Source organism: Python bivittatus, unplaced genomic scaffold (assembly GCF_059951505.1).
Source record: "Python bivittatus isolate LINGU-HERP-01145 unplaced genomic scaffold, Pbiv_v1 ctg000590_np1212, whole genome shotgun sequence".
NCBI classification, from domain to species: domain Eukaryota; kingdom Metazoa; phylum Chordata; class Lepidosauria; order Squamata; family Pythonidae; genus Python; species Python bivittatus.
Window position 1 is genome coordinate 29104887 of NW_028277086.1, and position 108055 is coordinate 29212941.

Consider the following 108055-nt stretch of genomic DNA (forward strand, 5'->3'; position numbering starts at 1 on the left):
TGTATTAGAACTGATTATGGCATTTCAACTGTAGAACATCAAAAAGTGGATACAGCTCTTTCCTCATTTAGGCACTTGATAAATAAAGCTTACTTTTTCTTCACATTCTTTCATTGAATTCGCCGCTGATTTTAATGCTTCTACTATTGTGTTTTTATTTAAACTAATATGGATTTTTTAAAATGAACTTTAGATACTAATTGGAAAGGCAAAGAATACATCATCATCATCATCATCATCATCATCATCATCATCATCATCATCTCAATCTAGTTCTGCTTAACACTCCACAACAGTCGTCTAATATTTCATTCCCATCTCTGTAACCTGAAATGTGTATAGCAAGAGCTTTGGTTAAAGGGTTTGACCCAAGCAAGTGACCCTTTCCTTAGCACACAAAAGATCTATTTGGCAAAAAGGATTGTTTTTGAAATGAAAGATCACATGGCAGGTCAAACCATTTAACAAAACAAAAGAAAAAACACAGAGAGAACAAAAAACAACACAGAGTTCAGTAATGGATCTGTAATGCTACTCTGAGATAAATGCAGAATATTTGAAACTCTAATAGGAATTTCCCAACCTCAGTTTTTCTGAGTTAATGAAGATGGAGTCTCTCTGAAGTACTTTCTCATCTGGACTGAGTTGCCATTTCTAAGATAATCTTTCAAATGGCTTGCCCCCAACGTTCCAGTTGTCGGTATTGTGTAGAGTGTCCTTTCCCAGTCAGATGCCTGCCATATGGGTTGAATATCCATCAACCCATCTGTTTTCAGTTATCCATTTGTGGGGGAAAAAAATTAAGGACAGTATCATGTACACTGTTGGAACTCTTAAGAATTGAGGATGGGGGCAGGGAAATATATATATATATATACACACACATATATATACACTGTACTGTACTTAGCGGTGAGTGAATCTGTTAATTTTGCCTTACTGTTTTTGTGAATATGCCAATTTTGGTTCAACAAAGTTTTTGCAGATCAGACTCCAATATATATGTACTCTGATGCTCAACATACACACTTCTTTAAAAAGAATCTTAATTATACAGCTTTTGCAAATAATCAACATAGTGCATTTTTATATTGCATTTTTGAAATATGAATTTCTGGATATACAATGGTGCTTAAAAATTTGTGAACCTTTTTGAATTCTGCATAGATATGACTAAAACGTGATCTGTTCTCCACACAAGTCCTAAAACTAGAAAATGAGAACCCAGTCAAACAAGTCAAAAACATTATACTTGTTCATTGATTGATTGAGGAAAATGATCCATTGTGTGTGTGTGTGTGTATTTATTTATTTATTTATTTATTTATTTATTTATTTATGTAATTTCTATAGCCGTCCATCTCAATCCAAGTGACTCTGGATGGCAAACAATTTTAATAATTAAAACCATTAAAACAATTGTTAATTATACATATAGGCAGCTGAGAATTATCATAAAAATTACTTAAAAATCAACAGGGCAACCAGGTAACGGGGCCTATTGACTCAAATGTTGCTACAATTGGCTCCGTTACCTCCATTCTTAACTATGGGTTGTCTGTAGCCTTGCTGTTCTTAACCCAGGGACAACCTGTATATGTAAACTTATTGGTGAACTGAATTGCAACATTCAGAGAATGTGAATGTTGAATAATTAAAAAAGGAGTTTAAATTCAAGTATTAGTTTGGAAATGCAAAATTAAGTATCATAGCTGTATCATTCATATATGATATAAATTAATTTCTTCCCCATCCCTAATTGTAGCAGAATTTCAAAACATTCCTAACATGAACATCTGGATAACCCTCTACACTTAGCTAAGAAATGTAAAATAATGGGTCATGCATTTTTAAATCTGAGCCTCTGTTTTATGCCTTTTCTTAATGTTTTAGGTCTATCTAAACCAGTGTTTCTCAACCTTGGCAACTTTAAGATAGGTGGACTTCAACTCCCAGACTTCCCCAGCCAGCAGGAGTTGAAGTCCAGACATCTTAAAGTTGCCAAGGTTGAGAAACCCTGATTAAACACTAGCAAGGACAAGACTAGAAGGGATGGGATAGAATGGAATGCAATCGTGGCAGCTGATTGTCACCAAAATTCACTAATCTATTTGCATATTTTAACAAACAAGATCAGAAATCATGAAACTGTGTGTGTATGTACACACACACACACACACACTTAAGATATAAAACAAAAATTAAAACGTTTTTAAAAAGCTTCCTTAGCTGTACATTAGGAGCAAGACTGGGAATTGGGGAACTTTATTGTGGACTCGTAAGGCTTCTATGCATCTAAATTTTTGCTACCTATACTTTTTGTTGAAATATGGGATCAGTGACCTAAGTATTTTGGAAGCACACCAGCATATCCAAATGTCTTTTCTAATGACAGGGTTTTTGGTTTGAGAGATACAGTATTTTTTCAAGCATATACAATAACAGCTGTGTTAGGAATCATGCAGGAAATAGCAACTAAAATTAGACAACACATTAGCTATGCAACATGAAGTACATGGATAGGGAAAAACAAATGTTCAAAAGGGCAAAAGATGCAAGTGGTATGAGGCAAAGCTTATAGCAGAGAATACAATTGAAAAAGGACAGATTTTATTATTCTGTTACAAAATTCTTACTATTTTGAAATAGTAAAGATGAAGAGGGAAATAAATAATCCAATCTAGTCTAGAAATTCTACATGTGAAATTCTACATCTCTATTTCCTCCAGGAAGAAAAGAGTGAGTTATCTTTTGTCTCAGATTAATTAATTAAAATATTCATCCCATGTTGCATGGTAATTAATTTAGGTGGAAAATAATTAGGCTCATATATTAACTTCATCTTGATGGATGAATCAACTTCAGGTACTTTCCTGCCATCAGAATTTGTCTTAGTAAAAGATTCACACTTTCATTTGAGGAATCAATAAAAATATGTACAATTCCTTAATGTAAAGCCCTTTGCTTTCTTATGATATTAGTTAGCCAATCCTTAGAAAGGATCCCACAACACTTGTTTCTATCAATATGTTCAATGCAAGAAGGATTGTAAAAGGATGTGAATTGTTTAGGCAGAAATTATTTCTCTGTGACTGAAACCTGTTGCAATCCATTATGAGATATGAGGTGAACTGACAAAGTTCTTATCAAGGCTGTGTGCTTCCAAACGCTTTGTAACTGGTCAAAGTTGATTTTAGCATCCTTCAGACCTGCTGTATTGTTCACACTTCCATTTGTCATAATGATAAATGGGAGAATATGACAAGCTATAGCTGTGGAAGCTGTATAATACAAAGAATATGGAACTGGAAGATATGGTGAAATGAGTGTATCCCCACATGCAATCAGTACAGTACTTCCATTCTTTTTACTGAACTACTTAGCATTTCCTTTATCATAAAAGTCATCTGACCACCCAGAAGATAAAATGTCCTCAAGCCATCTGCCTACTTCTTCAAGGAGAATGTAACTACACCTAGTGCATTGGCCTTCAGCCATCCCATTCCTGAGTCCCAATCACAGTTCAACAACTTGAGACCATCTGTCCTGAGTGGTGTCTACACATTCAGTGAGATCTTGCAAGAGAGGCCTGCTCCAAGTCCTGTCTGCGAGAGAGTGTCATCTGTCAGGACCCAGGAGGAAAACCTTTTCTGCTGTGGCACCTCCCCTGTGGAATATCATTGTCCCAGAAATTAGACTTGCCATGACCCTGATGGTCTTTCGCAGGGCACTAAAAACCTGGCTTTGCCATCGAGCCTTGAGCCATGATAGCACCGGTGAGCTGGTGACATGGCTAACTTGAGTGGTTGTGAGTCTTCTCGGCTGCTATTTTTATGTTACTTTTGTTGTTTTTTATTGTTTTTATGTTGAGATGCCAAGGGTAATGTATATGAGATGGGTGGCTTATAAATTTATTTAATAAATTTTTAATTAAAAAAAATAAGGCATAAAACACAACCATATTTTGATCTGCTAAGCATTTTGCTTTCTTGGTTTTTTTCACTGCTAAAAGAGCAATTGAAATAAAAATCTCCATTTAATATGAAATGCTTTTAGGATGAGATTTTACTAAGGGTCAAGAGTTGGACCTAGACTCTTGGTTCACATTAATCTCTTGTTCAGCAGAGGAATTATTACCACACATAAGTATGGTATAGTACACTTTGGGAAGTTCTCAAAACCCAGGTTTTCTTGTAGTTTCTGGTTCTAAGACTCTTAAGATTTGAATGAAAAGATAATAGGAAATTCTACCTTGATCCATCTGTCAGTGTGAATTTTGCTCCAAGCCATTCTCTCTTTTCCATGAGGTTGCATTTATTATTCTCAAAGTTCATTTTACAAAACCCAGTATTAAAAAAAAAAGTTTCTAGTTTATTGCACATAAATATCAGTCAACACTGGGGCCAAATTCAGCATTTTAAGGGTATTTGAACTATTTCAATGGTAACTCGATTTTAAAAAGCTGAACATGACAATTGCACTGTATATTTTAAAGTTGCAGCATGCCTGTGGGTTACCAGAGAAGTATTTTTTTTAATTTTTTTTATTATAGGTCAGCTTCATTTCTAACAATTCTGTCAGCATCATTTATTTATTTATTTTGTTTTACCCTGTTTCTATACTGCTCCAATCATACAACTCTGGGTGGCTTACAATAAATATGAACAAAAACATACAACATACAATAGCAATAAAATGATAACATTAATAAACATAGCTGGTGAAATACAATTGCAGCCGTGTCCAACAAGTTAAGATGCAAAAACCCAGCACAAGGGGATTGTTCTGAGTTCTCTCTTATATGTCAACAGAGAAGTGCTATTCTAGCAGGACAAGATTTTTCCAAGGTGAGGGCAGCAACAGTTAAGGCACATTTCCTGCTCTCCTCCCCTTTAGCTTTATTGGCGGTGGGACCACACTGCATACCTTGCCTGAAGCAGACAGTCCCAAAGGAGCCAGAACCTGAGCCAAAAAGGCTTTATGGTGATAACCAGCACTATATGAATGAATGAATGAATGAATGAATGAATGAATGAATGAATGAATTAATTAATTAATAAAATTTCTACTCTGCCGGAATTAAAGTGACTGGAAGGAGTGGAACCATCGTAAAACAGTGCCTACGATCCCCAACCCTTGCAGGCAGCCTGGGAAGATATGATAGTCAATGGTATTAAAAGCCACTGCGAGATTTAAGAGGACCAGCAGGGCTGACCATTCCCACCATTCAAGTCCTGTTGCAGGTTATCCATAAGAGCAACCAGTGCAGGTTCTGTCTAATGTTCTAACTCAGACTGACAAGGACTCAGATAATTTGTTTCTTCCAAGGTCCTTTGCAACTTTTGCAACAAGGTTCAACCTCTTTTTTTAAAACCTTCCCCAAATGGGAAGATTAGAGATAGCTGGAAGTTGTCCAGATTTGTTAAATTTAGGGCAGGTAGCATCACCTGCTCTCTTTAAAGAGGCATTTAAAGCCTACTTAATTGGATTCTCATTCCTCTCCCTGAATAAGTCAGGAACAGACATCACCCTAGTCCTCCCATTGAGCTGTGCTTCATGCAAGCATGAATAATTTGATATTTGAAATGCTTTCCAAAAAGTCATAGTGACCAGCAAGCAAATCTGTTCTTCATTGTCAAAGCAAAAAAGAGAAAAACCACTGATTAACAATTGTTCTTCTATGGCTTAAAATATTTTCTAGGTTGCTGGTGAGAACTGTCTCTGTACTCGAAAGAGTGTATTTTCATTCCTTTCTTCCTTTTATTTATTTTCAGCTTTCACACCAACAATATTCCCACTACAAAAGATGACAAACAATTAATAAATCTCATTTTTTAAAAATGACATAAAAGCATAAGCAATGTAAGCAGTGATTCCAACATTTTGTCCAGAAAGGGAAAAGTGTATACCAAGTAGTCTCAGAACAAGTGCTGCAAATGCCTTGCTATCTTCACAGGAACAAGAAAGTTATCCAGACCAGAACACCATGGCAGAAAGTCCTCATGGGCAGAAACTTTTCAAGGTCCACTTGTATACCTATGCCTTTATAATCCACTTTTGAACAGAGGCAGATTACACCTTTATGGGGCTAAACTATATATGTGTTGTATTTCATATGCACTTATGTATTTAGACCAGTGTTTCTCAACCTTAGCAACTTTAAGTTGTGTGGACTTCAACTCCCAGAATTCCCCAGCCAGCATGGCTGGCTGGGGAATTCTGGGAGTTGAAGTCCACACAACTTAAAGTTGCTAAGGTTGAGAAACACTGATTTAGACTTAGATATTTGTATGCCAGGACAATAAACAAATTGTACCTTGGACCCAGGCCAGTGAAATTCCAGCAGCTTGACTGCAGGCCAGAAACTATATAACATTTATGCAATTGGCCTCAGTTCCAAAAAGCAGTCCAGTTCCAGACAATTTATAAAATAATATGAAAAGGTACTATTTAGAATATGTTAAACAGTCACACAAACATTTCCATGATAGTGGTTGTAACAGTTAATTCTTTCTTTCGCACAGTTGAAAACAGAGTTCTTTTTTCATAAGGTTCCAGTAACTCCTTTATGCAAGGAGTTTATTTCTCCGCCTGCTTCTACAAATTGCAACAGCGATTATGTAAGTTGGCTTTGGCTGTTTGATTGCACAAACTTCGTTGGAAGCATTTCCTATGTTTATAATGAATGGGGAATCTAACAATTATCAGCAAAAGCTGTCCTTTGAACATGCTGGAACATGCTCTCTCTGCATATGTATGTATATATACACGCAGCTGGTGCTGTCTTTCACAATCTATTAAAATTAAGCTAATGTACTCTTTCAAATATGCTAATAACTGCTAAAGCTTGTGACATCATATATATTATAAGTTCCTTAGGTACGTAGTAAGCAAATGCTTCCTACACAGTTTGTGCAATCAGTAAAATCATTGATCTTTAGCCAAACTATAAATGCCAGTTCATTATTCCAGGCAAATCAAAGTTTAGAAACAGCAGTTCACTGGAAATTTGTTCTGTGCAGTAGGAAGATTGGATGTTTCATTTCTGTATGCACTGGGGCAATTCCTACTGTCTGATATCAAATGAACAGATAAATATTCTCTGTTCCTTTTATGGGCCTGTATATTGCATTATTTCATCCCAACCCAAATCACATTTGACAATTCTAACTGTAGTCTTAACCCAAATTCCTTTAAGTAAATTCCATTGCATCGAGTAGGACAAACACTGGATATTTTTATAATGCAAAACTGATTTTTGTAAATAGAATTAATACATGCATGCATAAATCCCACCACATCATTCTATTTCAGCATAAGCAAGGCTACACAAAGAGCAGAAGAAATGAATAGGAAGCCACAGAAATTAAAGTCATGAAATAAAAAGAAACAAAATATAGCTAAATCTAGTTTAAACCAACCTCATTAACTATATCTCTTCAAACTCTCCTATGCCGGCAGACTCATCTTCCATGCTTTCACCACATTCATATACTGATTCTTTTGTTTTTTAAACTCACCTCTCTCTTTCTGAGGATCTGATCAGCTTCATCCAACCACATTTTTTTTATCTTTCCGTTCCTTTCAACCCATTAATATACCTGTTTTGTGGTTAGATCTTCATTCATTCTCTCTATATGGTCAATCATCTCTTGCTTTTGTATCCATTCCATGTTTATTCAGAACCCATTCATTCTTGAAACCTTACCACTTCTTGTTTTATCACACACTCATCTTAAGTAAGCCATTTCCACTGCATTCAATATACTTTCATGTTTCTCCTGACACATCTATCCCTCATTTCCATTTAACAAACTGGACAGAAATAGAGTTATATACAAGAGAATTCCAGAGTTGGAGTTTTGCAACCCAGATCTAGTAGCTCAATTATATCTGGAAAGCAGCAGGCTGATAAAGATTGGTGTAGTCCAGTTTGTGCTTCCCCCTTCCCCTTCACCAACCCCACTTCCACCCCACCCTACCCCAATGGGAGAAAAGAAAGCTCAAGATCCTGTGCAGACTCCAGCTGACCAGGAAAAAGACAAAAGAATGGAAGGCTTAAATCACCCCAAAACTCAGTAGCTCAAAAGGCTAAGCTAGAAGACAGCAAAGGTCCACCAATCACCCTAAATTGTAGGCATTTGTGTGCGCAACTTCCAGGCCACAGCCTGCAGCTCAAGAATAAGAGCCTTTTTTCTAGGGAGTACTGATTCATGATTTTCAAGCTCTGACTGAGGGTGGCTCCCAATGGCATTTACACTGTAAGTCTGCTGTTTTGAATCTGAGAGTATTGGAATAGCATTATGATGTTGCTCCAGAGTGACTCTTGTTTCCTGAATTCTTGGCTTTTGACTGTTTTTGGAATTGTGTTCTGAAATTATCTTGGTCCTATTGTCTCTGTGCCAATGAGATGCTGGCTTTGGATATCCAATCTGCTGTGATTCTGGCATCTCTGACAAATAGTTGTTTTACATCTGCTTATATATGTTCAACAAGTTGGAGCCCAACATATTCCCATATTCCTCTAATGCAGATGTTTAATCAGATTTAATTAGGGCCATATTTTGCAGCCTTCTGTCCTAATAAAAAAGCTTGAGTTTATTGTTCTGTTTCTGACTCCATAACCCTAAAAAAATGTATTAGTTTTTACATGGTATGAATTCTGCCATTTCCTATTTAATTTGCAATAAATTTGCCTTATCACTGAATGACAAATGATTTTAAGATTAGTTTTCATGACCCTAAGCTCAAGTACATGAACTTAAAAATCACTAAAACCCACAGGGTAAGCCCTACTACTTCTGTAAGCATTCTGAATTCCAAACCTTCCCTACTTCATAAGAAAAAAAAATGATATTAATCAATCTATTAATATATAGCATAAGAACCCATACTGCATTCTGATTTATTTAACAAATGCTAGCTTGTAATTGAGGGGTGCCAGTAAGTTTTGTCTTTCAGTGGTTAATTCTCAAGCTGTCCACAGAGCACTGCCCTGAAGTTTTCAAAATGATTTTGGTTTTCTGCTACCCAAAGTTCTGAATATCTCATCACTGGTATTATCATATTATCATAAATACTGCTGCAGAGATTCAGCCGGTATGCCAACTATAGGATGCCAGTTGAATGATAGGCAATTATCCATCCATCCATCCATCCATCCATCCATCCATCCATCCATCCATCCATCCAGTTTGGTGTAGTGGTTAAGGCATCAGACTAGAAATAGTGAGACCATGACTTCTAGCCCATCTAAGCACAAAACCTGCTGGGTGACCTTGGGCTAGTCACTTTCTCTCAGTCCTAGGAAGGAGGCAATGGCAAACCACATCTTTTCACAAAAAGATACATCAGTGAAGAGAGTGATAGTCAACTGTGATGGCTGCCAAGAACTCCCATAATATGTTGAGCATGCTTGGTGTGGCTGATGGGATTTGCAACTGAAAACATCTGAAAGGCATAAGATTGTCCTGAGAGAGACCATCCTGAACACCAATAGACCAAATCAGCTCCCATGACATGGATGGATGTCTTTTTTCACTTTCAGGTTGCATCTGCTATTTAAAATGATTCTGTGTATGAATCCTTCCTTCCTGCCAGTTTTGCCTCATTTCTTTTCTCTGCTTTCTTCTTTACTGGCTAATGCCATAAGAGAAACTAAATAAATTGGCTTCAAGAAGCAATATAAATAACAGCAAATAAATGATGAAAAATTATGTCATTATTCATTTCAGCAAATTTTTGGTTAAAATTCTATATTCAGTGACATTAACAGAAATCCCAATGCCTCTAGTGAGACATATTTGCAAGGAAACATAAGAAGTCTGTACAATGAACAGTGCCAGGAAAAGCTTTGTATAATATTTAAAGAGCAGACCAGATAGCTTGGTCGTAGCTGATTTCTCAATATTTGCACAGTGCATAGAACTAGGTGATCTCACATGGGAACTTAGATGCACGTATTTTGCAACCTATTTCCCCAGCCCCCTAAATGCAGTATATCATAAAGGCAATTCCAGGCATATTTGAGCTATACCAGCTATAGTATAAATCTATGGAATATATAATTTTCAATAGCCAATGGAATGTCTTCTCATTCTTTGAAAGCAAGATTAAGAGCTTTGAACTGAGCTTGATATTTTAAATGTACTATGATTAATAGTGGATGTAATTCTCCAAACACAGCAAAGCAGTTAATTATAATTCTCTAGCTGTGTTCTACTTCTCAGTTAAACTCCACCTTTGGCCAGATGCGTATGATCCCCTTCAGCATAATTTGTCACTGTGAACATTAAATAAGAAACCCAACTTAATGCAAAAAGGCTAGTTAATTTAGGCCTTGTAGCTTATGCATGGCTACACTTTTATTTTTATATACAGTACAAAAACACATCATTTAGAATATAGGACAATTGCTTATAGTCACAGATGCATTTCCACTGGCAGAATCCCCCCTAAAATCAATGGGGCTTCACTGATGCAATAGCATTTATAATCATGACTTTCCTCTATGTACGACTGATTACATTTTAATGAAGCTCAGAGACCTTACTTCAGATAGATTGTAAACTTAGCAATTGGGTGAATTGATCTGGTGTATACAGTATATGATTGACCTGTCCAACTGGTAAGGGTATGGTCTCCATCTCTACTTACAGGCAATTAAGCTACAGAGCAGTGTGTCTCAACCTTGTCAACTTTGAGATGTCTGGACTTCAACTCCCAGAATTCCCCAGCCAGCATGCTGTCTGGGGAATTCTGGGAGTTGAAGTCCAGATATCTTAAAGTTGACAAGGTTGAGAAACACTGCTATAGAGAATATATTAAGGAATCTGCTTAAACTATAACTTCTCTGCTTGGAATGATGTCCTCAGATTTATTGGTGAGCTTAAGGGACTTGTTCCAAAGGCTGGATCCTATATCAATAACTTGAATTTCCCACCTTCCTTAGGAGTAAGTTCATCTGTAGACATTGACATTGCTAGGCAGCTACTGAGACCCACTGTTCAGCCCTGCTTCCACTGGTATCTCATATAGTCCTGATTGGGGTGGTGCTTCTCTTTCTTCTAATACCTACTCATCTTTCTCAGGCCTAGAGCAACAGCACTAAAAAATCATGCCTTATGTGTCTTTTGCCACTCTGTGAAACAAGCTGCTTGGGTGTACAGTCACATAATTTATAACAGTCAACAGATTCTTTGGGGATAATTTGTAAAGAAATTCAGCTTCTGAACCTACAAAGGCTTGTTGTCTCTGCTTGAGTACAGATTGCTTATACAGAATATATATATAAGTATTTGCACAGTATTCTCAATTCATAATACATATCTTTGGAAATTATGAACTGGACAGATTTTTATTGCAAGCCAGATAAATGTGGCCTAAAGCATCATTGCTTGCCAAATGTATTTTACTATTTATCTAGAAAAACACAGAATAGGATTCCCTACTATTTATAGCAGTGTTTCTCAACCTTGGCAACTTTCTGGGAGTTGAAGTCCCCACAGCTTAAAGTAGCCAAGGTTGAGAAACACTGATTTATAGCAATGATGGTCAGTTAAATGCCCTGAGTCATTTGCTTCACACTACAACTTCTTGATCCCAACTTTAGACACTGAGGTCTTCTAGCCTCTTGCCATCATCAAGTATGTAATGCTGCTCAAGGTGAAATAACATCATTTTTTCATGTTGCTTCTAAGGAACTCTCTTTTCTTCACATCCTAAGATCTAAGTAAGAACTATGGTTCAAGGGAGACTTTTTCTAGGGAAAAATGACTCTTGGGGGGGAAAAAAGAAAAATATAATGTTTCATTCTGCCCCACATCTCGATCAGTTCATGTTATGATTTAAAGTCTGCATGACTATTTGAACATATTTTTCCATTTAGATACAGTACATGCACACGTTTTTGCAATCAGTTTAGCCCAGCACTGTGTGTTTTTGTCAACACTCCAATAGTTACATTTTTGGTTTGTTTGTTTTATTTTTAGCACATATACTTTTATACTGCTTCAGCTGGGAATATCTAAGTGGCTTACAAGTAAACCAAACCTGCACATATATACATCTATCTATCTATCTATCTATCTATCTATCTATCTATCTATCTATCTATCTATCTATCTATCTATCTATCTATCTTCTGAGTTGCAAGCTGCATCACAAAATTTGAAAACATGTCAATTTTGGCATATAATTGCATTGCAATTCACAAAGACAGGATCAGGAAATACAGATTGGACACATTCCCAGTTAAATATAGAATAATCATATTTGCCACCCTCTTTTCTAAAGAGAAAGCACGGCATAGAATTTAATTATACAAGTTCCAGATAAACCACAAATTTATGAAAAATGACCTCTGGGCCTCACAATAAACCCCCCTTTATTTTGGAACTCTTAGTACTCCTCTGATAGTGACTGCTGAAACTCAGCAGCCTGGTTGCCTGCCATTCTGAGCATAATGCTTCAGACAAAACAGTAATCTTTAGATTAACCCATAAATATGCAAATCAAGAGGACTAAAGAAATCCCCAGGTGTAATCTTTTGCAAGGTAAAGGTAAAGTCTTCTCCAAGTCCAGTGTAACTCCTGATGACTTCATGGATATATACAGTAGTTTTCTTCACTACATTGGAAATGGCATGCCATTGTCTTCTTCTGGGACTTTTTGACTTTCCAGTCCAGCTTACAGTCAGGGATTTCCTGGGATTTCCAGGTCTGACCTTCTGAGCCCAGGTAGACCCTTATTTGAAACCAGCAGAACTCCATCCTTTATTACCTACAGTCCTGGGCTAAAACCCCTCAAACACATAACCAGTGTTCTATTACATCATTGAAAACACTTTTATAAATCTGGATGGCACTTCCCTTTAACTGATTGAAAATAGCAACCTAACTTAAAAGTATTAGTAACCAACAACAAAAGAGTGTTACAGACTTAGGAATCAAAACCTATGTCAGACCCAGATGCCAACTCTATCCCCCTATTTATTTTGACAACACCATTACACAACACAATTTTTGTCACAATAATTATGTCAGAGAAGCATATGCTTGATTATGCTCCAGTGTGGCATATTTACATGGAACAGAATGTTCGGGTCAAACTTTAGAGTACTTTCCATTGGGCCAATTAAAATTATTCATCATTTCCCTCACCTATCTCTCACCCATACCTCCAAAGTACACACACTATGACATATGTGAGGAAATTGGTATTTATCAGAAGTTGAACCTGTCCATATAATGGTAAATGCTCTGCAAAATATTAAATTCCCTTTTGTTCTAGCTCAGAGTTGAGTTCAAACATTTTAATTAACACAGTCCACCTCTTATGTTGTTGCAGCCTAATAAATCTGTACAACACAAACAAAACTTATTTTGTAAGTTAAGAAGTTGCTCATTCTTGAGAGGCTGCAAGATATTTTGGTTGTTTTTGCTGCATATGAGTGGCAAGGACACATTCTATTCCATCTCTTCTGATTTTATACTTATAAAATCTCTCTCATAGGAATGTATTACATCGGCTTAGTCTTTTAACTCTTTATTATTCTGAGTAGGAATATCCATGGGTGTCGAGATCAAAGGGCTATATTTTAAATGCTATTTTAGCTTCTAAAATATCATGCTGACAATAAATATGAATATTATCATGCTGTTTGAGAAGGTTAGGCTCTGTAGTCCAACACATCTGGACTACAGGTTGAGGAAGGAAAGGAAAGAGTCAGGTTCAGTTCCTCTTTTATGTCCATCACTTCCATGTAAAACTAGTTTCTTCACATTTCAACCTGACATTGGTTATTCTGCTACATTGAACAGGAGATTCTTCGATAACAGTTGCTATAGAAACTATACCATTCTATTGTTTTTATTTGGAAGCAGTTTGTGAGGAACTCTACTCAGTTCAGGCACCAAAATATAATGCTTGACTAAGCTCACTTCTGATGAAATAATAATATTTAGAAATAAAAAAAGTAAGTAGTAGCTTTGCTTAATTTGTAAGACTGTTTTCAGCTTTAATACTGGCTTGGAATGTCCTGTTGAAGGCATCTTAGAAACTTTGGGTAGGTTGCTGTAGAAACAGGAAGCTGGAGTAGATAGGCCTGATCCAACAAGGCTCTCATGTTCTTATTTTTTAAAATTATTATTTCTTTCCATAATAAGAACATTCTGGGATCATGGTATTATAATGTGACGCAAGAACAGCAGAAGAATGTTTGGCATCTCCATGCTGTTTTTCTTTTTCTTCCCCTTTTCAAATGTGTTCTTTCCCAAGCCAAGGCTGGCAAATCACAATGAACATTAAAAACATTTAATGAACATTCTTATTCTATCCAGCACTCTAAGCTCACAAATGTAGCATATGTATTTGTATGTTTGTATGTGTGTCTAGTATGTTACAAACATGAACAGTGTTAGGAAAAAAGTTCATGTTACTGTATGTAAACATATTTGGAACTCAGATGGGCAGTAGGAAGCAGCCAAGAGAGGGGAAAGTTTGAATTCTTTGCTGCTTTGAACTAGGCCGAAAGCCTGATGTTCTACTCCCATAGAATGTTTTGTATTAGTCCAACTTATCTTGGTCTTTCTAGGGGGATGTGAACATATTTCCAAAAAGAGCACTGGAGTACCGTTTTGCCAAAAGAGTGAAGTGAGGCCAAAGAATATTGTCGGAAACAATGCTGAAAGCTGACAATGTGTTCTGAAGCATACCAGAATTTTGTTTTTTAACTAAAATTGTGTGGGGCAGGGAATCTCCTGGTTCTACCCCTATTTTGATGGGAAATTACCTTTCATCTTTTCTGGGTGCCAAGCCTCCATGATCCCTTCATGGAATGCAAAAAATGGTGGGGCCACGTTATTTACCTTATTGCGCAATGGAACAGACGTAGTCTACTCCACTCATCCATAGATACATAGCAGCGTTTCTTTTTTTTTCCATTTCAAAGAAGCCAAGACCTGGCAAATGCTGATTGCTACAGACAGTTTGCAAAATTACAGATGCATTGTATGTTAGTGGAAATCTGCATATTAGCACAAAATGTTGCCTTCCAGTCATCGGGTAACTTGCCTTACTAACGATGCTATCTCATTTATGGCACAGTTTTATGAACTTGGACATTCTAACACTGTGTCCCTCAGAAAGAAAATTAGATTGCCAGGAGCATTAGATATGCTAAGGGCAAACAAAATAGCAGAAGCAGCTGCAAGCTCAGTATTGAACATGGCAAACTGGTACTCAATAATATCAGGTACCATGGATGTTTTAGAGGAAAGGAGTTAGCTGGAATTGCAGTGAATGGAAGCCTCAATTTTTAATGATCACTAAAGCAAGTTCAAGTACGTGCCTGAGAAATTCACTTCTTCGGAGTGTTGTTTTGTATGCATCTGCTATGAAATATAGCATTCAGATGCGTTGCTGTAGAGAATGCGTTAACGTGCTTGTATTCAGTACTGGGTAGCATTTGCATATTTCATCATTAGCATGCGTGGACACACATGCATGCAAACATACACATACACACAGAAGGAACAGGGGGTTGGCTAGATGATCCCCAAGGTATCTTCCAGCCATTAAGTATATAATTCAAAGTTGTGGTTGCACAATTGAAGTTACTCCTTTCGTTCATTGTTTTCCTTGCAGAAAATACCAGTGAAGATATTCCCTCAAAGACAGAGATATTCTTTCTCTTGCTGTCCCAGAATTATCTTCTGATACTGCTCAAATAATCACCAGTTACTTGTAGCAAGCAATATGATCTTCTCCATATCACAAAAGGGAAATAATGCTAATTCTGCTGCTGGAGAATTTCACGGTTGCTATGGCAACCATGACACTGCCCCACATCTATGTGCAAGGGGAAGTGTCATAATCCTGGAACTGACATTCTCCCTGAGGCTGGAGAGATGTTCACAACACAATGGATTTCTTTGGGCCTCTTTTTTCATAGGCCCCTAATGGGATTTACTGCTGCAATGCTTTCTTCTGTCCATGGAAACAGTCTAATTGATGGATGCAGGTTGATTCTAATGTATTATAATGAGGGGAAGAAAATATTTGGGAAATATAAATGCTGTATTATTGGAGAGCCCTTAAGGAATTCTGATTAACAGGGCTAGAAAGTGACATATTGAAGTGACATAGGTAATTAACCTGGTCTTCCTAAGTAACTTTATCTAGGATATTATGTATTTAGCTCCTTGATTTACCTGGGAGATGGTGGCAATGCATCTCTCATTCTGAAAAGAGGTGAGTTTCACTGTAGAGTCTAAAGTTTAGAATGTACTTTGTGGCATTAATGGTAGCAAAGAAACAAATATTTGCAGCTACCTCTGACAGACTGACTCCCTGAAGTCCAGAATAATTTAACGTCTTCTTAAACTAAGCCTGGGAGTGGCATAGGACATTACAGGTAATCCTCATTTAGTTTCTACCTCATTTAGTGACTGTTTACAGATGACAGTGATGAAAATGTAACTTTATTTGTTTGTTTGTTTGTTTGATTCTATAGTCGCCCATCTCAGCAACTGACTCTGGGCAGTGAACAACTGTAAAAACATAAAACAAATCAAAAACAGTTACAGCCAATACAAAATAAATATATATGGTTGCTGAGTAAAATTATTGCCATAGATGTTGATAGCCAGGAAATGGGGCACTTAACATACTTGGGGCCCCAATCCTGGGCACATAACCAGGTTTTCAAGGCCTTACAAAAGGCCAACAGGGTTGGGGTCATCTTAATCTCTGAAGGAAGAATGTTCCAGAAGGCAGGGGCTATGGCAGAGAAGGAGCTTCAGCTGATATTCCTTGTCTGGAGGGGTCCACAACATGCCCAACCTGCCAGACCAAATTGGATAGGTAGAAACAACTGGGAAAAAGCAGTACCTCAGGTAACCCAGTCCCAAGCCATGAAAGGCTTTAAAGCACCTTGAACTGTACCCGGAAACACATTGGCAGCCAAAGCAGCTCACACAGCAGTGGTGTTACATGTGTTGAATATCTGACACCATTTACTACCTATGCGGCCACATTCTGCACTAGTTGAAGCTTCCAAATGCTTTTCAAGGGCAGCTGCATGTAAAGCGTGTTGCAGAAGAGAGGTCACAAGGACATGAGTGACTGTGAGCAAAGCCTCCCAGTCCAGGAATAGGCACAGCTGGCACGCTACCTGAAGGTGTGCAAGGCCCTCTTAGCCATGGCTGCCATCTGCTCTTCCAGCAGGATCTGTGAATCCAAGAGGACCCCCAGATTATGCACCAGGTCCATCTGGGGCAGGACCACCCCGTCTAGGACCAAAGATGGAAAAATCTTGTCCCCAGGAGGACCAAATACCCAAAGCCACTCAGTCTTGTTGGGTAGAGTCGAAGCCCATTGCACCCCATCCAGGCCTCCACAGCCACCAGGCACGGGGACAGGACATCACTCAGGCAGCCCAGGGTGGAGATATAAAGCTGGGTATCATCAGGATATTGATGATACCTCACCCCAAACCATTGAATCATCTCACCAGCGGCCTCATGTAGATATTAAATTGGAGAGGAGAGAGAACCGAAAACAAAGTAGGGGCCATGGGCTGGAACTCTACCCCCCACCCATCAACATCAACTGGAACTGACTCCAGAGGAAGGAGGAGAACCAGCACAACACAGTGCCGCCCACCCTCAACTCTTGGAGCTGGTCCAGAAGGATACCATGATTGATGGTGGTGAAAGTCATTGAGAGGTCAAGAAGAGCAAGGATGGATGCACTACCCCCATCCTGCTCCCACCAGAGGTCATCAAAGAGCGCGATCAATGCCGTATCAGTCCTACCGTTTGGCCTGAACCCTGACTGAAAGAAGTCCAGATAATCTGCTTCATCCAGGGTCCTTTGAAGCTGCCACATGACCACTTTCTCCACAACCTTCCCTAAAAAGGGGAGGTTGGAGACTGGATGAAAACTGCCCAGACTGGTTGGGTCAAGCGATGGCTCCTTGAGGAGAGGGTGTACCACCACCTCCTTAAGAGCCAGTGGAACTGTTCCCGCCCAGGCAGCCTTAACTAGCTGCCTAGATATAACAGATATAACACAGAAGTGGCTGAACAGCAGCTGCAAGAGCCCTGTCCACTTCCTCGGGTGCAACAGAATCGAACTCCCCCCAGATAACTGTGCAGGACTTAGCCCCCAAACCGTCCACTGGTTCTGCCCTAAAGCTGGAGTCCAACATACAGTGGATACGAGTGGCTTTATCTGCTAGATGTGAAGCATATTCCTCACAGCAACTCTGTATTACTGAGTCCCCAAGGAGACCCCAAGGAGGGACTGGGTCACCCAAAATAGGGCCGCTGGGTGGCTATTTGTGGATGCAATAAGGGCAGAGAAATAATGTTTCGCTGCCCTTATTGCCATGAGATAGGCTCTAATAGTGGCTCTAGTGTTTGATCGTGTTGGATTGTCTTCACTCCTCATCATTCACCAGCAGCACTCTAAGCATCTGTTAGCTGTCTTTAGTTCCCTCAGCTCTTTCATATACAGAGAGTTCCTGGAACCATGGGTACAGAGAGGCTGCTCAGGCACGATCTGGTCCAAAGCTGCAGCTGCTTTCTCATTCCATGTGGCCATCATGGCTTTGGTTGGACCGGGTAGCAGACTTTCAGGAACCACCCCAAGCTCCCTCTGAAACCCATCCGGGTCCATCAGTCACCTGGGGTAGGCCAATCTAATAGGCCCAGCCTCCCTGTGGAAAGGGGAGGCATCAGAGAACTGGAGGCTCACCAGGGAGTGATCTGACCATGACAAGGGAGAAACTCCCCCAATTGCAGACTTTGCAACCAATCCTTGCATTTATGACCTTCGCAGGTCTGTAAAGCAAAGGAAAGCTGAAGTAAGGTCATAAGCACAGTTGCAGTTTCACTTAGCAACCACTTTGCTTAATGACCAAGTTGCCAGTCCCAGTTGTGGTTGCTAAATGAGGACTACCTGTACAAACAAACAAATAATGTTTTAGAAAATTATTGCTGCATTTATACATCGTATTTTCTCTGAAAATTTGTACCATTGTCCATAGCATTTTTTTCTCACTTTATATCCACTATAGCAGAGTAATTTGGGCTGAGTAAGAGCAACAAGCCCAAAGTCAGAGAGTGAGCTCCATAGTCAAGGAGGGATTTCAATCTAGGACTACATAGTCCATGTCTGACTTCTTGAGATACTGATTCTCAGCAGCAGAAGAATAATTCACAGATAACTCACTGAAACTGGAAATTATTCATCAATCTCTTGTCCACAATCTATGAGAAGCTATAAAACATCTAAATCTGCAAAGAATAAACTTTTGTTAGAAGTTCGATGGACTTTCTATAAATGTGATGCAGGAGATCTCTCCAACAACAAGAAGAACCGCAACCACACCATTCATTTTTCATTTCTCCTGACTGAATTCAGGGCTAGGTCCAATTTTAACAAATTGCTAATTACTCGGTAAAACTTTCTAGTCCAACTCTATTTCACTTTAATAGGTATAATGCTGAATTATATATAAATGGTCTTAAAATACTGGTTTTGACTTTTAAACTTCTAAATGAATTAGGGCCGGATTAACTGAAGGAACATGTGAAGTCATATCAGCCTATCCAGTTATTAAATTGAAATGAATGAATCTGTTTGCAGGCTATGAAATATAACTTTTTGTAGTACTCCCTTGAATCTGGAGTCTATCCTTTAGGAAATATAAATATATATTGAGTGTCTCTCTTTGTTTTTGGGGGAGAGGGTCTCTAAAGGCTATTTTTGGGAGGGGGTGGAATTTTGGACAGTTTAATCCATCCTTTCTCTTTTTAAATTGTTGTGAGAAGAGTGGGCTAAAATACGTTTCTCTTGGACTATGCTGTTTGTTGAGTTTTTGTGTCTTTGAATATATACAAAAAGTTTTGATAATTAAGCATTGATATCTATTATTGTACCACTTTTCATACAAGCCATCTTGGGAAAGTGTTTCCTAATGTGAAAATTTCTGCAATAATAAAACTTCCAGCTTCAGATCATGTTGACAAAGGCTGTATGGACATTGTTTTTTCACATGTAAGCACTAGATGTTCATGAACATGTCTGTTACTGGTTTCTCTCCCAATTTCTGTTCTATTTCATACATTTTCTTCTGCTTTCCAAGAACGGCTACATTCTCTTATCCATTTTTATTAGTGGTGTTAAAAGCCCCTTGTCCATATTGTAATATCAGGTTGCTCATATATATAGGAAAGCATAATGGAAAAGGTTTCTCTATAGTATGTGTTCATTCCACACTATAAATGGAAAGTTATGATTCTTTATTTTAGAATGAATCCGAGGTATTTGCTCATTTCAGAGCTTTCCTTAAATAAATATTTCTCTAATGTCAGTCAAGAGAGATATATTTGTAGCAAATAAAGACTCAATTATTTAAGCATTTAAGGTTAAATGCAGAGCATGGAAAAATCAGGGCTAAGTGAAGAAGAAAATAACGTCAATGGAATACAATTATGTGCCATAAAAAAAAGATCAGCAGAACAAGCAATAAAGTATACCTAATGTCTTAAATACATTTCCCACATAAACAACCAACACTTGGAGTGTTTTACAAGGCATCACCTCAGGGATAAATTCAGGGCAATGAAAGAATGAGGGAGCAAGATGCAGTTGCCACTGTCATACATTTCGGAAAGATTTAACATAGTGCCATTCCGTTGGGCACCCACATGGTGCTTTTATTGTTACTTTTAGGGCTGATGATTGCTAGATGTATATGAATATGAATTGTCTTGCTTCCAAACTTTAGTGAAAGTAAGTTCATCTTTGGACAAAGAGAACAAGACACCTGAGACCTCTGACCCAGTGAGTGGAGCAACCACAAACCATCTGTCCACTGTTGGTTTTAAGATTGCTGTGTTTTCGGAATGTGGTTTCTTTGGCCAGAAGTCCAGGAGGAAAACCTGAAACAAGTAATGAGTTAATCTTAGGCTTTTTCTCACTAGAAGCAGTCATTCTGACATACTTCCCTGACACAGCAATCTAAAAAAAATTACAATGAAAAAGATCTATAGACAAGTAGATTATAGCCGTATTATTCACATTCCTGGTTCATCTATAAGCCAGGTTTGTCTGTTCATCAGAATGACCTCCTTGCAAAAAGTTTTATATGATTGGAGCTTGCAGTTTGTTAAATATGGTCCAAATTTCCAAAACACACTTGACAGCTTTATCAAATTGTGTTTTGCTTTTATTTTTGTATAGCTGTATGCAGTATATAAGGTACTTTTAATAGTAAAATGCTAAGATGGTATGCAACAATTAGAATTTTAGGAAAGATATTTAAGAAAGAATGAAAGTGCTTATTTGTTAAGAAATGGCAGGGATTTTGAACTGGCAGGGTTTAAAATCATATTTCATTTATATCTAAGTGGAAAGTTGCCAAGGAGTCACATTTAACTTCAAAAGATGAAGGTTTATTACAGTTGGAGAAACTGGTAAAAAATAAGTTAAATTTAAATGGGTGAATGAAGAAAAATCCTATAAACCATTATTCACATCCACTGCTTTTTTCTGTGAATTTGCAAGTATGTAGAGGCTTTCTACTCTTCTTCCCCTAAACTTCAGGTTCTTTTTCCCAGGCTGCATCCTGTTTCATTTTTCGACATCTAAATTTCCCAGAATTAGGCCTTTTTACTCCTGTGACATAAGCTCTTTTAAAAACTGTAACTACTGCAGCTTGCCCACAATTTTCAATAGCATCGTTTTTAGTGGCCCCTCCCCCCCGGCTCCAACTTTGGTTGAGTAAGTATGAATACTAGTGGATTTCATTTACTGTTAAGATTCATAGTTCCTCTAAAATTGGCTTACAATGGAATTCATGATGAAGTTCTTGTATATCCTAAAACTTCTTCAGAATAAACAAACACAATAATAGAAACTAAACCGGGAAGTATGCCAGAGAGCAGAACAAAATACTACCAGATTCAAACAGTGTCAAGAACACTATTGAAGAGATGAAGACTTCCTTCAGAAAATAGAGGTAACGAAGTAAATCAAAATAAATACATGTATTGTATACATTAGGAATGCAACATCAATTAGAATTACAAAATTTACAAGGGTGCATGCTTAATAACATTAAGACTCAAGTACAATCTTCCACAGAATTCTGCAGAATAAAGAGAAGCAAAATTTAACATTCTTGATCTTTCTGATAAATTGAAAACAAATGGATCAACAGCTACATCTAAGAGTTCTTAAATATTACCCATGCAAAATTGCTGATCTTCTAACAAAACTATGCAGTACATCAATAATTTACTGTAAGCCCTCTCTCTGTCACCACACTTCTAGAAAATAGATAATTTTTAAAAAGGGGATCAAAGAAATTACACATCAGTTAGATTTATGTTTATTCTGGGAAATATTTGGAGATAATTATTGCAGTCAAAATTAATTAATATATGAAAGGGATAAAGTTCTTGTTGAACAGGAATCAACATGATTTTGTTTTGCTAACCTTTTAGAGTTGTTTAACAAAAATGAAACAAACATGAAGCTTGGTGGTGAAATGTTTGGGCTGTTAAAAAGTAAGTGTTTATTCACAATGCATATAGAATTTGTTGTTGTAGAAATTACTGTTATAAGATATAGAGATGTAGAGAACAAGCATGGCTTTAAAAGGGGATTAGAGATATTTATGGAACAAAAGCTATTAATGGCTACTAGTCATGACAGTTATATATTAACTCCAGCAGTGGAGAAACTATGCCTCTGAGTATCAATTACTGGAGAACACAAGTGGGATGTTTTTTCATTTTTTACTTATAGCTGCTAGATTTGATATACTTTTATTAATCCAGCACTATATGTGCTTACGTTCAGATCCTTTAGGGTATAGCATTTCAGGGAGAAATTCAATAGCAATGGATAGCCTTTGCATTTGTGTCTCTTCTCTTTTTCTGAATTATGTATTGCTGGATGTACCAGTATCATAAGCATTTCTTTGCTGTTGAGCTCTAGATAAGTGGTCTAACAGAGACAAATTGAACAGTAATTCACTGAAGAAGGATGTGTCCATTCTAGGCTTCTTCTGAAGATGCTTAGTTTCCAAAGCCTCATTAAAATTAAATTAGAATTGAAAATTAAAATTAAAATGAGTGTGCTGAGGTATGATAATATGGTTTTTGTATGGTACCTTCTCTTGCATCTTCAAAATACAATGAAAAATGACCCACATTTCACTGATTTCAATTTTGCTTCCAACTGATTCATGGCAGTAAGGTCCTACATGCTCTGTATGTCTGTTTTCTCAGTATTGTTTTAGATGTTAATTTTAGATACTCCTCAGATCTTTTATATTGGACTTTTTAAATTCTCTCTCTCTCTCTCTGTCATGGATAGATAGATAGATAGATAGATAGATAGATAGATAGATAGATAGATAGAGCTTTGACTATCATAACTTCCCCAAGTTACTGTATTTATTGTCGTATAACACGCACTTTCCCCCCTAAAATTTGGGGCTGAAATCCTAGCTGCGGGGTATACGCTGATATGTATGTTATACACTGATGTATAAGCCCCTGTATAAGCCCTGCGGCTTCTCACCTCAAGCAGCAGGACTGGGAGAGTGGAGCCTTCATTTGAGCTAGGGCTGTAACTGGGGCTGCAACTGTGCGCTTCCCACCTCCTCCTCCGACTGATGGCACTTAAACCATGCCTCCTCTCTTTGCAGTCTTTAGTAACATCACCTGCATGGTCCGGCACTCAGTGGGTCAGAGCAAAGCGCTGGCACTTTGCTCTGACTCTTTACCTTGCACCAGAATGCTGCAAAGAGAGGAGGGAAGCTTGTGGTACTTTAGTGACATCACCCGCACATGCCAGCAGCCAGTGTGTCAGAGCAAAGTGCCTCCCCGAAGGGCCTCAGTGGAATGGGCCCCATCCCGTCCCGGGCGGCCTGTCCCTTGGAAGTGAGTGAGCCCTTTGCGAGCTGCTGCCGCACTGGAAGGAAGGGTGCCCTGCAGCCCCTGGTTGGAGCCAGGAGGAGCCCGGCAGCCCCCCCGCCATGCAGTTCTTGGCTCTCGCCTGGAGCTGCTCTTTCCAGCCGGCTGGCAGGCAGTGGCTGGATTTGGGACAGAGGGAAGGCAGGTTGGTGGCAGACACAGCTGGCTTGTGAGCCTGACCACCTGGACACCTGCTGGCCGCGGGAGGTGGCGGCTCTATGGACCAGCTGCAGGAGTGGGCTAAAAGGCCTTCTGCTTGCCGAGACCTCCAGAGGGGGCCCGAAGCCTTCTGAGCAGCCGCTCTTCCAGGGGCAGAGCTCAAGCAGCCCAAGCCACCCCTTTGAGGCCTGCCATGGAGCATCCGTGGAGGACGGAGTGCTCCGATCTCTCTGGGTCCTCGTTCGGGGTCCTGATGCCAGAGCTGTGCCCATGAAATCTTTAGCGCAAAGTCTGTGTGTCTGGCCAAAGCTTTGCTCTGACACACTGAGTGCCGGCGCATGTGAGTGATGTCACTAAAGTACCGTGAGCTTCCCTCCTCTCTTTGCAGCGTTCCGGTGCATAATAATGAGTCAGAGCAGTGCCGGTGCTTTGTTCTGACACACTGAGTGCTGGGTGGGTGATGTTACTAAAGACTGCAAACAGAGGAGGCATACCCTAATAATAAATTAATGTACCCCCCCAATCTACTTTATTTTGCTTCCAAGTCATTTATTTTAAATTTAAGTTTTTTTATTCAAACTTCCTTCTTAAAATCAAGGTGCGTGTTATACGTCTGTGCGTGTTATAAACCGATAAATACAGTATGTTTGATGTTCCAGCTTTTCTTTATGCATGTCTTGAGTTTTTCTTTTGAGAATTTCCCATATTATAGAATATTTTTGTCCTTAAAAAGCTCAGGCTAGGTTAAATGCTGTCATTTAGAATTCTCCAAGTTCCTGCAACTTCAATTCTTTTATTACAATGAAGAGATTCTAAGCCAAGAATGATATTAATGTAAAATATGAGTTCAAAATACTCAGGTCATTGCTTAGTTTTGTCTGGGAACTAAATCAGGCTCTCTCTGTTGCATCTTGTTGCCCCTCTAAAATAGAAGCATAGAGCCTGAACATGTCGGCATTTTGAGTCTGCTGAACGTTTGAATTTCTAGACACTTCAGGACCTCTCCTTGAATCATTCTGTCTTGGCTTCTTGATTGTCTCACACCATTTCATCCCATGATAGCATCAATAAGTTTAAATCTATTTCTTAGTGCATTAATTCACCTGACCTGGCCATATTAGGCATGCGGCCCAGAAATTTTACCTACCAAGTCTTCAGAATGATAGCTTTCTGCTTTAGATGACAGCTGAATTCCACTGATGTTTTTCTTCACAATTACTACGTAGATTGCAAACCAACATAGCACACTGAAATTATGTTGAACATGCTTAACCCTGCACTGCACTGTATCCAGAAAATTCTAGTTCTCAGAAAATTGCAATGTATCTATCTGTGTTCTAACTTTTTTTCAGAATAAGAATAGTGGCTCATATTTTAACACATGAAACTAGTCACTGCACATAAGAGGTGAAAGAGAAAGGTGCTAACCTAATTTTCTCTAAGACACTCTGCTTATCTATGTGGATTTTATATCACTTTCTTTTCCCTTTGGTTCCTTCAGCACCACCTTCTTTACCTTTTCTTTGCCTTCTATTCTGGAACATTCTGTTGTATTTGTCCCCACATGCAGCCCGAAATGGCATATTCAAGACCCAGTTTTTCCATCTCTTTTGCTGTTTTGTAAGAAACTAGTGAAAGTATGAAGATCCTGAGGTTGTATAACTTTGTGTGTGTTTGTGTGTGTATGTAGATACATAGATATTAAATAGAAATTTGAAACCATACCATTAAAAATGGTAACTTTTAATGAACCTACTGTAATATCTATGTTGGAAGATAGAATTCATTGCTGGAACATTCTCTCTCTAAAGGTCACAACACAGTCCCCTGCATGGTACAATATGCTCAGTTTGTCATACACACACACACACTTACATACATACACTACCATGCAACCCAATATCTAAAAATGGCCATTCTGTAGTATTCTGAGTATTCCTTCTGAGCCACAGCACTTCCCTGACCATCATAATTCTCCTCTGACTTCCCCAATAGTTTTCTCTTCTTTCAGAGAGGAAAACTGAGACTTCTGTCCCTTGGGCCATTAGATCACAGAATTCCTCTGTCCTTTGATAGCACAACTACTTTTTCCGAAGTCCTTTGTTCCAATGTGCCCCATGATCAGTGACTCTTGCCTACTTTCTCTGAAAAGATTCCTGCTTCATTCATAGGATTAATTAGATAGGTGTTGCGGAGGGCTTTAGCATTGCAATAAAGGGCTTTATAGGTGATAACCAGCACTTTGAATTGCATACAGAAACCAATAGGGAACCAGTGCAGCTCACAGAATAGTGGTGACATATGGGCATACTGAGGCATGCTTGTGACTCCCCACACTGCCACATTCTGGATCACTATAGTTTCCAAATAGCCCTCAAGGCCAGCCCCAAGTAGAGTGCATTGTTGTAATTCTTTGTAAAGTAATTAAGGTGCGAATGACTGGCTGGAGAGCCTTCAGATCTAATAACAGGTACAATTGGATTGGCACAGTAGATGGACCTGTGCAAAGGCCTTCTTTTGAATGGAGAAGTGCAACGCAATCCGAAACTAAAGATGGAAAGTCCCCAAAATCAGAACCATTGGATAAATATAATCAGGATAATTCAGGTTTCTCATTTTTTCCATTCTCTTGTCATAAAGCTCACAATAGTACTTTACTATAGAAATCAGGGAGCTGTCCAGCAAAGAGCCACAGAGAAGAATGCATAATAATAATAATAATAATAATAATAATAATAATAATAAAAACCTGTTTCAGCAATTTAAGTCCAACTGAATGATTTTATAGCTGGTTCTGCTATATCATTGCTTCTTGGCAAAGAATTGATTTGTTTTCCTACTTATCAGTATTGCTCAGGAATGATGCATCTCTAACTCCAGAGGAGCACTGCAACTTTAGTTCTATTTAGCCAACATCTCCACTTTTGGATGTTAGTGCAGGAATAAAGACCCTCACATTGGGTCCTCTGAACTTGCAGACTCCTGGAAGTGTTATACATATCTGTTGATTCCCTATGAACTTCAAGCGTAGGCCTTGCAATGGAATTAATTAATTAATTAATTAATTTATGTATATATTGATGAATCAAAAAGACTCTTGATGGTTTACAAGAATCCAATACAACATTCAAATGTCCATGGTAATTTTTTTTCCCTTTCAAGTTATGCAAGGTAAATTGAACTAAATCTGAACTAACTCATAAAATATGTGTTAAAAGGCAGAAGAAATGTTGAACTCTTGCAGTGATCACATAGTACAAAGTTAATCTCTTTTGGACTTTTGGTATAATTCTAATTAAACTGATTTTTATTTATAAACTGCTTCTTCCCTGAGCTAATTTATTTTTTGCATATTGGCTCTGAGGTAATTTTTTTGTGTATGACTTGTTTAAGCAAACTATCTTAGGATTCAAACCTGGGATAGTATTGAGTTGGCATTGATTCCACATGTGGATGACAGGCTCAGAAAGGGAGTGAATTATACTTCTTGGCCTTTTTAGGTGACCTTTGATACCTTTAATCATGGTGTCCTGCTGGACTGGCTCAGGTGGTTGGGAGGGAGAAATTGTGTTGTGATGGTTTTTCTCTTTTCTCCAGGACCAGTTCTAATTAGCATTAGTAAGTGGGGAGAGATCTAGAGACCTAATCTAGAGTTTATGTTACAAGTCAACATACTTTTCTCTGCATTCTATCAACTAGGAGGTATATGCAATGTACTACACATATTCAAAATGCATTCATAATTAAACAGATTCTTTGGAGGAACTAATTCATTGCAGAACTAATTAATTAAATGGTGGAATTAATCAAACAGATTTTTAATGTACAATCAGTAACTTTGTGGTAGGCACGCACAGAGTAGTAAAGTGAGATAGTGTACATGCAGAAACAGTTCCAACTGTTTCAGTTCCAAATAACAGTTGAGTTATTCATTTATTCAATCCAATAGACTCCAAGTATCATACAGTTAACAGTTCTGTGTATTTGTAAAAAGACTGGAAGATCCATTTCTCACTGAAGTTATTTCTACTACCTTGTTCACTTCCAATACTTACACCTAGAATCCATTGTTGGTACCATTTTTGAAGTCTTATCAGTTGCCAAATTGTTCATATCATAGTGGTTTCATGTCGTTGGCATTTTCTGATGTGAATAAAGGAAACATAAAGTCCCAAGGGCTCATCAGGAATCTTAGAATATCTCCTAGCTTAAGCTGAGTTTGAGGAAATGCATAGAGATAAAAGTTCAACTCTACATGACAGTTGTTAGAAAAATGACTAAAATAACAAACATAAAATGCCCTGAGCATTCCAAAGTATTATATAAACAACAGGAAATAGCTCATTTGTCCTTTCTACTGGAAGTAGCTTTCATCAAGTCTGCAGGCAGAGAATATTTTCACACATTACATTAAAAGTGCTTTAAATAAGTCACAATGGTGGCTGGATGATTTACAAAGAAGAATGGCTGGCTTCGTACATTGTACTAAGCCTAAACCAAAGGGTCTCTGTTATGATTTGGTATGAAGTGCAAACCCAAGGAATATTTCCTATCATTTACTACTTGACCCTGTTATTATTGGACACAGCAGATTTTAAACCTTGGGTTTTTACATGCAAAATACATGGTTTACTACTGAAACATCTAATAGTTCTATTCTAATCCATTCATGCATGCTACTGGAATTCTTTTTCAAATTTAGGGATTATTTACTGGATCTTTAAGAAGATTTGCTTTTACTGGTTCAGATTTAACATGTGATATCAGACTACTTGCCATGGTTGTCCAGATACCTGCGGGCCCTGATGCATGTTAGTTTCTACACTTATGCCTGTTGGCTCCTGTGGATCTCCTTGACATGACTGGGTTTTCCTTCCAGTACTGATACTGCAGGAAGATCAAAGTGGGGTAGAGAAGCAGTGGCGGAAATGAATTTGCAATCAACTGAAAACACCAATTATTGAAACTTGAGCTTTGCTATACCACAGGTCTCTCTTTCAAAAATTCAGCTATGACTTCACATAATTAACAGGCAGGTCATTCATCAAAGGCAAGGAACCTCAGCACATTTTTTGAAATGGCTGCCAATATCTATATCAACTGTATTTATGGATTGTACAGCAATCATTGCCAATCATTATGGAGCATGTTTGTAACTGATTATGTGGCACCAACTCAGTGTTGATTCTTAGTGACTACACAGATAGATTTTTCTCCATGATGATCTGTCCCTAACTTAATTCTTCAGGACTTCCAACAGTGCACCCATCACTACTGTAACTGAGTCCATCCACCTTGCTGCTAGTTGTCCTCTTCTCTTTCCTTTTACTTTTCTCAGCATTAGACACTTCTCCAGAGAGCTAGGCCTTTGCATAACATGTCTGAAGTAGGATAATTTGAGCCTGGTCATTTGTTCCTTGAGTGAAAACTCTGGGTTGATTTGTCTGATGATTCATTAGTTTGCTTAGTTTGTTTTCTTGGCTGTCCATGTTTTCTCCAGCACCATAGTTCAAAAGCAATACTATCCTGCTTCTTCAAAGTCCAACTTTCACTTTGATAGACTATTATATCTGTATTGGGAAGCCTCTTTTATACTTCTCTTTCTCCATATTCTGAAGCTTACATAATGAAAAAAGCAGTTACAGTTTAAAGTATCCTCTTCTATTAAAAATCCATATGCTTAATATAATGTATACAGAAACAAGATTTTTTTTAAGGTTTTTGCCTGGGATCAAAAGCCTATTGTAGCTCAACATCTTGAGATGTTATCTATGAATTCCAGCCTGAGCTATGCTTTCAACTTTCCAAAACAGAACATCAAAGGTCAAAGCTGTAACTAAAGCCCCTTCATTAGTTCTTACTGGGACAGGTTTTTTCCCCCATATTGTTGCATATTTTTCATATTGTTCCAAGACAGGCTTTATACTGAATAACAAAGTTAATCCATGGCACATTCACATACTAAGAACTATAATGTTTTCTATATTAAAGTGATTATAAGTAGATAATTTTTGCTTTCCTTGAGTTCTGAATAATTCACACAGAATGCAAAAAATGATGGGGGTGGATCTTAAAGTTTATAAGCTGAAGACACTAATATAAGAGGTTGCCCAACATAGAGTTGAATTCTTGGCAACAAACTCTAGGAGTTATTGTACATGGTCACTACATCGACTTGAATAGTTGATTAAGATACATAGATCTTATTCAGAAAATCTATTCTTAAGTTCTTTGAAGTGATTTAGCAATAGTATCACTAAATGCACTAAAGAAAACAACTCTGCTTTGGTTCTCACTGTTTAGTTGTTATCTCAGCTTTCCAGCATACTATTAGTATAAAAGAAATGAAGAAAGATATCATCATCATCATCATCATCATCATCATCATCATCATCATCATCACAGTTAATGTTACTGGAACAGCGATAGGCAATATTATGGAGTATGGTTACCTTTAACAGCTTGCTTATTCATTGGATGGTTACCATGAAGGGTGAGATCAGTCACAAAATGTGTATTTCTTAAAAAGCAAATTAGGGTGTGGCTGCTTCCTGTTGCTACCCCTAGCCTTGCTGAAAGCTCTCTGCTACCTTAGCTTACCTTCAGCTTCTTTATGGGCTGATAGGAATACTTTCCAGAGAGGCACTGGGCTTCCATCACTGCAGAGTTTAAGGAAGATGATCTTGGCAGAGATAGGCCAGATCCATTAGCAAAGCAACAAGGGGAAACCAAGGCTTAAGTTGTAAACAAGAACATGTGAAAAAGACCCAGTCATACACCCCCCTAATTCACGTGAGTATAAAAGTGGGGGGGGGGAAGTAAAGCACAATCAGACTTGCAAGGTTCTGTTTTAATAGCCAATGTTAACAAACATAATTTTAGCCTTTGTGCGGAGTTGATTTCCTGTTTTGGTCTTCATAGTGGGGTTAACATCCACACATCCTTTTTTATTTTCTAAGAGTAATAATGGGGTCCAATGGAACCCAGATTAGGTTTTGAAAATGAAGATGATGTTGGGAATTTCTTTTTAATTTATGTAATTAAAATGATGTTTTTTAAATAATTATGTCATGATTATAAGGCAGAAAGCCTGGTGAGGCCAAGTGATACAGCTAGCCCATTTGTTTCCATGGGCACTGTGTTACATGTTTCTATTAGTCTGTTAGTAACAATGACTAGTTATTACAAATTCAAAGGAACAAAACATTGCTACAATAGACATTAGTATGTGACACCCACTTGATAACAACCCTATCTCATTTAATTTTTCCTAAAAGAAATGGCTTGTAACACATCATTCTCAGGAGTAATTCTTAATTTATTAGTAGAATTTCTAGCTTGCCTTTTTAGCAGCATAATGGGGGTGACTCTTTGTAACTCTCCTTCTCAGTTGCTTAAAGGGCAACATAATCTTATCATTACAATGAAAGGACAAGCAAATTGGTTGGCAGATTCAGGAGAGTAATATGTAAAAAAAAAAAAAAGATTAGAAAGCTATTTATGAAAGATAATAGGAACCTTAGAGCATGAGATGGAAAATAATTTGATTCCACAGATTAAACAGGCATGGTGTAGCAGTTGGCACGTCATGAAATGCTCTGCTAAACCTAAAATGATGGGCAGAATAACAACAGCAAGGATGCTATGGGACTGGCAGCCATCTCACAGAAAGGGCTAAATCTAATTTGGGAAGCAATTGCTTGCTTTACTTCAGCTATAATTTGGCCTATATTCTAGGGACATTCTACAATGTAAATAGAGTTTGACAGACTGATGCCTTTGGCTCACAGTGCAGTGATAATGAGCTTTTCAGGGGATGAACTGAATTATCTGTGTTTTGGTTGAACTGGGCTCTACTTGTGTTCCTGCTCTTCGAACATACTAACATTCTTGATATAGTCTAAATTCAAAGATAGAGTGCCATTCAGTGGCTGACTGTGGGTGGATCTTCTTTATATTGGTGCTTGCGCTCCAGATTACTGAGATTTGGGATACTGTAATATCTTTTATGTGCCTAGTGAAAGTTCATTTCTTTGCCCATTCCTTCCTAGTATGATGATTAAAGACCACTTCCCCACCTCATCATGTTTTTAGTTAAAAGCTTTATTTTGATTGAATATTGCTTTATACAGTTTATTTTAATCTAATGTTTATTATGTATTTTATTGCTCTTATATGCTGCTTTTAGAAATTTTGGCACAGGAAGCAGTATATAAATAAATAAATAAATAAATAAATAAATAAATAAATAAATAAATAAATAAATAAATAGCTAGCTAGCATATACCCTTTGTCCCTGGACTACCCTGGAGATTCTTCCATTGTTAGACTATTCTACAGTTGTAATACAGGAGACAGAAACTTCTGTTGAATTTTTGACTTGTCTCTGTAAAAAATGCCATAGATAAAATATCAATATATTCATTAAGAGTGCTAAAGGACTTCATAAAATGCCAAAGGGCAGAGGTAGAGAGCCACCCCATTGCTTTATGTTGTGCAATGTTCTGCCTTTTCTTCCTGAAAGAATATATTGCTTTTGAAAAGAAAAAAGACAACGCTTTTTGGGGTTATAAGTGGAAAGCACTGGGGATGATGTTATTATACAGCAAGAGTTTTATCTGGAAGCACTCTTAATTTCTGGCTATTCTTGATCATCAGGGATGTTAGTTAGGGCAAGAATGCATTCATACTTTGTGATTTTTTTTAGGATTGCACCTAGTTACAAGGGGTAGCAATACTTTTTTTTTTTTTGTCATTTAATATTAGATATATCAAAGGGCAAGTCTGTTTCAGAAGTACTGTACATGCACCATCTCTGGGTTTGCTAATCCTATGAGTTCTTAACTATCTTCAGTTATTAAAGTTTTTTACAATCCCAAGGACTATACACATTGTACTGCTCATTTTTAATGCAGAAACATTTAGCATTAATTGCTATATTATTAACTTTAAGAAAGATGCTAAATATAAATTAGTGTTATTGATATAAGAGGCGAGTGAAGTTATAATATAAAATGCTTTTTTATAGCTCAATATAAGCATGTTAAACCATTTTTTTACCCTATCCACCATCTCCAGAATTGATGCTGGTGCCAATTTCTCAATAATTTATGGCTCAGGGGAAGAATATTATTATATTAACTGTGATCTTATTTCAGAGGTATCATCTTATGTTCTGCCATGTCTTATAAGATAAGATGGGGAATACTGTTGGGATTTTCATGTGATTTGGTTGCAGAGCAAGAAAAAAAAAGGATAGTTGAAACCACCAGTTCTTCTTCTCTCTTGATTCTCAAATCTTACTCTCTTCTGAATAAATTATTCTATTCTTTGCCATTTTCCCACTGTAAAATATAGGTTACATTTGCAGATTCCTTCCTCTTCTCTTCCTAAGTGTGCATTTTACAAGTCTGAAACCATGAACTACAGTAGAGCATCACCCCATGCAGAGCCAACTTAGGACTTCGAATAACAGAGACAGTAAGTCCTGAGATCTGGTCTCTAGGTCCCAGCTGTCATCCATTCAGCCCTACTAAGTGTTAAGTCACTGTCACTGACATAGTACAGCCTCTGAGCAACAATTTTGTCAGGCTAAAAATGGAGTTCAACATTACTCTGACTGGTGGCAGCTCTCCAGCATTTAAGACTAGACTTTTTCTTAAATTATGCAAGAAAAGCAAATGGTCCATAGCTTTTCCTAGTACAAAGTTTAGAAGAGCAGTCTAAATGACTGATTATCCAAACATGTTTGTTTAAGGCACATTCATAAATTATGTCCATTACTTGGGTGTAATAAGTTGAGTGGGTTCACTTAACTAGGCAACTAGGCAAAATAATATCTACCCAATTAGCAATTACATGCATGCCTTAAAAAGATAAGCAATTAAGTATGGCTATATGACTCAGGACCCCAGAAGCGTTAACTCTTTGCCCACAACTATGATCTTGGAAGATGGTAGCAACTGGTTGATCCTGAAAGCTAAGTGGATTCGGTGTGATTACTACTTAGATTGTAGACCACCAATGAATAGTAAGGCTAGATTTGGAAGTAAATAATAATAATAATAATAATAATAATAATAATAATAATAATAATAATCCAGAAAATGATAATGACAAACCATGCTGCTGTCAAGACAACTTTTAGAGTTATTCATAAAGTCACCAGGAGTCAAGATGACTTGAGGGAGATATTTTAATGGTCCTGATATGCTGGTCTGAGTCTGTGTCTTCTGTGTCTATTATTTTTAAGAGGGTGAATAGAATCTCTCCCCATCTGCCTATGTAAATTGAAATGGCAGGGCCTCTGATTCGGATAGCACAGCACAGCAGCCACAGAGTTAGAATCAGGCTATCACCCTACCAAGCCCCACTTTAGTTTCCTCCCATCTGCTATTTGGTTTTAAAAATCCACAAACATTTCCATGATTTGTATCAATATGCAGAGTATGCACTTAGCATGACCCTGAACATATACAAAATGTAATTATAAATGCATCAGAAAGTCAATTGGCTTAATTTTCATTAAATATGCATTGGATTAATCTGTAAATCTATTTCATGAATAACATGAATTGCAAATAATTTATAACATTAGGCATTACGAACTCTGAATTCAGTTCATTGGTAATTTGGGATAGTAAACTATGGGGGGAAATGGAAAATATTGGAGGAAAACGCTAAACAGCTTTTTCAACTTTAGTAAAGCTTTAAAAGCTACACTTTAGTAAAGTATGAAAAGCTAAACAGCTTTTTCAACTTTAGAAAACCTGCAGGTGAATCATGAAATATTTCTTCATACGTCTCTCCAATTTAGAGACCCTATAAAATCTGTTTTTCTTTATTTTTAATATATCACTTGTTCAATGTAGATTGAATTGTGGAGGTGCTGAATTAGTTTGATATTGACAGCCTTACTGAAAAGAGCTTTTGAATCAATTTGTATTTAAAAAAAAAAACAGCAGCTGGTTAACAACGCTGACACTTAGCTTGAGGCAATTTTATGTATTCTAAGAGCAATCCGTCAATATTTCTACACCTCCATTTATATCTTCAATTTTGCTGTGTATCTGAGAGGAAAGTGCTTAAACAAATCACTTTAATGAGATTGACAACTAGTGCTGTGCTGAAAATTTATTCTGCATGTTTTGTTGTAGGAACCACTTCCACTGTCCAATTCTTTTCCCATGGGGATACACTGGGGAAATTTATTCTGGAATGTTTTTCTCTGCAGCCCCAGACCATTGTTCTTTCTTTTCCCACTTCTTCTCATCCACCAAACTGGTCTCCCTTTGTTGAGTTTTTTAGAGAGATTTCATGCTGATGAGCAGAGAGAGTCCAGAGCCCCTTTAGACAATTCCTTCCCCACATTGCAGTCTGTAGGCCTGCCTTTCTTTTCCAATCCCTGAATGGCCATAAGAGGCACTGCTGTTTTCTTCTGGGTAATGAAAAAAACATGTTTTGTCTGTATGTGTGTGTCAGTGTACCCTTTCTACCCAGGGACTAATCAGGGTGGGTGCATACATATTGCAGCTGTGTACATCTGTGTGACTGTGAAAGACTAGGCAAGGCAGTTGCATATATATTGCTGTGTGCGTGTGCGCGTGTGCACATATGTATGTGTGTGCAAGCGGGTCTAATTAAGATGGGCATATATGTGTTGCCTCGGTGTATGTGCATATTTCCTCTCTCCCTTTGTGCTGTATCTGAGCACATTTGTCTATATGTATGCCTAGGGAGGGCTGCATATTCTGCACTTGGTCAAGCGATGGGGAAATGGGGGGGGGGGCAGCTTCAAATATAGCAGCTGGCGCATTCTGAGCTATTGCCCAACTGCCTCTTCCATAAGAATGTGGCAGAACAATTTGTTCTGATATTTTTTCTCACCCCAGCTTAATAAGATCCGTTTTGGACTTTTTCTTTGGTGGATTCCCTTCCTACATCAGATCTGGTCTTGTTCTGTTCAGTTTTTTGAGAGCTATTATTCTGATAGACAAGAGTCCTGAGCCCCTTTGCACTATTTTTTTCCAATATTTCATTGACTTAGAAAGAATAAAAAGGACCAGGGAGGCTGCAGACTAATGGAGCAATAGGTTACAGGGGGAAAATCCATCAATAACAGCATGTTTTACTACCTTACAGTAATAAAATAATACCAGAAACACCAACAAAAGAATTCAAAAGAAAATTCAAGAAACATAGAAAAACAGACCAGATTAAAAAAAAAAAACCTGTCTCTGAGGCGTGATAGTCTGAAGGCCAGTCTGTCTCTGCCAAGTAGCTTATCATACATGGAATCTTGATAATTTGCAGTCAAGAAAAGAAAATTCTGCAAAATCAGAAATAAAATGCACAGCTCTCACCATGGCACAGTGTCTAGGTAATTGTTGTTATTGTGCCACTTTTCTTTTTAGTTGGTATAGAAAGGTGTTTGTGTGTGTGTGTATGTGTGTGTGTGTGTGTGTCTTCGAGTCAGTATTGACTCTTGGAGACTGCCTGGACAAGTCCCTGCAGTTTTTTTGGCAAGATTTCAGAAGTGGTTTGCCATTGCCTGCTTGCTAGGGCTGAGAGAGAGTGACTGGCCCAAGGTCGCCCAGCTGGCTTTGTGCTTAAGGCAGGGCTAGAAGTCAGTTTCTCAGTTTCTAGCCTGGTATTTTAACCACTACACCAAACTGGCTGGATAGATGGGCAGATAGGTGGTCAACTATTATTCCAATATAAGACCACTTGGATTTGTTATAACTTTCCTTTCTTAAGACTTAACAAACTTAACATCCACTCACTTAGTGTAAAACTAGGCGATAGAAGCAAGTGGGTTAAGTGGTGTGGTATAGTTACTGAATCCAAAAGACAAATCCTAAGAACATTGTTAAGAAAAGTGTTATTGAGAGAAAACAGGAAAACAATAATAAAAGTAATTATTGCACAGAAGACCATGCTAATTTCTGTATTAGTTCCATCTTACAAGTTATAGAGCAAAAACAAGTGACATACAGAGATACACAGATATCCATCATACAATTCACTTTTGGGGTAAGTAACATTGTGCAAAGTGCAGAAAAACAGTAAAAAGTAGTGAAGTGTATCTTTCTGAATCATTCTATCCTTGCAAACAATCTCTGCTTCTACTATATCCATATACTAATTCATACACTGCTTTTTGTTCTTGCCTCTATTCTTTTTGAGTCAACTCGCTAACAATGACTTTCTTGGTCTTCCCCTCTTTTTGACCCATTCAATCTTTCTCCAGATATTTCTTCTGCAAATTGATCCTCATTCATTCTCTCTGTATGACCAAGCAGCTTCAGGGTACAGATTTCATACTGGCCATTCATTTTGTATTGTTGAGCCCATCTCTTCTTACCACTCACACTTTTGTTAAGCAACAAAATTACCTCGTAATGCATTCAAATTATCTCTACTTTACTCCCCTGTAATTAAGTGGGAAGAAGCATACTGTTATACCTATCATGTTTAGATTTTTTTCAACAAGCATTCTTTTCTGGCCACAAACCACATATTCTTTCTACCAACGTTTCTCCATTTTCCTGTTTCTTAAGCATGCTACCTAGATACAGAAATTCATTCATTTGCTCTGCATTTTCACTGATTATGCATAATTTACAATTCATTCCATTTTCCCTGTTGAATCCAGCTACCCTGAATTTTCAGGCTTATACTCCTTGTTTCATCATACAATCTAGCCAACATTTGTTGCAAATCATTCAGGTTCTCAGGCAACAAAACGTCATCATGGGCATTCACAGAGGGGGAAGAAGGAACAAGTGATATAACCTGTGTCATAAAGTCACAACACAGACTCTCCCCCTTATTTCCTACCTAAGGATGAAATTCACATCATATTGTCACGACACATATGTCATTTTTTGGGCATTGTCATAGCTTGCTGCAGATACCTATAGCTATGATGTATACCTACATCATCTGAGTATAAAAGAACACACATATTTATGTCTCCAATGTACCTCACATGTCACGCAAGGATTCCTTAAACTTTTATCCATAAATACGCTAAACAATCACTTATCCTTTTCTTACTCCCTGCTTAATGTTATTTTAATAAATAACTAACCATGTTATTTTCACACACATATTTCCATCTTATACAGTACTGTCCTTACCACATTCAGCATCAACCTTCAACTTTATGCTTGCTTAAAATATTCCATAATTCAAGGCTATTCCCTTTATTATATATTTTTACTAAATCAATATAATAAACTTTCTTTCTGATATTCATTCATTTCTCAATGGCTGGTGAGCAAAAATCTGGTCCATGCATCCTTTGCCCAAAATAAACTGCACTACAGTTCCTAAATATGGCTGACTGGAATCTCCTTTATGCTTTCAAGCAGTATTCTGCCAAAACCTCCCCAATATCCTGTACTTTTGTCAGTGGATTTCCCCCCCTTTCCTTTGTATAAGGGAAAAAGAACTGTGGTCTTCTAATCCCACGGCATACAAATGTTAAACAACTTGCACAGCTACTCTATAAGCATTTGACATTTCTCCAGTTACACTGTCTACATTTGCAACCTTACTATTTTTTAATGTTTTCACAACATTTGTTATTTCTTTTCTTCAGTCATCACATAAGGTACCACTTGGCTGGCTGTTCTCCACTTCTGAAAGGGAACCACAGTCATACACTTAGAATAAGCATTTGAGCCGTTTCAGGTAGGTGTAAGTGACTGTTCTCTGTGTCTATTATTCCTAGCATCCAGGAATATTTCTTTGTTTTCCAAGGACTTATTCTTTTATATAATAGGCATCAAGGAGAATCTGAGTCCTGTGATATCATAAACTATGCAATTTAGAACCAAACTATGCCATTTACTATCTAAATTATATAAAAGTGTCAGCCATCCAGGCAAAGGGAAGTTAAATAGATTCAGAACCAGTATTAGATTCTAGCATTCCTTTTGGTCAGCCACTATCAAATCTTGTTGTGCTGGCAACCCAACTCTTACAATGGGGGATTTATGGAGAAAAATCACAGGAAGGATAGGCTAAGGTACAGAAAAACAACATGAAATCCGGAAGAGATGTTCCTCAACAGGGAAGCCATACTTTCCCTCAGCTTGACACTTGGAAAGATGCTTCAGTTGACAAAGCATATTTCAGCAAAGGCACTGTGAGAAAAATGCATCAAAGCTGGATTAGAACCACAATTATTTTATTTTAAGGAAGAAATGAGGAAAAAAAGCAACAGTAGCTGATGATTACAAATATAATAATTCCACAGATGTATTTTAAGAGTCCCCTTCAGAAATTTTGACAGAAGAGTAACCAGTTCACTGATTATAGTATGCATCTGAAGTCTTATTTAACTGCATATGGATTGCATATTCTCTCTTCAGTAAACCAATCAACTAGAAAGGCTTAATGCTTAGCATAATAAACAAACAGAATGAGAGCAACTGTTAAGCAAATGATTTAATATTGTATCAACTGCTTCTTGTCTAAAGGAGTCATGAAATTATTTCAATCAAGCTTTAAATATGAAAAAGACAAGAACACTAGGCAATTTCCAAATTGTCCTTGAGAAATTAAGATTCAGACCCTTGGCTCCCATAGCAAAGAATATAATTAAGACAAGACATGGCATCACATTAATCTAATTCATTGATAAACATCTTGACTGGAACTGAGAATCATACTTTAAACTCAGACTCTTCTCTGGACCTTCAGATTACAACTATATGATTCACTCCATAGACCAAAAGGAATGGTCAGTGAAGATTTATGGGGCATCTGTCAAGAGTGGAATACTATTTCAGTGCATATGTTGTGTGTGTGTGCTTGTGTATGCACACAGACACACAAACACTCATAGGCAAGGGCTTGGGATAGAAGGGAAATTTAGTCTTTAGACATGGTGTCTGTCTGTCTGTCCATCCATCCTGAATGTATTCACATCATTTTCATACTTACATAGCAATGTCTTGATGTTTGTCTGTTTCTTCCTTGATAAGCTGTTCCTTGACAATTTCCTTTTCCTAACTGCAATTCTGATAGATTTGTATCAAATGCATAAATATTATTCCCATAGAAAACATCAATCTCTCCATTCAAAGCTTCTTCTTTACTCCCTGAATTTTATTCTTGCCATGTTCAGTAACTACACTTTCCTTTCTCTCTTGAATTACTTACATGGTTGACTATAGTAAATCAAGAATACAGTAAACCATCTTACAAGATGTCTCAGGCTTCCCACCTCACCTGTTAAATCTTGGATAAGAACCATAACCAACTACATGATCTCCAAGAGACAAATCGCTTGAATCTGTTTCAAGGGTCTGTATCCTGAAGATAAGACTTGGGTCATCTAAAGCATAAAATTTTGTTAGAAGCCTAAACATACTAGCTGCTATTTTTTTTTTAAATCAACTTCATATGATTGCAGTGATAAATCTGAATAATATTCCAGTGCTTTTTCATATCACCAGTTAATTATTTTATGAACTTATCATTTAAAATTAGGAGGACAATAAAAAATATTTTTATTCATTATGTGAATGAGACATCCTACCGAATGACAGGGTATAAAATATACCTTGGGATACTTAGGTAAAAAACATTTAAACAACACTGTTTTTTAAAAAATTATTCAGTAAATAATATTTTTTTTAAACCCATAGAACTGACCAATTGCAATCTTAACTGTGATTTTGTTATCGACCACCTATTTTTTACTACTGCAGAACATTTCAAAATACGCAAGACAATATTAAGCAATGATTCCCTATAGTAAGAGAGCAATCCTCCATCTGCAGGTTGAACATCACTATTCTAATCTGCCAGCACAACAGATACACTGGTGGAATGTATTACAGTGCCAGGAATGAGGGGGTTCTGAGCAAGATCCCCTCTGGACATGCCAGTAGTTCCTTACGCAGTCCATTAGCAGAAAGCTTTGATCTTGTCTTTCTCTTTGTTTTCCTTTTCCCCTCTGGGCTTCGGAGCCATGTTTCTAGCCTCAAGCTAAGGTCTGTATAGGGTTTCTCAGCCTTATTAGTATTGCAGGGTTTTTTCTCACTAAAAAAATAATAGATATAGAAATGTTTAATTTTATTTGTCAGTGATTCAGTCTTAGGTTAAGAATGTTTGTAAAATGCCATCTCTCCTGCAAAAAAAAAGGGTCTGTGTGTTTTCTTGGCTCTTTAGTAATCACAGATCGTTTTCATAAGAAAAACATTTTTTTTCCCTAGGAAATACACCAAGAGGGTTTTACTAGACAAGACTAGGCCCAAACTACATTATTACTATGGATAGTTATGTTGCTAGATAGGCCAAACCTACCTGGTAGGATCCAGCAGAACTCACTGTCCATCATCTATGTACTTCTTCCATCCTCCTTCACTTTCTTCAACCCTTCCTACTGATTAAAATGGCTACTTCCTACATCCTGAGCAGTAGCACCTCTCACTTATACATCTTCACAGACTATCCATCAGAGTTCAAGGAATGTAAAAGGCAAACACAGGAGGGGGACCCATGTCCACTCCACTAGTCCAACCTGAGGACAGTGTAGACCAAATGAACACTAGAGGGAAGATGAGGAATTTTCTTCTACTGCTCCCTAGTGAGAAAGGAGTAACTGCTCCTTCATAAAACATGGCATAAACAAATGTGTTTCATCTCTGTGTGTGGGAGATCCTACTAATTTGCTGTTGGAGAGTGCAGAGGATTTAGAGCAGCAGTTCAGCCTTAATATGCAAATACGGCAAATGGGCAATAGCTATCAATTACGACTGGGTCTGTCTTTTAATTTGTTGAAAAATCTGCTCTGTTGTTGCTCTTAAAATAGTTATTTTTCCTCTTATCTATGGTAACCCTATCTCAAACAAGTGTCATGGCCTTCTCAAAGGTATTCCATCTGAGGAAGAAGCAGCGCAGAAACCAAATAAGCTGCCAAGCATGTTTGATTTTGGGGAGCAAGGCCCTAACACCAGAGTCATCGCAGAATCAAACTCCACAATGATTGATTCTAAACTTTACACACAGATTTAACCACCCAGTTTGTAATAACATCAGTGTTATTGCTTCAAGAGCCAAAGGGCAGAAAAGTGGAAGATGTTTGGAGGAACACTGATGTGCCAGACTACTCAATCCATTGTTGCTTCTCTCCTGAGCAGAGCAGTTTCTGAAGTCAAAGCTGAGAGCACTACCATCATTGGGTGGAAGTTGGGAACTTCCACCATAAAAGTTCAGAGCAATAAAGCATTGTAACACCTCCTCTAACTGTACCGTGTATCTTGACTCCAATCCAGATTTGGATATTTGGAACCCCCAACTTTTATCTGGACTTTACAATTACTTCCCTGCCTTCTGGTAGAGAAATATGTTCTTCTGAACCCTAGGTCAGACTATAGCCATGACTTTGTCCAATGATTCTACTATGAGAGTTTCTGGGAATAATGCAACGTAGGGACTGTTGCAGGAGAACCAAGCTTCTGGTGAATCGATTGGCTTAGTTAACAGTAATCACTGGAAGCATACTAATGGCCCATTACACATACAGACTGAACTGAATCACATTTGGGCTCACCGTCCCCTGTACTTGTGTCATCACATCCAGTACCTTCTTTCTTCTTCAGAGATTTTGACAAAGCTTCTAAAACATTTTCCATCTTCTTCTCTCAATGTACTTTATATAAATAACTCTGAAGGACTTTCTCAATCATTGTATGGAAGGAATTTCTTAATCAACCTATTCATGAGTTCTGAACTAAATGAGAAACACATATGTCTTGGAGTACAAAGTCCATTACTCACAGATTTTATGGGTTTCATGCTTGATATGGGGCTGGCAACTAATGGTCTCTAAAAAGCAAACACGTCCAACTGCTGTATTTAGCATCAGTGCCAAAACTAGGTACTTTTGCTGCTTGGGCTGGCAAATTTTGGCTCATTACAAGACCTGAACTGGAATAAGGCAGCCCTGTCCAACCAAAACTGGTATATATATATGTGTGTGTGTGTGTAAGAGAGGGAGAGAGAGAGGGAGACAGAGAGAGACTGATAGCTTTGCACAAATTGGCATAGCCTGAACAGCCTTTATAAGCTTAATGGGATTAATCAAATTATGTCTGAAGCTTTGTGGGCAAATTGAGGCTTGCCACATGTACTGACATTGAAACAGTACTTGCCCTCTTTCAACTGACATGTCTACTCTGTACAAATTGACCAGATTATTCCAAATAAACTTCTGGTGACTCTGCTAGAAAGCAGTAGAACTTTTCTTAAATATTCTTGCTTTGCATATAAAGGCAAAATGAGTGAGGTGTTGGGAGGAAGACCTATTATGACAGAATCTATACAGATGAAAACCTCTTAGTATTTAACATTACTATTGTATTTCTCTGAGAACATATAACCAGTACATTTACTTATACAATTGATTGATTGTTTGATTGATTGATTGATTGCTGATGTGTATCAGTTGGTGTGGACTCTTGGTGTCATAGCAGGTTTTCTCCAGGGTGATCTGTCTCCAACTTGGTGCTTCAGATCTCCCAATGGTGCATCTGACACCATTGTAATTGAGTCCATCCACCTTGCTGCTGGTTGTCCTACTTTTTCCTTCCACCCTTTCCAGCATTATAGGCTTCTCCAGGGAGGTAGGACTTTGTGTAATGTGTCCAAAAGTCATACAATACAGAACAGAAAATATTCTACCTACAATAATCACAGAGTGGAAAGAAGCCATTGAAGTGATCATGTTCAATGCAGATTACTGTCTAGCCTCTGCTTAAACACATCCAATAAAGGAGAACTTACCCCCTCTCTGGTAATGTTGTTGTTCCATAATCAAACTGATTGAACTGATGGGAGGTTTTTCCTAATATTTGCTGTAAGATAATATAACAATATACTAACTGAGCTGTTACTGTTTTGCTGTCCTTCTCCTTTTCAAACTGATTCTATTGTAATTTCAATTTAGAGTGGTGATCCTAAAAATATAGTTGTATAATGGTGCTCAAAATGCAACCTAATGTTTTGGTAAAGTTGTATTCTTTATGACATATCAGGACAATGTGCTGATTCCCATTGTAATGCAAACATCAGCTGTTGAATCTGTGACCACTAAGTTCATGAAAAGAAGAGAAGAGAAACAGAAATTGCAAGAGTGGGAATGTGAAATCAATCTTATTTTTATCACTTGGCACCAAAAGGCCTCATATTATCAGGGCCCAAACCCAGGGAGTTTCCAGATCTTAAACTTATTTTGCATGCTCTGTAGAGCAGTTCCTACCAGTCGGCTAAGTCAACAGACAGCATCATATATATTTTGGGATGTTTATCTCCATCTCACTTGTTGACAGATATGATCTCTTTCTGTGTGCCTCATTATCAGAGTGGTATGCTGTGATTGGATGACAAACTCTGTATCATATGTTCTGTCATGACCGGGTCAATGAAGGAGCTGTTAATATGAATGTAGCTTTTACAAAAGAACTCTCCTATTGAGATCAATAAATGTGTGCATGGGGGAATTCTTTGGGTCTATCTGAAAGTTGGACTAAGGCATTGTGGTCTGGGACTCTGCTTTGATGATCTTCAGTCACAAAAGAAGTTCTATCAGCAGCATATTTCACTAACTTATCTATCAGGCATAGGCATCTGGTAGAAGCCATAATGACATCATGCTACATACACTGCATTATTTGAGCAATAATGTCATGATGCTTCCCCCTTGTTCCCCTGTCTACTGTCTAGCTTTATGCCACTATAGTGAGTGGTATAAAGGTCTTGGAAATTGATGGTTAGTAACCTAAACTTCTATATGCAGGCTTGGAAGAATCTGACTCAATGTTTGAGATCATGGAACTTATTTATATCAGTACCAACAGAAGAGAATATGTGTACCTCAGGGTTGAACTGTGGAGTCCTTGGGGTTCTCTGAGCTTGGTTGTTTTCTTGCAAATGTTTCATTACCCGGCTAGGTAACATCTTCAGTGCTAGAATGGAATGGGGTTTGCTCTCTGTTTATATACTGTGGTATGCCCTGCCAATGTTGGTGGGGGTGGGGGTGGGGGTTTTGTTTTATTTTTTTCTTCTCTGGTAGCTCCTTGATCAAGGTATTGTTTACTGCTAGACTGTATGTCTGGTGATAATCTTGGTGTTAATCTCTGCTTATCTGGGTGATGATTGCTGGTGAGGAGATGTTCTGTCTTTTGTTTTCCTTTTTATTGTCTCTTTTGAATAGTGTGTAGATGTTGCTTATCTCTATGTGCCTATTGATGGCTGTCTTGTCTGAATACCAAGGTTCCAGGAATTCCCCCACAGTTTTGGATTTAGCTTGGTCTAAGATGCTGACAGTTTCCCAGTTGAAACTATGGTTAAGTCTGTCCATGTGTTGTGAGATTAAGGAGTTTTCATCATGTCTTCTGACTGCTAGTTGGTGTTCATGGATGCGCTCTGCAAACCTTCTGCCTGTCTATCCTACACAGTGGCTGTTACAGTCCTTACACTGTACATTGTAGATGACTCCTGTTTTTTCTTCTTGGGCTGCTGGGTCTTTTGGTTTACTTAAGATGTTTTGGAGGGCTTTAGGTGGTTTGTGTGCTATGGTGATGCCATGTAGTTGTAATAGTCTGTTGGTTGTTTCTGAGACATTTCTGATGTATGGCAGTGTTTTCCTTTTCATAGCTTGTGTTGGTTGTGTTGTAGTAGGTTGAGTGGTCAGGTAGTTTTTAATAAAGTTGCGTAGATATCCATTTTGTTGGAGGATGTTGTATAGGTGGTCTGTTTCCTTTTTCTGCTGTTTTGGGTTGCTGCAGTGCATTTGTGCTCATTTAGATAATGTTCTTACACAGCTGCTCTTGTGGGAGGTTGGGTTGTTACTTTGGTAATGGAACACTTGATTAGTGTGGGTTGTCTTCCGATAAACCTGGGTTTCTAATTTGCTGTTGTTTCCTCTGCTGATGAGGATATCCAGGAAGGGTAGCGTGTTGTTGTTTTCTTCCTGTCTGGTGAATTTTATTCCTCTGAAGATGTTGTTGATAGTTTCATGTCTTCTCTAGTTGTTCCTTTTTATTATAACAAAGGTGTTATCTACATACTGGATCTATACTTTAGGTTGTATGTGTGGAAGTGCTATAGGTTCTAGGCATTGCATTACAATCTCTGCTATGAGTCCTGACAGTGGTGATCCCATGGGTGTGCCTCTGATTTGTTGGTATATTTGTCCATCAAACTGAAAATAGGTAGTGAGGCAGAGATTGATGAGGTCCATGATTCTGGGTATTTCAATATGGGTGTATTTGGTTAGGTCAGGTGTGTTGTGCTGCTGATATGGATTCTTTCACTAGTTCTGCGTTTATGGATGTAAAGAGTGCTGTGACATCAAAGGAGACCATAATTTCATTTGCGGCTATGTGTACATCTTTGACTTTCTAGAGGCACTGTAATGGGGAGTTGATAGAATATTCGCTCTTCTCTGTGAGATGCCCAAGCTTTTTTGTCAGTTCTTTCGCTATGTTGTATGTTGGAGTCCCTGGTAAAGATACAATTGGTCGGAGAGGTATGTCAGGCTTGCGTATTTTTGGTCGTCCATAGATATGTGGGAGGATGGGTCCCATGTATTATTATATTGTTGTTGTTGTTTAGTCGTTAAGTCATGTCCGACTCTTCGTGACCCCATGAACCATGTTGCGCCAGGCCTTCCTGTCTTTCACTGCCTCCCTGAGTTTGCTCAGTTTCATGCTCATTGCTTCAGTGATGCTATCTAACCATCTCATCCTCTGCCGTCCTCTTCTCCTTTTGCCTTCAATCTTTCCCAGCATCAGGGTCTTTTCCAAAGAGTCCTCTTTTCGCATTAGGTGACCAAAGTATCTGAGCTTGAGCTTCATTATCAATCCTTCCAATGAGCAGTCAGGGTTGACTTCCTTTAAGATTGACTGGTTTGACCTCCTAGCAGTCCAGGGGACTCTTAAGAGTCTTCTCCAGTACCACAGCTCAAAGGCATCAATTCTTCAGCGCTCAACCTTCTTTATGGTCCAGCTCTCACAGCCATACATTACTACTGGAAAAATCATAGCTTTGATTATGCGGATCTTTGTTGGCAAGGTGATGTCTCTGCTTTTTAATATGCTATCTAGGTTTGCCATAGCTTTCCTCCCAAGAGGAATTTTAATTTCATGGCTGCAGTCTCCGTCTGCGGTGAACTTGGAGCCCAAATAAATGAAGTCTATTACTGCTTCCATTTCTACCCCTTCTATTTGCCAGGAATTGATGGGTCCAGATGCCATGATCTTAGTTTTTTTAATGAGTTTCAAGCCAGCTTTTATTTTTATTTTATTATTTTTATTATTTTATTTATTTTTATTATTATAGACACATTATATATTATTATATATTACAGTACATTACATATATATATATATATATATATATATATATATATATAATACATATTCGATATCTTTTTCAGTGTTCTTTTCTAAAGTGTATTAGTAGCATGCAAATTTGTTTTGTGTTTCACCTTTTTCCCTCTTTTTTTCTTCCTAAAATTAAAAGACAGAATAATTCAGTATGAATTGGAACTGATTTTTTCTTTGCAAAATATTATTAAGGAAGGACTTGATACTGAACATATTTTTTCCTTATTGGTATTTCTAAAAATAATGACTAGCAGCTGTAGCAAATATCACCGCTGTAAGAGAAAGCATATATTTCAATATATTTTTGTAATCTCATAAAATGTGCTAAAGTAGCTGGAGATTCATAATAAGTTTCTTCCACAAGCAGCTGCAATTAATGTATTAAAAGCTTAAGGCTAAACAAATAGATGTATTTTAGGGGAAAATAAGATTTTGAGTGCAATATTTAGTAAAGTAAACTGTACATACTTATATACAGAGAGATACATACCCATCATGTGTTCCTTTTTGGGACAATGTTATGCAAAGCCCAGAAAAGGAGTAAGAAATAGGAAGCCAAAGGAATTAAGGCATAAGATAAGTCAAGGAGAAGGAAATAAAACTAAACTGTAAACCAGTTCACATCAAACCATTCATTATGTGTCAGGTTCAGCCCAAGAAACTCAGCGGGACAATTCAGGAACAGTTCAGTTACTTTATTAGCTTACACCTACTAGACAGAATCTCATCAGACTAACTCTAGCCCCCAACGACAGCAACTAAACACTCTGAATTCCTTAGGGTGGTGCCAGTCTCCTTCTCTTAACTTTCACACGCTCCGGCTGAGGGCTGAGGAGATGCTTGAGATTCCTCCCCCCCACATGACCTTGGACCTCCGTGCCACGATTCTCCTCGCTCAAGCCTTCCATCACATCATGCCTCTTCAAATTTTCCTATCCTGGTAAACTGTCCTTGCTTCCATATGCTGCTTCATATGTTGGCTTATGTTCTTTAAACTTTTCTCCTCCCTCTTTTTGATGATTTCATCATGTCCATCCAAACATGAGCTTCTCAGTCTTTTCCTTCCTCTTGAGTCATTCACTTATCCTTCATATACATGTTGTGCAGTTTGATAATCATTCATTCTCTTTATATAATAACCACTTCAATGTACTTATTTCATACTGTTCACTCCCTTTCATTTTCAATCCACATTCTCACCTTATAGTTAATCAACTATATCAATTCTATCCAAGCATAATATTGTCTTGATCCATCTATTCCTCCTTATAGATTTGTCTTCTAATACTATTTTCAGTATTTTTTCCCTATATGACCAAACTGTCTCTATGTGCTTCTTTTGTGCTTGTCACCCACTTTTGTATTAAATTCACCTTCATTCAGCATCCATTAATTCTTGTTTTACCATACATACTTGCTAAGTAACTGATTCCCACTGCATTCAGCTTGTTTTAATATTTTTCCTCACATACCCAACTTTCACTTCCATATAGAAAAGTGCACAGAACCATGCTGTTATATAATGGCATTTTTGCTTCTTTGGGCAAACATTCATTCCTCATAACAGACCACATGCTACTCATTACATTTTTATTAGCATTTGCACATTTTAAAATTTCTCCATCCATTTCCCAATTTTTAGTAAATATTTTATTAAGGTATACCAATGCATCTACTTGCTTTAGTTCTATGCTGTAAATTGATAATTTGTAAGCATTCGCTCCATTTTTCCTATTAAACACAACTACCTTGGTTTTTGAGACATTGTTTTTCAGATCCATATATCTTGTTACATCATACAGTCTAACATTCACTGCAAAATATTTGATTCCCAGCCAATAACGTGGTTCATCCATGTCTCCAACCAATACATTTCTGATACCACACCGGGGGGGGGGGTACCTTTTATCATCACATGGCCACAACAGCATAAACATTTTTACACATTTAACCCCAGTAATATATTAAATAACCAAGGGGACCTCACCTCCAGCTCAGTGTTGAATCATTTACTAGGCATTCTTTTTATTTCCTATACTTTATTTCCATCGTATACTCCTCTTATCATATCTGGTAAGTAATTTTCAACTCTATATCCATGTAAAACATTCTATAATTCAAACCTATTCACTTTAGCATACTCTTTCTCTAAATCATCAAACGTACAATAAATTTGTACTCTTCTCAATTTCATGCACTTCTCAGTTTTGCTCGTTCTTGTCTCTTGTACTCTGTCAACCAGAATTCTGCCAGACTCCTTCTCAGACATGCTTGTCAAATTAATCCTCTTGTAGTTCACTCTTGTTACCTTCCCTTTATTGTGGTCAATGACCAATCCATAGGACACCTTATATACATAAAACTGATATTGATTAACCAATGATACCTTTTTTTATAAGAAAACAATAATGACATTCTTCCAGTTGTCAGGCACAGATACAAACTGCAAATACGCTAAACAAAATTCACTTTGTTAGCAGACAAGATCCAATTATACCAACTACATCTGCAGTTACATCATTTTTCAACAAACAGTATATATGACTTACTTTTTTGTTGTAGTTTTGGACTCAAGCACTTGCAGCATGTTTCATTTTCACTCTTTGACATATCATTAACATTTCCATACATGTCTCTTAAATATACCTTTTATCGTTTTTTTCAGTTAAATTTAACTCCACTTTATTTCATCCCTTTCATTTTTAATTACAGCTGCTCTGCTTGAGGTTAAACACTTTTGTGGCATTCTGAAACTTAATTTTCATTCTGTTCCAAGCATTTCCCACATCCTCTTTCCTTATATCCACTTTCCATACCTTCTGGTGGGAGATGGATCATATAATACTTTTTCATATAGGACTTTTCTCTTCTTGCTGCCATTTGATTAATTTGATAAGCAAGTCTGGGAAGGAGGCTGGCAGAATTGTGGTTGACAGAGGACAAGAGATGAGAACAAGCAAAATTAAGAATTGTCTAAAAAAGTATGAGTGTGAAAAAGTTTATTGTACAATTGCTGATGTAAACAAAGTGTATGTTTGCTTATTTATTTAACTTCTTTAATTTTCCATCATGTCCATTTTCCCCAGGATCCACTAATGACACTACCAGGTAACTCTCTCATCATCCTTGTATCCCATAGTAATTCATTTTGTTTCTATGTATATTCGTGTGTGTGTGTGTGTGTATGTATATATGTATATATGGGGGGGGGGGAGGGAGAGAGATCTGCATTGAAACCAAGTGTTTGAAAGAAGATGAAGCTCAGCAAATAGCCAATAGCCATATTTGTTCCTGGGTCTCCAAAAGACCCAAACATGTTTTTAATAGTATCTTGGCTTTATTCACATCCATCCATTCATGTTACCTAACAGAATATTTGTTTGCCCATGGATGCATACATTCATAATGTTGCACATTTTCCCTTCACATCATACTAATTTCCCCATTATTTTTGCTTTTTTGGAAAGTATCATGCAACTATCACCAATCTTGCTGAAAGTCTTCACACTTTATGAGGTGTGGGCCTTTTTTTGTGGCAGCCCAGGCTGTTGAATATGCTCTTTACAAGTGGTGTGTTAGGCTGCACCCCTCCTTGTGTTCCTCAAAACACTGAGGACCATTTTATTCCAACATATTTATGGGTTACCATTGCAGCTAGATACATTATTTATTCTATTTTTGTATTTTAATATTCGGTTCTTATTTTTATAGTTTCTTGTTGCCAACTTACACAGAGTCTAAACTAATTGGGGTGGTTGACAAATACTGCTAAATAAATTTACTGATGGATTTCAACTTTCATATGTATCTGACTATCCTATACGAACCCAATTCATAGCTTCCAATATACCCCTCAGATGCATTTTAGTTCTTTCATTTGTAATAAATCTATACCTTCACTCCCCTGCATGTATTCATCAACTCCACTCCACATTTTTTATTAATATAAAGAAGGTATAGACTTGCTTATCAGCCTTAATTGAACTTCTGACACATGAATATTTCCTGCTAATGGGAACTAATGCACTGGTCAATATTTGTCTGTAAAGGCAGTTTCTGTGCAAAGGTCATAGCAAAAGGATTATGGTAATTTAAAGGAGAACTCCTAATGTGAAAGATTAACATTGGTAGCTCTATAGAAATAAATGTGAAGTTTTGAAACAGATGACATCAGTGATGTGTCTTTTGATTGACAAGCATTGTAATCTAGAAATTCCCATAGCACTATCTCTATCTCACCTGTACACTATTGACCATTTACCTTGATACGCGCAAAAAGTCAGTGAAAGCATACCATTTTAACAGTACTTTAAATTAGAAAATAAAGCTGCAAAATTTATGAATAGTTATACAATGGAATCTTAATGAAAAGTAATTTAGAGCCATTTTAAAAAGTTTTCTGCTAAATTATATCAAACCCAGGAGAAAGTGCGGTAGACAGGGGTTAATGATTTTATTTTATTTATTTATTAATTTAATTAATTTATTTATTTAACTTGTCCCCGCCCATCTCCCCACAATGGGGGAGAAACACATAATGATATGTGAGAAACATTCGGGGGCACACACACATGGACTTGATCACACAATATTTTCTAAGCAAGTATCTAGTGATCCATTTCCCTCAAAATTATTTTAATGTTCCCCCTGGGAGAGAGAATCAGAAAAATGTAATACTTTTCCAAAGTATATTTTTTCACCACAATTTATTGCATCTAGAGATTTCAGCCACAAACCTACAATAATGCTCCTTCATGGATGTTCCTGCCTTGGAGCTTTGTTTCTGTGGAAATCTTGGGAAAAATGTATAGTATTTTAAAACATTCTGTTTCTGTGTTCTATCTAATAGCTAACAAAGTTTTAGGAGATTTAGAATTCAAATTCAGTCTGTTTGGAAAAGTCCTGCTTTGCTTGAGACATCACTGGAAATCTTCTGTTGATCCAACTGGATCATAGTTTTGACCAGATGTAATGCACCCTTCCACTACTAACCTGGAAATAAGTCTCATTGAAAGAAGGGGATTTATTTCCAAATGCTGATGCCCACAATTATGCTAAGTACTATCATTTTATTTGGCATGCATTTATTTACATGCATGCCCTTATGCACAGAATTTATATCTTATAGTTTGCTGGGTTTTAAGAACAAAATGTAACAAACAAACAATGTTATTAAAGGCTGAAAGAACATTTGGTGTGACAAAAGATAATGCTGTGACTTTCTCATTTCCTGGAAGTATCGCTAATTCTTATGAAGATAGCTCATGAAAATGAGCTCCGCTATAAAAATATCCTTATATCAGCAGAGTACAGAAGCATTAAATAACTGTAACATCCAGAGAAGCAACACAACCATCAATTAAACCTTACTGCATAAGTTGATGAATTATTCAGTCTGCTAAAGGGAGCTGAATTTTTAAAAGTGCAGTTGTATATCAAATACTACTAGCACAGAGTGTTATACAAATGTAAGAGGTATACCATATTGCTCCCTGCTCTTCAGTTCTGTTGGCCATTCATGCCAAAGAACAATGGCTCACTAAAACAAGCATTAAATCTAAATTAACCTTTTTATGAAACTTAACAAATATGCACTCATTCTATTTCATCATTCATGTGAGGTTCCAGTCCTGAAGATATATCTGCAACTTTGATATCACTACACTGGATCTTCCGTAGAGTCATACATAATAGCGCTGAATGTCTTTGGAAGAACTGAAAGCTGTGTTGCAGAACCTGCTCATTCACTATGGTGAAATTTACTTTTGGATTGTGTGTCAATTGGAATCCCCACGAACATTTGACTGCCTGAAGGCCTTGAAGAAGTGGCAAGTCTTGCAATTGCCATATTTGGGGCAACCAATGCCTTTTAATGTGTTTCCCTGCTTTAACAAGCTGAATGCCTTCCATCAGTAGCACAGAAATGAATATTAAAGGGTCCCATAATCAAGCCCCTCCAAGAATATTTAATTACTATTTATTATCTACTCTGACCTGCTTCTTTTATTGGTTATGTTCAAAGAAGCCAACACTGTGGGTTAAAAACTCTACCATAAAATGTAGACCTAAAAAAGAGCAAAAATCCTCTCACAACTTTAATTTCATCTATTTATTATTCATACCATTTATATTCTGTACTTCATGAAAATGAATATCAAAATAATTTACATTAGAGCTTTAAATATTATAATGCAAAAATACAAAAAACAGTAAAAAGATAAAACCAATACATAATCATTATTAAGACTAGACGTACCCTGTCTGAGTTGCATTAATCCAGATGACCACTAGGTGATAGCAAGGAGATAAAGAAAACTCTGCTCCTTTGCTGATATCTGGTGGTCATCTGGATCTTTGCAGCCCAGCCTAAATAGGGAAGCTGGCTGAAGGACAGAATATGCATAGGTGCCCTGAGCAAGGGTCCCTGAACTCAGTGAAATGATGTTTATTTTTGAATCCTTAGAGTCAGCTTTATGTAATATTTATAAACATGTATTAAAAATATTCCTCCAGCTGCAGTGCAACTGTTCACTTTTAATTAGAAATACTAATAAACATTCAAAGAAAACATATTTAATAGGGTTACCCAGTATTTGGCGTGAGGCCCAGTTTTCAAAACGTCACAAGCAAATAGCCTAAAACCAAACTAGTCCATTACCAAAACAAGGGAAAGAAAGTGGCTTTAATCTTGTTACAAGGCATGGCAGAGAAAATGGCACAAGATTTTAACCTTGATCTTATTCTAGATGAGGCTTGTAAGCAGCAGTTCACTGGAATTCTTTTGTAATGGCTTCATTAGCTTGTCTGCATTAAATCTACCTATCACAGATCTTGCAAGTCTGTTCATGTGAGGTTTTAATCTAGCCTGTTGGGAAAAGCCTGACACTGGATTTGATTTTAGAAAACTGCTTTGGCACACACAAGTGTACAAATATAGGACCTATCTAAAACTTTTCAAAGCAGCTGCATCTTTTCCAGGTTCACATGATGGCCAAAAAGGGCTTCTCTGAAGAGTTGCTGACAGATGCTGTTTGTACTCCAAAGCATCTTTTTGGAAGTGAATCTAAAATGCTGCAAAAGATAAAGTTATTGTGGGAAATATAGAAACAGCATCAAAACAAGGGGGGGGGCGAGAAAGTATCTATTTCTACTTGAGCTTTTACTCATTTTTGTTTTTTAAATCCTATACATGCTAATCTATCACAAACAACAGTAACAGTTGAAAGCCTTGTCACCTTATTTATTGGCCACACTAATAAGGTTCAAGGGACCATCAGTTAATCTGGCATTTGGCAGATTGTATAATTGCTGCTGCTTTGGGGTGGGGGGGGAAATCCAAAGCTGTTCTTATCTATATTATCCACCCAGGGTCACACTGATTATACCTTTTTAATTTTTGCTTCTTTTGTTCTGAACTGCTGCATATTTCTTAGTTCAGCTAGCATAATGTTAATGTGTGATATTAAACATTAATTCGTTGAGGAATCATATTGGAACAGCATCCCCTTGGCTTGTTGGTGTTGAAAGACCATTGCATTCATCCTTACATTAAGAATGATTTGAAGAAGCACCTCAGCTTCCTCCGGTAGCATGCAAAGCCACTTAAAGAGGCCAAACTTCAGGCTGGATTTACAGCGAAGCATTTTGATGACCCTGTCATGTAGGGTTCATTAATTCCAAGGCATAAGAATTTCAGGAACTGAAACTTTACCTGGGTAGCTTGTTTCCAGTACTGAAAGCCTCCTGTGTGGGCATTAACAACAGTAAAGACACTGAAAGGGAATCCAAATCAGTTTTGAACAGCAAATGTTTAATGAGCCATTTCCACAGTTCTAGCTGATGCACCAAATCAATGGTGTATTTCTCTCTCACATATACATACTGTTCAGTATTCTGTACTGTACTGCATTCTGTACAATAATGTGCAAGAACATTTTAATGTACTAAATCACTCTGTCAGTGATCTTCAGGTGGCCACAAAAGAACCTTGTAGGGAAACTTCAGCATGAAACTGCTGAACTGGAGTTTAACAAAAAGTCAAAACAGTTCATCTGGATTGAACAGAGATAGCAGCTGTCCTCAGTCCAAGACGCAATCCATTATTGCCATCTGTACTCTCCCCCACTTCTTTCTCATTCTGATGTCATTTAACTCTAAATTATACTTTTTAAATTATTCCTTACCCTCATATATCTGAATATATATATTTATGACAATTTAGGACTATATTCTATCCATTTGATGAAGTGGGAACCAGTCTGGTAGGCAAACCACAATCTACGAGCTGTCCAAATGTTTTCCTACAATCCCCAGCCACTCAATGCTGAATCTTGACAGCAAATTGCAGAGCAGAGGAATTATTTCCCATTAATTTTCAAGCAAAAACTACCTTTCAAAAAGTACATGAGTCTTCATTTGGATTTTATACACTCCCAAATCAGACACATGAACAAACACACACATGTACATATGACCCTCCACCATATGAACAAGCAAATGATCCATATGGAAATCCTGGCTTTGATGATGACAAACTATTACTACCTCACTCCCTACACATTTCAACTAATCCCAAAAATAAAAATAAAAAACCCTTTTGCCTCCTTAGGTGCCCTCAAAGGTGGTAAGTGACATCCTGATGCCATTGCAAAAATGAAATAAATTCTACAATATGTGTCATTTTCACAATGTCATAATGGCTTCCTCTAATCCAGTGTTTCTCAACCTTGGCAACTTTAAGATGGGTGGACTTCAACTCCCAGAATTCCCCAGCCAAGGTTGAGAAACACTGCTTGCATCTATGGAAGTTTATGTTAGGTATTCCCTGCCTGGCACGCTCATAAAATATTGGGAGAGAGTTACAAGCACAATGGGGGAGTCCGTGCTGTCAGAGGCTAGGTTGTGCCATAATTTTATTTCTTAGTCTTGTGACACAAGATTCTTTATTCTTTCTGTTGCAAACAGAACTATACTGCAAGAAATAGCTCTTGAACATTGGTCTTGATCCAAAGAACCAGAAGAACCGTCCCATTTGGAAATGGGGTTTTCCTAATTTATTCTTTAGGAAATAACTCCCCCTCCCAGCAACACCTGAAATAGCCCATTCTGTGGAATATGGTATGCCAGGCTGCCAATCAAGAGGGCAACAATTGCTTCAGCTGACACAAGGCACCATATGGAGTCTGCTCATTGTGTTTTTGCTTTTGCTTGCTTAACTGTTTGTTCCCATATTATGTCTGCATATGCTTAATTTTCCAATTGACCTTCAAGTGCTTTGCTGTGGGAAAGGCCATTGCTCTGTGTGAAAGGTCCAAGATTCAGTCTCCTGGGAAGGGTCCTCAGGGAGTGTTTGTACTTCTAGTCACTACAAGCAGTGCTGAGCTAGCTTTAACCGACAAATTAATGCTAGAAGGCAGTTTCAATATGCTTAATATAGTACCAATTCCCTGTGGAAAGTCTAGTAACATTTCCAGAGAATGGATCTCACATTGTAATTGGGATAGGAGTAATTTCACATACAAACACACCTGATGAAGCATAGGAATGCTCAAAAGAGCTCTGTCACCTTCAGAGACACAGAGCAATTTCTTTACTTATTTGTTCATTCATTCAGTTTATATAGCCATCCATCTCACTTTTATGTGACTCTAGGTGACTTACAATAAAACAAATTAAAAAACAAAATACAATATAAAAACAAAGATAGAAACACATAGCAGCTGAGCATAATTGCCCAGGAAATCAACTTAAAAAGGCCGATGTTCTGTATCACCAGTTTTAATTGCTCCTGCCCTTATGACAAACGTTTTTAACATATTTATGCTACTCCAGTAGTAACTACAGCTGAATGGCAATGTCGTATGCCTGTAACTGCACTTTTAGAAAAGCATTTCTTCCCCCTTCTTTTGCTTTTTTCCCATCTTCTTGTTCTCTCACATACATGCATACCCACTTATTCTTATGCTGTGTCTTATCTCTCGCTGTCTGGCTCATGAATTATGTGTCTGCTCCACATCTGTGCCTTCTGCCAGGGTTGTTTGCTCATCAGCAGTTGATCATTTTTCATCAGCTATGTTATATATAGTCATCGTATTCACCAGTTGCCATTCCCAAGGCAGAAAACAAAAACTATGTATGTGATACAGAATTTAAATCCCTTTGGGGCACTCTCTTTGGCACATCAAAATCTAAGCCTGTCAGAAAATGGTACCTAACCACTCAAATATATTTGCTGGCCTTGACAGGCATGATCTATTACCTCCGTGTTCAACACAGTATCACCATGAATTAAATAATGGTAAGATTGATACTGAAAATATTCAACCTACCTCCTCAAAAGTCAATAATACATTTAATGTAAGCCAGCTGGAACAGACAGCATACAAATGTATAAAATAAATAGATAAATAATATGTAGCCTTTATTTCTCCCAAGAATAAGGTTTAATTCAAGTTGCTAGGTTATCTTGTTACAACCAATAGATTGCCTTGCTGTAGCTTCCAATGTAAATATGATTGTATGCTAGTTTACAGAAAATGTGCTCTAGTAAATGGATAACATTAAACAGAGAGTAAAAATAACTCCTTGCTTTAGAGACTTCTATGCTGGCTTGTTTAATTTCCTATTAAAGGCAAAGAACTAAGATTGGCAGAAATTGATGCAAACTTAGCAGGCTCCATTTGATAAGCTGTTAAAGGAAATTCCCTTGAGCCTTGCCATTAAATATTATCTTTCTCTCATACCTATCTGTCAGCCAGTATCTCTTCTGACCTCCTTTTCATAGTCCAGTGCAATGAAGCCTGCATCTAGGCATCTCATCACCAGATCTAACAAGTCTGAACACAAGATAGTAATACAGATCTACCATGCCTTTATATTACAGAAGCTGCTCAGTCATTTCAAATACCGTTTGCATTGTACTAAGGCGATCAGAAGAGAGAGCAGTTGACAGAACACAACTGTGAGAGAAAGAGAATATTTCATAGCAAAGTTCAAAGGAATATCCCTTAATAGCTTGTTGAATGAGGCCCATATGACTGAAACTGTTTTCCCTGAAGGAACTGTATTAAAGACAACATGCATTGATAGGTTGGCCATTCTAGATCTCTCTGATATCCCAGTTCTGACACATTTATTCAGCACTGTTACCATTAAATACCATGATGGCAGTTTATATCCTTCCACTTAATATGGCTATTATATTATTTAACAAGATATGGAATGCATGCAGAACATACTTTCTGGGACACTTCCCAACCTCTTTACCAGCAGTGGCTATATGCTTGGGTATATGTGTGCCATTTGGCCATCTGTGCTGTGCTCTCGGTCAATGACCAAGAAGCAGGGAATGGGGACTTAGAATGGAACAATTCATGTGGGAAGAAATGAGTTTCTGAAAAAATATCTGGAGACTATGAAGGTTTGGGCAGAAAAGTGAAGGAACTAGGAGCACAGATAGATTTTCTATCAACCTTTGCTCTTAAGAGTTATGACACAAGAAGAGAAAACTGATCCTGAAAGTCAACAACTGGCTATGTAGGTGATGTCACTGAGAAGGATTTCAATTCTATGACAATGGCATGTGCTTCAGAAAGAACTCCTGAGAAGAATTATATACGTGTTACAAAACTGGGAAAGAAACTTCTAGCAAATGCCTCATGATATCATCAGGAAGACATTAGACTAAAAGAAAATGGGAAGGGTGGAAAAAGCCCAGAACTGTGAATATGTAGCCAGTGACTGAGGCAAAGGAGGCAGAACCAAAGGAGGAAGAAGGAAACCAATATGGGGCTCAGACTTTTGGCAGGGCCCTGTATCCAATAGCTCTTATGTTCCTACAGTGATGCTGACTATATGGGAAATAAACAGAACTAGCGATCCTAGCTCAGGAAGATTAATGTGGTATGACAGGAATCACTCAAACTTGGTGGGATGATCTCATGATTGGCACACAGCATTGGAATGTTACCATTTATTTAAAAGGAACAGATCCAGTAGAAAAGGTGCACTGTACATAAACAAAGAATATACTTGTACAAAAAATCAGGAATCAGAGCATGGAAATCCTGTTGAAAGCATTTCAGTATGTATAAAAGGAGAGAGAAACAAAAGTAAAATTTACGAGGGAGTTTATTATAGGCTATCTGAACAGGCAGAATATACAAAGAGTGAAAAAAGTGATAATAATGGGTTTCAATTATCCTGACATCTGCTGGGAATCTAACTCTGCCAAGACAAAAAGGTCCCACAAATTCTTGTCATCTGTTGTTGATAATTTCATTTGATAGAAGGTGGAAGAAAGGACAAGGGAGCCTGCTATCCTGGAACTAATCTTCACCAACAGAAAGGAATAGGTTGAGGAAATGAAGGCAAATGCCAGCCTGCGAGAAATGATCATGTTATCTTTGAATTTGTGATATCCAGAAGAGGAGAAACTGAGAAAAGTCAAAGCTGCGTACTGGACTTTAGAAGAGTAGACTTTCATAAATTCTGAAGGAGGCTTGATTGGATCCAATGGCATGAGATCCTAGGGAAAAAAAAAAGTGCCCTGGAAGGCTGGAAAGCTCTAAAAAATGAGATTCTGAAGGCATAATTGCAAATAATCCACACATGAAAGAAAAATGGAAGGAATCTCACAAGGCCAAAGCAGATACCTACAGAGCTCTCTCAAAAGAGAAAAGGAGCCCTAGTTGGTCGTCATTATGCCACGGGGGGACTGAGGGAACTTCAGCTTAGGACAGACATGGAGAGGGTAAGAGAAGATTTAGCTCATTTTAACAAATTCATGTTTCTAGGGCAGGGTAATTACATCTCAGGGTACTGGAGGAACTAATGGAGTTCATCACATAACCATTCTTGGTAATATTTGAGAAGTCCTGGAGTACTGATGAAGTCCCAGAAGAGTGGAGGAGAGCAAAGGTTCTTCCCATTTTCAAAAAGGGAAGGAATGAGGATCTACAAACTACAGACCTTAGTCAGTTTAATGTATATTTTGGGTAAGGTCCTCACACACATTATCAAGAAGCATGTTTGTGAACATTGAATAGGCATGCTACAATTAGTAGAAGCCAGCAAGGGTTTGTCACAAACCAGACTACTGTGTCAGACTATCTCCTCCTTTGATAGAAGTATAGCTTGGAAGATCAGGGGAATGTCATAAATATAGTGTACAAGGACCTCAGCAAAAGCTTTGATAAAAGTCTTTATGATATTCTCCTTAATGAACTTATAAAATATCGGCTAGATGATGCCACTTAGCTTTTCCAAAGGTGCACCCATTACCACTGTAACTGAGCCCATTCACATTGCTGCTGGTTGTCTTCTTTTCTTTCCTTCCACCTTTCCCAGCATTAGAGCTTTCTCTCTCTGTTTTTAATATAAATTTTATTTAAAAGTTTTACAAAGAACATAAGAACCAACACAAACTGATAAAGAGTAAAAGAAGCAAAGAAAGAAAAAGAGAAGAAATAAGAAAGAAAACGTGCAGAAAGACAGAAAAAAAGAAGCTTCTGATTTCTTTTGCAGCAAATATAAGTACAATTACAGAATTAATTCTTACTCTATGATTACAAAAAAAGCTCCCTCTTTTCTATTGTCCAGTTTTTTTTCTAATCACCAAAGCCACAGATCATAAATGCATTTTTGCCCATTTCATGCAGAAAGTCTGTAAGGGGTCCAGTATTTGAGCCTTCTCCAGAGAGCTTGTTCTTAATATGTCTGAAGTAGATAATTTGAGCCTGGTCATTTGTGCCTCGAGTGAAAACTCTGGGTTAATCGGTTCACGTATACATATACATGTACACATACACATGCATATACATATATATACCTTACCAGAGAATCAAATAGTGAGATTGTTCCACATCATCCTGTTTAGTCCAGCAGGGGTAAGGGTTTGTTAACCTGGGGTCAGGCCAGTCATTCTCTCACCACCCAACCTATCTTACAGGACTGTTGTTGTAAGGATCAAATGATGCAAGTGCCCCGTTTAAGCTGCCCTGGGTTCTTAGAGAAAAATCAGGACAGGAATGCAAAATAAGTAAGTAAACAAACTTTCCAGAATGTGCTAGGCATAACCGTCTTTTGTCAACTTTCTAAACAGTGCAAAGATGATAACCCTGGGAGCAAATTTGACATTTTACTCCTACTGGATTCATGGCAGGAATAACTACAGCCACAAAGGAAGCCCAGCTGTTGCTTTTCCAGAAAAAAGTAAACGAATGAAAGCATTCAATATTGAATGTATAGAATAAATGATTTGCCAAGTGTATGTACGTATGTACGCATGTATTTATTTATTTAACCTTTATTAAACATTTGGCTTCAAATGGTGTAGTTAACTGACATGTAGCTTGGGTCAAAGCCAATGGGGAAACTCTACAATGGGGAGTTTCTAACACGCGTCAGTGACTACGGCTGTCTTTTCTGTTTAAATGCTTCAAACGAGGAGTCACTGAGATATAATAATCTCAGCATGAGGGATATAATTACAGATTTTCATGCAGACTTTGATAATTTTCAACAAGATAAATTGCTGGCAATTATATACTACACAGGACAGGTGGCTACTTTCAGCTACGTTGGAAAAATATTGTGTTGCTTAACATGCTTGAAGAAATTGATACATAAAAAGTAATTGTTTGGAACTTCTCTAAGGAAGACAAACCATTTCTGTTTTTAAATGATTTATGTGTAGGCACAACAGCAACATTTCATATTATTGCAGCAAAAAAGCCATTTTTGGGAGATACATAGATAGACACTGAAATTCTTTGGTAGAATTGAACTAGTGGCATATAATTTGGAAATCATTTATCTAACATCACAAGACATGGAATCAATCAGTAAAAGTATATCTAAACACATCCAAGTAATTTAAGTGTCTGTCTGCAAAACCTCCAGTATAAATGCCAAAAGAAATAATAGGCAATAATATGCCTGTCATGATCTTTGTGAAGAAATCCTTACACATTATTTCGCACAATAACAGAAACAGCTTTATCTCTTTGATTATCTATTGCTGATTATGGGGATAGTATCCTGAATATTTAAGAAATTGCACTGATTGCCGTGTAATCTCATGCAGATATTATTGCTGTGAACAGTTGCTTCAGCTGGATCAGATTTTGTCTGGTTTTCTTCTGTCAAGCAGCTAGATGTACAAACATGGATGGGTGAATGTCCAAACATTGGTACAACTGGGAACACTCATCTCATTGGAACTGGAGTGAGGACAAAGTCTTAAAGCCCTGTTTGTCATGTCATCTTGCCAATCCAGCCCCCTCATCCCACGCATCATTAAAAAAGAAGTAGAGACTCAGACCTAAAGGCATGAATCACCTCATATCACATTCAGTTTGGCTGTCCTTTCTCTGTTTGTTTAGACTTGTTCTCCAATGACAATTGAGTGAAGAACTGAATTTAGACCAATAGCTAATCTTCATGTTGTGTGTCAAGTTGCTATGTGTTCCCTATTTATTTTTCAAAGCAGGGTTCAAGATCAATCCCAGACTGCTATAACTGTTATGAACATCTGACACTTAACAGGTTTACTTTCATTCTTTGCTATTTGGGAGGTGAACTCACAATGGATAGTCTTCTTTGCTTATAATTATGTTGCTTCCCCTATATCCCTCAATTTTTGCCCTAGCCTGTTTCTGCCCTTCTGTATCATATACATTTATTTCTTTTTTCTTTTATGATAAAACTCCTAGGTTTCTAGTTCTAACCTGAACTAGAACTAACTAGAACCAATTCTAACCAGAACTAAACTAACAAGAACTAACATAACATTAGTGACTATTTATGTTAAATACTTACAATATTCAGTACTTTAAAATTTCTTCTCATTCAAGGGTTGATTAATTTGGATATCTTTAATTCTTATGCTTTGTCATTTTGACTGTTGTACGTCTTCTGATTTGAGCAATGTGGATTTTAAGGGACTTGTTGTTTCTGTAACTTGCTAAGATGCATCATACTTTATCTTTTCTTTCTGTTTATGAGAATGCAGAAGCATACAATTAGTACACTGCCATCTGAAATACCAACCTCATATGATTTGGGATTACTACAGTTCCTTATAACCTTTATTTTTTATCCACAGGGCTAAGGTCTTATGAAGTCTCTTAGTGATTCACTGTTCACCCATATTTGTCTCCTCTGATTTCAATCTATGTGATCTCTGTGGCTTCCTACAAATAGGAACACTAGCAGAAAGTTGCATCTCAATAAAGCATGTGCCTGATTGTCCAGTAAACTAGGGAGGAAGGGGAAGAGAAAGAAAGAGATTTGGACTAGCCAGGAATGAAAATCAGAGATCTGATTTGCTTCAGGCAACTACTTTTAAAAGCTAATTTAACAGCTGACTCTAGAATTCCATTGTTTTTGGATATACTGGGTAGAAAGCAAGCTAGTCAAATTTCCATTGCCATGAAAATAACCAGATAATAATATATTTCCTGAGCAAACTCAGGGAGGCAGTGAAGGACAGGAAGGCCTGGTGCAATATGGTTCATGGGGTCATGAAGAGTCGGACACGACTTAACGACTGAACAACAATATATTTCCTAAATAATAGGAAAACTGATGGCAACCTGAAGTGTGATGAAACTGATAATTATTATTTTTATAAAAATGTATATAGCTGCCCATATTGTAGTAAGAGCTCTGGCAAGCATACAAAACAGTAAAACCAACCCCCCCCAGCCAAAAATAGAACCAATAAAACCTCTGTAAACCTCTATAAAACTCTATAAAGACCCCAGGGACCCCAAGGTAGCACTCTCCCATACATCTGTATACCATTATGCTGCGCTCCAGCCTCATTCTACTCCAATGCTTTGGGAAGAGGCAGCTCTATGAGGCCTTCCAGAAGGCAAGGAGGGGGCCTGCCAGATCTCTGGGGGAAGGGTGTTCCATGGGGCAGGGGCAGCTACAGAGAAGGTGTGCTTCCTAGGTCCCACTAGATAATAGCTTTTAAGGAAGGGACCTGGAGTATGCCCACCCTACCTGACCTAGTGTGACAGGCAGCATCCCTCAGGGAGAGGTGGTCCTGCAGGTAGCCTGGTCCCATGCCATTTAGGCTTTAAAGGTGAGAATCAGCACCTTGAATTGCATCTGGAAACTGGAAGCCAGTGCAGCTTGCACAGCAGTGGTGTAATATGAGCAAAATGTGGAACAGCCATAACTGCAAGTACTGCCATATTCTGGACCAGTTGTAGTTTCTGGATGGTCTTCAAAGGCAGTTCCGTGTAGAGTTCGTTGCAGTAATCCAATTGGGAAGAGATCAGGGCATGAGTGTCTGTGAGGAAGGCCTACTGGTCCAGGAATGGCCACACTTGGTGCACAAGACAGATCTGTTCAAAGGCCCAGTAGCCACAGCTGCCACCTGCTTCTTGAGCAAGAATTGTGAGTTCAGGAGGACCCCCAAATTGTGTACCACAGCTCTGCCTGGGGGAGTGAAACCCTGGCAAGCTTAAAAGATATTTCACCCAAACTGGGCTCCGAAAACTCAGAGCCACTCCATCTTGCTTGGGTTGAGCTAAAACTGATTTCTCTTCATCCAAACCCTTAGGGATATGCTAATATCTTCTTTCTTTCTTTCTTTCTTTCTTTCTTTCTTTCTTTCTTTCTTTCTTCCTTTCTTCCTTCCTGTCTTTCTGTCTTTCTGTCTTCTTTCTTTCTTTCTTTCTTTCTTTCTTTTCCTTCCTTCCTTCCTTCCTTCCTTCCTTCCTTCCTTCCTTCCTTCCTTCCTTCCTTCCTTTTTCTTTTTCTTTTTCTTTTTCTTTTTCTTTTTCTTTTTCTTTTTCTTTTTCTGAGTTGTATGGAAGGAACAGGAATAGGACTTCTTTTCAGAACCCACTGTTCAAACTGTCCAGACTGGACTAAGTGCAGGACTAAGGATGTTGAGTGTGCTTCATGCCCCTTACAGATGTTTACATAATCTGTAAATGTATAAATTCTGAACAGAGTATACATAGAAACCCCATGTATAATAGAACTACTAGAAATCTATGTCTTCCTCAGTAGCAATATTTCATGTGTCTTAGAGATCTAAATCCAATGCTACTGACTCTTCAGCACTTCATGACCTACTGTACTGACTATAAAGGGGCAACAGGGTGAAGACAGAAAATCAAGGATTTAATCTGTATCCCCTGTTTATCTATCACTCTGCCTGCTCTATATCTACAGTGCATCTGATGAAGAGAGCTGCAGCTCACAAAAGCCTATGCCTTATTTTAAATAAAATGAATTAGTTGTAAAGGCGATACTGGACTCCTTATGATTTCATCTGCAAAGAAGAAATCTTACAGTGCTTAATCTTATCATATGGATAGTGCTATTGCTGTATATGCTGGTTCAGTAACTATAATCTGTTTTCAAAATCTTTATGAATCTAATAAAACTTAGTTCATTATTTCCAATTTTGCTAGCTATACACAATTAGTACAGTTTGTCAGAGATTAACATTGGAATCCCCATCTGGTGCCTAGCTTATTTGCACCCAAAGTTACTGATGTGTTTATGTGTGTCAGATCTATAGCTCTCATATCAATTATAGGTAAAAGATATGAAAGATATGCCAGGATGTGATTTCAGGGTGTGAGACTTTAAGAACACATGGTGAGAAGTGTTTCCACAAAAGGTAAACTTTCCAGATGTGATTATCATCATGGGACATTGAGTTTTTAGAGTCACAGCATGTTTCGTATTTCATTGTTTATTATAGTTTTCTTTAATAACTGGCATAGATGTAAAAAAAAATAGCAATGCTACTAAAGTTCAGTAAATAAATGTTAAAACGATCATTTTTATTAACAACATAATTTATTTTTCAAAATGGCATAACACTGTCTGAAGTCAATGTACTACAATACATCATATATTACAATATAATTGTAATTATAAGGAGAAGGAATCTACGTCACAGCAAATTCCCCTGGAAACGTATGTGTCAGTATAATCAGCTACAGTGACTCAAGTAATGTGTATTAGTGCCAATGATTTATAATGCTTAACCAATGTTAAACAGCTGTGGTTATCCCAATTATATTGAAAGTATTACTTCTAGCCAATATTCTCCTCTCATAATCTACATTGCCTGACATGTCTTTGATCCATGTCCTGTAACACTGGAAAGAGTTGTGTTATGTAATATATGATGTATTGTAGTACATTGCCTTCAGACAGTGTTATGCCATTCTGAAAAATAAATTATGTTGTTAATAAAAACGATCATTTTAACATTTATTTACTGAACTTTAGTAGCATTGCTATTTTTTTTACATATATGCCAGTTATTAAAGAAAACTATAATAAACAATGAAACACGAAACATGCTGTGACTCTAAAAACCTTGGGAAAGGCTACAGCCCTATAAGAAAGCAGGTGCTTTTCATACAACAGTTCCCAGTTTCAACCACAGCAAGATAAAATGAAAAAGATGCCATTTGTTTTCTATGGGAACCACTTAACTCCTTTCAGTTGTTTTCCAGCCACCCTCCTTGGATATAGAGTTTTTTAAACAATCACAACAGGTTGGGCTAGTCAGTCTTCTGCTATCCTGGTCATGATAGCTTTTGCATTTTTTTTTTCTAAATTGGAAAAGAACCACCTGGTGGTTTGCTGTGTTTTCTAGTATAACAATCATGGGTAAGCCATACTTATTAGTTTTGGTGAATGAATCTATTATCAGTTCAATATATTATTTTTGTGCAACTAAATAGAATGGTTTCTTTTGCAGTTACAGTAATTTTATATCATACCCTTCATTTGACTAGGTTTAAGAGATGCAAATTAAAAATAATAGTTCCTCAAAGAACCTGTATGTCCTTATCATTCTATGTTTGGAGATAAGGCTTCTATATATCTGCAAAAGTGTCAAGTTAATCTGGTTTGTCTTATGCAGGACTGGCTTTTCCATAAACAGAGTGAGGCTGCTCCTTTAGATGGTAGATTTCGGTCACAGGAAGGGACAGCAAATTGTTACTTGATTCCATTTTTATTGCCGTAGACTAGAAGGGAATTTTTATTATCCTGTTATTTAATTTATGTTATTGGTTTGTGTTTTTTTAAAAACAGCTGATTATTATATTACCTCACTTCAGATACTCCTTTTGCAACAGTAAAGCTAACTAAAATGATAATCTTTGGGAAAAATTATAACCTTCAGGTATTGCATTTTGCAGCAAACAAAAAATGAAGAAATGGTGTTTTCCAGTAGAACTGAATGAAGAGACTCTACTTTTATTTGAACAGTATTGTTTTCAAACCCAGATTTAAAGCATTTTCTTCTCAGCTATTCTGCTGCAATATTTTTAGAAGGATAGAGAGAGGCAGAGAGAAAAAGACAGACAGCTGTCAGGCAAGGGTTGTTGGAAAATAATGCGAAATTATGCTGAATTTTGGAACATCATATAAAACTCATTTTAACTATCTGGTTATTTGTTATATTTTTTGAAAATAAATAGATTGCAATAAATATTTACATTTCATTCTTCATTACTGTCTGAGAATTATGAGCAAGATTTTATGCTTCAATTTGTCTATTATAAATATAGAGGTATTCAGGGTTATTACTGCACTTTTACAGTGAGATAATGAGGACTTTAGAGTATTTTCATTCACAGCATATGTCTGAATTCTCCTTTGTGATATGACTGGTACAGTCTCAAGCACACTCATTATATTGAAATCAGCCAGGGTAGGCTAGATAGTAGCTTGTGCCACTCATGTACTTACAGAGGATTTGAAATACCTGTAATGCTGTGCTTTTAGCTGGTCTCACTTATAAGGGTCTAAATAATACAGTGAAGACACTGAGGAGCTGAGGAAGGGGCAGACAGAACCCTTCTGTAGTAATTGGAGATACTGCTGTTTTGCTTTGCTTCTGGATGGCTATGTTGTAGCTGGGTGTAAGATGCTCCCTTTGCCTGGATAAACATTATAGGACAGATAGACGAGGGGAGACTGATTTTAAGGGCAATTTGAGTTCCATGTGTGAATTAGATTCCATCTACTGATCATGTGTCATCTAGAGCTTTTCAATAAATCATCAATAATATAGGCCAGAAAGAGCCTGTGTGGTATAATGGTTAAATTGCAGGACTGACAATGGAAAGACCTATGTTCACATCATCACTAGACCATGGACTTCAACAGATAACTTTGGGCCAGTCATCATTGTTGCTGTGAGGATATGTGAACTATCATGAGCCACTAGAAGAAAACTGGGATAGTGATAATGTATTGGATAGTCTTTAATAATTCAATTTCTGTTCAAGACTATGCATACCAATTAAGTTTAGAATTTGAAATAATAATATTTATTTTAGTGCTTATCAAGCCAACAAATATATTAATCTTGGCTGAAGAGATGATTAATGCATGATTTATGAATGCATAAAGCTTGCAGTGGTCTGCAAGTGTTAGAACTGCTCTGTCCCCTTACTCCATTTTAATATGGTTTTTAGTGCTACTCAGAAGATAGTTTGGGTTCCCTCTGGTGGTTGATTTAGTTTGTGACAGTCTTCTATGAAATATGAAATCTTATTAATAAGGTTTGAGCTCTGTTGAAGGAGAAAATAATAGTAATAATGTTCCTATTTACAACGGTGGGAATGCATTTCCAAATTACTGTTTTACTATTGTTGAGATGTAGGGATGTAAGTACCAACATCAGCACCAACAGCAACAAATCCACATCAAATGGCTTGCATCAAACTTTGAGAATGCACTGATTCATGCCTAAGTATTGAATACTGTATCTGATTTAGAATACAATTCTAAGAAATTTCATCTACACATTTCATTAATATTTGCATTTCTAGAAAGTAAGGTACAGCTTGCACAACAGTTTAACATTTTAAATTCCCACTAAATTTCACGGCTTTAAATCTTACCTGTAAGAAGTAATTAGACTTTGTATGTAATTAAAACCAAATTCTTACAAATACAAACGCAAAATTTTATTTGACTATTTTGTGCACAGCACCTAAAGGTTATTGGAGTAAAGTTAAATAAACACGTACAAGTCTCACACCTACAATCATAGTCCAGCTGACAAAAACCTCCAAATTATCTAACATAAAGGAAGTTTAAAATAGATTCAATTGTCTACTGGTAGGGGGATAATTTAAAATCTTAGCAGCAGACCTCTTCTTCCAAGGGTTCACCAGAAGAGGAAATTATGCCACCAGTCAGACAACCTTCAGATATATATGATTTTGTTGTATGCCACTCAGAGTCACCTTGTGTGAAATGGGCGGGCATATAGATTTGATTAAATAAATAAATAAATAAATACCCTATTGTGGCCAGCTGGGTAATTCATAGTCCTTCTATCAAGAATTTCTCCTTTAAGCCCAGACTTATAAAAAATAGAAAGAAGGGTGCTTTGAATCTTCATGCCCAAAGCAAGCCATACAGAACTTAATAAATTGCATGTCATGCAATCTTACACAAGGGGGGGGGATGTTAATGAGAAATTTCTTAAAAAAACAACAATGCATCCAAAGCTTATTGGGTAAAGAGGAGTAAAAAAAATTCAAGGGAAGGCAGCAATCACTCATATAGAATCCCCTCATCTGCCTATATACCTGATTATTATTAATAACAATAACAAAAACAATAATAATTTATTTATGCCTGGGGACCCTCCCTGATTAATAACCACTTCCTTGTATTAGAGCTTGGGTTTCAGCACATATTCAGAGTGCACTGCACAGAGGATAGCTGGATCATCTGGGCCTTCTGCTTCAACACTGTAAGGAAAATATTCCTTGGCATGGATGTCTGCAGGAGGGAGTCTATCAAAAAAGTCAAGTTTGCTGTTGCACTTACACACATACAAAGGGGCAGCACTTTGATCATGGTGCCTAACTGCCATCTTTTTAACTCCCTTGTAGGAGCAGCTGCTCTTCGTTTCATTTTGTTCTCTTTCTCTTGCTTTAAAGATAACTTTGCAAAGTTTAAGCCCTGCTTTGCCCAGTCAGGTAAAATTCTGCATTGCTAATGTTACAGGTCTAATCAACACATCAAAAAAATTACCTGGTAGTTGAACCCATCTTCCTTGCAACCTTATGTTCAACAATAAAAATTCAACCTAGGCTTCACCAGTTATTTTATAAATAGAGAGAGAGGATTAGACGAAAGAGAATTTTTGGAAAACAGAAGATTAATTTTGTCAGTTCAGCAATTGGAGGCATTTTCCAGGGGCTTTGAGTTATGCTAGAACAACTTTTGTCACACTTAAAGTCTACAAATTAACAGCATGTATTTTCCTTGGAAGAAAATTCCAGAGGGCCTGCATAATTGTGGAAGATACTGTATAACAACTATGTTGGCTGGAACTGTACTGAAATACTCAATTTAATTTAATTTAAAAAAGGTTTAATGAAATGTTTTGTTGTTCCACCCCACAGCCCAGTCCTTTAAATAAAACTTTTTAAAAAATGTATTTTACATTTATTGCATATTTATAAATTTCTTTGCAGAATCTGAAAAGACACAAAAGACTATGGTAAAAGGATTTAATATAGGACAGGTACACTAAATGCAAACGGTTGGAGTACATAAACCTTGTTAAAAAGCACAAAAGTATGGCTCACTATGTTACTATCCTGCTAGGGGATTTGTCTTCAGATCAGGAGGATGGGGAGGGATGGAGCCAAAAGAATCAAGCGTCAGCAGTTCAGTGACCCACTCTGACCTTGACAGACCTAGCAAGTCCACAGAACCCTCTGCTCACACCCACTGACATAATTCAAACATTCTGCTACTCAGTCTTAATGGGGACCCAGGACCAGAGAGCTGACCTTTGCAAATCCGAGAGGCTAGCCAAAAGGCACGGGAGCGCTAACAAGAGAGCGGCCTCTGCAGCTATTGTTTGATGAGTTTCAGCTGTGTGCTGGGTGAGGTTCAGTGTGGCTTCTTTGCCATGCTCACTCCCGGTTGACTCGCCAGGCCTAATAAAGCCCTTGTAACTTTCTGCAAAATCCTCTCAGAATCAGCATCCAGGTTGGTCATCCACATAATAACAGGTGCCGCTTTGATTATTATATAAATGTATGCTGTGCCCTTTGCATTGGGGGGCAAGAAGCAAATTCAGTTTTATTCCCACACTTTTAGTGGTACTCTGAAGTATGTGAATTTAAAATGTGGAACTGTACATAGGGAGAGAATGTTCTTTTGAGAGCCAGTTTGGCGGAGTGGTTAAGGCACCAGGCTAGAAGCCAGGAGACAGTGAGTTCCAGTCCCGTCTTAGACACGAAAGCTGGCTGGGTGACTTTGGGCCAGTCTTTTTTCTCAGCCCTGAGAAGCAGGCAATGGCAAACCGCTTCTGGAATCTTGCCAAGAAAACTGTAGGGACTAGTCTAGGCAGTTCCCAGGAAGCAAGACTCACTAGATGCCCTGTCCCCCTCAAAAACACCTATTTTACCACAGTTAAGAAATACTTGTTTTCTGACTGTCAGCAATGTAGCAACAAATGTAAAGCATGGAATGGCTGCTAAGGATAAGGAGCAGAGGAAAATGTTACTTGTGTGCTTCACCAATGAAGTAATACCACATAGCTGTCTAAAATGTCTCTCTGTGAGAGATGGGCACTTTGTATGACCACTGCATCATTGCCTCTACATATCTTTACAATGTGAAATAATGAACATGCATTTTCAGCCAGATAGCAGAAATCTGACTTTGTAAGAGATGTTTACATGCTCCCAATGCTTAGAGATGCTTAGAGTATTTGCAGAAATGCATGGATAAGATTGATGCTAGACAGTGCTGGGTACATTGTGAGGTTTGCAAAAGATCTCAATTTTGTAAAGCATTATTTGGAACCTTGCAGACAACAATGTAAAATATGTTAAAATTAAAGTTTAAATATGGTGCAATGATAATCTAACCTCAGGACATTCTGTTGTGATTCTGAAAGTATTTTACAGCCCAAAGTCTTGGTTTAAATATAATGGAGAGTGACAAATGAGTGATTTACCCAACAGGTAAATCTCTAGCTCCTGCTAACTCACTGTGTAAGTCATGGAAAGTTCGTGATGAGGACATTATTCACTTGTGCCAACTGAGTTTTAATAGAAGTTCTCTCCTTTTAGATAGATTGTAATTAAATATACGGATACCTGAAATTAGATTTGATGAATGCAAACCTTAACGTTTTTTCCTTCACTTTATACATTTTAAATTAAGCTGGTTAAGTCCCACTGATTTTGACAGAACTGAGTAAACAAAGCATTGCGTGCATTCCTTTTTGCTTGTACTTACTGCATTATCTTTTGGAGAATATAGGTATTTTGTAGCCAAAATACCACATAGATGTTGTCAAAATAATTATTAGACTCATATAAGAGCAAAGAAAAACAAGAAGTATTTAATCAACTAATCATCATAGAAAACATTTTAAAATCAAGCATACTAACTTGCAATCAATAATAAAAAATATAAAAAAGAAAAAAATATGAAAGTATTCAAAACATGATGCCTCCAAGACTTTATGGACTTCCTTATTTCCTATCTCTTTTCTTGGTTTATGTGAATAATACATCAACATCAATCAATATGTGCAATGTTCAGAGATGGCGGGAAGAGTCTAATACCTCTTCAGATTTCATCTAGAGCATATTTTGCTTTATCTTTGTGGAGCAAGATAAGGACTGTGAAGAAGCAAGACGAGGGGGGGGAGCAATTCTGTAGGAAGTAATGTGTGCAGAGTTAAACAGTGGACTGAGGATGAGTGGGTGTGAAAAGTAAAGGACACAGAATCTATACCACAAGAGCAAATAAGACTGAGAAGAGCTCAGGAAAGACCCTCAGGGGAAACCCAAAACAATTAATAATGCTAATGGAGGGGAGAGGGGGGCAGGGTTATGAACGCTTTACAGTATATTTTTATGTCTTTTATTCTGTTAGATTTTATTCTTGCCATTGTAGCTTTAAGATGAAAATCCTCTTCTCATTCCCCCTTGAATACTTTCGTATTTTCTTCCTTCTTATTCTTCTACCCTTGAATCTCCCTCCCTGCATCCTCAGCATGACTGGATCTTTCACCCATCACTGAAGAGATTAAGTCCCAGATGGATCTCAACTAAGATGGACTTTTATCTGTCCACAAGTATACATTGTTTAAAATTCTTCCTGTTTGCATACCTCAATACTTTTGCTAAGGACCTATCTCTCAATAAATACTGTGAATCATTGCATCTAGCCCTGTCCCTGATTTCTGTTAATAGTTCAATGTCTTGGCTGCTGAATTTCATCAGAATCATTCCCTCTATGATTTCCCCCTCTTTGTTTTATGATCCTATTGAGTTAAAGTTTATCTATGTACAGGAAATGTATAAAAATCTGTGTCAATATGTTATGGAGGGGGTATAGCAAGGTAAAGTGAAATGCCCATGTTCTCACAATTCCATAATTTAAAATAAAATATTATTGCCTTTCACCCTGTCTGCAAATTTATGGCAGGAAGAAAGTAGAAGATTAGTGGGCACAAAGTTTAAAAAATAATAACTGCTTTCCCAGAAGGAACTAAAGATTACAATTAAAGGAGAAGAACACTCAAATTTGACTTACTAATACAGAATGGAGCAAAGTACTTTAACATTGGACATACTGAAGCATATTTGTGAACAGTGGACCCAGAAGTTAATTTTAAGAGTGTTTGCCATTATAGATAGACTGTGTTTAAAAGATGTTATGGAAGAGGAACAAATGTCACCGGACAAGACTGATCTGAAAGTGGATTTAAAAATGGCAGGCTACAAGAATGATATGGAATAAGATGCTACACTGGACATACAAATAAAACTGGCTGATGTCTTAATAATGAAAAGGAATATACAAATAACAAACTAAGAGAGCGATAACTTTCCTATATTGGATTTACAAAAGAGACTTGTTAAACTGTTAAAGTTTTGAAGAAATCTGTAAGAAGGGACAAAGAAAAAATGAAAAGGAATCAAGTTCTAGGACATTATTTGAAGGGATTGAAGATCAAAAGTATCACAAATAAAAGAAAGGAATATAAAGTTGGTTTATTGGATCAAGGTTAAAATAGACATGTTGTTATCTCTGGTAATCCTTAATGGACTTTTGCTGATCAGGACTGAAATGACAAAGTTTTACGGATTTGTTTATAGATAAGAGACAGGATATGGGAAGAAGAGATCGTTTGTTGTATTTTAAGAGAACGTGATAAGTTACTAAAATTGTTTATACTTATGATGAAGGGGGAAGTAATTTGTTTATATATTTCTTTTCTTTTTCTTTACTATATTTTTCTTTCTTTTTTCTTTTTCTATTTTTTCTTCTTTTCTGCACTGTTTCTTTTATTTTTTTAGGTTGTATTAGTTTTTATCTTTTTAATTGTAATGTTTAATAACATTACTATAAAAATAAATAAAAATAGAAACGAAATAATAATTGCTGAGAACAGAGGAAAAAGAAGAATAATTCAAATTGAAAAACATCATGTAGGCCTAGAAATAAAAGGAAGGAAAGGAAGGAAAATGAGGTTTTAATTCATTTTAATCATTATTTTTATTTATTACCACTGTTATCTTTATTTTTGTTTGCTACATTTCACTATTTTCACTACAATTTCTTTTTCTTTTTATTCTGTTTTAATCACTATATTAGAAATGAAAAATAAAATTTAAAAATTATAGCCCTTGCTTCCTTTGAAGTATTATAACTCAGCAACCCTTGCTGGAGTTGGGCAATAAAATCCAAGAACAGGGTGAGAGGATATGATGTCTAGATCTGTATACATATGAATGTTAATTTGAACTAAGGACGGAATCCAGAGTTTTGTAATTTGGGTGGTTTCAAAATCAAACAAACAAATTTTAGCTGTAGGTATATGATTGCAGTGTTACTATAGTACCATGCAGGAAAACAAGAGTTAACAAATCAAAGACTTGGGCTTTATGAGATTTCTTTCTTGTAAGAAGGCTTCTGTGGACTATTATTCCAAAGAACTCAGTTCTGTTTTGACTAGGAAATCAATTCTCATATTATCTGTCTAGCCACATCTCTGTCTTTAGGCAAGTCATTATCTCAATTTAATTTAAATTGCTATTATTATAAGTACGAAATGCAGAACACATTCTACTACTAACAACTGATGGAGAAATGTATGTTTTTTATATGATTTTATTTAAACTTTTAACTTTAAAAAAAAACTTTTTTAAAAAAAGAACTTTTAAAAAAGAAAAACTAATACAAACTAATATAAAGTACGGAAGAAAAAGGAAAAAGAGAAAGAGAAAGCAAAAAGTGCAAGAGGAGAAAAAAAAAGCTAAAGAAAGATAGAAAAGAAAAAAGATACAAGAAGTAGCTTCCGATATTCTTCACAGCAGTTATAAGTACAATTATATTTTAACCTCTCTCTCTAAAGTTACATCATAATACTCTTCTTTCTATAAACTCTCCTATCTAATCATCAATATATAGTATTATGGAGAAATGGTTATATGAATACTTTCATAAAATGATTGAAAAATTATAGAGAAATTAGTAGTAATAAACAACTGGTTTTCATTTCAAACCAAGTATTTGAAAAGCAATGGGTCTTATAACAGTTGGAGTGTGCCAAATTCAAAACTGTTGACAGAAACTCTCCATACAGTTTTTTTCCTTATGCCATCACCATACCTTCCCAAAATCTTTAGTTTTCAATGACAAGTCTCTCAGATCTGGTTTACTAGTTGGATGACTGCTGTACATATAAGACAGCCAACTTCTTTAACCATGTTTATATCTCATTTGAGCATATATTTACTTATAATAGATTGGGGATTCATTGAAAAACTCAGGAGATGGATTCAAGGCAAACTAGGAAAACTTGTGTCCCTCTAAACCCAGTGTGAATAATTAATTAAATCTATTAATAAAGTCAATAAAGTTCAATGGGACTTAAATGCAACTCAGTTGCTCAGGCTCCAACCCAATGGCCCTGTTGTCACAACACACTTAAGTAGGTCAAATGGGACTGAATGGGTATAGTGTGTTGCCAAATAGTAGCAAGTCCCATTGAATGCAATGTACTTTACAGAAATAAAGACAGAGCTCTCTTATATTGAATCTTATTGATGGTACATCTAGCTCAGTACTGCCTCAACCAGAGCTACCAATTCATGGTCTGTTGTTGCATGCAGCTCCCTTTCCCCATTTTACTCAACAAAGTATCTCCCATAGATTGTGCCATCAAAATTCAGGATCCAGACAGAAATCCAGCACATCAGATTTGCCCCCCACTACTACACTTAACTTTCTTAAAGAAAAAGTAAGGACACAGGCCACATTGCTGGTTCTCCATTCTCCAGTGACACTGCCGTCACCTCTGTGCCCCACGAGGCCTGGAATGAATAATTTAAAAGTGCTACTCCCCTGTTTGATGGAATAAGATAGGAGTTTTCTGCCAAAAGTAGCTGGTAATTGCATGTAGGACTTTCAGTAATCAAAGCTTTTACTCTGTGAATATAGCATGTTGCTTTATCCTGTAAATGCACGCAAGTGCATTTCATATAGTGAAATTTTAACATATTTAAAAGATAGATTTACAAAGATAAAGGGAAACCATTTTTATTCGGTATAGACATTTTCTCATTTCTTTTCCTTAAAAAGCTCCAAGCCACAAAGACATCCTTTTTTGCATCTGAGAAACACCATAAAATGCAGCTGTCTGTTGATGTTTGGCAATATTTCCCCAGAGTTATGAAAAACTCCCCATGCTTAACTCAGATTCCTGTTAAAAAGTACTTCTGTACAAGGTTCCATGTGGTCTCACTAGACAAATGAAGACAAGCCACAAATGAGAGCCCTAAAAGATGATCAACTGGTGCATTTTCCCTTTCTTCCCTTTCTTCTCCTTCTATAGATGAATTCTTGAATGACTGCTTAGCTACAATTTTCCCTTGTAACAAATATGGATATATAACAGAAGTTCTCTAAAGTCCAATTAATACATCAATATAACTCAAAAGACAGCACGGTTAAAACCAAGGGATTATTTTGCTTCCATTTCAGTATAAGACTAATGCCATTCATTATGAATTAAATCTCATCTCCTCCCTTGTTACTGCTAGATAGATAAATGTCCTATTTTTACATTTGTTCTGTAAAGTGTATAATGTGCCTCTTATGGGAAGAGGGCAAAGTCTATGCTGGGACTTATTGGGAAAGGGATTTTTAATGCCAATATTGTAATGCAGTTATACAAATTTAAAGAGAAATTATAATTGAAGAAGTGTTTGTTGGAGCCCTAGTCTTCAGAATAATATTGTAGAGCAAGGGAAGATTTAAAAAAAGGAAGCAAAATGATTAAGGGGATGAAACAAGTAAACATATGTCATTATATTCTCTTTTGAATGAAGTAACATTTTGCAAAGTAGGAAAAGAGGAAGTAGTACTGAGCAAAAAAATCAAATGCAGGAGATAAAAAAAAAGAAAAGAAAGGGAAATCTAATTCTAGTTTCCATCAACACCATTCATTATACCTCTCCATACATTTCTATTCTTCAAACCAAGGTTCCAGCTATTTAAAGATAAGGTAAGAGGGCAAAATGAGCAACCTATGAGTCTGGGCCACAAACTGCCCTTAACATAATTTCAAAAGCCCTTTGAAAGTAATATTCAGATATCTGTCAGAAAACAGGGCAAGCACTACTTTTTCCTGGCAACTTTTCTAGAAGAAAACAGGGGCAAGAAAGGGAAAAAAATGACAGAAAGAGAACAGGAGGTAGCCATGGTTGTTACTAGTCTTAATCCTACCCTTTCTCAACATGTAGCTCCCCTAGAAATCACCCCTAAGGGAACACAGCCCTTGCTTAACAAAAATATCTCAATATATGATAGATTCATAAAAATGTGCACATTTTGGATAAAAGAAGTATCAATACATTTTCTCCAATAATAATAATAATAATAATAATAATAATAATAATAATAATAGGAAAAAATTACAAAATACTGGGACTTGCAATTTGAAATTGAACACCTATGGAAAAAGAAATCCACTGTTATACCAATCATGATTGGACCCCTGGAGCAATACCTAAAGGATTCCTCGATATCTGGAAATATTGAATTTATTGGTCCTGAACACCCTAATTTTACAAAGAGCCGCCCTGCCTGGAACTGCCTATATTCTTAGATGCTACCTTAGTAATTCTTAAATCCTTGGTTAAAAAGTCTTCCACCAGTCTTAGACTGTGAATCTAAAGGTAGATTACCCAATAATAACAACAACAATAACAATAATGACCAAACTGGCCTACAAGAAAGACCAAATGAAGAATAGAAAAGAGACATGGCAAGGCAAATTATTACATGGCCAGTACAAAAAAAAAAAACTTAGCAGGCAAAGCAGATAACAACAAGACCTGGCAATGTGGAAAGCAGGAAAGTGGAAGAAAGAGATAGAGGGGCTAATTCTGGCTGCACAAAACCAAGCCTTAAGAACAAATGTATACAAAGGCAGAGTTGAGAAGACAGCAACAGACAGCAAATGCTGTCTCTGCAAAGAAGCTGAAGAAACAGTGGACCACCTAGTCAGCTGCTGCAAGAAGATGGCACAGACTGATTACAAACAATGGCATGACAAATAGCAACAATGGTGCATTGGAATATCTGCAAGAAATAACATTTGCCTGCAAGTAAGACCATTTGCCTGCAAGTAAGAACTGGTGGGACCACAAAACAGACAAAGTAATAGAAAATGAAGAAGCTAAAGTGCTCTGGAACTTTAGAATTCAAACAGATAAGCACCTGCCACACAACACCCCAGACTTAACAATTGTTGATAAGAAAGACAAAAAAGTCTGGATAGTGGACATTGCAATAACTGGAGACAGCAGAATAGAAGAGAAAGAACTGGAGAAAATCACAAAATACTAAGGCCTGCAAATAGAAATAGAACAACTGTGGCAAAAGAAAGCAAAGATAGTACCAGTAGTTATAGGCGCCTTGGGTGCAATCCCAAAACATCTGAAATACCACTTGAAGACCATCGGCACTGACAAAATCACCATTGGTCAACTGCAAAAGGCAGCTTTACTTGGAACAGCTTACATCCTCCAATGATACCTTTAACACCATCAAACAACAACATCTGCCTATCCCAGGACTCCATAGATGGATAAAAATGCCAAATCCAGTCTAAATATCTGGCTGACTGTGCAACCAACAACAACAACAACAACAACAACAATACTCAAGCCTGGAGTCATCTGATAAAATGGACTGGTAGAAGGTACAGTAGAAACAAAAGGAACTTCTTCATCATACAGTTAAACAACAGAATTTGTTGATACAAGGTATTGTAATGGACATCAACAAAGGTGACTTTAGGTTATTAGAGAAACGAGAAGAAAATAAAACTATCAGCAGTTATACTTTTGATGGTCTGCTGCTTGCATGTTTAAGGGCAGCATATTTCTAATTTGAAGCTGGTGGGGAACAATAGCTGGCTTTCCCATAAAAATCTGACATGACTCCTATTAACATCTGGTATTTTGTGTGTATTATAACAGCAAAATAATATGCTAGTAAATTTGATTTCAGTATTGTAAATTGCTATTTGCTAATTATTATGATTCAGAACCGATAAATATAAATTCAGAAGAATTATACTCATTCAGGTAGTGGGATTAAATGCCTTAAACCAGTGTTCCTCAACCTTGGCAACTTTAAGATATGTGGACTTCAACCCCCCAGAATTCTGGGAGTTGAAGTCTACATATCTTAGTTGCTCAGGTTGAGAAACACTGTCTTACACAGAAGAATCTGGTTTCAAGCAGCTATTTATTAATGTTTATGTCTGTTCTGAAGCAAGGGTTTATGAGGGTGGCTTTGTACCTAGGGCAGGACTAGACCTCTCAGCCTCCCAGTTTCTAGCCTGGTGTTTTAAACTCTACATCAAAGTGGTTCTCAATAAGTTTTTACTGAGACCTATTCACAGGTAAGTATAAGATGATTACTTCAGTCCTGTAGGAAGTACTCAAGGATTTTAAGTTAACCAGATTCTGGGATAAGTGGAATTAAAAGAACTGGAAAAAAAAGAAAAGATTCGGTTCAAAAAAGAGCCATTAGTAAGAGTTCCTTAAAAAGGTAAGTATTAAAAGCAGGCTGCAGAAAATTCCAATGAGGAGAAAGAAAAGAAAAGAAAAGAAAAGAAAAGAAAAGAAAAGAAAAGAAAAGAAAAGAAGTACCAAAAGCCAGTGTGGCTGCACAAAATGAAGATCTGAAAACCAGAATGTACACAATGTAGATGAAAGAGAGTCAGGTTATGAAGTATACACAGGTAACCTGGAAGTGTGGAAATAGTACCAGAAAGGCTAAAGGTCAGAATGAGTTGAAGTTGGCAAAGAATGCTAACAACCAAAAGGTTTCTTTGGATATGTTAAATAAAAGGATCGCTATGTCAGCTGCTCACTGAAGACAGCAAAAGGCTAACAGTTAACAATGAAAAAGAAACAAAACGAATTTGACAGTTGGCAAATATTTTTTCTGCTATTTATTGAAGCCAAATATTCACTATTTCTCCCCTAGAAATCACAAATGGTAATCATGTGAACCCTGCTTCTTTTCAAATATTATTTCATATTTATTATAGCTATTTATTCATACAGGTAATCCTTGGTTAATGACGGTAATTGGGACCGGAATTTCCATTGCTAAGCAATGTGGTCATAAAGTGTAATGTCATGTGTCTGCATCACATAGTGACGGCAATCTCTGAAGTCCCCATTGTCATTGTTAAGTGAGGATCACAGGTTGTTAAGTGATGACCTCCTTGCAACTTCCTGCTGGTTTTCAACAATCAAAGTCAGTGGGGAAGCTGCAGGAAGTTGCAAGCCACAGGTGGCTTGCAACCAGGCCAGCAGACAGGTAAGTGGCTGCTGCCAGGTGGGGGATGGGGGAGAGTGCATGGGTGGCCAGTGAGGCGTGGCAGGGATGGGGGTGGCTGCTGCTGGGTGTGGGATGGTGCAAGAGGGTGTGTGGGTAGCTGGCAAGGTGTGGCGCAAGCGCAGTGGGGCTGAGGGGGGATGTACGAGGATGCATGGGTGGCCGGTGAGACATGAACAGAGTTGGGCTGGGGGAGAGTGTGCAGGAGTGTACAGGTGGCTGGTGAAGTGCGGTGCAAGTGCAGCAGGAGTGGGAGAGGGTGCATGGGTGGCCCACGAAGTGCGGCAGGGATGGGGGTGGCTGCTGCCAGATGGGGAGAATGCAAGAGGGTACACGGGTGGCTGGCAAGGCATGGTGTGAGCACAGTTGTGCTGGGGGAGGGTGTGCAAGGATGTGTTGGTGGTTGATATGGCATGGCGGGGCTGGCTGCTGCTGGGTGTGGGAGGGAGGATGCAAGCAGCCCCAGAGTTGTGGTGCAGCAAGAAGCCCCAAAGCTGCAGCACATGAAGCAGCCCCAGAGCCACGGTGTGGCAAAAAACCCCAAAGCTGCAGTGTCGCCCCATGCGTGGCCAGGCAGGTGAGCCCAGTGGAAGGGAGGCCTGCAAAGACAACAAAGGTCAGCTGGGGGGCAGCAGGGGGGGCGCTGTAAATGCAGGCTGGCTCAAATTTTATCACATGACCGGTCTGGTCCCAGCACCATCATAACTTTGAACGGTCGATGAACAAATGGACATTAAGTGAGGACTACCTGTACTCTATTCTTGGGTTTTCACAATATAAATCTTTCTGCTTCTATGGTGTTTCAGGATATTTATTCAGCACAGACAACCTGATAGCTGTAAGAAGCTATAATTGAATTCAATTAATTCAAACTATCACAAACAACTCAGTCAACATATTGAGGATCAGATATACACATACATGTTTCATAATTTAACCTCTTCTGCTCTATGCTTTAAATGTTCAAAAATGAATGAAAAGAGTAAAAAGTAACTTAAAATAAGATACAACAATGAAGTGCCAGAGTTCTATAAAGTTGAAATTTATAATTTTATCAACATCTGCATGCTTAACATTCAGGTGATTTCTAGAAAAAATAGGAGGCCAAGGTCTCTGCTGTAATGCTTTATTTATGGCACTAGACTCATTTACAATATACATGCATGTTTTTTTAAAGTAGCACTTAAATAGCAACAAAATTATGAGGCATCCACTTTGATGAGCCATAGTCCATAAGATAATTAAATATTATCAAAATATAGTTAAAGTGATATCCAAAGTTATGGGAATACACTGGCATGCACAGATGAGGCATGAAAATTGCTTTCAATATGATCCAAAAGAAATTAAACACACTAAGTATCAACAAAGATAATTTATTATCAGTGTCCACTCATTAAAAAATTGGTGTTTTTTTAACAATGATATCACTGGTTTTATAATGTATTTAACGTTCCTTTATTCCTGTCCAAATTACAGTATAGTAATTTACAACTATCTACTCACCCATCCTGACCAATTATAATTTGGGATAAAACCTATAGATACCTCATAAAAGAATGCCATAATAAATTTGCTGAATACAATTATCTCTGGAAATTATTACATTTTTCTACTAAGGAAAAAAAATTCAAGCACGTGAAGTTGCTTTGTTTCATCACTATTAATCAAGCTCAGTGCTAAACAGTGAGAGTTAGGCTACTGTTGACAGTGAAGATAAAAGAGATGTAAGAATACTAAAGGACAATCTTAAGAATTAGGTTTAATCTGATGTGTTCCTGAGCAGGTGCCCAATTCAGGTTTACCTGGAATTCAAATGTATATTCTCTAATACATATTGTATGTTATATGCATTACATGTTGCTTTCCAGGAAAAAAGATACATCAAGCCAAAACCAAAACATTCCATGTAAGTATTTTCAACTCTTTTTATTAAGAAATTGTGCCTATATAGAACTGGAGTATTTTCTTATTAAAAACCCAACTTATATGTCTCAATGAAAGGAACTCCTGCTTTGTACATGTATTTTATCAAATCATTGTGCTTGCCTTTTGCTGTTATATAGCATCTATCTATCCAAAAATTACAGCCTGACGTATAACAAATGTGTAACTTTACTTGATCTGCATTCCAGCAACAGAGACTAAGAAACTAAAAGCATAACTCATAGATTAGTAGATCTTAAACATCTTTTCAAATAGGATTCCAGCAAAGGCTTTTATCTGGAAAACGGCTACCTGTTCCAATTTCAATGCAAGAAACAAATTCTACGTTATTGTAGCCCATGTCATAATTACCTACAGTACAGTAAATTAACCTACAGAGTGTCCCTCATCCTGCTTGTTAGGATATAGGTAGATACGTAGCATTAATAATGCTTTAAAACATTTTTCTCTGTTTCCCTTACTTCGCCATTTCTTATTTGCTTAAATTCAGATAAGCAGCTAAATTCCACACAACAGCTGATTTTAATAGTTTTCAATTCAATAATACTTCAGCAAAAGACAATGCAATTCAAACAATAAAAGGTGCTAAAGGAAAAACACAGCCAGTGCTTCACCAGAAAATGGTTGTGATAATGCCTTCTAATTTATTTTTTACTGCCATAAATTTATGAAATGCATATCCAACTTTCTCTGAAACAACTTTAGTCCTCAATAACATATAAAATGGTCCGTGATCACATGATACCACCCTATTTCCTTCCTAGGCCAAGGCATATTATTATTACACACTCCTTACTATATGGTTTCTTTCACCTACAGACTGAAGGAGCTCCCAGTTGGACTGTTCTTAGCTTTGTAACATCTTATGGTTGGTGACATTACACCAGTTTATACACAATGCCATGTTGACAGAAGGGTTGTTGCAGAAATGGACTTCCTCATACTCTTCCTCTTGACAACCTTTAGAGACCCTTAGCTGATGATTTGGAGACCTTTCTGAACAGGATCTGCAGTAGCATGGGGACAAGAACTGCCTGGAGAGAAGTGAAGGTATTCTACATGAACAAAAGCCATACCATTTCTTTTTCTGCGAAGAAAAATGATGCAAGAAGGGAGGATGGTAAAGCATGAACGCACTACAAGTGGAAGACACCTCTAGTTTTTTTATGAATGAGGCAGGATGATTTCACAGCAAAAACTTCATTGGAAGCAAGCAGACAGTGCTGATCCTTCCAAATGAGTTAAAATGCTACCCACCAGTCATTGAGCCAACAGAAAACTATTTCGACATGCCATTTGCTGCCCTCATTGGTGATCCTGGTAACAAATGGTACTGTCCTTAACTACAGCATAAAGAGCACATAAATGACAGAGATTGGTGGGAGGCCATGACTTTATTTTCCTCTCCTCCCATCACCAACCAGTGGAAAAATCTCTACCACTGTCAGCTTTTCAAGATAGACAAGATCAAGAAAGAGGAGCATCAGGGGTTTCAGGAATGCTGTTTATTGTTGCAGGGCATTATAACCATCTTGAGAACATATCAGAGATTGTCTCTGCTACATCTTACATCCAAGAAAATTAGGGAAGGGTTATATGAATTTCTTTCTTGTACTTTTTTTCCCCACTAGGACTAAGTAAACTTTTCTGAAGCTCCTCCTCCCTTAATAGTTCACTGATCCCTTCTCCATTCCCAGTTTACATTCCATCACAACCAATCACTCTTCCTAATATAGGATATGGCTGGGGAAGAAAGGACATTTGATAGGTAACGAGGCTAGTGACTGTGAACACAGGTTTAGCGCTGTTCTGTAATTGTGCTAACCCCATGTTCAAAAGAAGCCCAAACAACAATTGGGGAGAGTTGTAGAGTGGAGCAACTCTGCTGCTTGACTTTAAACTCCCCTACCACCCCTGCTGGTCTGCTGCTGCTTGGGCTGATTCCCCCAGGTATGAGGGAGAGCATGGTTTGAAAGAACTGGATTCTCCCAGTGCTGAAAGCAGTATGACCCCAGAGGACAGAGTCTGGGGGAAGGAGTATTGCAAGTGGCCAACAGGTGTCAACTAGATCCCATCATGGGGGTGGGGGTCACTTGACTATGCCACTAACTGAAGAGGATCAGTTGTATCTGTGGCAAAATCTGTGTCAGGAGAAAGAGGACTTTCATACTGGTACAACTAAGGACAACTTAAGCGTACTTTAGATATGGGCTGGGGATCAGATGAATACAACACTGTGGACACACAGGAGGAAAAAGAAATGTTTGTGCTATGGTTAGACAGAAACTGGGATCTCTAGCTCTCAGCCCATGATAGATTTCTCTTTCTCTTTCTCACACACACATGCAAATGTCAAAACACAACTCTCCTGATGAGAATCTCAAAGCAGAAGGATGGGGCCAGGACAGACTTGAAAACTGCTTGTGGGATCATCCAGCTGCTTGTGGGCATTCATGCCAAAGCAGATCTATCTTGAGTACAGAAAGGGTAGGAAAACGGTACTCCACTCTCCGGATGTCAGGGATCCGTTTGCGGGAGGGGGCAGAGAGGAGCGGCGCAGTCCCGAACGTCTCTGAGATACAGACTCGGAAGTGAGACCTTGCCAGCCCAGTCCCTCCGGGAGAACCCCACCCAGCGTTACACTTGCTGCCTTTCCCATTAATGGTTCTTTCCACTCGTTAACGAAGCTTTGGCAAACGCTCTTGTGGAGAAGCTGGGAGTGGAGACCCGGGTAATCCCACCTCCTCTGTCATCCAGCCATTTCATCCAGGAGAAAAGCCACTAGCAGCTCCGTCTACGCCTGTCGGCGACCGAGGAATCGCGGGGCAGAGCCGAGGAGCAGGGGAAAGCCGCTCGGCGAGGCGGGACGCCAACATCTGCGCGCACGCCGGGGGCTCGTGCTGTCCTGCGCTTCCTTTAGCAGGTGGAAAAATGCACACCTGGACCGCAGCCGGGATCTGAAGAACTGAAGCCCGCCGAAACTAGCGGCGCTCGCCCCAGCCGGAAAGCGAAACTACTTCGGCCCAAACGGAAGTTCTCGGCGGCACAAGGCAAGCACGGGCGAGCCTGGTTCGGCTGCAAAAGCGGCTCTGCACGCTTTCCTCTCAACCACCCCCAAAAGTATTCTAAAGACGAGGCTGTAGGAGGCTCTCCGCCCAGCCTTTTTATTTAATGTTAATTATTACGGAAAGCTCGTTCTGCTGGCCGTTCGCAGCCTCAGCCCAAGCCGCCGCCGCCAGGATTTCGCACCCAGGCGGTAGCGCCATGGACGTGACTCCGGCTCCAACATGAGCAGCAGGCGTCCGGCTCGCGGACCATGTCCCATGGTAAGGCAACGGGCGGATAGCGCGCGCGCGCGCGCGCGCCCTGCCGCGCCTCCATGTCCGAGAATGGCGTGCGCACCGCGCTCTTTTGGGGTGGCGAGGCGTTGACGGACGGACGAGCGAGCGGCGGAGAGCGGTGCCTTTCCCGCCCCTCAGCCATCGACCCACCTCGCGCGTTCCCGGCCCACGCCGTCTTGGGGCAGTCGTCCGCTGCAGCGACGCCGGGTGCTGTGTGGGTTTCTGCGGGCTTCCTCCTCGCTTTTATTCCTGTCGCTTCCCGCGGGACTTTCCCGGCTTCTAAGAGAACGAAAGTAGAAGCGCCTTATTCCCAGCAGCTCTGGGAAGAAATACCCGGAATCTCCGGAGGCCAAGACAAGGGAGTGGATAGAGGAGTCTGTAGCGTGCAGGGCAAGGCAGGTCGGAGCGAACAGTCTCGGCAGCTTCCTTTGGCTCCTGTTTGGGAAGCCTCCGCGGCTTCACACCCAGATTACCGAGAATACCCACCTCTTTCCGGTTTTGCCGGGCCAATTTTCTGGTGCTGCGGCGTGAATCGGGGCTTGTGTGCTCCAGGCATTCGCGCTCTTTCCCGGGTTATCCCCTGCAACTTTCTTAATAAAAATTTGCAAAGCAAAGAGTTAAAGCCAGTAGCGATGAAGGTAACATTTCAAACGCAGCCATGTTTGAGGTGAATTTCTGGTAGTAGCTGTAGATAAGAATTCTAATAAGTTTGAAGCAGACACCTGTAATTTTCCATAAAGGATAGCCAGAGAGAACAGAGATGCAGAGGATGTATAGAAGTATAGAGCTAGAGCCAAGATAAGGCTCTTGTAGGCTTTTTGCAAGCAGGTAGCCCACTCATTTCAAATGTCAAATAGTCAGAAAGTTTAATATGAACTGAACTGCCATGATCTCAATATAATCCCAGAAGTTTGCATTCCCTGAAATGTAAGCTCAAGATAACATCAAAAAGGGTTCTTCTCCCGATGAAGCCATCTCCCCAGTATGAGGGAAGGTCATAGGTTTTGACTTTACTCACATTCTTTATTTTAGCAGAATCTTAATCTCTAGGAAGGTAAGGGGAAAAATGTAATGCCTGTTAAATCCAGTGGCTGCCTGCTGTGTGCCTCTGCGAGGCTTTTTGGAAGTCATGTGTCTAGGCTGAAGCCTGTTTCAGTTTGATTGAATTGAGGCTGAATGAAACTGCCAAGCTCCAATGTTTGCTTTTAATTCCCAGAAAACATGAGTGGACTATGCCCACTGATTCAGTAAAGTTGCCAGCTGAGGATCAGAAAACAGTATTGCAGAGGTATATAAACTGTGTTTCCCCATTCATTTGCCATTCATTGATGGGATTTCTGTCTGATTTTGCTCCTGCCAACCTTTTGCTCAACTGCATATTTATTCACGTGCTCGTGAATTCCTAATCTCTCTGAATTGTCCTGGCTATAAAAACAATGTAAGAAAATAAGGTGCAACCTTATATCAGAATGAAATTAAGAATTTTTTTCTGAGCAGGTGTGCTGAGGATTGTGTTAGTGATATACTATTCCCCAAAGGATTGCCCAATCAGAGAGCTCTCTTCCTCACTGTCTTCACTGCATTGCATATACACTTGTAGTGCCTATTGAACGTAAAGTGGGAGCCTTCTTGCACAAGGGACAGTTTTATTTTGGGGGTGGGGAGCCAGTCAAAAATTGTCAGTATATAACTTCTAAATTGTGGTTTGCTACTTAGGAAGCCACAGCCCCCTTTTTATGTGTGTGCAATGTGTACAACACATGTAGAAAAGAGGTGGGAGGTTGATTGCCCAGTTGCATTGAAAGTAGTTAGTTTGCTGACAGTCCTATGCAGGACTACTCAATATCCTACTGAATTTAATCACACTTACTTCTAGGTAAGTGCATAGAAGAACATAGCCTTAATTACACTGTCTTAAGAATAGCCCCACACTGAATTCAGTGGGACTTATTTCCCTAATTTTTATTAAAGATTTTAGTTACAATAATAAGAGCAAATACAAACTAAACTCCGAAGAAGAAGAAATAGAAAGATTAAAAACAGCTAAGTACGAAAAAGAAAAAAGAAGTAAGATAAAAGAAATATGTAAAGAAGTGACTTCCTATCTTCATCACAAGTAAAAACAAATTTGGTAACTCTTCACCCCCTATAAGGTTACAAACAAATATATCTTCTTCCCATAATCTATCCCTTATCTATATGCAAATCCATAAATCATCAACTTTTCAATCTTGGTGTCAGCAAAAAGTCTGTAAAGGGTTACCAGAGCTTTATAAAAACATGTCTTATTTTAACCTTGAACAAATCAATCAACTTTATATTCCTTCCTTTTACTTCTGACAATCTTAATCTTTGATTCTTTCAGATGTTGTAGGATTTGGTCTCTCTTCAGTTTTACTTTTTCCCCATTGCAGAGGCCTCTTCGAGGCTTTAGCAAACCTCTTTTGTAAATCCAGTAAAAAGTAATTATTCAGGTCATTCTCTTGGCTTGACATTTGTATTTCCACTTTGATTTTCAAAACTATAAGCAACTTCTTTTGTATGTCCAGTAAAAAGTCCTCATCACGGTCATTCTCTTGGCTTGTCATTTGTAATTCCACTTTAAGTGCCTTCTCTATCTTGTAATCCATACTTTTTTATTATCCAGTATTTCTAATTCTGGTGTTTCTTCATCAGATTTAACATGTTTTGTACAGTCTATCCATAGCAACAGACATCATTGCTGACATTTCTTTTTTTAAAAATAATTTTATTAAAGATTATATTATACAGGTAGTCCTTGCTTAACAACCACAACTGGAACCAGAATTTCCATTGCTAAGCGATGCAGTCATAAAGTGATGTCACGTGGCCACTCTGCTTAGCGACCGCAATCCCAGCACTCCTGGCACTCCCGGTTGCCTTTGTTAACCAAGAATTGCAGGTTGTTAAGCTGCAGGGGTCCCAGGTAAGGAGTGCAGGGGTGCTGCAGGGGGGTGAGGAAAGCCCTGGGAGGCCCAGCGCAGGCTGCGCATGACTTGGTGGGTTTGCAGTGCAGTGCAAAGCCGTAGCCACCCCTGGAAGCCTCAGCCACACCAGACAGGCCCAGCAGCACTTACGACTCCCCCAAATGTCTATCTCCCCCCGCCCCCATCTATGCCCTTTTGGCCACCCTGCACAGTGGCATTTGCCAGTTGCACCAGGGCTGGGGCTGAAATAGAGGCCCAAGGCCTTCAATAGTCTCCGCCAGCTGCCACTTCTACTTCAGCCCCAGAGCTGTCGCTGACACTGGGAAATGCCACTTTAAGTCCCACACTGTGGCCAGCCACCCCAGCACCATTGCACAAGTTGCCCCCACCACCCTGAGCTCCACAGGCTCTGCTGCACCCAGCTGACCTTTGCCATTTTCCTCCCACTGCTGATGAGGCACGCCCAGCCTGACCCTTCTGTATGTGAGGCAGCTGCTGGCCATGCCAGGTTTTCTTCCCAAGGCTGCTTGCGCTATTCTCCAAGCCGCTGATGCCATTCCTTCTCCAAATTGTGTGTCCTATTCTCGCGATCCTTTGAAAACCTTCTGGTCTTCCCCAGGTCTCACAAGAATGGGTGTGCTATTCTTGGGAAGGTGGGTAGACTGGTCCTATCTTCAGCCACCAGGTAGACTGGGCCAGCCTTAGCCCTCCAGAGCTAAAGCTTTGCAAAAGTTCTTGGAGCACAGTGCATCAAAAAGCTTTAGCTCTGGAGGGCTAGGCTGGCCCGGTCTACCTGGCAGCTGAAGGTGGGACTGGTGGGCCGGTTTATCCATGGGGGAAGAAAAAGTGCTGCTTTTTTTTTCTTCCCCTGAGGGTAAACCGGCACACTCCTGGGAACTCCTGGGAACAAGATAGAAAAAGAAATCTCCCCCTTCATTCCCAGCAAGTATAATCAACACTAACAATTGATCACAATCTCTTAAAATACGACCAAATACTTCTTCATTCCATACCTCACCCCATTCTCTATAAGGCCATCTCTAAACCCTTGTCTCTCTGTATTAATCAGCAAAACTCCGGTAAGGGGTATCAGAAATAACAATATAAATATTACTAACTATATCTATTACACCCAATCTCAGTCCTTTCTTTTATATTAATATGTCCATTTCTGTTTATCTCTTCAAATAATCAAAGTCTATTCCCAATCAAAAAACAAACATTATCAAAAATAACCATCATCATCCATTCCAATCAGAAAACCATTAAACATCACCAGAAATAGCAGCCCATTATTTTAACCTTGAGCAAATAAACCAATTTTTTTATTCTTTCTTTTTGCTCCTAATGATCTTTAAATTCCTTGAAGAAAGTTCTAACAACTACTTTCTCATACTTTCTTTGTCTCTTCTCTCAAACTTCTTGTCATCTTTGTCAGGCCCTTTTTGTAATTCTAGTGTGGCAACTCCAGCAAATCCCTTTTGTGAATTCAGTATAAGAAAATAATCCACAATGCTCTTCTGATTTATTATTTGTATATCTGTTTTAATTTTTAAATAATCATCTAATTTCATTTGTAAATCCATTATTTCCATCTCTTTATTGTAGCCTGTAATTTTTAAATCCATCTGTATGTCAATTTCAGTTTTATTCAATGGGGCCTGTTCCTCTTCAATAACACCTTCTGATTCTACTATAAAGTTAAATAGCTCAAAGACTTCCTGCATCCATTCATCAAATGCTTCTTTTAAGGTAACCATCTGGTGCTCTCTAGTGCCAACCTTCAAAATCGTCTTATTAGTTTCAATGTATAAACAAGAAGATTGTCCCACAAGTAAGGATCTTTTCAATTAACTTCAAAATCTTAAATCAGGTCCATCTGAGCCCTTAATCCATTTAAAACTTTCTAAAGCCAACAATAATCATCAATTTGCTGTATATTCCAAAAAAAAAAAAAAATTGTTCAAATCTTTAAACTTGTAGTTAAACCTTTTAAAGGATTGAAGGAGACTCACCCAGTGATTTCAATAAAACTTGCTGGTCTGAAGCTTCTTAGTCTTTAAAAAAAAAAAAAATCTAAAGAAAAACATTAATTCCAAAGTGATTAAGAGATGAGCCTCAAACTTAAAGTCCACATAGGCAATTAACGGCTATAAGCACCATGAAATCCCACGACTCCCAGTCAATCACAAGCTGACCACAAAAAATGCAGTTCCTGCTGTCTGCTCACAAAAAAACACCTGTACAGAGTACATATGGGTAATCTTGCAACCTCTCCTTGCTCATGAGAGATTTCAGCAGCCTGAATCCTGCATTAGAACACAATTTTCAGCTGCAGTTTGTTCCTCTATTCTAGAGGGATGTCAGTTCACCATGGTGGCTTACCCGAAGTGACATTTCTGATATTGTAACTACTAATGTCTGGCCCCGTTCTTTAAAAATCTCCTGAAGTATTTCAAATGTTATAGCATTTAGTGTCATTTTATAAATCTCAATACTAACCAAAATCAAAGGCAAGTTTACGCTTTTTTTTCCCTTTTCTGCCTGGAATCTTTAGTCCCTCTAGTGTCCAATTTCTGAAAACATAAAGACCAAGTTTCTGTTATGACTTAGACAAAACAATTTATTTCCCACAAAATGCTGTTTATTTCCAAAATCTTATAGTAAAAGTCTCACTGTTCCAAAGTTGCTTATTTTGTGCACAACTTTCTTAGATCAAAATCTTATTTAGTTTTTTGCCATTTATTTCCAATTCTTTAAATTCTTAAACTTTTAATTAATTTTTTCTTTTGTTCAAGAAGAAAGGTAAATTCACCAGGTTTTCAAACTTATCATTCTGAAGATCTCTAGTAGCCTTAGAATAGTAAATAAACAATTTCAGAAAGTGATTATAAAGTGAGGTTAGCGAAGGTGGTGAGCATGATAATGATCCCTTGTCTCCTGGCACTCAGACCCATGGGAGGCTGCTGTCCTGAGGTCTCCTCATGAGGAGCCACTGTCCAGAGCACAAGTAGATGATCCCTGTCCTTGACTGGAAAGATTCCAAAGAACCAGTCTACTTGCTGGTTCTTTGGTCTTTGCTGTGGTCATTGTGTCCACTCTCCATAGAGCTGTGTTTAGTTCGCCATGCCTCCCCTAGCAATCCTCTCAGTGGGACTTATTTCCCACTGCACAGTAGCAGCACAGTACTATGGATAATCTACCTAATCAGATAGTTCTGAAGTATAATAATTATTAAATATCTGTGTATCTTCCCACAGTAGCTCTAATAGTATTATTGTTTGATGGAGGTTTCTAGAAGTTCAAAATGGTACATGAACCCAATAAGAGCAACCCTTTAGGTTTATTCTAAACAACACAATTATAGTGTTTTCCCCATTAGATCTGGTTCATACATTGTGTTAAGCCAATGTGGGGCCAGCCAGTTATAGTTCATTCAATAAAACATGATTAAATCATGGTTAGCATGCTATGCAGACCAACCAGTGAGTTTTAATCAGCACAAGGGAAATACGAACAATTTGTATTTATTGTACTGTTGTCATTTTTGTCGTCGTTGTTGAAACCTGCCTTTTACATCCCCTTTTACATCCCCTTTTACATCCCCCATCCCCTTTTACATCTAAGAATACATGAACAATTACATTAATTGTTCATGTATTCTTAGAATTGGAAGGGGCCAGGAGGCTATCATCCAGTCCCACTGCTCAGAGCAGGAATCGAGTTTAGAGAATCCCTGACAGAGCTTCTGCTTCAACACATTCAGTGAAAGGGAATGAATCACCTCCCTCAATAATTGTTTCCACTGTTACTCAAATCAATTCTTTATTACAGTCAAAGACCAGCATAAGGAGGGTGGGGTACAGTCAATTAAAAAGCAAAGAAAATACATTGGAGGAGGAGGAGGAATAATAATGATAATGATAATAATAATAATCAGCTAAAAGATATACAACAGAAAGTGTATATCTAAAAGGAATCTAAAAGGAGAGGGAGGAGCATTAGATGGGTGTAGGGGAGCATAAAGGTTTATAGCAGACTATATCTATCAAATTACAGAGCACTCCAGCATGATGAACTAGATGCTCATTAAGACTAGTTTATGTCACCGGTTATCATCCAGTGAATTTTAAGCACTGCTGCGCAGAACATGGCAACATTGTATGTTGTAGCAGGGCTAGTATCTGAAAGCAGCAGGATGTAGAATTGTCCTGTGCGCCCTGGGTATTTATGCAGTAATGGTGAGATGAGGCTAGTATGAATGTCTCTGTAATACGGGCACTGGAGAAGCACATCCTCTGTTGTTTCTGTGTGTCCACAGTCACAGGGACATTGTCTCTCCTGGTAGGGAATCTTGGCCTTCAAGGACAAGGGGAGGGCATGGCATCGTGCCAGAGTAAAGGCCTTCCAGTGCCACTGTTAAACTGCTCTTACCATTATCAAGTTTTTTTTGTAACATTCAGCTAACATCTATGTTTCTATAAAGAGACAGAGCATTAATTTGTGCCCTGCAGTCTAATACAATAGAGGCTGGCCTTGACTTTTGGCCGGGTGGCATCCCTTCAAGTATTTGAAAAATACTGTTGTATTTTCCCTTAATAATCTTTTCTCAAAACTGAAAAATCTCAATTCCCGTAGTCCCTCCTTGTAAGATTTAATTTCTGGTTCCTGATCAACTGTTTTGCTTTTCTCTGCACTTTTTCAGTTTCCCTGAATATTTCTTAAAATGTGATCTCAGAACGAAAGCAAAATAAAATGGAACTATTACTTCCTGTGATTTGGAAATTTAACTTCTCTTGATGCAGTCTAAAAATTGCCTTTTAGCAGTTATGCCTTACTGCTGACTCATATTCAGGATGTGATTTCCTACAATTCTAACATACTTTTCACATATACTGTTCCAGATCCCATAACTATATGCTTGGTTTCCTTTTCCTAGGCAAAGAATTTTGCATTTATCTCTATTAAATTTCATTCTGTACTTTTTAGTCTACTTCTCTAACCGATCAAGATAATTTTGATTGCTGTTTCTCTGTTCTAGAGTATCAGCTTTCTGACACAGTTTTGTGTCATCTACAGTTCTAATGCATGTTCCCACCACCTCTTCATCCAAATCATTCATGAAAATGTGGAAGAGTACCAGACACAGGATCTGAATACTCTGGTATCCTGCCTGATACCTCACTGTGGTTTGTATATTTGCTTTCAAGTCATACTTAGGTACATTATTAATTGTAATTGTATTAATCAAGGAGCACTTTATCAAATGCTTTGGTATATTTTGTCCATAATGTTCCTCCAATATACTAGGATGTGACAAAATAAAAAAATAAAGTTAGCATGGCATGTTCTGATAGAGTCATACTGACTACTAGTAATAATTCCATTGGTTTCAAGATACTTACAGAGCAATCAGTTTATGATCTCATCTAAAATCTTCCCATTTGTGGACGTCAGAGTGATTGGTTTGTACGTAGCTCCATGCATCTACTTTTTTTTCTCTTTCTCAAGATAGGAACAAGATTTGTCCTCTTCTTCCGTGATTTCTCAAAGAAAACAGATAGGTGTTTGGCCAGACCACCAGCAGTGCCTGTGGCTGATCTGGCCCTGTAGATCTGAAGATCAAGGTCAATATGTGTACCCTGTGTTTCTGTCAGGCCTGACCTGGAATCCTCCTCCTTCAACCAGCTTTTCATAATTGCTTGGTGAAACATATATATTATTTTCAGAGAAAAATGGAGCCACAGTAGAAATGGAATAATGCTATCTTTTGTTGCCTTTTCTGCCATCTTTGCTGACCAGATGATATACTGATTCTTTTCTTTTTAAAATTTGAATTTTCATGGAGGACTGTGCTTGGCAGACTTTGTCTCCAAGCTGATGTTGGGTACCCAATAATTTAAATCCATCATCTCTACTTCTGTATGATTTTTCAAAAGAGTTTCCGTTTGCTTTTGGAAGGCATAATCCACATTTCCTTTATTGGCTGAGCAGTAGTAAATACAAAACATCCTTCATTTATTTGAACTGTTTTCAGCAGCAACACCAAGTTAATTGCCTTGGATTTCTGGGGAGATATAGATATTTCTAACATAAAGTACACTTCTTCCTCCATTTTTATTGCTTCTGTTTCTTTTGAACAAGTTGTATTCCTCAACTATTAAATTCTGATTATGAGAATCATTCCACCAGGTCTCAGTTATCCCTATTAACATCATGTTTATCTTCCTGTAATAAGAATTTAAGCTCATTTTGCTTATTTCACATACTTTAAGTATGAGTATGTAGATAACAAAGGGCATTAATTTTATGAGGCAACCATTCTTTCTGATTTTTCATTTAATGATTAAAGAGGTCCCAGTACACTTACTCTCTCACTCACTTCTATATTTCTTCTGGATTTCCATCTCTAGCCCCCACAGAATTCATCTTCAAATCTCCTGATGAAGTTTGACATGCTTCAGCCAAGCACATTGTCTCCAGTCTATGAAGTATAAGCTATCTTGTGGCAGCACTTTATCATCCAGGTAATGAAGAAGCAAATCTCTCCCATTTTTGTACTCAGACATTCACTTGCAGTATTATTATTTCCCCGCTCAGTCCTCTTCCATAACTTGGATCACATTTCCTGAGCCAAAGATACAGGTTTGCAGAGATTAGTTTCAGTCTTGTAGTAAGGAATCATGAACTATAACTATCTCTTTTCCTCTTATAAGTGGAGCTGTTTTCTTTTAAACCTGGTCCTTTGTGCCTTCTCTGAAGACTCAGTCTGTTTTTTTATTTTTCCTGTGAGTCCAAACATATTTCTGAGTTTCAGCGGGTTAGAATATCTTCTTTTATCTTCTCCTATTATATTGTCTTCCACCACTGCAGTGAGGTTGGAATTAGGCATCGTACTTCTTCTTAAAAGCTCATAAACAGTGCATATCTGTCTGGCAGATTTAGTTCTTGCCTAAGTATGATGAAAGGTGCAACAGAAGTAAGGTGAGAAAATATGAGCTCTAAAACTCATTGTGCATAAGGCTTGAAATGCAAAGAAAGTTTAACAGTTTGTTATTTCAATTTAGGTTAGAAATTGAAGACAAGTTGCTAGGATGATAATAAGGAATCTGGGTTGGATTGTCTCTGATTTATTGCCAGAGTATACATTAGAGTGAGGCTGTAGGCTTTGATAATGGTACCTCTTAAATTGGCTATTTGATTAAACTATTCTTGTGGATTTTACTTCTCAGTTAACAATATTTTTACACGAAGTCCTGCTTAGATTGCTTACATTATTAGTTAAATTAGCAGGAGTTTAGAACAAGACTTTTTCTGTGATTGCCTCAATATTATGAATTAGGTGCAAATCCGTTGTTCCAGTCCATCTCCGCAAAAGTTTAGAAATGGGAATGTAAAGATCTTATTTAATATTCATCAGGATGTTTGTTAAAAATCACCATTAACATCCTTTATGAAGTTTTTGTTGTTATGTTTTATGTAAATATCTTACCTGACTTGGCAGGTGGTTGGGATTAACAGTTAGCAAAACAGAAATAAATAAATTTATTTCCACTGGCCATCTACAGTACAGTATATCCCACCTAACTGCCAGAGGAGCCAAGAGTAGATTTACATAAAACTACATTTAAAATGAGAGCCGGTTTGGTGTAGTGATTAAGGCATCAGGCTAGAAACTGGGAGACTGTGAGTTCTAGTCCCGGCTAAGCACAAAGCCAGCTGGGTGACCTTGGGCCAGTCACTTTCGCTCAGCCCTAGGAAGGAGGCAATGGCAAACCACTTTTAAAAAACTTTGCCAAGGAACTTGTTGAGGAAGTATCCAAGAATCAGACACAATTGGAGTAAAAAAACACATTTAAAATATAAAAAACAGTGTGTGAAGTATGGAAACTCATAAAGCATGCATTAGATATGGATTATTACATATCTCTAATTTTCATCAAATTCTCATTTTGCTTCGGCACAAATTCTGTTTATGGAGCCACATGTTTGGCTTCATTTAGTTTGTATATACATCATCTAAAATTATATTCTCCTTTACTAATAAAGACATTCCATTTTCTTCTATTTCCCATTATCTCCATTCCTCTATGCTCTTTTTCCAGGTGCAAACTATTTTCATTCAGCTTTGTCCATATATCTATAATGTGCTTATTATCCACAACTTGGATAACAGTCCTGAAAAGTGTGGATTTTGGTGTGCCTATGCCTTTCATGTTCTCTCCTGTATCCAAGAGGTCTGAAATTGATTTATTCACATAAAACTATAATTTAATTAATTTCTCATCCATTCATTTGTAATAATGAATATCTCTATGTCCATATGGTAATTTTGTAGAGAAATTGTATAGATAAGTTCTGTGGCCGTTTGAAACTGGTTTTTTTTTTTGTTGCTCATTTTGCCAGTTTTCACCAAATGTAGAAGCAAGTATAAGTCATGCAATTTACAGTGGAATTGCATTATGAAACTACATTGAAGCTTGTATGAAACATTAAGTTGCCTGTATTATTGACTTCTCATATTGTTGATTGGAGCCGACAAATGCTAATTTAGAGCACAAATACTGTAGTCTAAAATATCTTTTGACAGTACAGTAATTTATTTTCTGACAGTAGTAACAAATCCTAAAAATTTGGCTTCATTTAGTTTGTATATACATCATCTAAAATTATATTCTCCTTTACTAATAAAGACATTCCATTTTCTTCTATTTCCCATTTTATTTTAACAAGGAACTTGTCTTTTTCTTCATGTGGTGGGGTAAACTGCATAATTTCCAGCTCATACCTCTTTCCTCCTCTGGCTTTTAAGCATACCTTACCCTTTTCCTAGGCTGGTATCTCCAAGAGCTTCAAGGGGGATATTTTTGGTGCAGCCATTTTCTGCTTCAGGTTTTACTGTTGCTATCTTTTTTATTTCCAAGATTTTCTTTGGGCCTGCTCCTTTGGTTTGAGCAAAACAGGATTTTTTAGTACAGTATTATGTATTGTAATTATGTACTGTATGAAATCAGATTGCTTAGTCTAATAAGTGATGTGATGTGTAATGGACTTGAATCAATGAACAAGTTAATCTGGGTAGAGACATATTATTTTAATTCATATAAAAACTTGCCATTCACCCCAAATACCTATAGGGAATAGGGACAAATCAAGAGAACTGTTTTATACAAAAACATTAAACCAAAATAGCAAATCATGTATATTCTGTCCAAACTATAAATTATAGTTAGTCTCCTCCCAGTAACCACCTTAAGACTGAGATGAAAAGCAGATTGGAAGAATGCAACATCACCTAATTTTCCCTACTTGTCCCTTCACTTTCTAGCTTTGTTTACTATTTACCTCAAAGAGCACTGTTGACCTCAATTTTTTTGTAATATTTTGATTGGCTTAAATATATCTGCCCATAACACATAAAATTTCTCTTATAGCCAGAGATTTGCTTTTTTGAAGGATATTTGACATACCTGTATGTAATTGAATTTTTATCAGATAGAAAGAAATGTCAGTGTTTTAGATAAGTGAATACCCCAATCATGCCTTAAAGCAGTGTTTTATGCAGTTGGGGACTATTAAGTAACATTTTGGAAAATTCAGGGACTGTGCAGTTAAAACTCCATCTGTTTTTGTCTTCAAGCATTCAGGGAGTTCCTATTTTTCAGTGACTAAATTTATAGTTCCATTTGTGTATGGTTCTCCATTCCCTCTAAGGGCTCTTTGAAACTAAATTGTGTGCCAAAAAAATGTAATCCAAAATTAAGTATTAATTTGCCAGTTGAGGCATAAGTTGAGATGCCAAGTGGGCTCTGGTCTAGCCAGCTGATTGTGAGTGTGGAGAGATGGGGAGATGGAACTGAGGCAGTGAGAGAGCTTCTCCTACCTGACTTGCAGTGCATGTGAAAAGGTGGGTCTGAAGTTGCCAGCAGGCTCTGGCTGACTGTCAGAGGCCTCCTCACATGCACTGACTGCTGGCCGACTAATCAGTAAATGTGGCTCTGGATGGTGAATGTGGGGAGGCTGCAGGTTGCTACCTAATTAACATCTGTGGACCCTCTCATTAGAATCACTGCCTTAAAAGATAGTTGTAATAAACAGCATCATACAGTGTTTGAGACAATTAAGGACATATTCAGTTCTCCTTCTCTTTGTTTTCTGAGACTAGTTGTCATACATTATGGTGTTTATAAAATCATAAAGCTGGAAGGGGCCATTGAGGCAATCAAGTCCAGTCCTCTGTTGCAAGAATTCAAATTAAAGCATGTCAGATACTTACTTAGTGTTTGTTTGGACATATTCAGTTGAAAGGAGCTGATCACTTCTCTGGATGATTGATTCAACTGTCCATAGTGTTAGTAGCTTTGCTTAATATTCAAGCAGTATCCACCTACCTGTAATTTAAATCCATTATTCCATGTCTAACATTCTGGAGCAATAGAGAACGGGCCTTTCTTTTATGTAACACCTTTTAAAATATTTGAAGTGTGCTATTATATCTCCCTGTCCCTCAGTTGTCTTTTTTCCAAGGTAGAACATACCCATTTCCTTCAGTTTCTCTTCCTAAGACTTGATCAACTTTGTTGCCTTTTTCTGTACCTGCCCCAAATTTTCTGAATACTTTTAAAAGAGTGCTGCCTAGAACTGAACTCAGACCTTTATTTCACAGAATAAAGTGGAATGTTGAAGATAATTTTTTGTTCAACTATCCACTTACCTCATTAGTACATTTATCTCATTCTAGATACTACTGCTAAATTTTATTGATATATTTATTTCACTTTATATGGCTGCCCATCTCGTAATAGTGACTCTGGACACCTAAGATAGGATTAAAACCAAACAACAACAACAACAGTAGTAATATAATGGCAACTGAAGACACCAACAATCATCATAGATATCCATCGCACAGGACTCACATGCCCAGGAAAACAGCTTACAAAAGCCTTAAAAGATTCACCCAATCTTTCAGTAGGCAAGTGCTGAACTTAACTTTTTGTGTGGGATTGAGTATCACAATGGATTGGACCACACTATAGACAGGAAAAGGATGAGGAAAGGGTATATTTATTCTTAGTTTTAGAGGCAATTTTTAAAAACTGTGTCCTTGGTTTTTAGCTCTCCTGATCAAAGTGGATTCTGGGGACTGCAAAAAATCTTGGGAGCTATATGTTGTACATGTGTACCTTAATTTATTATGTATTTCCAATATTATTGAGTATTATGACATGTCATCATAGCATGTATGATATTGATGCTAATGGTAATATAATGCAATTCTGATTTAGCTTCTTTAAGGTATATCTTCATGATTCTGCCATTGTTCTTAGTTCTGGCACCAGAAGCTTCATCTGATTTCATGACTGAAATCCGAAATGATTATGAGAATATTCTAATCAACATCATTATTCATCTGGTGGGTAGCTTTTTTTTTTTTTTTTTTGCTTTTTAAAACAAAGCTAAAATATTTCTTTACAAGACAGTTTTAACATATATGAGAAATCTGAAGAAGTGACTTTGGAAAGAATTCATATGGAATTTACAAACAGAAAGATAGTGCTAGTCAGGAAAAACAAAAAAACTTTAATGAATGGAATGAGGTGATGGGACTTGAGACTGCTTTCCACTACTTGTAAATATAGTGATGGAAATATAAATCCTATTGCAGCTGTTCATTTGAGCCAGTGCTGCCTGATCTAGAAAGAATGACTTCTACTGTCATTTTTTTTCCCTCTCTCTTTTCTCAAACCTATCAGCTGTGGAGGTCAGCCTATATTCTGTACTGTACAAATCAAGCTTTTGCCTGATGATGGTGCATAATCAGCCCAGCCTTATGTACTTTTTGATGTGGATTACAATCAACTAAATTCCCAGCCAGGATATGTAAAAGTGGGCATCAAATAGGGAACCTTGGCATGAACATTGAAATGTCCTGAACATTTGTTTAATAAATTGGACCAAATATCTGGGTCGCCCTCCTGCCTCTGCTGTTTCATAACACCTAAGACCTGATTTCCAAAGTGAGCCAAATTCTTAGGTTTATAGGAAAGAGCTGGCTTTTCTGATGTACTTCCTACCTATCCCATCTTGAACTGGCATGGGTCCTTAGTTCTTTTGCTACAGGATTGAGACTAGACTGCTCAGAGTAACTAGTCTGCTTCATAGCAGCATCAATCCCTTTATTTTTATTTTTGGGCATACAAGACTTTTCTAAATGCTGCCTCATAAAATTAAGATTGTAAGTAAATATAGATGACATTCAATTTTTACATACTGTTATAATAGCCTTTCCCAGTATGCTGTTTTCTAAACTTGCCGAACAAAGGCCAAGCTAGCTAGAATTTCTGTGAGTTGAAGTCTAGTATATCTGCAGGGCATCAGGTACAGAGGATAGGCTCAGCACTAAAGACCTTTATATTTTTCAGGGTTTTTTTAACTTCTAACTTTAATATTTATCTTTTTAGTGCTAATATGTGAGATTTATAGTATGGCTGCTTTATTTTTTTAAGCACTCGGGGTTGTTTTTATTGAATTAATATGTAGTGATTTTGGTACATTGTGTTAGGATTTGCTTTATGTTGTTGTCTGAGGATTGGTAGTTTTTCTTTCAGGCACTGGAATTAAAATGTTTATGTAAGATGCTTTGGAAACCCCCGTTCCCCTCTGCCCCCTAGATCATAGATTCCTTCTATTGATCTAACAAGATTTCCATCAGGAGAATAGGAATGATTTTGCAGATTCCTCTCTGTCCTTCAGCGCCATAACCCCAAATCTGCTTCAGAGGGTTGGAAGCTTTACATAGCAATCTGCGTGAGGGTGCAGGGAGATACAGAGGGCAAGAAAAATCGGCAAAAAAGTTTTCCTCTCCAACTCCAGTGATGCCAGCTACTGCTGGACCAAAGAGTATCCTATCAGCAGAAGGAACTCCATAGGAAACTGTCCACTGTTTTCAAACTTCCAACTTAGTTGAGTCCATTACTGAAACTGAAATACCCATAGCACATCTCTTTTGATCTATGATTGGTATCGTGATTAAGATACTGGACTAGAAATCATGAGACCCTGAATTATAATCCTCCCTTAGATACAGAAGTCAGCTGGGTGACTTTGGGCCAGGTACTCTCTCTTAGACCACAGCAAGGTTGCTGTGAGGAAAATAGGGGGAGGAAGCATTATGTACACCACCTTGAGTTGTGTAACAAAAAGGTAGGATATAAATCTAAGGAATAAATATTAAATTTAAAAATTGATCTCAGCATATCTTGAATTAAAATCAGGTATATTCCAGAAGGTCCATATATGATTACTTTTTGATAGGTTCACTGTTCATATAAAAGAATTTAAATATTTAAAATGAAATAAAAAATTAACTCCATAGATTAATCATAATTACAAATTAATATGTCAGTAAGTAACACTAAGTAATATAAATAATAAAACTAATTGGTAATATAACATACATAAGCTAATTAATATACTGCTTCTTACATCTGAAATTTTTATAGGAGAAGCTCCTCAGTCAGAACAGCACGTCCAGCTGTAACCTGAAAAACAACACATATCACCACGATTCATTTAAGGTAATGTTGATACTTCTTGAGGCAATCTGTCTCTAGTTTGATAAGCCAATTTATGTAGTAACATGTAATAGTTGGGGGTTAAACCTGAACTCTAAAAATGTAAAGAAGGGATGTTTTTGTAACATTTTGCCTAATAAAGCATTATATAGCACTCCTAATTTTGGAGTATTCATTTTGCACCATTTTGGCTGGTTGTCAAAAAAGTATAGGGCAACTATGAATTTTATGTATTTTTTGTCCTGGACCAATGTGACAATGGTTTTATATTCTTTGAAGTATGCTGCTTTTAGCCACCTGTGTCTAATGTCTTCAGAGGAGGATGATTTTGTAGAGCCTGAAGAGGCACCTTACATTTTGAGGATTCTGCCCTTTCCAACTATTAGGCAGTGCTAAAATGTTTTGCTTAATTGCTTTTTATTTAATATATTAACCAAAAATACTTTCAGGTTTTGCATAGATAGAGATTTTAATGTTTCTTCATTGCTGCTTCTGTGCAGGTTAGGAACTTAAATAGTTTGCCCATGGCAAGAGATATGGGAGGAAGTACACTGGTGATTGATGGCCTTTCAGAGCTGTGTGGAACAACTATAGCTCTTTAATTCTCAGCATTACCTGGAATCTGACATACATAATGAGGGTAGTCTACAATGACTATCTTCATAATAACTTAAATATCTGGCTTAAACTTTGAATTTCCATACTTCTTCCCCATCACTTTATCTAGAAATCCTGACAAACATTGCTACTTTTTCTGTTTAGAATTTGAATTGGTGAATAAACAAAAGATTAGGCATAAAAGTACTTACTGATTTCTAACTTTAAAATGGATTCCTGCAGTCTTTCCACTCATTGCTGAAGTAATGTTATAGTTAGTAAGCTAAAGGGGGTAATGATGGGACTGGGAAGACCCGATTCAAATAGCCACTTGACTGCAGAGTTCACTGTGTGGCTCTGGAGTAATCTCTCTCTCTCTCCGTCGAAACCTACTTCACTGGGTTTGGTTAGGAGAAAACCATAGACAACAATTAATCATAAATAATTTCTATAAAAATGTGACCATGGAGACAGTGATCAAGTGCATTTTGTCACATAGCTCTGAATATGGGGTCTTTGGGGGGAAAAATGCACTAACCCTCTACTTATGTTCAAAGCCTTTCAGCCTGAGCAGAGTGCAATAAATGGTGTCCATTGGGGGAGGGGGAACTTCATTCCAGAGGGCAGGCACTGCTACAGAGAAGATGCGCTTCTGTGGTCCCAAAAGATGGCATTGTTTGATCGGTGGAATTCAGAGAGCACCACCCCTACCAGATCGAACTGGCTGGGCAGATGCTATGTAAGACAAGCAGTCCCTCAAGTAACCAGGCCCTATGCCATGTAGGACTTTATAGGTAGCAACCTATAGATAGGTAAATGCAGTGAAGGAGAGAGCTTAGCTGAAATAAAGGGAATAGCTGTGTTGTGGTCCTCATTCCTTAAAAGCGCTGTATGATGTGTGTCAGGCCAGAAGAGAAAGAGAGTCTCTTGCAGTAGGAGATGTGACTGCAAAACAAAACAAAAAGAATGGGAGCTTTCATCCCACTGTAGACAACATGTACATCAAGGGCAAATTCCCATTAGCTATTTTTTAAAATGATGTAGAGGTCAATATGTTGCCTGTATTTCAGTCATGTGTTTAGGAAGTGATTTATTGACTGATAGCTTGCAAAGGTGCTTTGAATAGAGTGAAATCCTAATGAGCATGGAGCATGGAGTTTTAATTGGTAAACTCTTGGACACTTTCAATAGAAAGAAACTTGTTACACTACATATTAAAGGCAGCGTGTCAGATTGTAATGCCCAACTAGCTTGACAAAACATGTTTGTTGGCATCAGTATTTGCAAATAGTGTGCATTATGCTGTGTTAACATTTCTAGTCTCACTGCAGTGGACAGAGACAGCTCTATTTTCTTGTCATTTATTGCCTTCCAACTTGAAAAATAACTGTAACATTGTTATATATAGATCATAGCCCTCCAATTTAATAAGATATATTTCTTTACAGAATAAAACCATATATTATCTGGCATCGTGTCTTAGCAAAATGGCAAATTGTTCTATAATCTCTTCTGATTTAAAGTCTGCCATGGAAAATGTTTCACATTTGACACTGGAAATCTTAAAGGTATGTGTTTAGGAGAGTTTCATTGATGTTGTTTTCTTACATTTTATTTATTGCTTTATTGTTTTAAAAGAATAATTAGATTTCATGTTAAATTGCTTATTACTGGTAACTCAGTTTATTCTTGAAGGGAAGATAGGATATAACTGAGATGTATACCTACAATTCACTGAAACTCATTACACTGAGACATTGCAGTGCCTAAAATACCCAATATATTCAAAACTAATTCAAGATATTTTGATTATAGGATTCCAAGTCCAAACCAAATATTAAAGAAATTTATAACCGCAGGAAGAGAAACCCATGTTGGTATATTTTAGAATTCTTACCTGCAAAATATTGAAACAAATGCATTCTAATATTCCCTCATATGGCTAGCTTAAAAAAAAATACAAAAGAAAACAAAATAATGTATTTTCTTTAGAATGCTCTCATATGCAAACACATAAACTAATTGGGCTCATTCACCTATGGAACTAGTAGGGTAGCTCTGATTTTCCACAGCATTTTCATCAGAAACTGACTCTGGCTCTAGTCAAATCCTGTCCGTATCTTTTAACTTACAGCATTAGATTTTTTTTGTCCAGCCAAGTCTAACTGAATTATATACTGTTCAGCCATGAATATTAATTATAAACAGCTTATGCATTTGTGTTTTTGATCTAGAATGGTTACACCGTAAAACTACACAAAGGACGGTGTTGTCCTCAATGCAGAAAAGTCAGCAAAAGATCTGATTGTACCCATACTTTATGTCGCGTAAAGAATCTTGTTTCAGCCTTGAGTTCCTGGTGGAAGAAGTTTCTTTATCATGATTATCCCCAAGGGGGATAAAGTGATAAGTATATCTTTTGTAAGAATTAAGTTCAGCTTTTATGATCCAGATGAAACTCTGGTATACTTCAGAATTTTTCTACAGAAAATTATGCAAATATCCTGTGCTAATGTGTCGACAAGACTGTTGAATTTGTTCCATGGGTCCCACGAAAGAAAAAGTTGGATGAAGAGAAGCAGGCTGCCAACATCTCAAAGCTCTCAAGTGCCAATGAAAGTAAAAAGTAGATAATAGAATGAATAGAATGAAATATTCCATATTTGTATTGTCGAAGGCTTTCACGGCCGGAATACGATGGCTGGTGTGGGTCTTCCGGGCTGTGTGGCCATGTTCTGGAAGTTTTGTTTCCTAACGTTTTGCCAGCATCTGTGACCGGCATCTTCAGAGAGCAGGAGCACAGACAGGAGCAGTTCTCTCTGTGCCCAGGATGATGTGACCCTTTGTGGGTATTTATAGAGATCTGAAGGGGGGGGATTGGGGGTGTGGGGGGGGTTGGGGGTGTGGGGGGGGCACAGGGTGTGGGGTTTGGGTTAACGAGTGGCTGCTTGTTTTGGTGTCTTCCAGTGGAAACTTCCAGAACACGGCCACACAGCCCGGAAGACCCACACCAGCCATCGTATTCCATATTTATTGGTGTGTTTTATAATATATACATGCACTATATATATTGCATCCTAACAAATCTCTGCTAGAGGAACGGTTCTTAAACACATTGTCTTAATACTGTAGTTAATGGATTTGGATATTATTTCAGGATAAAAGAAAGCAAAGAGTGATTTTTGAAAGTAGGGTAGCAGTTTGGGGAATGGTTATTACAAAGGCACAAATAGCTTGTAGGAATTAGGACAATATATTTCAGAAGAGTATACTTTATTATATGGAAGTCGGAAAGGTTCTTGCTGTGGTACTTTGCAGAAATAATTAAGGTATTTTTAATAAAACATTAGCATTGTACAAATGTTTATTTAATTTAATACCTTTATGGTTGTCTATAACTCTTGCAATTTTTATACAACTTTATTTTTTTAGGATTAAGTTAGCTATAATTATATACTCTACATCTTATGTATTCAACAATGTCTAATTGCAGTGTGTACTAATTTTTTTAGCTATGGGAGAATGTTAGAGGATGAAGGAAAGTATCTGCTTGATGGTGGAATGCTCCTTACTGATCTTGAACAATATAAATATTAGGGATGTTCAAAATATTTCAAATACAGAAAACTGTAACTTGAAACACCCTGATTCATATTCAGACAGGCTGATCTAACCTTGCTGGACATGTGCTGACCCTGGATCATTCTCACAGTGTTTCAGGCCTCTCGAAATAGGACTATTTCCAGTGTGCAACACTATCAGTCACAGTGTTGAAATAGTGAATTCAAAATATTATGTACACTGTTAATAAAGCCAGCTTAACTTCTCATGTTCAGAGATTAAATTAAGTACATTCAGGATTCACATAGTCCTAACCTATTTCAAGAGAAAGCATGGATACATATTCTGTACTGAATTAGGCTAATGTGCATAGATATAGAGACACAGAAATCAAAGCAGGGATCTTCCAAAGCAACTCCAAACTAAAATGACAATTCTAAAACTTTTGTTAAATGATTCAAAATGGAATAAATAGAGTCTATATTTGCTTGATTTAAACTTAGAATGTGTGAACCCAGGCAGTGTATTTCTAAAAATAGACTAAAAGGTAAAAGCTCCTTCAGGTTGTCTATTGATGCCTTTATGGACATGTCCTTG

General features: G+C 37.7%; 1 protein-coding gene and 1 long non-coding RNA gene across 3 annotated transcripts; one reads left to right on the forward strand and one right to left on the reverse strand.

Annotated features, from left to right (window-relative positions):
* Nucleotides 1-36385: 36385 nt before the first annotated feature.
* Nucleotides 36386-87445, reverse strand: LOC112541688 (uncharacterized). The gene is made up of 3 exons (XR_015797601.1): nucleotides 86926-87445; nucleotides 63383-63557; nucleotides 36386-36483 (listed from the first exon to the last, which is right to left on the reverse strand). It is a non-coding gene; the product is annotated as an uncharacterized LOC112541688 (long non-coding RNA).
* IL7 (interleukin 7) lies at nucleotides 86021-106752 on the forward strand. 2 transcript variants are annotated; one of them, XM_088149209.1, is made up of 6 exons: nucleotides 86021-86760; nucleotides 96137-96250; nucleotides 101012-101139; nucleotides 103229-103303; nucleotides 105346-105465; nucleotides 106132-106752. In XM_088149209.1, the coding sequence occupies exons 3-6, from the start codon at nucleotides 101032-101034 to the stop codon at nucleotides 106297-106299; spliced, it is 471 nt and encodes a 156-aa protein (XP_088005335.1). In that variant the 5' UTR covers nucleotides 86021-86760; nucleotides 96137-96250; nucleotides 101012-101031; the 3' UTR covers nucleotides 106300-106752. The 2 variants fall into 2 exon arrangements, with proteins under 2 accessions (XP_088005335.1, XP_088005334.1); XM_088149208.1 differs by lacking the exon at nucleotides 96137-96250.
* The last annotated feature ends 1303 nt before the right edge of the window (nucleotides 106753-108055 follow it).

Excerpts from the sequence above, each read along its gene's own strand:
- IL7 (XM_088149208.1), top strand. Across the intron at positions 103,304-105,345 it reads ATCACCACGATTCATTTAAG|AATAAAACCATATATTATCT; the intron begins GTAATGTTGATA and ends ATTTCTTTACAG. Across the intron at positions 105,466-106,131 it reads TGACACTGGAAATCTTAAAG|AATGGTTACACCGTAAAACT; the intron begins GTATGTGTTTAG and ends TTTTTGATCTAG.